General features: G+C 37.8%; 1 long non-coding RNA gene across 1 annotated transcript; it reads left to right on the top strand.

The window, feature by feature from the left end:
• The first annotated feature begins 54,219 nt into the window (after positions 1–54,219).
• LOC128082504 (uncharacterized) lies at positions 54,220–109,828 on the top strand. The gene is made up of 3 exons (XR_008207699.1): positions 54,220–54,288; positions 59,990–60,034; positions 109,721–109,828. It is a non-coding gene; the product is annotated as an uncharacterized LOC128082504 (long non-coding RNA).
• Positions 109,829–144,179: the final 34,351 nt, after the last annotated feature.

Here is a 144,179-nt window from a genome sequence, read left to right as displayed (position 1 = left end):
TCTATCATGGTGTTGGGAAGTGAGAGAACAAGCGGCAGTGGTGAACTTGTTCCAGATTGAATCCAAAGAGATATAAAGTGAATTTGTGGTTGCATTTATAAGGACATATCTGATAAGGGCTTTGGGCCTCTGGGAGAGAGTGAGCATTTCTCTTCTTAACACTGTAACCTTAATCTACAGACAAACTTCCTTAATTTTTTTCTTAAAATTTAACTGCGGAGCCTTAATGGATGTCACATTTAGAGTTCACATTTTACCTGTTTTTTGTTTTTTGTTTTTTTTTCCCCAGAAACTGTGCAAAGCCGTTTGTCTCCCAGTCAGAGGCAGATTGGAATGGCTGCTGGCGTACCAAAGTGTTGCACGGAAGGAGGCAGTCTGCAGGCATTAGCTGGGGTGGCAAGAACATGGTCTGCCAAGGAACTTACTTCTTCTGGATATATCACAAAGAAGGTTTGGGTGATTTTTGTTTGATTTTTAAGTATGTCATTTTCCTGTGATGTAGGCATCTGTAGTGTATTTTAAGTGCTTCATTCAATCTCCCAGGCCTCCGAGAGCACTGGGGGGAATGTTTCTTGGAGCAAAAGTTTTCCAACAGCTGGTAGGTCTTTGAAGGTGGACCTTATTTGTCAGAAGATCACGTTTACCTCAGGGTTCTCCTCGTAGGAGACATGGAACTCTCGAGTCTGTGAGGAAAGGCTGTGAATTATTTAGCTTCCTGTGTAAGTACTGGCTGCACTATCCTTGGAGCATACAGACAGCTGCCCAAACTGTGATCCCTTCTGTTATTTCAGGTTAGTTACTAGATTTACACTACTTCAAAGTAAACATCCTTTTCTTTTTAGAGCTGGCATATAAAGCAAGAGGGCAGGTTAGACACCACTGAATTAGCTGGAATTTCAATGACCGGCTTGTAGCCCAAGCTAACCAGCCTGGTCATTTGAAGAGAGTAAATTACCTTGCCTAATAATGCATCTTAAACACTGTTAGAATTTAACACCAGAAAGGCATCAAATTGCTCGAGTCCATTTCAGTTACTACTAAATGAGTTGTTTGGATTGTTTATAAATAAAGTCTCTAGAATTGCCTCATCTTTCAAAAGGACATTTATGGAGTGGTTTGATGTATTTGGAAGGGCATACCTTTCCAAGTTCTTCCAAAGAAACCATCACTCTCTGAACGGTCTTAGCATCTACCAGAATAATTGAAATAAAAGGGGAACAGTGTTAGAATCCTTTAAAGCCTGTAATGAATAATGAAAAGGCAGTAGCACTGATATTACAACCAGATGTGTACAGTATAGAAACTATTTTTCTGGCCAGCAAAGTCTTGTTCTCTCTGTGCATTAGAAGGCAGAATGTTGAACTGAGCCATGCTCTTGACCTCTGAATAAATATGTGCCCAGTGCTTTTTCTCCAGACAGCATTCTTTTCCAGCCACATCAGGAAAAGTTCCCCGAAGTATTTACTTCTGATTTCTGTTTCTGCTGACTACAGCCCTATCGCACTTTACACACAAGACATGTATTAGGACAATGCAGGTTTTATTATGGAAGCCTCTATGGTGCTGGATTATAGATTGTTTTTTTTTTTTTTTTTTTTTAAATCAGTCATCTCTAAAGACAGAAATATGATTTTTTGTTAGCATTTTGTGTTTGCAGGTGAGTTGTGCAGCCTGTACAGTTTGTGTTGTCCTATGACAGTCTGCAATGCATTGCAGTTGTGAAATGTTCATGTTACGCTGTGAAGTGGAGGGAAAAGATTATTTTGTCTATGTAAACTATGTAAAATATAAAGCCTGCGGTGTACGTGCTCTGACCTAGTGATAAAGTCAGTAATGTTCTCTATGTAAACACCCACTGCAGTAAAAGAATCCAAAGAACCGAGATGCCCAGATCCTAAGAATTCTAGAGCAGGTAAAATGACTGCTTTGTTGAAGAACTTAAGACAGCCCCCAAATGGTAAATCAGAACTTTACCGAATTACATAAAGCCCAGCTCCTATGTCAATGGGAGCTAACTAGACAGTTTGCTTAACAGGAACCTTCTGACTTTGGAAACTCCTTTATCTTTCTCTTTATATTGAAAAGTGCAATATAGTCTTGAGAAGATGCTTTTGACATTTTCCTGGTAGAGTATCTGGATATGAAATAGGTGTTGGTGAGTGAACATACTTTCTTCATTTGCCAAGACTGTGGAGAGGATTAGATGAAAAGTAATTCATGAGAACAACACCATCAGGCTTTTTTTCCATTGTGAAAGAGCCTTCATGTTGCAGGCATTGCACTTATGTGGCATTTTGAAAATCTAATCTTTAATTAGCATTTGTCTGTCTGTTTTCTCTTCCTTGGCTCTCTGAAACACAGTATTTTGGAGTTTCTTTGTGTGCGACTCATTCAGCACATTTTTCATTCAGCATGTTCTTTAGACTGATTATTTTGGAAAACAAGTAAGAGCAGAGTTGCCTCTGGGAGGAGATGAACTCTCAACGCATTCTGCTCAATCAGCCTGATGCGATTGTCACTGTGACTGACATCAGACAGCCTGCATCTCATCGACAAAGAGTTGTCCTCCCCTTTTCAATGTTCGTTTGATTTCCAGTGGAGTACACTGGGAGGACCAAAATGCTGTGTTTACTGGCTCTGCTCATGCATACTGTGTTTTTCTCTCCTGGGAACTTACAGAAGGGGAAGAAGCAGACTGGTGTCTGGCCTGTTCTAACTTTGTACTTCAGCTGAGGAAGCCCAGGCAGACTCAGGGCAGTCTTTTTGGGATGTCAGCATCAGCCCACTTACACTGTGGATTGCTTTAATTTCTACCAGATGGCAGAATTTTCTTTCACTCTGAACTTGCTTTGAATTTAAATTCTCAGTCTAGAGGCTGCAAGCTCACACATCAAATATATTAAGCAAACAATTTTAAAGACATGTTTTCTAGTAACTTATTTTCTTATTTGAAATCATAATGGGTACTTATGTCTGCACAACCCATAAGGATGTAGCATATCATCACTATTGTTATGAAGGAAAAAGGTTACCATCTCAGGCTTGGGATTTAAGATAGAAGGAGCAGTGAACAGGAGCTAGAAGGAAATTGGTTTAGTAATGCAGGGTAGAATATCTTAAGAAATGGTCTGTGGAAATTGTGCAGTGTAGCTATTAGAAACAGACCATCTTCTTGACTGTTCTGTATGTATTCTTGCATCTTTCCGTTCTAGCAAGGATGTCTGTTGTGTGTGTTTATACTTCAATTTTTTTCAGTCTGAGAGATTTTTCATCCACCACTTTCAAAGCCTGTTGATATTACACTGCCAAGTGCAGGGCTTGGAGCACAGAACAGGGAAGTGAGTGCAGCCTTCTTAATAACTTTTAACAGTTCACAGGTCCCCTAAATCCCAAGCCAGAGCTGTGTCTGGTAGGCTACTCTGCATTTTGAGATTTTATACAGATATGGCAAGTATATATTAAAAAGCCTGCACCAGAACACAGGATTAAAAGGCGATACACGAAGTATAATATCCTCCAAGTATTTGAAGGGAGGGAAGCAGTTGGAGGGTGACAGTCTGTTCCCTGGCAACTTCTGACATTTGTGTTAATTCTCTGTTGGAATGAAAAATAAGCCTTTTGAACTCTTCATGTAAATTGAACTGTTGAAAAACCTGTTTTCAGATTTAAACCAGAGCATGAGAGCATCTGGGTTCCTGGAGTATTGTGCCATTTGTCCTGGATCAGATGGTTGAAATGTGGCACTTGCACGTGGGGGATTCTGGTCCACGTTTCTGCTTTATTTAGTTATCACAAGATTTGAATAAGTTTTTAGAGTATACTGATTTGATTATAGCCAAAAGTCAGTCTGCATAGTTGCTATTAGAGTGTCAAGGTTTGTTAGAAGGTCATACCATATCTAATATTTTTGGACTTTGTGTTTCCTGCTTTTGTCTTTCTTTGACATCCTTTTTCCATCTAAGAATTAGAAAACTGTGTAATCTTTGTTCCTGTTCTTCATATGCTCAAAAAATAAAGCTCCTTGTCCCAGTAACTTGGACCTTGATCTAGTTAGGCATTCATAACTAAGTATATATGAATTCCTATTCAGCAGTGGAAGGAATTCAATCTGTTCACAGTCTTAAGGTAAAGTCTGAGTTAAGTACTCTGAATAGAAATGCAAACTGGATGATGTCTTAAGTGAAGGCTGCCATGTTGTAGGTTATGTCCCTCAAGTGAAGAATAAGAAGGATTTTCTTCTCTTTGGTTTTTCCTCCTCTGTTCATTTTCAGTGCTCCACAACCTTTCAGTCTGCAGGCTTTGACTGTATTGCACTCACACTTCCTGCTGTCAGAATTGGCCGAGCTTTTGTGTGATGTTTAGTTAAGTTGCAGGATGGCTCAGTTTTGTTTTCAAAGAGCACCTGGGTGAGACGGAATAACACGTATTGATTCTTGGGCTGTTTGTAAAAAAGATTTCTTGGTCTTGAGTACGTGAAAGCAGAAATGAGGCATTGTGTGAAGTTAAAAGCAGAATGCATTCTTTCTGAAATCAGAAACTGCTGATGCTTCCAGATGGTATGCCAAAAAAGTTTTATTAGTCTTCCATAGGCTTTTTACTTTTTCCAGATCCCTGCAAAATGGAGAGGCCGCTCCCTCTGATTTTCTTGCCAAGTTTAAACATGAATCTACTGTTTATCCAAACTGCACTGTCTTTTAACAAATGATTTACATTTTTTGCTTTCCTTTTGTTCTGTACAGTGGATTTAGAGCCTGTCGAGGTGGAGTTGGGATTTGCTGGAGGAAAAGCATTTGTTTCAAACTTCTAGGCATTGTTTCTTTTAGGAACAGCAGGTAGGAGGAACTGACCCTGTTACGTGACATCTGTGGGGAAAAGAAAAAAAAAAAAATAAAGAAAAAAAAGCTTTCCCTTTAAATTTGATCTGCTTGAGTGCTATTTTAGATCATTTGATTGTCACTTTTTGTGCCAGGTGACAGCTGTCTTAAGAGAATGACTCAATTTTCTTCTTTATTATGCACAGGTCCTTTCCCAAGAGTAGATATTTATCTATTAGAGATAAGATAACAGATATCAAGTTGAAAAAGGTTATGTGACAGTAATTGAAGCGATATGTTGGCCTAGCATACTGAACTATCAGGTTTTAGCTGCATATTGTTTTAGAAGCAACTTGACAGAAAGAGTAGAATTTGAAGCTGTTTATTGATTTGATTCTTTCTTCCTTAGGTTTAAGGAACAGAGCATTAGTGGAAGAAGTGGTATTACTTCTGGCCTTGTATTTGCATATCAAAAGATGACATTTTAAAACAGAATCTTTAAAATGTGCTGGTGGTTTTAATTCTCCTTGCCATATGTGAAATTAGAGAATGTGCAGTGCTATGTTTCATTAACTATTGGAGAAAAGTAATTTGTCTAATGGACAAATTGACAAAATGATTTGTTTTGAAGTGATTTGGGTGTTTAGGACCCAGCACTGGAACCCAGTGGGTCTCAGGTAGAACACATCTGTAAACCTGTGAACATTTTGGTTTTGCTCTTTAGTTGTAATACTTTTCCTGTAACTTGACAATTTTAGATAAATGAAAAGTCATCTCTCTCCAGCTCCATAATGAGTTCATGGAACTTAAGCAGGGCCTTTCTTAGGAGCGGTGCTTTCAACTCTATTGAGATTTTTTTTATCCCATAAAATATGTAAGATTAATTTTTGTTGTGGCGTAAGAAAAAGTGGTTTCCTCTGACACCTCTATAAAAAAAAATCAATGTATCTTTCCTAAGATTTCTTCTGACTTGTAATGTGAATTTTTGTATTTGTCATTTCAGACATTGCAGGAAAAAACAGGTTCAGAACAGTGGAGAAGTGAATCCAAGGCAGCTGCAAAAGTTCTCTTACTTAATTTTCTATTTTCTGTCATCACTTCAGAAAACTATATATTACAATTTTGTCCTTGTGCTGTACAAAACCCAAGCTATTTCAGACATAGAAGAGTTCAGTTTTAGCATCTTATACAACAAAACCTTTCCCAAATTCAAGTTATGTGCCGTAGCATTCTACTTTTGTTATATTTTAGAAGTATAGTAGACAATCTGTGGTATGTTGGGAGTCTGTTATGGTATTGTACTGTAGAGGCACAGAAGAAAGAGCCTGGGTTCCTGAGACCAGTGGTTGAAGTATCAATACCAAGCCAAAGCACTTGAAGAAGGAAGGCAGAGCATAATGTAGTGACTTGTATCAAGGAGGGGAAATCAATCCCACAAAAAGAGAAAAAGGAGAATCTTCTCAAAAAGGTGGAAGGAGATTTATATTAAGTCTTGTTTTATCTGCCATTCAAGTGCTTTAAAAAGATGCAGCTTTTTATGGATTCTTAAAGAAAATCATAAGCTCAGTCCAAGGTAGACGGATGTTATTACGTCCTTCATCTTCTTAAGCAGTGCCGGATCCCAGATGTGCCCAATCTGTGTGACTTGTGCACTTCAAATAGGTACTGTACGTTCTGACTTGAGCTTTGGCTTGTTAATTTCAAGCAGATGACATTCTTCCAGAAGGTGTGATGTCAGATACGCAGCAGCTCTGGCTATGATGTCATGCTGAGCCCTTGCAGCAGCCAGCACAGAATGTACATGAGACCTGACAGGCTGCTAGCTGGTGGCTCCCACGCTCTCTTACACTCACAAGTTCTGAATTTTCTTTTTGTGCAACCATATGAGAAGTCTTGCTATGAGTTAAAGGAAAAGACAGTCTTCTCCTCTAATAAAAATCACAAGAACCTCACGTAATTAGAAAGGTAGGGGAAGGAGGTTTTTTCAGAGGAATGACTGACTTCATAAATACAGATCTGCTTTCCTATGGAAAGTAAGTGTGTAAAAACTGACTGCTCCTTTGTTCTTTTTGCACTTCCTAGAAATGCTGTGTCATTCAGCTCTTCTGTGCACTGTTGGGTAGAAAATGATGTCTCTTGGTCTGGTCTCATTACAGTTGGCTCTGTAGTGTTGCTTTACTCTGTTTGAATAAGAAGTTCTGAGGCTTTCTTGTTTCATGACTGACATACAGAAGTTCACTTCACAGGGAGAGCTAATTGCTCTGCATTTTGCATGCCTGAAAAGCAAACCAAACCCCCCAGATTAGCAGTTCTCTCTTCCCTGTTTCTCCTCCCTCCCTCTTTCTGCTCAGTTTCTTTGGTGACCATTCCCTGATGTTTGATGTGCCCTTGGCCTAGCTTGCTTTCAACATCAGACAAGCCCTGTTTTTCCTGCACTGCTTCCAGTAGCTGATCTCCCTCTCAAATTGAGAAGTGCATTTTCAGAAGTGACCTTTAGCAGCAGTGGTGGCATTTTCATCTTCAGGGAAACCTCCTTGGCCCCGTAACCCAAGGTTTGATCCTATCATTCAGTGACACCGTCAGAGGGGATGGGAAGAGTGTGAAGCTGAGTGAAGTTCAGCATGTCATGGTGTATTAAACAGCTCTCTGAGAGTGACAGGATGAGCTCGATTTGTTCTGCTAGCAGATAAATAACTTTCTCAGTGTAATTAATAACCTTAGTGATTTGTTCCAAAAAAAAAAAAAAAAAAAAGGAATAATAATAAGATTGAGTAATCAAACTATTGATTAATGAGTAAGTCCCCTTGAAAAGGTATACAGAAGGTTTAGCACAAAATGTTAGTCCTTCTGGGCTTGGTTCCAGTAGAGACTGCAGTGATGATTGAACAATAGGATTATTATACAAAGTCATTGTTTTGAGAGTGGGGAAAAAAAAATTGGTTCCTTTTTTCTTTAGCAATTCATTCATCAAATAAAAATACATTTTTTAACAGCGGCATTGCATCCAACGTTATTTTTGCAGCTGGGCTCAGCACTTGCACAGAACTCCCATTGGCAACAGTAGTGTTTCTGTAATGCAAATTAAGAGAATTTCTTCCTTAAATGTAAAATCTTGGGGTCTGTACTTGCTTTCTATGCAAATAAAAGCACTGATGACTTCAGGAAAAGTACCTACAGTCCCCACCTCCCTCATGCTTGAATACTTTTGCAAAATGGAAATCTGGGACCAGGAGGTGAGGAAGGAAGAGATTAATTTCCTTGGAGTTTAAAATAATTCTAATAAAAATTCTATAAAATGTAACTCATTGGCCTAATAGCTTCTATAACAAATAATGCTTTGGGGAACAATAAATTGTGTAATGATAGTTCTGCTCAGATTGACTAAATCATTATGTGTTGCTAAATGTCAGCCACTGAGGAAATCATAACTAAGCACACTGCAAGCTGGCAGTCTTGTAAAAAGTCTCATATTGTAAAAGGAAAATGGAGACTAAAAGCATTTCACAGATGCTAGAAGGAAGAGGCTAACTACTGTCTCTTTTTTACATTTTCAAACTTACCTGTTTTCCACAGGAGAGCATAAAGACATAATCAATCAAAACAAAGCTTTCACAGATCCTCCTGTGATGAATCTAATTATTTTGGAGAGATCAAGTGCATTTGCTGTTGATATAAACAGCAGTGTGATTGAAGTATCAAAGGTAAATCAATAGGCCTAGAATGTGGATCAAAACATTATAAGCTAGGGAGCTTAGAATCAATATTTTCATGAGGAGAGTCAACAACTGGTACTGCTGTGCTTAAACTCATTGAATAAATATTCTGTTTTCAGAAGTCAGTTGTCAAAAAAACAATCATTGTATCTAAGACATTTGCCTTTTCTACAGATGAGCTTTTCATAATTTGCAACTAAACTTTTTGAATACAGAATGCTGTAGTGAAGCCATGCAGGAGGAAAATGATCTGTGATATTTGGAAATTGCTCCCGACACTTGAAAACCTTTAATCATTAGAGAGCAGCAGCTCAAGCTAATCCCCATCGCCTCCCCTTCCTTCATCCCTGCCCTGGAAGCTCTGGGTTAGCAGAAGGCTCCCACTTGCTGCCTGCTGGTCCCCCCTGCAGTTTGGATGCTGATAGCACTCGATGGTCTGAAGAGTTGAAGGAGAAGCAAGAAGAGTGTGAAAAAGGAAAAAAGTGGGCAATTGTACACATTTCTGCACATCTGGGCTTGTGGATCTTGGCCAGTCTCCTGCCACCACTTACCGACTTCTTTCACTTGCATAGCAAGGGAATATTTTAGTTTTGAGCTAGCGATGCAGCTCAGAGCACAGCGACTGATTGCGGAGAACTGGAGGGCTCCTTCCAAAAGCTTTCAGAGATTGAAAGTGAGGAGATATTAGTAATTAGCGTCAATGTTGCCAGTTTTCTTGAATTCTGTGGGCTTTCGCTGCCCCAATTTGGGATCTGATGTCTGCCTACATCTTCCCTGAGCAAGCAGTTAAAAAAAAAAAAAAAACTAGTGGAAGAGGATGCCATAGAGAGATTGACTGTAGGAAAGGATGCATATGTTAAATTTTGCTAGTAATGTAATATTGGATGTGATATTTCTTTTCCTCCTTTGCACCTTTTCTACCTTTCGTCTGCTCTTACTGTAACTATACTGATGTAAAGATGCAGTGATGCTACACCATGTAGCAGTTCTGATAGGGAAAGCAGGCAATGCTAATAGGAGGCACATTCTGATCATTAATACTGTACTGACCCTGTGTTTGGCTCTGCAAGTGGTACTGCTCGTATGGAGATAGAAAATGTTTCCACAAGTCAGACCTAAATTTTCCAGACCAAAAAACATTTCAACACTCAGTTTTTAGAGGTTGATGTAAGCAACAATATAATGCTCATAACAATTTTCTTTGAATTTCCAGGGAAATTGTGAAGAACTTGCTGCTTTAAAAGTGGTTTCAACCTCTCTGACTCTTGCAGTCTTTAAAAGCCTCAGATTGAGAACACAAATGGAGAGCTCACCAGGCCCACGGGCAATTGCTGCCAGCTCCTGGCCGCTGTGCACAGCGTCACTTCTGTTCCTGATTCTTTGTGGATAGAAACATGCTTAAATGCTGTAAGTAATAAATGCTCATTTCAAGGAGATCAGTTGAAACAATCTTTGCCTCTTTTAGCTACCTTATTGTAGTTTTCTAATCTGTCTTTTAATTTTACCTCACTTAAAAGGTTTCAGGGATTGCATTCCAAACTGCAAGTATCAACCCATGGGCACTTGCAGTGTAGTTAAGCATAGGAGCTGTTGTTATGTGTTATATGTAGCATGCTCTACCATACAAACTCTTTTGAGCTAGCCAAGGTTCAGGTTGCTACACTTGCTCATAGTTTCTTTTTTTTACAGGATGATGGAACAGTAGAAGCCAGACTTCTAGGTTAGAGACAGAATTAGATGTCCATAAGGAATTTCAGAAGTGTTTCTTATTGGCAATTAGCTGTTCAAATACTGTTGAAAAAACACTCAACACCTAACTGCATCACAAGGCACATAAGCATAAAAAATCTGCCTACAATTCCAAAACGCTTCTCTGCTGTTTTTCATCTTTAATTTTAAGCATTAGCCTTGGATTCTTAATCAGCTAGGAAAGAAAGCATCAGAATTTTGACTGAGGCTAGTTGTGTGCTTTACTGCTGTTGTCTGACCATTCCCATAAAGTGTGTTATTTTACCAAACTTGATCTATTTGGAAGCCTTTACTAAATCTTAAGCAGAAGTCTTTGGCATTGTGTTAACTGATACATATTGCAAATTTCTGAAAATAAAGCAGGTAGAAATTTATAAAATTTAGAGTGGTTCATCAAGCCTAGAGCCTGGTTTTGTCTGAGTGCAATATCGTTCCAGGCAGGGACAACTCTGTACCGTTTTAAGTTTTCCATAGATTCAAGTGAAGCTTAGTGATGTGAGGCTTTAACTCCCAGGGAATTCTGTGTGCAAAGGATGACTTTGATCCAGGGACATGCTGTAGGAACCATGGTAACACATCTCTCAAGTTATGACTCTTCTTGCTGTGAGCTTTTTTTCCAGTCTGTTTGTGAATTGGGATTGGCAGGAACAAACTCAAGCTTATGGTTGGAATTTACCAAACAAGAGGATATTGAGGAGTTAAATCTGGAAATCAGCACTTTATCTTTCAGATTTCCCTTAAGCTCTAGAAGCAGAAGGTTGTATGGCAGCTGCTTGCCTGATCACCGAAGGGGAAAAAAATAAAATGTCTGTTAGGCATCACCTGATAATCCGTTCAAATTGAAAATGCTCTAAATTTTCCTTAATTGAACGAAGAAATACGTAGAGATTCATTCATTCTCTGTATTTACCAAGTGTACAGTTAGAGACTCGGGAGCTCTTGTCTCTATCGAAAAGAATTGAAAAGAAAAAAAAAAGTAAACATGAATTCATTTGTCAGTGTATGAATTTCAGTGTAAGCACCATCTGTTTTTCACCATTGTTGTCTTTCAGCAACTCCGTCTCTTGACAGGGTTGAATTCCCTATTTTAGGGAGGATTCATTGGTCTATTCTGATGTTTCATAGTGTCAGCTACAAAAATTATTTTTATTATCCCATAAGTGCATCCTGACAAAATGTGTGCTGTAGTGAACCCACAAGCCAGCATCCTGCTGTGTGTGTGTGTATATACATGAATACATATATGTATGAAACTTTGACTAAGTAATTGGCTTCAAATGATAAAAATCCTAAAAATAATTTTACCAGGAGATCAGCTAAGCCAACACCAACTCTTTTTTACATACTTTAAATGCTCCTTTGCTTAGCTTTCCCCCATAGGTTCGGTAAATCATTGCTATTGTGTATGTTCCAAAGTCTCATTTGGAAGGGATTTAGATTGTATCTGAAGATACTGCTGCTGTCTGAAGTCAGGGTACACCGTCACATAATCCTTGCTTGAGTTTGGTCACGTAGAAAAAAAATCCGTCTGGAATTCTCAGTGCTTTCAGCAATGGATAGTTTGAAGTTTTGGCAGCAACTGAAACCCTTTTGGCCGCTGCCTTTTTTTTTGTTTTTTCCTTCATTGCCCAGTAATGTTTTTCTGTGAAGCATAAACCAGGTAGATTCTTGAAAATATCTCCTATAAACATTGATTTAACAACCAGCAAAGTGAAAGAAATTTGCAGTGTTTTATGTTACACAAGAGTATGCTACAAAATTAACATCCCCGAGTAGAGACAGTAAAGTATGCTTTTGTATGCCTTCTCTTTGACTTCAGTGAGCTGCAGAACAGACCTCAAAATGTGGTTCCCTGTGAAACTTTGTTATTCCATTTAGCAGCTGCTTTCAAACACAATAGGAGGTTTTCAAAAATATCTTCATCTGAAAGTGTTCGTCTGTAAGCATAAAAGCAGCCATGATAACATTAGGGGGAAAGATAACAATGTCTATCTCTGTAATGATATCACCTTATCTTTAATTAATGTAGAGTACTGCACGATCTTTTCTGAGATAGGAGCCTCTTATTTGGGTAAGGTTCTTCCTCAAAGAGTATCAAGCCAGTACAGCTGTTTTAAACAAAGCTTTAATGTAACTTCTTCAGCAGGTTCAGAGGCATTCAGAATCGGCTGTGGTTGTTTCCTTTGAGGCAGGAAAAATAAAAAAGCTCCTGACAGAAAGATGGAGCTATCCATTTCTAATACTGCAGTGGTTTGATTTAGAAACTGCCCTTATTCCATGGAATTGTATGACCTCAGCTCACAATGTTTTAACTAGAAATGAGCACAAATAAATCCCCTGGATCTGAGCTCTGAGTAGTTTCACATTCCAGTCAGAGTTCAAATACTTCAGACAGCTTTTGTATCTGTAGTATACACCAACAATCCATAATAATATATCATGAAAGTCTTATAGAGATCACGGTCCCACCCTCAATATAGGAAATACCAGGAATGTGGTTTCCTGTATTGTCTGTCTATGAGCTTCTCCTATGTCCAAACAATACAGCCTTTAATTAAATACCACTCAGTGTTTACTTCTTCCATTTCCACTGGTGGCCCCCATCTACTTCGCTTCTACCTTTGTTCCCTGGTCTGATCAACAGTGAGGGTCTCTGGTATGTCTGAGTTCCAGCTGTGTTTCTGGACCTCCTAAACTACTGTTCAGGAGTTTTTGCTCCTGTAGCGTTTTTCTCATTCCAGCTTCTTTTCCCATTGCCTGGAGCTAGCAGAGGAGCTATGGGGGAGGTGCACCTCACAAGCAGCTTGCTTGTGTTCCTTGGTCTTCTGGGCCCTAACTGGCATGGTCTGAATTTCTGCATAAAGGAAGGTGCCCATCAGATTGGATAGCATACCAAACTTGGGTCAGCCGTCAAGATTAGATGAATCTGTAGCAGTGCTTTAGATGTAATATTTGACGTGGAACTGACTGACTAACTGATCAAGCATCACAGCTGATAGATATTTCTCACTTAAAAAATTCACCCATTTGGCTAAGTCTTAACAGCTGATACAGATTTATGAATAGGCAGTAATGGCCAACTTGCTTTTTTGTGTTACTGCTGGCAGAAGACACAGTTATACGTCTGAGTGCCGCTGGGCTGAAATGGTGAGGAAGGAAAAATTCAGAGCCAACGACAGGCCATTTCTGTGTGTTATTTTCCAAGAAGTAATCCATGGTTTCAGGGCAGATCCTCTTGTATTCAGCAAGTGGCTCCCACTTTTGGTTCTGCTTTTTTATGTACACCTAGAGCTGCAGCAAAATAGTTTCTAGACCTAAGCAGCTGTACTGCAAGCAGGCCTTCATTAATAGTTCACCTTTGAGTGTAGGACTACGTGTATTGTGATTTGAAGTGTTTTCCTGAGGTGGGGAGATAGATGATGTGAAGTGTTTGGCATGGGTTCTTAGCCCACAACATCTTGTGCTGACTGTCATGTAAATCTGTGATGGCTTTCTTCTACCTGAAGTAATCTCTGTTGTGAACAATCAGGTTGCCTGTAAAGTAAGTAAAAAAAAAAAAAAAAAAAAAAAAAAAGCACTTTTCTCTCTGGTTAAACAACAGATTTGTCAATGAGTTGCCAGAATTGTAAACGTCAAGTTAGCTGAGTACAGTCTTATATGTACAATTTTCTATGCATATGTCTGATACTCCTTAATTTGGAAAGGCTGTAGTAGGTTCCATCCTACTACAAGGCAGCCCATCTGTTCAGTGATTCCGTAACTTCAGAACAGCTACACGTATCACTGTGCTCCTCTTGCTGTAGTCCATTCAGATATGTGACCAGCTTCAGATTTCACTGGCATTTTAAAAAGTATTGGCATGTGCCACGTAGCTGTCTCTTGCGTGCTGTGCTGGTTATGTCCATGATGGTCTCGTGCCATGCTGGATCTGCTTTCCCCAACAAGTGAGCTCCCATTTACAGAGGGTCAGGTTTGCATGGCCCTACGTCTGTAAAATTCAGTCCACGGAGCCCATCACAAATATGTACAATACACCCCCTTGAATGTAAGTGAAGGAGATACATTTTTATATTTGAGGCTTTATATTTGTGGAGACTGCGTAGTACTTTACAGATGAAGGCTGTCTTGGGTTGTATGTGGAAACAACATGGAATTCAGTGTGGTTGTAATGACAGGTTCGAAAGAGTCTGTTTGTTCCAGGAGGTAAGAGCATAGCATTATGGAGAGCGTGGTTGGTTCAGTGCGTGGTTGCATTATGTAAATGCTAAACGATACTGTGACGTGCAATCATATGCTGCTTTTTAGGGGGGGTTCTCGTGTACTGCAAAGAAAAGAGAATTGCTTATTTCTTATCTTTGAAAGTTCTTGGGATTTTCTTTAAGGAGTGAAAGGCTAATTGAAAATTGCAGGCCAGAGCTGTGCCTACTGCCAGTTCCTCCCGCAGTTCCAGGTGAGCTTGGAGGTTCTGGTTCTAGCCCTTACTGGGTGCCTGGTGCTGCTCTGTATTGCTGAGCTGCTGATGCTTCTGACATGAGTGACATTTCTATGGTGAGTAGGATTTGGGGCGCAACTATGAAGAGTTCATTTACAGTGGTTTTGGATTCATTTCCATTAGGAGTACACACAAATGTAATATAGCAAAAATGCAAAATAATACCTATCTATAAGGAACAGTGCACTGCTGTGTACGATTACCCATGACCAGTAGAACTGGATGAAGTCGTGCCTGTTAGCACAGCTCTCTGCCAGCTTTAATCTATCTTCTGTCTTTTTAAATGGCCTGATGCAAAAAGAGGATTGTAGATTCTGTATGGTCTGTCCTTGGCCATGCTATTCCCCTTGTCAGGCAGGGAAATTTCATGGAGAGCTTTATATTCACTTCTGTGGAATGTAGCACAGAGCATGCTGTCTCTCTCATGCTTTCTGTGAAACAAGTTGGATTGAAGCGCACCAGCATGGTACAAGCTGTTTTAAGACCTAACAGTTAGAGACAGAAAGTCTCCTCCCTGAGGATCTTAGAATAAAACTAAAGAAGGCAGAGTATGGAAAGAGAAGAAAAAAGAACAAAGGAGAGTTGCCTGCCCAAAGATGTATCAAAGGACAGATGTGACCCATGGACAGAGTAGGCTTTCTGAATCCCTCTCTGGTACCCAGCCACTGGCTGCATCTTTTCTGTTCTAAAACGAGTCAGCAAGATATTGTTAAGTGGGTAGATCCTGCTCTTGTGAAAACCTTTTGAGTATTTCATCAGGACACTTTGCTATTCTGTGTGTGCACGCATGCATTCATATATATATATATATATATATATATTGAGGGAGGGAAGAGAAGAGAAAGAGAGGGAGAGAAGAACATCCTGTGGGATTTCTTTCACCATCTGCTGAGTTCTGACTGCCATCTGTAAAGTAAAAGCGTTTCTGTTGTTTAGCCTTTGTTCAAAATGTATTTTTTGTCACAGTGGCTTTTGGCATTAGTGTGCACGACTAGAAGAAATATTCAACAGTTTGGGGCAAACAGGATAAAACACCAACAACTGAAAGGGATCTGAAACATCCAGTTTATGCAGTAATTTGACAGAAGGATTTGACATCATACCTACTGTAATCGCCCCTTAGAATTTCAGACATAACCTCTGAGATTCACAGGAGATCAGACAGCAGCTTGTCTGCAAAGGCAGAGGCCTATTTAGCTGAACATGGATAAGGTGTGGGTAGCTAAAGTCATAATTACACAGGCAATTTACTCTGCTTGCCAGAAGTCCCCTTGGTTGGATGGTTTGTCCATAAGCGATCAGGAAATGCAGAGTACCTTTCTTGCTGCAGTTCAACCAGAACAGACGATCTTTAGTTGTGTTCCTTCATCTGTAAATGTTGTTGCACAGCTAGTTACATATACAGCTCTAATTGCTGACTTGTGAGCTTATTTGTAAGTTTGCTAGGCGTATAGTGCAATAGAAAGCAACAAAATGCAAGCAACACAAAGGAAAAAATAATCCACGCCTGGCTTCCTGTTTCAGAAATCAGAAACATGTATTTGACTAATTGTCTGTCTTGCATGTGTGTAAATTTTCTACAAAGTTTCCTAACATCAGAGGCATAATTGTTAACACACATCACAAATGTGTTTGCCTATTAGCCTCAGCTTTAGATCTGCCCTTGGAATTTGTGTGTAGTGAAAAATACTTGGCAGAGATTAAACAAGAACAGAGAAAACTCTAGCAGAGCACCATGATCCTTAGATCATGGTAATGAAAGGAAGACAGGCTATGCTTAACTTAACACAGGATCAAGCTAGAAGGCTTTTTATGTGTTGGCTGGCTTTTGTAGTTGGACCTATGTGGGAAGCGCATCCAACCACTGGAATACAAGATGTTTGTGTGCTAGTTCCTGCTAGATTCTCACTCTTCTCTGGGTTCAGGCTGTAAGTCAGCATGACTACAGGATTTGAGATGCAGCTAAACAGTGGTTTAGCTAACTGTGGTTCCAGAGCAAAAATAAATGGGCCCATCTCTGGTTGTTCTCTTGGTATGGGTTACCTAAGTTGCCATTGTGTGGCTTCATCAGTAAGGGTGTTGGGAATGAGATCAGACAGAAAAACAATCTCTTACGAGGAGAGGAAATTGAAGTGACTGAGACTACCCACTCTAAAAGGGTGAAGAATAAGGGGAACAAAATAAAAGATAATAAAATAGCCTAAGGCTCAGTCACCTCCTGATAAAAGAGCAACATGATAGAAATACAAAAAATCTTGAATGAGAAAAGGGTCCATCTTCAAGCCACACTGTCAAAATATAGGTTTCATCATTGCGTGAGCCAGGAAACAGGTTCAAAGTGTGATGGGATATTTTTTATGACTGACAAGAATCTTGCATGATGCAATGCTAATAAAAGCACATTGGAGAAAACAAAACACTGTGTCTTGCAATTTAAACAGAATGACCTTTTGCAGGCAAAATTACATTTGTGTATTGCATATTTATGTATTTATTTTCACAAGAGCATCTGGTGCTGTCTTATCCAGACAAGTTTCTGGACTGGGCTGACTGTGGTCCAATCCAGTCAGGCAAGTCCTGTGCGGAAGTCTTTCCTTTGATAAAGATTTTCTCCAAAATTGCTGTTAACAGATTAAGTAGAAATCTTGTGTTCTGAGAAACTGCATTTTCTGCAGGAACAGCTGTGAAATTTGATAAAATCACCACGGACTGTTTAAATCTTTCTATAGCAGTAGCTCTTCAGTTAACCCTGGATCATTTAATAGGTGGGTAAGTCTTTCAAGAGTAATTAAAATGATGTTTTCAGAGAATTTAATATTGTAGACAGGATTTTTTCAAACAAGAGCAGTGAAGACATATATGCCAAAGCCATGAGTCTGGCACTGGATGCACCATCTTGCTCCCTCGTGCATTAATTTGAATCCATGTTTGGAAAGGCACGATGCCTGATTTAAATGACCAGTTTGCTTATAACTACCCCCCACCCCATCCGAGCCAATTGCAATGGGAAGTCTACAGTTGCAGTTACTTTTTAATTATCAAATGAGATCATTACTGAAGTAGCGTATGTTATAGGTATGTGATTATGAAGTGTTAAATACTTGGGTGCAAATTATTTCATCTTCCTAGCAAGGGGCTATTCTACTTCAGTACATAAACTTTTGTTTCTGCTTTGCTTCTGGTCTGCTCTGGCATGTACTATTTGGGACATGTAAAAATAGAGCTTTTGCTTCTGATCTTGCCTTCCCACAGGAATTTTGCCTGAATCAGAGTTTTAGGAATAGGGTCTGTTTGTATTGCAAAGTGGTCTTCTTTAATAGTGCTTTAATTCAAAGAACTTTAATATCTGCATACAAATTCTAAAATAAAAGCAAACTTTAAGAACAGAAAATAGACATTTTCAAAACCAATTTATATATAGACTACAGCAATATAATTAAAAATTAAGTGTTGTGTGGCCATAATCTAGAAAATAAACTGTATGGAGTATGATATATCTTATGAGTAAAAGTAAAGCCTTAAAGATAGCATGGAGAATTCAACTGGATTTTATGGTAAAATATTATAACTGGAGAATTTTTTTTTCCATTTTTATATTGTGCTGTATAGCATCATATCTGGGTATCATAAGTCTTCATGTATAAAGTAAGAGCTTAAGGGAAAGTTCAAGTTAGATCAAGTAAAGGATAAGGTTAGGTGATGAACCTTGGAAATAATAAAATGAAGAGTCATCAGTGAAATTCAATTAAAAACTTCACCAGTTGTTATGCTACAAAGGGATTATAGACAGTGACAGAAAAATATGCAACTTTAATGTAGGACCATCAGGCCTTTTTTTTTTTCTTCCAGAAGTCTGTGCCCTTACCTAGGTCTAGAGTTAACTGCTTATCTTATTTTTAAAATCCACTGTTATAATTAAGCCCATTTATATGATTATCAGTATTTTTAAACATGGGTAATTGTGAGTGTTTTAGAGTAGTTATGAATAACTGACATTGTGTATATCAGTCATATAATTAATTACCCTTTCCTGATTTATTATACATCCAATTTATTTAAACAACATGTTATTTTGTCATTTCATTATTATCATCTCTCTTCTTTTGACAAGTTAATAATAAAAAGGCAAAACAGAACATTATCTGCTGTTGAAGTAAATGCATCTTCATTGTACAACAAATACAAAGGCTGCCAGGTATCAGTGTAAGAAAAGGTCAGAATTATTTTGAAAATATAAGTCACAGTAATGTAGCTCATCATTAGTATGTCCACCTCTGCTTCTCTCTCCCTCTTCGAGGAGTGTATGTCTTGTCATTAAGTTCATAGTTAATCTCAGGACACCTTGTTATTAGTTGGATGATCTCCATCATGACAACTGTACCTAGCAGTCCTGAGAGTTTGGATTAGCCCTGAGACATGCTTAGATGCCAGACTGCCATGTGCACTTCATGGGAAGTGCTTTGCTTACCCACCCTTTTTAATGTGCCACAATCTGATAGCATCTGCACTCCTCATTCTTCCAGCTGGTGCTGTAAGTTTGTCTTCACCCTCTTAACACCCTCTCTGTCCTTTCTGTACTCCACCATTTGGGCTGATAGAGGAGCTGGTACCCACACTGTATGCTTCTGTCAATATTAACTCATTCAGGATATAAGCAAGAACTATTACGGTATTATAATTAGTAACGTTTTGTCAAACATAAACAGACTAAAGCCATATTCTTCATTTACAGAGCCTTAAGCCCAATGTAGCTTTCTGCCTCAAAGTTCAAAGCAGCACAGTTATTGAAGTAAAAAGCTGTATACATTATTTTAGTGGCAAAAACAGATTGTTTGCGTTCAGCATATACTAAAAATATATGAAGCCATTTTAGTAAAACTTTTCATAAGGTTAACAGCTTATTATCTGTTGCTCTGATTATATGCTGTATACACTATATCCCATTGGCAGAGTGTGTATCATCATGTTTCGTTGTTTAATATCTAATCGTAACAGTATTGAGAGAATAAATACAAAGCATTACCCTCTTTTCTTATTTGCAGCATTGATTTGAAAGAGACTCATACAAAAATGTAGTAAAAATGTCCAGGTAAATGCCTGGTTTGTGGTCTTCATTGTCCCTCTAGAAATGACACTTCTGTTCTTTCCATAGCCTAAGTAATATGTAACAAACAGTATTATGGTTTCATTTGTTGTTGTCACATAATGCTGTACTTACAAATGCAATTGTATTTCTTTTAGAAAAGGTTAAGAACGGTGCGGAAGGAGCATTCCCTGAGGGCACTGGTGTCTAGGATAATAAACTCTTGGTCCATTTTGTGCAAATGGGATTACAAAAATGAGTTCCTTGCATTCAGAACATAATATTGATTTTAGAAGTGCTATGTTAAGAGAACTTGGTTTGGGATACACTTAAGGAAGATGTTTTATGCACAGTGTACACATAAGTACTCAATGATTCAACTTTATCCATTGAGTGCTGCAAACTGTTTCTCTGCTTTTTTACAGCACAGTGGACTTAATATATTATTTATTTAGTAGTCCTTTCAATGTTCATAATTTGTGTTATTTCTGCATAAAAATAAGGGCTCCTGTGATTTTATGTTTTTTTGGGCTTGATTTTTTTTTTCTGCTTTCAAAAATCATAAATGCATTTCTAGTGCTCTGCGGTTCTCACTCTAACAGAATATTCTGGTAAGTGATCTGTGTATAATCCATGAAATATCTTTGGCAAAATTTATAGTGAAATAGAAGCTGTCGCAATTTTTCTTCAACAATTAAAAATAATTCCTCACACCATAGTTTTCCCTTTGTTGTTCCCTTACCTAATGCTTCTGTAACCTGTTTTCTGGCCTTCATAAATACATTGCTATCTTTGTAGTACCTGGTTAGGAACTGAGCCTTGAGCAGATTTAGTTATGTTTCTTTTCTGAGATGTTCTTACTGCTTATCTCATATTTCTTCCCAAGAGTTTTTTGTAGACGTGGCTGATACTGCTGGTGTTTAAAAGTGAACATAGATAAATGCCTGTAAACTTCAACCTAGTTTTTTTTTTTTTTTCTCAAGTGAAGCATTGACACGGAAGGGATTGCTGGTGTAAATAACAGCTTGAAAGTAGTTACAACCATGAAAGAATGACCATCATACTTCTGCTGTAGTGAGCATCACAGTGCACTCTTACTTGGGGCTTTGTTATACAAAAAGCAAATTTGTCACCTGCAAGCTGCTGAGCTATGCAACTAGTTCAACTTTTTGTCCATTATGTGGCGAGGAACCTTTAAAAATCAGATGTCTTATATTTGAAAAGACCATACCAACGGGTATCATTTTGATTTTTGATATAATTTATGGGGTATCTGTACAAGGCAGAGGGTGTAACTTAACTATCTATGACTTTTATATAGTAAAGTATTGCAAGCAACTCATATGACTTAACAAAATCCCACTTTTGAAAGGCTAATTGTTGCAAACAGAAAATCTACAAGTTTTCACTGACACTGCACTAGAAAAAGGTGCCCAAAGAAGTGGTGGAATTGCCTCCTCTGGAGATGGTTAAGACCTGTCTGGATGCCTCCCTGTGCGACCTGCTGAGGGAACCTGCTTTAACGGGGAGTTGGACTCGATCTCCAGAGGTTCATTCCAACACGTACAATTCTGTGATTCTGTGAAAATGTTATTTGTGTTGCTGTTTGCATGTGGAAAGTTGTATTGCTAGGTAAGAACATTAGGTGGGTTAGCCAAGGCCACGTGAAGTGGCAGTGGGTTACATCATTTTGTTTCAAATGTGGATACAGAGGTTTTCTCAATTATGTGCGCTGATAGAGGTGAACTTTACCCACTCTTCATCTTTGCGGATAGCTGTCAGGTAGCTATTATACCTGTTATAACCGTTGTGAAGGGTCCTAGGACAAATATAGGTATAGCATACTGCCATAAGCTAGAGCAGCCTTTAAATTGATCTAATCGCATAAGGAGGAATTGCCCTGTATGAGACAGAAAAAAGTCAGCACAGTACAGCCCTGTTTGTTCATGACTGCAATTTGCTCATTCTGTGTTTTTGCTGGTCAGAAAATATGGTGAGACCTGGTGCACCAAAACCTTTTAGGTTTATTTGAAGTTGGTCACATTTGGAAGGCTAAAATGTGTGGGTTTGATAAGATCAAAAAATTCTCTGACCCAAGAGGACCATAATTAATACTAGACTCTTGCTGGGACACAAGTGTTTAGCTCTTTTGTTGCCTTTTTGTACTAGCTATCATCGTTCCTTCAAAGCTGTAATTCTGTGCTGTTCAGGTGTAACATCTGAAAGTCTAACCCAGGATATTTTATATACTGAGTAAATTCAGGCAATTCAGAAAGGTACAGTAATCTAATTTTCTGTTACATTAAAAGAATTTATGCTTGAGAATATCTTTTCTGGCTCAAATTTCATTAGCATTTGTCTCTACAAGGTGCACTGCAGTCAATATAGAAGAAGCATTTTGGAAAGCTGAATTTTGGGAGGTTGCAATTATTCAAAAACTCATGCTTATTAGAAAGCTAGACATGTCGTTTCAGTAACATGTAATAAACAACAAGCATTCTTAGCAACTAATTGTAAGTTTAAATTTATTTGTACAAGGTAATTGCTAAAGGATCACAAATAATGAACAAATTAATGAAATTTATAGCCTGTTTGCAAATAACTTGTTGACAGAAAGCACTAAACTTGTCAGTTGAAATTATTCATTGCCAATTATTTCTCTGACTGAATTCAAAGTTGCAGAGTCTTCAGTGACGGTCTAGGGATAAACTCTCCTACTCCAGCTGGTTTACAGACGTTTCTGCTTCACTGTAAGTAACTGGTATAACCGACTACTTGCTAACATTGCTCTGTGCGCCTTTTGCTAAATGCATCTAACTTATGTTGTGGAAAAACAGGTGCTTTTGGCCTGTGACTTAGAACAACTTCCTTGAATGTTCCCCAGAGTCCTGGTAAATTGTAGCTCTGGAGGATGGCACATGTCAAAGCCAGAGATAAAGGCCTGCCCATCGAGAAAGCCTTCTTCCCTCAAACACAAATGCAGGAGTGAACAGCCGAATACTCTTAGATATATTCACTCTCATAAAATATGAAGACTCATACATGTGGACTCTGACCTTACAAAGTCACAGGTTAGAGACTCATATTACACATTTCTTTCATTGGCTTTAGGCCAGGATTTTAAATTGTATCATCCTTTACAACCCTTTGTTTTAGTCTCCTTGGTAAGAGTTGTCACTTTCAAAGTCAGGAGCACAGAGCTGATGTCAATATGTCAACATGATGTCAAGAGGTATTTATTACTTGTGAAAATCAGGGCATTTTCAAGGCATGTGCTCAGGTTCTAGCAGTTTAGCCTTACATTGTCCTTTGGCACCTTTAAATTTAACATGTCTCTTTTTGATCTTCTGCAGCCATCTCTTTTTTGGCTAGTGTTCTCTATTTATAGCATCTCCTTCAACTCTTTTCTGTTTTCTCTATCCCGTGCTCCCTACAGCCTACAAAAGCTGATATTACAGATTATTTGATGAATTCTGTTTACTTATGTAGACAGGTGAATATGGAGAGAAACTGTTGTACAGTCCCTTGTAGAAGAAATGCTAATTTAAGGTTTGAAGCAGTGATTGAGCACCTGGTGGGAAGGAAGGGCCAACCCAGGGGAGCTCAGTGCATGCAGTGCACCTGAGTGACCAGAAGGGGTGGAGCCAGGATGCAGCCCTTCCCAGCCCTCATTTAAGGATTGGCAGTGGTGAGGGCATCTCTTTGCTGGAGATCCCTGCCTATCTGAGCCCTTCTCAAAGTAAGCAGCTTTCTTCTTTTGTTTCTGTGCCCATAACTGTTGCATTTGAGCAAACCCTTACTTGCTGTAAGGGTTTAACCTAGGCTACTTGCTGTAGCCTAGGACGTTGATGATCTGCTGTCATTGTTGTCCTTTCCATTGCATTACAGTCTTTTTTTGTAGCAAATGTTATTTTTGTAGTGGTTAATTTTACTCATTTGTTGTCCGTAAGTCATTCTAATTAGTAGACAAGTGTAGTGCTGATGTGGGAAACACCAGTGCATGCCATTTGCATGAATTTGCAATGAGGGCCATTTACAAAGAACATATGTTTACAATTTGCCATGAAGGACTTTTGTTTTTTCCCTCTTCCTAATACACTTTTCTTGCATCTCTTTGCACCGACGGTGTTCCTTTTGACATTAATTTTTGAAAAGCCTTGGTATATTTTGTTCACGTGCAGTGATATGAGCACAAAAATGCAAAGACAAAAGCAGAGATGTGGTTGTATAAAAGCTTTTAATAATTTCCAACGTGCATAAAACTTTTCAGGACCACCTGAAGTGAAGAAATTAATGCAGATTGTGAATAGGAAATAATTGACTGCATCCTAGATTAATTGCAAATTTTGAAACTGCCTAATTTATTTGTCAAAAGATATATAATTTAGTAAATCATTTTTCCCAGCAGAGGACTTTTCAGATACACTTTTCTTCTTTTGATAGGATAGAAGGGATTGTTATTATGTTTTGCCCAGCACAGTCCCTGTTTTGCTAGCTGTCTAAGAAAGCTCTTAAGAAAACTCTATTTCATGCTGTGGTAACTGAAAGTGCCTTGCCTTAAAAAGACCACCCAGTTCCACACCTGCTGACCCCCTCACAGAAGCACAAAGCACAAGTTAGAAAAAGCAACAGGGAAAAGAAGGGATGGTTTGATTTGGCAGCACTGGGAAAGACATCACTGAAGTGGAAATAGCGTATGTGAGGGGTACACAGCTTGTTCATGCTGCCATATCCAGCTACCAGGGGAGTGTGAAGCCAGCCTGCCTGCATAGGGGGGGGGGTGACAGTGCTTTCCTGCCCATCCTTCCCTGTGGTGTCTGGGCATTGCCCCATTCCACATTCTTTTTCACAGTCTGCATTTTCCTGCACGGTCAGCAAGGGCAGTGGAAAGGATGGATTGACCTAATAAGTTATTTCGATCTCTTCTGATGTGATAAAAAGAAAGCTGTAAAAATCAGTACAAACTAGTTTCAACTTGAAGGCGTGTAATAGTGTCTAATAGAGTAATTTGATTAATGTTCTACGTTCTTTCTTTAGGTTTCTCTGATGCACCCTGCTGAGCTTTCCTAACTGTTCACTATATACGCAGGAAATTAAGTGACAAAGAATATGCTGTGAACTGTTCCTGCCAAGGAAACCAGAATGAAATACAGCGTTTGTTGGTAGAGTAATAAGCATCCACATGTGACTACTGCATGCTGGCTAACAATTTCACAACTGCTTGAGAGGGGTGATTAACTATATTGTGGTCCTCTCTTAACTGTAACTGCTAACTCATTGCATAGCAAAATAGGTGCCATCTCAGACAGGCTGAGACCTTTAAAAGTCAATATAACTCTTTAAGTGCAACTTAGAAACTTCTAGATAACAAACTCAAGCAACGACATTAGTGCCTGCAACTGATAATCCAGAGCAACAAGTTCTAAAGGAAGTCATATCTGTGAAAGTAAAAGACACAGTACAGGTCTAATTATTGGAAAGGAAAAGTCTTTCCTCTTTCATCAAACTCAGATAAAATCACTCTTCAGTGGGACTGCTGCTGGGGCACTTGGGGACAGCTATGAAGATCTGATGTAGCCTTTGAACTGAGGAAGGTGATGAGGTACTCTTCCATCAGAAGACAGATAAAATCTTTTCAGTTGTTTATTTCAGTCTGCTATTATTACCACATTGTTGTCTGGATCTGGTCCAAGGCAACCAGCTGTAATCTAGGTGTGGTCTTGAGCTGATGCTTGATCATGCATGCATTTCATGAACTGAGTCGGAGAGAGTTAAAATGCAGAACTAGTTTTCGTCAGCCTGTTAAAGGTATGGGTTTTTTTTTTTTTCAGTCTTCAGTTCTCTTGATGAAATCAGACGTTCTTTGAAGAGCAGTAATGGGTCTCATGAAAATACATGTTGAAGGTTAACTTGATCTATTTCCATACAGGACAAATAATATGCACAACAGTAGCATATATTACATGTAATATAATGTCTCCTCTATGACTCATATCTTTGACTCTTCAGTTAATCCTTGCCCTCCAATTTGGTGTCAGGTGTGAATATGAGAGGCATTGAAGTAGTGGTCCAAGACATGTTTCTCTTTCAGCAATGGAGGAAGTGGATTACATCAGAATCTTCTTTACACAGATCTGGATCAGGTCTCTAGTCAGGGCCTCCTTGCATCAAGCTTTTTTCCAGTATAGCAGGACTTTCAGAGAACCAGAAATAGTAGCAAGGCAATTCCTCTATGTTTTTTTTTGTTTGTTTTGTTTTTGTTTTTTGCTTCCTTTCTGAGTAGCTCCTAGTGAAATGTCCTAAGACAAATCCTGAACACTTGCAAGGCAGATCCTGTTTCAATTAATTTCAATAGCTATTTGATAACTTGTAAAGGCGTGATGAGCAAGAGTGATGGAATCTGGGCTCTTTTAAAAAACATATTGATTCTGTTAGTGGTAATTTTTTCACTTACAACAGCAAAAAGAAGTTCTTAATTGCAAAACTTGTATTGAAATTAAGTAAACATTTGGCTTTTTTATTGTGAACATTTAGAATGCCCTAAAAATAATATTTATAAGGGTTTTATATCCAAAGGTTCCCCTTTGACTTAGGGAACCACTGGGCTCTGCTGGCTGTGGAACGAGAGCAGGGAATGGGATGGGCTGCCAGGAGAGGCAGACTGGCACATTGCGGGCTGTCGGCCTCGCGCATGAGATTTGCCCCACGTTTAAATACCACGTTGTTGTCTTTCATTATTTTGAAATGGCTCACAAAGTGGAATTTTTCCTGATTTTGTAGTAAAATAGGTATGTCAAATCCCAGTTTTACTATTTATGAGTTGTTATTGATCTGTTGTGAATTTTCCCTATTTGTATTTTACAATTTTTACTTAGATTACGATTTGAAGCCTTGAAGAACTGCTTCCAGCAGTGTTGGTTTTACTGAGGTTGTGGTGTTTCAGAGTGCTACGTGCACTCAGATATGCTCTGCAGCCTTTAGTAAACACCTTGCGTGGGTTTTGTTGCCTGAAAGCTGGGTAGAATCAGTACTCTTTTCCTCCTTCAAAGCTCTAGCAGATGATGGTTAAATTATTACAAGCCTTTCAGTATGTTAGCCATAGGCATAGAAAAGAAAATGAATAAGGCAAGAAAGAATCTGTGAACTGATTATCTTGTTTAAATTTTCAACCGAGAGCTGCAGTGAATTTTTGAAACTATGTATAATTTTACAGAGATTCTGTCATATTCTAGACATCCCAGTATTGTATGTTGATGTATTTGATTGGCCTGAGAAAACAATAAATAATGTAATTCAGTTTTATTTAATGATTGGTTGTGTGAATGGTAGGGAAGCTTTGCCAATTTTAAATTAGGTTTTGGAGTAAATTTAAAATTAATGAAATTTAAAGCTGTGATTTGTTTAAGGATCCAGAACATTCACTCTTTCATCTATTCATCAAGCTCTTTAATTACCTAGTATGCATGAAACCTGTATTATGTCTTATTATTCAGAGATTAATTTTATGAAAACCTCTGAGTGATACATCATTAGAATGACTGTTGGATAATGTATAGTCTAACCTTTTCTGCTAATCCCACTACAGAGAAAGAGGGAAGTTGACAACTTCTCTGCAGTGTTTTATTCCTACTGTTCCCCTGCAGAATTATCAGCTGCTTGCAGATAGTTTGTCTCCCACTCTTTTAATTTCTAATCCTCACTTGTGTGTAGCTGCCCATCATGTTCACCCTGAGCTCCATGTATGTGTGAGTGCCATTTGAAAAGGATCCTCATTGCTATTCTGTTGCGGTAGCAGAGGCCCTGCTGTGTGAGGCCCTGCAAATGAGGAGAATGGGAGCTTGTCTGCCTCTGAGATTTGAGCTCTCAGGGAGATGAGAGGTGGATAGCTGGGTTGGCAGACCTAAGATGGACCTAGAGGTAGACCGTGGACTTTTGGTGTAGGCAGGGGCAGATCCTTAATGGTGCTCAGTTCCTCAGTGTGGCTGGAGATGCTGCTCAGGGGATGCCATGGTATAATCAGACACAAGAAGAAGATGGACTGCTACTGAAAGAAACAGTTATCAAATTGTATAAAAAATGTATATCCCTCAGGTGTGCTTTACCTTCTCATGCTCAGTCCCCTCTCCTTTGGTGCCAAAAAGAAATGCTTGTTCCCTTTTTTATCACAGCGCTTCTATGCCAGTCTGAATGTCTGTTCTCTTGAAAACTAACATATCCACTTTCTGTATTAATATTTGTGAGAATAATATTAGAAAGGTTTTATTTAATTACCTCACAGTTGAGGACTACATTCACACTGGGTTATAAAGCAGCTAATTACAGTGTTAGTGGCTTACAGTGTGCCATGCCCGCAGTGCAGTTTGTTGGGGTTTCTGAGAATTTCTAACAAGAAAATAGTTTGCGGATTACTTTGCTGAATTTAGGTTGAGAAATGTTGCATATCCAGTGTGCTCGCAGTGCTATGTGTCTCCTAATCAAAACTCTTTCACTTCTAAGAGCATTTGCATTTCTTGGAAAATTTCTTAAATCCAGGTTATTTGACATATGTACTTTTTCACTGTCCTCACTTGTTAAATCAAATATACTTAAGATACTGCGGGGTAACAGAAAATTTGCACATACTGATTTCTGCTACTTCTCTCCTGGGCTTGTAATCATCACTGCTACCTGATAGTAATCAGTTAAGGAGTTGGAAAGCTGTAATTAAACTTCTGATGAGGCACAATGAATAAAAGGGACACTTCTTTCCCCCTACTCAGCCTTTATTAATGTAAATGTCATTAATGATAAAGAATAATGAGGAGAAATGCCATAATCCTAAGCTTGCATGCTGCCTTCTAAGATTTTACAAAACTGAAACTTCACCAAGGAAGAAGTCTGTGGAAGTGGTTTTCTTTTGAGTTTTATGTAAAGCTCTCTGTGGTCAGTGTGACACATCATGAGCATGCTTTCTATTTCAGACAAAAATCAATTTTTTTAGAAAGAAAAAAGCTCAAGTGGCAACAAATTTGGTTACCATGACTGGTTTAACTAACACTAGGAGGTCTGGAGCCCACTTACTGGAAGATTTTGGAGTGTTTTAGCATTGTGATAAGAATCTATTTGGCTGCTTAAATAGGATACAGGTTTAGAGCTCAGAGGTACTTAGCTGGTGTTCACAAAGTCCTGCTGGTGTCTTTATGAGGCCAGTAGCTAGCTCTCTAGTGTACTGGGTCAGAAATACTTCTTTTGGAGTTTAGAAGCTCTGCTGTGTGTCCTTCCTGTGCTGCAAGGAGCTGCCTGTCCCATTCTTTCTTTGATTCTCAGGGATCCAGTCAGTTGTTTCACAGCACATCATATATTCACACACTGCCACGTGTGATCTCTGACTATCACAGAGATCCTCATAATAAAATAAGTTGTGTCACCATGTTCTCCTGTTGGAGATATCTTTTGGTGATGGAAAATGGATTTGCGTTCCCTGTGGTTCTCATCTGCTTTCTTCTGCTGCAGTGAAGTAAGATACAGGCTCCAGCAGGGAGTGGGAGCCTGCTGTGGGCAGTGTGCTATGCTGTCCCCATCTATTGGGCATGTGTGGGGCACAGGAGGCAAGCAGTGCCCCTTTGGGCATGTGGCACAGTTAGTGCATTTTAGGCCACTGTTTGTTGCCTTGCTTGCTACAGAGCGCTGCTTTCAGTGATATTTATAAATTGAGTTCTGCGTCAAAATTGTCTGTTCTCCTCTGTTAATGGAGGCATTCTTTAAGGTGCCAGAAGATAAACACTTCTAGTATGTAGTTAATGAAGTTTAATATCCTTCATATACATAAATATCTATTGATATCTCTTGTCCTATTTAATCACATACTTTATTTTCCACTTGAAAAGACATTTTTTTAGTCATAATAGTAGAAGTGTATTGTTTTCTCCAATGACTGCAGAAGGTGAGTGAGTCTGGAGCATTTTATTGAATCTTCTCAGCATCTGTCAGCATTGGAGACGCCTGATGTAATCATTCAGAACTAGCTCCTGCAGAAAGCATTCGTATTGTGCATGGTTGAAACATACCAATAAAGCTGTACTTTGTGCTAGTTACAGCATGTTAGTTTGGTAGAAATGTCTGACAACTGCTGTGGGAGGGGGAATGGTTTGTGCATGCGTGGCTCTGTATTCTGGCATATGCCATTTTATTAAACAAACGTGTGCAGGAATGCATCTCCCTAGGAGATGCTCTAGAGAAATCTGTAATTCAAAGTAACTGTTTTATGTTTTTCTCTTTCAGCACTTTTTCTGCTTACAAATTTTCTGCAACCAATATATACTTTTTACTTTTCTGTGACTCATACCAATGAACAAATCTTAATCTGTATCTGCAGATTAAATGCAGAAGAAATCAATTACAAGTGTTTGGTCTACCTAAATTGAATTGCACCAGCTTTTTTATTGAACTCAAATGTCATGTGTTGGCTGTTCCATGGCTTGGTGACTATAAAACTTTGATTCCCTTCGTTAATATCTGCTCTTTTTGAATTACAGACTCATTTTTTTGCACGTACTTCAGTATTTATGTAAAATCTGCAGTTTCAGCTGGCAGATTTATTTCTGAGAGCATTCATGAGGTGTAAATGCAAGACAGATGTGAGCATAGACTACCTAAGTGCACTTGTAGCTTTACAGAAATATTAATAGACTCTCTTCCTTTCATTCCCTTCCATAATTTGCCATTTCAGGAGAAAAGCATTGAAAGTCAGGAACCTTAGCTAAAGTATATTGCTGTCTTCTCCTCACATATTACATATCTGAAGTCATCATCTCCTGTGTTATTGTCCTGAGTAGAGGTAATTGACTGATGTTACAATATACTGGCTCAGCTGTGTCTGTACTTGCTTGCAATGTTTTTATAGTTCACAGGTTACAAAATTCAGACTCTGTAGAGTCTTGCTTGCAGAGAGCCATTCCTGTGTTTGGTTTCCTTAATGAACTGATGATTTGTGACACATGCTGTACACCAGCAGAGTGTTCTGTTCTGAAAACTCGTATCCTTCTTTGGATGGACAGCTTATTCTCCTTGCTGAGAGAGAATAACATTGCTTGTTTAAGTGCCTGTTCACTGCAGTGAATAAAAGTCAGCTGAGCCTTACTGAGAAGTTACCTTTGTGCATATGAGCAAATCAAGAAGGCCAAGAACTGCATTATAGGAAAATTTTCTTTCTTCTGTAAGAGAAGCTTCCTCAGTATCTGAAATGCACCTCAGAGAATGATAAAACATAACTTAGCATGAAAGTCTCTGCAGGGATAGTTTGCCAAAATATTCCAAATGTGCAGGTATAAAGATAGCTGATACAGCACTAAATACTGCAAAAATACAAAATATTTCAAATCAAAATACAGCAAAATGTTTTGTCATGATAAACTGATTTGCAACTACTTCAATCAGTCTGCCATTTTTAACTAGTCTGCTCAAATGCTTTGCTGAATGCTATAGAACAGAAATGTCTTCAGTTTTAGGTGTTGTGTGTGAAAATGTCTGTGGTAGTCTGTCTGTGGTAGGACTGATGCTCTTCACACTGGAGGAGGCATGCTGCACCGCTGAGACATCAGATAGTTGTTTTTTTTTCCCAGTAGCTGAGGAGCAGCTAAATGAAGCTCAGCAGTCTGGATCCACTTGTGCACCTACAGTTCTACAGAATCAGGTTGGGCCACCTTCCTGCAGTGTATGGAGCACTTATTAGGACTCAAAACCGTTATGTGCTGAGTGAAAAATACATGAGATCTTTGGACGCAATGTTTCGTAATCCTTATTTAGTACTTTTGTTATTTTAGTGACTCCATTGTCTTAGAACTCTGCTGTTTGTGGGGGATTCAAGGGATATTGTGGATTTTGTTTATTGTGGCTGCTGGAGGGAGACTCAGTGATGAGCTGTATTATCTACAGCCCACTGGAGAGTAGTAAATGTTCTCCTTTGTTGCTGTCTTTTGAGATTACCAAGAGGTGTTGTGTTATTAGTTAGAATTTTTCTGTATTAATGAAGCAAATCACAGATTACTGCATAACAGCATGTCTGAAGTCTGAAATGTTTTCTGAATATGGCCCCTTGGATAAGGCCCAGTGAGAGAAGAAAGTGCTGGAAGGAACAAGGTGATGTTTTATCCTGCATTTGGACCAGAGCCTGCATTTGGTTGTTTTCTCACTAATTAGAAAGTTGAGGTTTCCATAGTCCATTTCTTTCTTTCTGCCTAACGGTACACAATTAACATCCAAATCCTCGTCTTTACTCAGGTGTTTCTGTCCTTGACTTTAGGGGCAGCTCTGAATAAGAACTGATTCAGATGGAAATAGAGAAAGTTTCCTGTAGAAAATTATGATCTGTACACAACCATGCTGAGAGTATCCATCAGTCTTTTGAGAGTTTGACAGCAGTATTTGAGGCTGTCTAGTGTCATGCGTAGGAAGGACTATTACCCATGTATGGAATTTGTGTCAGAAGCCAAGGGAGCATTTTAAAGGAATTTCAAATGTCTATCAAAAAGGTCCTAGAGATTATGTATCTTAATGTGTTATATTTTCATTTTTGTTCAGAAATTCCATAAAAATGTGCGGGAAAAATGTGCATCTCAAAGCCAAGCAGGAGCAGCAGGAGGACTAATCTCTGTCATGAGTCAGAACCTTCTCATAGGTTTTGAATTTAGATACAAAAATACTTTTTCTGGAAATCTGTGCTCACTTCAATCAAGGGAATAGAAACACGTGACTTCAGCTGGGGGCCAGAAGCCTGTCTTAAAGGAGTTGAAATATCTAACTTTGCTGCTTATGGTAAGTATTGTGAATCTGTCCATAATCTTATTTTCACGCTTGCTAAATGATCCTTGCATGGATTTTTGATCGGTATTATTCCTTTGGCTGGAAGCTTTATTTATCCTCTGTTTTCGGGCACAGTAGTTCTGAAATCTGTTCTCTGAGACAAGCTCACACAGAAGTTATTTTAAATGCATTGATTTGGCCTTTTTTCTCTTAGATCATTGACGTCCACTGCTTCTGGTATGCCTCAGAAGGTCTTGAATGATGACTTTTTTCCACCACCTTAGAAAACCAGTGACCTCTCTCATACAACTCTTAGATTTTACATTTCTCAAATATGACAGATATGTTTCTTATATTTGATCCTTATTGTCTCTTAAATTTGTTTATTTTTAATGCATAGCTAACAAATATTTTTCTTTATAAAGGTGCCTTAGATGCTGTATGTGGGAAAGCACTGAAGTATCTAAGTCATCTAAGTATCAAATATATTGCACCCTTAAAATGATGACTGAATTTATGTGCCTGATTAATGAAGATTTTGGGCTGAGTTGCATTATGGAAGATTTTCGTGTAGTCTTAATCCAAATGTGAAGTTTACTTTGTCCGTCTTTTGTCTGTGCTACTTAGTGAAGTTGCTTTTGCAGATGAGTATGGCTTTAAGTGTATGATTCAAGAGAATGCTGCAATTGATTAGATGCTGAAGCTGTGAATAGGTCACATAATTATATTCTGAGTCACAGTATGTAAATCCAGATGGTTATTGAAGTGCCTCACATTTTTACATTAGGGTAAAGGTGAAACAGCTTCATTAAAATTATTTTGCCAGTTGCATCTTCTATTACAGTTGCTTTTCTTTCCCAGTTGAAGATTCTAGGCTATATACCCAGATTCAGTAGATCATCTTCATTCAGGGATGGAAGTTACTGGTATATTAAAAGAAGCTCAGGTTCTCCAAACATCTTAGATTTGCTGATAAAGGTTAGCTGCATTTTATGTGTTATTATAGCAAGAAACATGAGCTGCTGTAGGGAATATGTTTGTCTCCATGGTCCTAGCGTATTATCTTTAAATCTTACAAAAAGTTCATTCTCATTTCAATAAAGGTAGAATTCAAAATTGAAAACTGTCTTGGAGATAAAAATAGGTCACATTTGAATATATGCGCTACTTGCCTGTAATGCTGAATTGTGCTAGTACTACCATCGTCATCTTGTGGCATGACTGTTCTTTGAGGTAATGACTAAGAGAATACTCTTTATTAAAGTTAAGAAGTAGCCTAGTTTTGGTAATTTAACTTCTATTTTTAAATAAGCTTTTTGATCTATTGCTGAATGTAGTAGAAAGTAACAGTGAAATTTGTACCTGTGATGTCTCAAGACCCGGTTAACAAAGGCTGTATGAACCTAGAACATTTTCAGAGCTTTGTGAACAGTAGGTTAGAACTGTAAAGGGCAGATTCTGTGCCTGACTTGGCACTCAGATCCAAAAGCGTGTAGGTGATACAGTACATGTGATTTAGTATTCTGTGTTGCTGGTGATTTACTGTTTACATTTTTTCCTTCCGTGGGTTTTGGGGATTTTGTGTGTGTAATGCATTTGCTGACAGCATTTGCTATGGTATACAGTATGCAAACATTCAGAGCCGTATCCTCAGTTGGGTCTGGTCAGTTGGTGTAGCAGCATTTTGTAGCAGCTGAGGATATGCCTCTCGTTTGAAAGAAATTTTGTACCCTGGTCTCTGCTGGATCTGGACTCAAAATAGTAAAACTGGATACGGTTTCCCTTTATTAAACTTCCTGAAGGGGTCACCATCCTTTCTTTTTTCCATTTTCTTTCTTAGGCGTCCTTGGTTTCCAGCCATAGCTGCACACACTGAATTTTCTAGAGGCTTGTCAGAAACACAGCAATTAATGATCAGGGTTGAGATGAAAAGCAGATTTGATACAAATAGTGCCATGCAAGCAAAAGGATGGCTGAAACCCAAGTGACATATGGAGCAGAGCCACTGTCTGCAGGGCAATGCGGGAGGGCGTGGTCCAGCAGGAGGGGATGGATGGGGGCAGGACTCAGCTTGGCATGGAGGAGGCTTTGCTGGCTTGGGAATGTTTGTTTATTTCATGGGATGGAAAAACTTAAGCACTAAACATGTTTGCTTAATTAAGTTATTGAATCACTAGTTGAATTATTTCTGCAGTATGTTGTTTAATCCCCCTGGTTATAGTTGAAGCTGCTAATGCAAACACTAAGAGAAGTGTTTTTGTTTGTTTCATTTTTGGCATTGACATCAGCAGTATTGCATTATTTTTATATGGTTCTCGTTTTCTTTTTAATCCATATTTTTATGTTGAACTACTTTGTCCTAAATAATAATACAGTCATTCCATATGGGAGAAACTGGAATATGAATTAGTTAAATGTATGATCTTAAGCAGACAAGGAGCTGCTTAGAGATAGTGTAATGTGCTGAACTCAGTGCTCTGAATTCAGTCTGCCACATGATGCTGTCCTACAAAGTGGTAGGTGAGTAGGTTTTATGAACTGTTCTTTTTATTTCACCCGCTTTCTGTCAAATTCAGCAATTCTACTCTCTATGACATAGAGTGGTTTGGAGCACATGAAAAAAACAAATTTTTCCTAGGTGTTATTTAGTTCACTGCTTAGCATAGTGCTACTGCTGCCTTGGTCTCAAGACATGAAATTCTTGATTGAGCATGGCTCTGCTTCTGAAGGGAGACTGATTCCAAAAGTGTGCCATGCTTTTGAGAGCCAGGGACTGTGGTGATGGAAGGTACCTCTGCAGTGCACTGTGGGTTCAGCACAGCCGCCTGGAGAGTGCCCGGCAAAGACCTCAACCAGGGCCATGTACAGTAGCCAGCTCAGGTGTGGTGCCAAATCACTGGAGAGAAAAGCCAGCTGGCCGAGCTGCTCATCTCTCTTTTCTAGGAGGGATTCCACTTTCCAGATATTTGCCTGTTGTATATTTGGCATACATTATCACAGTTTATTTTGGGTGGCAGGAAAATCTACTATGCAGCATTCTGTGAAGTAGGTTAGGATTTTGAATCTTGTAGCTAATTTTATGTGAAAATATATATATATTCATGTTAAAAAAATGATATATATATATATATATCAATGTGTATATATAAATGTATATATAAACTGTAGACGTTTTCAGTGATGACTTTGATTTTCTATATTCATTGCATTCTGCTTAGAACTATCACATCTGAAAAAAAGAATATACTTTTTCTACCCAGAAAATGTGTAATCAATATTTATATTGTACAGCAGTAGTCACAAACCATTGGCTTTGCCTGAAATATAGTAAATGCCTCAGAATTTCACGAGATAGACCAGAAAAATGAAATTCAGCAATATGTTGCCCAAAGGAAACCACAAGGTTTTATGACTGTGAATTTCCTCAGTTTTCAACCGAAGGCAGAACAAAATACATATTTCACTCTCCTTCTCTGAATGTTTTTCATTCCTTCAAGCCAGCTATTGTACCAGTTGGCAGGGACACTTGGTCCCATTATGAATATTGGCTTATAGCACATGCTGCAATCCAAATATCTCAGCTCATTCATATCAGCATCAGACCAGATACAGCACAGGCCATAGCTGCCTCATCATATCTTGGCTTCATGGTGATCCTTGCTTTGCTATGCGTGCATGGGAAGTCTGACGTTTTCCTGTTGCAGTTGCCATACATGTGGCTCACAGCTGGAGGATATGTGAGGCAAATCCTGTGTGCCCAGAGAACTCTGAGCATGCAGCGCATTACATCAGGTCCTGTTCATAGCAAGCAGACCAGGTTTGCTGTGATGTGGGGTGGGACTGTGCATGGGCATTAAGTAAGTCTTGTTTTTCTGCAAGTTCCAGTTATTCACCTGACTGAGCTGCAGGATGTTAAGACATTCTGGACAAGTGTCCTGAATCCTCCTCAGTTTTCATCCAGTCAGGATTTCTGTGTGGAAAGCACAACTCTATTGCCTTTGTAGAAGTTGTTTTTTCTGAAGATAGTGTGGTCTGAAGTCATGGGAAAGCAATGGCTGCAGCTTGGCAGCACACAGGGAGACAGTTGGGGTTTGGTGGAGGAAGAGAATGCTTGCAAGAAGCAAAGCAGGCATAGAATTATAATGCTAGGTTTTATCAATTTGCAAAGTTTAATTACTTATACTTACACTACCTCTGAAGAGAAATGGAATCCAGGTTAATCTTGCGAGATATGCAATATGCAATAAAAATAATTTATTAAAATAAAGCCCATTACTGCGATTATCAAATACATTTTTAATTGAGACCAAAGTTGCTTCAGTATAATTTTTACTTATATTATCTCAAAATATTTGGACTTGTTCATCTTTCTAAGCTTTACTCCTCTTCTATGAAGATCATGAACTTGGCTTAATTAGAAGTAGTAGTTAGAATGTCAGAGCAAATTAATTTCAGCCAACTAAATGGTCCCTTGGAGAATTGCAGCCTCCACCTGTTGCTCCTGTTTGTAGCCTGGGAATGCCTGTGCTTTGACAAGGCGTGGGCTGTCACTACCACTGTGCTGGGAGTCACTCCACTGGCACCAGCATGGTGATGAATGCTAATAGCAGGAATGGAGACTTGTAACTGCATTGGTGGAGCAGAGCTGCAAGTCTTCCATGTTTCTCTGTACCTCCAAAGTTCTGTTAAGTTACATTAAATAGGGTGATTTAAGGTTCTTAAAGGAAGCTTGATGCAAGACTTCTACAAGAGTTTGTGACTTTTGTCTCCCAAGAATGCCTTCATGTAATTTATCCAGTTCACAACTAAAGATGACATTTAGATGTCCTTCATCACGGCCAGCTCTAGATTCTCAGCCTGTGTAGGCAGATGAGTTGATTCGAGGATTCATTTTTACATCAGCGTCTCTTAGGTCCCTAGCACAAAACATTTTATTTCTAAGGAGATTTTACTCAGTGTTAGCTTTGCATATTTCCCTTTTTTTTTTTTTTTTTTTTTTTTTTAAACTGGATGCCTTCCTTTTGAATATGACTATCCTAATTTTGTATCCAAGATGATGGAACAATCTTACATTCTAAAGGGAAGGTTTTGGATAATAGCAAACACAGTGACTAATTTTCTAGGTGTTAAAACCTCAAATAAAAGGTAAGTTAATTATTAACAATTACTTACTTAAAGCTGCATTTTGGTACAAAATTCTGGGTTCCTCTGTGTTCTTAGTAGGTTGTAATGAGCTGAATCCATTGGTTAAATTAAAATGTTTTTTTCATATTCAGTAAGTGCAGTGTGTATGCAATTGAAGAAAAATAAAATTGAAATTTACATTTTCATCAAATGAATAACCACATGCTGAGGGTTGCTAACTGCAATTTATGATTATGCAAATGAAACAGGTTTTACAACTAGGCTATGTGCACAAAAAATGGGAATTCCGTTATTATCAAAAAGCCATTAACCTCGAAAATTATACACAATTGACATGAACATTTCCAAAATATGTCTAACGGTTTCTAATGCTCTCTTTCCTTCCCATATGTATAGGTACTGTCCTAGGGTACTGTGTATTAGATTTAGTGAGACAGTTTGGAACAAATAATTTACTAAATGACCTCAGACACTTTTTTTGTTAGTGAACTGTCAGTGGGAACTTGCTAGGTTCTTTTTTCATCATTTAAAATTGGTGAGTATCACTGAGTGATTCTGTTGAATAGAACAGGAGTTACAGAGCAGTACATAACTGGCTTCTACTGTTTTGAAACCTGGAGAGGGCATGGAGATGGAGGCTGGGCAGTAAGGTTCATCAGGGAGAATCTCCTTGCTGTGAATGCTCACATCTGTACTTTATGGACTTTTTGATATTAGATGATTCCAGATCAGATCCTTTTTTCCTTTTGACTTTTGGAAGGAAGCTGCCTCGTGCTGCGCTGGTGGCACCAAGGTGAGGATGTCACTGACTGCACCTGGGTGTGCTGAGCAGCTGTGGGTGAGCAGCAGCAGCTGCAGTGCCACACACGGATGTCAGCTGTGCTCAGTGGCATTGTGGTGAAGCTGTAGGGATGTGCTCTGAGCCTTCCCTCTCTGTGCAGCATCTCCACATAGTGCCAAAGCTGTAACACAGCACAGTGTAGTAACGCAGTACTTACAAAGACTAGTTCTCAGTAGATACATCACAACATTGTTCTGTCAGTGATTTATAGTAGCTTTGTGGAAGTGCTTCTGTGCCAGCATATAGCTATGGAAGGGTTCTATCCTGAGTTCTTTTTATCATAAGTGCTGTTTATGTTATGATAAACAATCTGTAAGATACCAAGATCTGTCCATGGGAGTTTAGTGTCTGTTTGTTATCAATAATATTTAATTTACAATAAGTTTTGGCTTTTCTTCTCATTCCCTTAGCTTTGAGAGGAGAAGGCTTAAAATCTTCTATTGCAAATAAATCAAAATAACACTAAAAGTGGCCCTCATCACCCTAAATCAAGGACTCTGGCTGTTCTGTTCTTCCCTTGTCAATGTAAAAGGCTGGATCTGTTTCCTTGCCCAATACTCACTTTCAGATGGGGATTTATATCAAAAGTGCTGCCAGGGAATTGGTAGCATGGAGTTCTGCAGTGAAAGAAACCAGATACTCAAGTACACGTAGGAGTCATTGATGGGGAAAAAAGGAGGAAGGGCAGGAGGAGCTGGGACCTTCGCAATCACCTTGATGCTGTGCAGGTACTGATAGTCTGAGAATTCCAAAGAAAGAAATTAAAAGTACCGCTGGTTCCACTGAGAAGATTTATTTCTTCTGATATGGATAGGGTGTGTGTAGCATAGGATGTGCATTTGTTTGTGACACTGCCCTGGCTTCTCCAGTGCTCTGAGCTGCTCAGTGATTCTTCTTGAGCTAGCACGTGAGCTGCATTGGCCTCTCCAGATGGCATTACCCATGAAAAACGTGTTTTTGCCATGCTTCTTCCACCAAAAGAATGCAGCTGAGAGCTGCTAATGTGATGTGGTTTACAAGGGGGTATTTACTCACACTGGCTCTTGATTACATTGCAAACTACTGAAACAGTTATAAAAAACATTTTTTTGTACTCCTGCAAAAATCTGTCACAGAAAAGATTATGACCAAGTGCTTCCTGTGTTGCTCTTCCTAAGTTTGGGAGAGAACAACAGAAAGCCAGATCAGTGTCTTCATTACTTTCTGTAAACACTCTTCACATTAATCTCTGTAAATGCCATAAATGCTAATATCTAGTCTTTGTATACACTCACAGAACAGATTTAGGGCACTTTTTTGAAGGATATATATAAAGCAAGCATTTTCTATCAGTTAAAAACATCCTTTTTAACATCTTTAGAACACATTTCTTAAAGTATTGAGCAACAGTTGCACAGTTAATTCCACAAATATCACTGGCTTTGTTATCAGGAAATAGCGCAGGAAAGCACAGTGGTCAGCTGCCTGATGTCCAACAGACCCATAAATACCTTAAGTTGGGGAAGCTGATATCCCACTGGGAGTTAAACTTGTCTGCTGGCAAATAGCATGGCAAGGGTATGTTCCAGGGTCTGGTCTACTGACGATGTTATGTTAGGAGCAATTTGCTTATGTATATATATGTGTATATATATATATATTATATTTTATTATATATTATATTTTATAAATATATTTTAACATGAAAGCCTAGGTACTGAGGGAGAAAATGGCAGCGGTAATGTGGCCTTGTTTGAACCTTAAAAAAGCAAGTTTTTCTGATGCCAAAAGAAAAAACAGAAAGCTTCATGATGTGATGGGCTTTGAGAATTTTGGTTATCTGTAGCTCTTCCAGAAGTAGATGGTGGGAAAGTTGCAATGTGAGAGTGCTTGGGCACCTGATCTGCCCTCGCAGGGTTAGTCCACAGGCAGGTCATGCTGAGCACAACACTCCTGAAATGGTTGTGAAGTTTTGCCAGGACTTGGCATGCTGACTGTGATGTTGCCTGTGGATGTGTCTGTGAGCTTTGTGCTGGAGAACCATGTCCATGTTACCAGGGCTGCTGTGGTGACCAAAAATACCTTTATTTGCAAATTTTACCTTAGAAACAAAAAAAATTATCCGGAGGCTGGTTTATACTAAATTCAAAACTACCATTAACTACATTGCTAGCATGGTTATTGTAAAGCTAACTCTCATATTCTGTCGTGCCTATATGCCCACTGCTTCATTAAATAATTGACAAAACACCTAGCACGCTTAAATGCAGGGTAGGCTGAGTCATTTTTCTTTCAATAGCTTCTTTGGCTTATTGTGTGAAGAGGAGGTGTGTCTCATTCTCAAAAAATATTGCAGGCACAAAGGGTAAATCTTTCTTCCACAGAGCCGTGGAATTTGCTAAGCTATTTTTTGTGTGGACATTTGAAGTAGAAATGGTTTGATTTGAAAATATCTTTTAACAGGTTTATTGCTCCCTGCTTTGTTCTAAAGGACAACTACATAAATACTTCTGTCTCTGGGATCCCTTGCCAGAGGTCTGCTTTAATATCAGGCTCACAACCTCACCAGCCAGTTCTCCCCCCTTTTTGATCTTGGAATGAAATTTTAGTCCCGACTTCTAATGCAAATGTTGGTGATGTCAATCCTTAATGATTAAGGTAACTTCAGTACGGATTTCAGGAGCATCAAATGGTGGTGATGCCTTTGATTTACATGTCACCTTTCATTCCTAGAGAACTCAAAGCACCTATAACTTCTGGCAAACATGCTGAGTTAATGGGTTATGTCACAGTCTATTCAGCAATAATTGGTAAGTGCTCAGAAGAAAGTCTGATTGATGGGTGAAATGGCTCAGAACTTCAATTATCTTAATGAACAGTTTCTTGGACTTAACAGGAAGTCTACCACTGACACAACCGAAGCTATGAACTTGAATTCAACTGTTCATTATGTTAAACATTGAGCTTGATAGTAATTTGAAGACTTGACTCTTGTTCTGTGTATGTATGTTTTTACAGAAATTTACATACTCATTTATGATACACATCTACTTCAGCACTGGAACTTAAACCTCACATGCAGTGTTTTGGGTCACTGAATGAAAAACAACACTCCACTTGTATATACCAAGCTATTAAAAGTAAATTGATACACAATTACCCAAGTTTACCAGGATGCTAGAAACAAATATTCAGAGCAGTCTGAAAGGTTCTGGAAGATTTATTAGTAAGCAGATATTCAAGACACTGGCTTTACACCTGGCCTGACATTTTACATATGACAGAAAACTGATGCAGAGATTGAAATGACTTTTGTAAATAGCAGAACTGGGCTAACAGGAAGTGGGAAGATGGCATGAAAGGCAAACAGCTTGCTGTTGAGGAGGTGGTTTTGAGATTTTTCCAGTGTGAAAGTTCTTTTTAAATTAGTAATTGTGATCACACATGTATTGTCTCGTGTGTATGCCTCCTTGTTCTTTTCTTATTCCTCTTTGCTATTGTACTTCTAAATCTCAATCATTTTTCCACAGAAGTGAAAATTGTTGTTAGCATCTGTTGTGTGTGCTTAATTACTGTGCCTGTTAAAAGGCTTATTATTTCCTGATCTCTTCCACAAATCCTTACCTTGGTGATTAGTATATCTTACAAATACTGGTGGTGTGGAAAGGACCATAAATTTTCAGCATAAACCGAGTATTGCCTTCTGATGACTAATACTGTTGTGGGTACCGTAAAAATAATAGTATTAGGAAAAAAGCAATAGCTCCAAGCTGTATTTTACTACGTATGTTGCCAAGGAGATCTGGCTTTGTGAGTGACTTTTGGACCTGGACTCCTTGCACAACTACAGCAGAAATGTCAAGAATGTGATCATTTTTTCAGCTAGAAAAAAAATTAACTTATGTAAATTCACCTTGTTATATTTGTATTTTCCACACTGGAGATTGTGGAGAGTGTAAAAGAAAGCTGCTGACTTTTTAGCTGTGGGCTAGTGCTTGTGTGCTAGTTGTGTTCTTTTTATGCAATAGAAAGGATGGAGTTGTGGAAGATCATGTATGGCTGTGTGAAGTCATGGGAGGAAAAAAAGAGTGTAGGGGTGGCATTACTGTACAGGAGTGAGTTTGGGTTGCTGCATCCCTTGGAGAATTGGTTGTGTGGGCCTGAAATTATTCATGGACACAGCTTCTCCCCTCTTTTATCTTTTGCAGATAAATAAATCTTATCGCGGCACATCCAAGTGATGCTTTCCCATTCTCTGGCTTTAATTCTGAGCATTGATGTATATTCTGGATAGATGCTTGCCATTTCAGCTTGTGATATTAGAAAGGAGCTTAACTGCTTCTTAATTTATTCCTGAGGAATAATGACTCAATAGTTTTGAAATCCATTTTGGCCAGGTTTAGCTGATTTCATAACATTTTCCCTCTTGCGCCTGCAGCAGGTCATATCACAGGAGCTTTATTAATGGTTTGGAGTCTTTGCATTCTCACTCACCCCTATCAGTGCTCACCTCAGCTGTGTCATTGCCCTTGTCTCTAAAGCCATGAGTTTCATAGTACAGGACAAACTTCTGGAAGCTGTAATTGAAGGAGATAAACACACCAGAAGGCTGTGCTGCCATTCAGAGATAACAGTAACCATGTGCATCAGTACAAGTGAGGGGCTGACCTTCTGGAGAGGAGCTGTGTGGATAAGGACTTGGGTGTTCTGGTGCACAACAGGTTGCCCATGAGCCAGCAGTGTGCCCTTGTGGCCAAGAAGGCTAGTGGGACCCTGGGGTGCGTTCAGAAGAGTGTGGCCAACAAGGCACAGGGGTGATTCTCTCCCTCTACTCTGCCCTGGTGAGGCTGCATCTGGAATAGTGTCCAGTTCTGAGCTCCTCAGTTCAAAAAAGACAGGGAACTGCTGGAGAGAGACCAGCGAAGGACCACAAGGATGGTTTGGGGCCTGGACCATCTCCTGTTTGAGGGAAGGCTGGGAGACCTGGGGCTGCTCAGTGTGGAGAAGTCTGAGGGGGAATTTTATGCTTATAAATATCTAAAGGGCAGGAGTCAGCTGGATGGGGCCAGGATCTTTTCCACAATGCCCGGTGACAGAACAAGGAGCAATGGGTGCAAACTGGAGCATGGGAAGTTCCATACGAAGGTGAGGAAAAACTTCTTTCCTGTGAGGGTGACAGAGCGGGGGAACAGGCTGCACAGAGAGGTGGTGGAGTTTCTTTCTCTGGGAATGTTCAAGCCCCGCACGGATGCTTTCTGTTTGGCTTGCTGCAGGGAGCTGCTTGGCAGGGATTGGACTCTGTGACCTTCAGAGGGTTGTCCCAACCCCTGCACTTCTGTGATTCTGTGAAAAGAGAGATTTGAGTATCATTAGGAAGCTGTACAAGTCAGCAAAACTAAATGTCAGGTACCTGGTATTAGAGGTGGGGCGTCGTGAACTTTGAGGCATGCAGCAAAATGTTACAGTGGCACATAACTTTGGCTGATGGTTCTGCTGGTACGGATGCTACTGTCGTTTGCCTCTTGCTACTTGCTCCTCTTTGTTAGTGTCTAATGGTGTGAATTTGTAGTATGTCTCTTTGATTTAATGCTGAAATATCTCTGTGTCATCAAAGCTAAGTTATCTTGTGACTTTGGACAAGCGTCGTTTTTTTTAAATCCACTTTTCCTAAGCAATATGACCAGAGTGATCTCATGCTTTGAGTGTCTAGACTGTGTGAAAGAAGTTTGAAAGAGACAAAAAAGCACTTTCTGGAAGAACTGTTAAAAGATATCAATTTTTCACAGTTATAATAGAACCTCATAATTAATTTAAATGAAATTTGTTTTCCGTAACACAGATTTTTGAGTGTAAAGTATGTCCTTTGAGAGAGGCGATGGGAAACAACCTCTGTTATTTTTTGATTACCTTTGTGTTTTGCTTTTTACTCATTATGCTAATTTTATGCTAATAACCTTCTTACACGAAGTTTCACTTTATACTGCATAAACTGACAAATAGAGCAATATTTATCAAGCATAAATATTAAAAACACTATAAAGACTTTTAGGCTTCTAATTATTATGCTAATTTATCTCTAAATTATTCTTGTATTGCCACTCTACAGTTCACAGTAGAACATGATACAAAAAATGGAAAAAAAACACAAAACAAAACCAAAATCAACCCCACAAAATTCTATTCCTTAATGCTATTAGTTAATTGCATAGAAAGCCTGTCTATGAATTTAAAAATGGCTAGTTATAGCATTGTGGATGTAAAGATAAAGAATCCATTTTTTCTGGTGAGCTGTTGAGCCTTTGTTTATATTATCGTAAATACTAAAGAAATTCAAAGTGTTTTTTATTTTAAAAGAGCAGGAAAACCTAATATACTGAATGGGAATCTCATATATTGAACCAAATTCTTGGTATTCCTTTTCATACCCTTATGTTTATTGAAATCAAGGAGGCTATTCATAAGTGTGTGAGTTTTGGCCTCTTTCCTGCTTTTGTATTCCATATATGGGGTCAGATTACATCCCCAAATCCCAGGTACCATTTGTTTGAGTAGCATTAAGAGACTATGAATCTCTCCAGTGCGTAGAAGGACTTATGAAAAGCATACTAAGTAACTTAAAATTGTAGCATTCATAAATATATGGGTGTTACCATTGATCAGAGGGGGTGATGAAGGCAGTATGAGGAGCAGCTAGAACTAATGCTCACTGAATGAAAACAGCTGCAGCAGAGCTACAGAGACATTGAGGTGTATTTAATTGAGCTGAGTCCTACTTATGGGCCTGGGTAGCTGGAGAGCTGCGTGGCTCTGGAGTTCTCATTTGTGGAGTCAAAGATTGTGACCATCTTTATTTTCAGGTGTAGAGGGCTTATCTTGCCTCTAGCAATGAACAGACAATACAGAAAAATAGTTCAAGTGTTAACAATATTTTTTATTCCCACTGATTTTTCTTTTTCCATCCATATGTTGGCTTTCTGAATTTGGGAACCAAAAGTATCAAAAACAAACAAAAAAGGTTTTATAAGTTATTTTGTATACTTGATTTTTTGGTTAACTTTTCCCTTGACCCATCTGTACACAAGATTTGTCTTAAAATGACCCTTAGTTCTTTACAGCTAAGTTTACCATAGGTTTTCTGTAGATGTCTCTCCTGACCAGCCTAAGTTTCCTATCAGAAGCACACAGCTGATTTCCTCTGGTGGAGGGTTTCATACATGCAAGCATGACATTTTATTAGCTTCTCTGTAAAGGTCTATGACAGTCAAATAGTACTGAGAGATTTGGGGCAGTGCATTAACAGGTAGTGTCTTTTTAAGTAGAAACTGCTTTCTGTGATGCTTAACTGACCACAAACTCTCCAAAATAATACTGCAGTTCAAAGTCAGTGCTGTAAAGAAGGTAGAGGTAAGATTGTGTTTCATTGGAAAACAGGTAAGAATTGCACAAGGACATGAGCAGCAGTTAAACAGCTAGTGCCTGAGGAGTGATGGTCCTGTAGGAATGAGGTAAGTGGGCAAGTTGAATGTTGGTTGAGTAATGAGGGCTGTGAGGAGGTAGGTGAGGAAATGGAAAGTTAGCACTACAAGAGCAAGGTTGCAGAGGACGGCGTGCTGAGTATCGGCCAGCACATTCCTCTTTCTTTGTCAGTCGTCCATATGTTAGTGTTTTATGCAGATTTTGGTCAGATACAGAGTCACTGAGTCTCATTAGTTACTTAAAATTGGGCATTGGCTTAAGAGTATGAAGGATGAAGGGTGCAGTAAGAGTGGAATGCCTGACTGCATATCCATGTAAGTAGGCAGCTACCAGTACCTCCATGTATACCTATGTTGCCCGTTTATATATTGCTAATTTTACAGGTTGCATACTAGCACTTATAGGCAAGCTAATGGTGAAAAGTAACCATTAAAAGATATTACCTATTTTTTATGTGTAAGAATCCACATGAAAAATACATTGGTGTTATTGATGTAACTGCCAATTATGTGTTTAAAAAATAGCAAGAAAGTATTCAATGTTTCCATAGGAATAGCAATTTTTGAGTCGTCTTCAGTCTGAAATCTTGTTTTTGCAAAGAACCAACTATTCATCTCACCCACATAGTTATCGATTCTTGTACTCATCAGAGGAAGTCACTCTGTACTACAGCGTTCCTCTGTAGCTGTGTTTGTAAGGAGCAGTGTGGAGGGGTGGGACACTGAACTCAGCCAAGCCTCTCCAGGAGCCCTGCCATGCCAAACCCTTCCTGACAGCAGATCTCCGTTTTTTGTAAACCTGCATCAGTTGGAGAGGGGAGTTGAGTGGGACATCTTTTCCTCATAACTGTACATATCAAATCACAACCCTTATCAAATCACAACACTGTAGTATTAGGAGGGTTCACTTTTCAAGGGTGTACTTTAATACCATTAGTTTTTATAATACCCAATAACAATTTCAGCTTATTTTTAGGCTTGGTAGACAGTCTTAATTCCACAGACAGTGTACAAAACTTACCCTACATCACTGTAACAACACAGATGATAGATAGAGAGAGGATTTATGGTCATTCATCTACTGGTTAATCTGATATGTGCAGAATTCTTTTTTAAAAAAAATCAAGAAGCTGAGGTATTTCTTATCTGAAATAACGTGTGCATAATTAAAGAAACTTTGTATATGCATGAATGTGAGAGAGATGCAGGGAAGGGATTTTTCTTTCTGTCCTTTTACTTTTTGAAAGTTTCGTGAAACACATAGATGAAAACAACCCACAAGGCTGTGAAATCAATCAGTAGTCCAACAATTTTGAGCTCTGGAGTAACCTAGTAGGGGGAAAAAAAGAAAAAAGAACACAATATATTAAATACAAATCCTGAAAGATTAGTAATGTGCCAAACAGGTTATTGCATTCAAGACACTTGATAAGGATGATTTAACAGGGTGAAAAGATCACCTCTGCAGATCACAGAGAAAAAAGACTGTGAAGAGATAAAAAAGAGGCCCACAGAATAAAGAGATAAGTGAACATTATCTTTTTTTTTAAGGGTTTGAACTTACCTCATGATTGTTAGCACTTCTTGTACTAGCATGTTTCCAAAATCAGAAATCTAACCGTTTGTATGCATTCTAACCATGACTCAGTGCTGTTGTCCTGTTGAAGCAGAATAGAATTAATGACAGTTAGTGTGACTTGACTCTTGGTTTGGATTTAACCATAGACCAGTAACCAGCGAAATCTTAGACGAGATATTTTGAAGCATATTTATAAACTGTGATAAATTTCAAATGCTGATTTGTTTGGGTTTGTTTTTGTTTGTTTCTGAAGGAAGAAATTGAATATATTTGTAAATGTATTTCTTCATCAAATAACGGGGGGTTGGTAGACATCTAATAGGGCTCCTTTGGAAGGCTCACCTGTCTGGGAGCCTTTCTGAAAATACAGCTTCTTTTTACCAACAAGCAGAAATCTGCCTTTCTGGTGAAGTGTCTATCTGTTTCTATTGGCAGAAACATTTTGAATTGTCTTGGTCAATAAAAAAAGGTTTTCTTTGGCACCAAAGCATATCCTGTCTGTCAATCACACTCAGTCATTTACAAAACTCCTGCAATTCTTTAGCATTTTTTTTCCAGATCAGTCATGCTGAGATACTTTTGCAGCCTTTTTTTTTTTTTTTTCCCTTTTTATTTCATTTAAATTCCCAGGAATAATTTGAAATGATTACTGTTCTTTGTTCAGGAAATGCTTTACTAGAAAAACAAGTTTGTTCTCTTGTTTGCTTGTTTTAAACAATCGTTATGTAGCTGCAATTTAAAAGTGTAGGGGGCAGAAAATAACCATTTAGAGAATATTGACAAAATGAGACAGGTCTGAGGTGAAGAATCAGAATCTTATTTTGCTTAAGTGCAGTAACTGCCTGGAGCTGCATTCTGATACTAAGTTAGTCATATGTAGAATGGAAATTAATGTCTTTTTTATAACTACAATTTGAAGCCACAGGCTTATAATTAAAATATATATAACCATTTTAATGGTCATTAAATAACTGTGTTAATGATCAGGTGGGCACTGCTGCCAGATAACAAATGAAGTGCAAGTGTTAGCATCACCTTAGGCTGCTGTCACCCGATTATTTAGCTGTTGTGAGGAACACGTTTATTATGTATTGAAGCACTGTTACTGTAGAGGAGGGAAGATTAGGTTCAAGTTTGAGAATATCAAGAATAGTTCCTGGGCAGGTTAGTGGAAAGGATATTAAACATGATGCTCAGGATATGGGCCTAATTTAAAGAATAATTTTCTGTTGCACCCACAACTTTATTCTTTCATCTTCCTGACAGCACAAATGTTCCCATCCATTTCATTTCATCTTGTTCCTTCTCGTCTCAGATATTTATATGTTTAGATGGCCCTATCACAGTAAAATCCAGCTGCCTCCCAAATAGAAATATCATTTACAATTTCCCTCGCTTCTTTCAGTGTCTTCAGGGAAACGGCTTGATTAATTCATAGGTTTTCATTCCTTCATTTGTTTGTTTATGTATGTGAGTGAGTGGATGTGCTGTGTAAGGATGTGTGTGACTAAATTATTGAGGGAAAGCTAAATCAAAGAGATTAAATTTGCCTTTAGGGTGTATTTAAAGTACAGACTGCAATATAGAGATACACATGCATCTTTAAAGGAACCAGCGTACAGCACTGGAAACTTAGATGAGGGGAGATCCTCAGAAACCTCCATGTTGGACATTTCCTGCAGGAGAACATTTCTGCTCTCTGGCAGTTTGAGAGTTGGATTTAGGGATGAATGTCCCAGGTTTCAGAGCCAGAGACTGTGCTCAACTCTTCTTTTTTTTTATACCACTTTCATAAAGAAAATAAATTGTTACTCACTCCACCCCATCTCTCTGGTTTACAGAAACGTCATTTGAACTCTGGAGTGAAGAAGGAACCCTGAGCTTTTCAAATTGTTTGAAAGATTCTCCTTCTTTCCCCATTCTAGTTGAATCTGGTGCCAGTGATCATATGTGCAAAACAAGAGAGCTAGCAGGTCTTAAGCGTGGTTCTGCTGGGATCAGACCAGCCCCAAATACCTCAGCAAACACTTAAAACTCACCCTACCTCTGTGCTTCTATGAGTCTATTTCAGCTGCTGCTGTGCAATATGGAAAAACTCCTGGAAACTACTGTTGTTAGCAAAAGAAAACAATCTGGAGGGAGCCAGAATATGGTCTGTCCTTAGGTAGAAAGAGAAACCACTGAATGTTTCTGATGTCTGACAAGTGTCTTACTGACTAGGAATCAACTGTCATGAAATACCTCAGAGCTTCTAACCTCCCTGACCTTCCCTGAGTCATCCTTTGTTAGTCCCCATTGATCACAGACCTGGGAACAGGGATTGCGTGATTCAAGTAACCTTGAGAAGTTCAGTCTAATCTCTTTCAGTTCTGTGAGTCAGAGGGGATCACTGGGTGTTCTTCAGGAAGCTGTGCACTCCTACACCCATGCCCTGTTCTGTGCTGCTGGGCACCATGCTGTCCTTCTTGGAGAGTTCCTGATCTGCAAAGTTTCATCCCTGAAATATTGATAATTTGCTGTATGGGAGCAGTTCTGTTTTATTATCATTCCTGAAAAAGGGGTTATGGGACATGGGGAGAGGATTATTTAAACAGGGAAATAAACCAAGATCAATTGGAAAACTCACAAGCCCTTTTAGTCTCTGTGTTCAAATTCTTTTGGATTAAATTTCTTTTTCAATGGCTTTACTTGGTCAGACCTCCAGTATGTTTGTGTGATAGGATTTTTCAGCTGTGGAAGGTCTCAGTCTTCAGAGCTCTCTGTGAGCAGGTCTGAGCTGAGCCCAGAGCTCAGTGCTCCTCCTGCCCAGGCACTGGGCAGCATGCTGTCCTCTGCATTGTTATGCAGCCAGTCAGGGGGGTAAAAATGGTCATATGTAGCTGAATTTTCTGTGGCTGTTACTCTGAGCAACAGTTACTGTTTCTGAGTAGCCACAAGTCTCCAGAAGACAGTGATTGTGCAGTCATTATGAAGTGCGTGAATGGGTGCTTGCATTGCCACTCTCAATAGATATATTAAGCACTGAACTGACGTAAGGAGCAAATTGTCTGCTTAATCAACTCCCTTTCAGAATTAGCATTGCTGAGAAAAAGAAGGGCATGTGGATTACCCTGTGTGTGCTGTTACTGGCAGTGTGAGCAGCACAGGAGCAGTCTGTTCCCCCACGACACGGGAGGCTTTGGGTGTGCAGGAAGCAGCTATATTCCAGCTGTCAGTACTGCCACATTCCAGCAGTCCCTGGCTGGAAAATGTTTCTTACCTGGGGAAATAATGCTTGCATACTGATAGGTAGTACTACTAAGGATGGAATTCTATCCATAAAAGTACATCTCTTCTGAAAAATGACAAGAGAAAAGCTTTACGTACATTGTCTGCGTGAGGAGTAGAAATGAGATTTGGCAGCCATCAGTGAGATGAGGAGAAGCCTCTCCAGGCCGTTAGGGCAAGAAATGTCATTCAGGTGAATGCTGGCCAGGTTTCTAGCAAACTGTGCAGGCTGGTATTCAGTGCCATGGCATGGAATGAACAAGATTGATTGACAGTGGTAGAGAATAAAAGAGGGAGATCTGAAATGGCATTGCCACCAGTGGCAGCTGCAACAGCATACCTGAAGAGTGCTGTTGGCGTGCAGGCACTATGCATTGTGCTTACTGGGCTGGACTGGGTCTGCAGCAGTGAATGCCTCTGGACTGGCTTCTGAGGGACCAAAGGGCTGACAAACACAAAGAAGATATTGTTAATAGAAAAATGAGACTGAGGCTTCTCGGTTAGCCTTGGGATCTAAGGCCTTGTCTACTGAATATTAAAGAATGGAAAAAAGTCTTCACCAGAGGTAGAGAGATTTAAAAAAGAGAGAAAGAATAAACAGGTAATTGATATTTACATCACTATCTTCTAGATTCTTTGCTGTGTTATTGCATAACTTTATTTTCAGAATGCTGTCTCTTAACAAATGGATTGTTTCGTTTCTTCTGGAGAAGAGGTTTATTTTGATAGTTGAGTGGTCTGCAGGAATGCTTCCTAAAGCATTCTTTGTATCTGCAGTGCTGAAGGCCTGCAGCAGCTCTGGTTTAGAAATATCTCATTCGCTTTGTGTCCGTTGTAGGTCTCTGGTTTCAGGCGATGCTTTAGACTGAGTTGATGATGAACATAAGGATGAAGTTTAAATCCTTAGATGTGGGACTATGAACATTCATTTGTTTAACTGGCAGCATGTAGTAACTTTTCTTCTTTATTCAATAAGCACAAGATGCAGTAACACAGTAAAAGGGAGGAACTATCTGTTATGTATTTAGAGTAGAATACTTCATCAAGCCTTCAGGGTAGACCTGAGCAGCAGAGGACTGTCAATTTTACTGCTACAAAACCATTATATAGAGATCAGTTTCTTTCCAGTGTTACTTTTTGCTTGCAGTGCGATAGTCTAGTCTTCTGAACTCATTGAGCATCTACAGCTCAATGTTCTGCAAAACAGAAGGAACTGAGTTTGCTTCCTGCTTTTCATGAGTGAGGGAAACCATGCGGCCATGATTATCAAAGAAGTCTGTGGCTCCTATTGAAACTTTCTCTATAAGACTTAGTTGATTGTGAAGCTCTTTGGAAGGCTTTGAAAAGGTCATAGCCTCAATCCTCAGCTTTGAGGAGAATGTCAGAAGGCTTTAAAGGGTCATTTTATATCCAGCAAAGCATGAGGTGATACAGCTATGTACTTATAACTCATCTTGGGCAAATATTTTCTTTAAGCTGCAAGAATGTTGTATTTATACTTTTAATGTATGCTGTATTATTAAGCTCTGACATTAAACACCTTCATGCCAGTTTGGAGGCACTGAACTTTGCTAATCACACAGTAAAAGAAGGGAAGGGGAAACTTAGCAGGTCTTACAATATGTTTCTTCCATATGGCAAATTCCCAAGGTCCTTTTTAACCTCAACTGTTCTGTGGTTTCGTGGCTATGTATCATGGTGAATAGATGAAAACTTTCAATGGCTGGGGTTGAAGTCATGGAAGCTCAATGATTATTGTAAACTATGATAGCTACATGTGTAATTTGTTCTGTACAGTCTACAGAAGACAAAACTTTCCCATTAAAGTATCTTTTTCTTCTTTAACAGGAAAAGGATGCTGTTATTGATGGAGTTATTCAGTTTTGGGACAAAATCACAAAAGTGAAGCCTTGCAAAACCAGAAAACCAAGCAGAAAGATCTTCAGCTGATATTGCCCTCTTTCCTCAGTATGCAGACAGCATTTTCCTTGATAGATGGATGTGTTCCTGCGGAAAAGACTCCACCGTTCTGCTGACATCTGATGCCTGACAGGCAAGTTAAACGTTTAAAAACTGCACAGCATTGTTTGTGTTGTGCAGTGAGTCCGTTGAATAGCAAATTCCTAGAAAAATGAAGCATTGTTCAGCCTTAGATTACTTGAGCATGCCAAATATATTCAGCTGGGAAAAGATGTTGAAGGCAAGATTAAGGGAAGAATCCAGCAAGTCAGCATTTAGGGCATTCTGATGTTTATTGCTTAACCCACTAGACTGTACAGGATGTTGGCTTTCATTGCTCTTAAGTTCTGCTCTTGAAACAGTCTCACTATAAATAAACAAGTAGAGTTCTAGGACCTGCTTCCCATGCTGTTTCAGCTAATTCTTCCTCATGTGCAATCTGATCTACCTTGCACGGACTGCTTGGGGGTTGTCTGGATCCAGAGAACAAATCTTGCAGTTATATTGTAAGGGTTCTCACCTAAAAAGTGGAATATTCAATTTGTAGTTTGTGCTACAGTAAATGTTTGATTGCCTAAGAAAAAAAATTGAAATATTATTATCCCTTAAAGTAACAAAAATGATGACTAGAGCAGCTCAGTGAAGGTGCAAGCTCTCCTCAGGCATTCAGGATTCAGTCTCAAGCATAGAAAGAAATTGGCATGCAATTGGTTTGAGCTGTGAATCTGTCTCATTTTAGAATAATCCTTCAAGATGAGTCATTCTTTCTTCAACCCCCAGTGTAACTGAACTCCACAAGTCGGAAAAAAAAGAAAGCCAGCCATAACTTCCAACTCTTTATTTCTCCTCATACTAAGACCCTCACAAACTCCAGAGGAGCACTTTTGAGTGGCCATTTGCTCAGGCTTTTCCCATCTGATATTCCGAAAATGAAATGCCAATTAGCCTTTGCCTGCTACGCTAATTGACCTTTGGCCCTTGTCTTTTCAGTTTAATTACCAAAGCAGTCTAGTTGGCTGTTTCTCAAAGCCTTATGAAGTCTTAAGATAATAGGAGGCTTCAGGCTGAAACACATGTGAAAAGACAGTTTTTCCCCACTCTCCTGTTTTTATCACCTGTACCAGTTCTTTAGCTAATCACTCTGTCATAGAAATTGGTCCTGAATCTACTATATCCTGAGGGTGTGAACTGCTGTGCTGGGGACTAAGAAAGACTACTAACTTGACAACTCTGGCATTTCCTTTACTGTTAGTTCTTAAAATGAACTTTTCACAGTTCATACCTCTCTCTAAGCAACTAAAATGTGTTAATGGTTTTTAATTTCAAATGAATTTTTTTTCATTACAGATTGATTGACATGGATTTCTCTCTCCTTTCCTGTTTTGTCTGCCAGACAGCTAAGCTGGATATGGGTAGGTTTCACAACCCAGATCAATCAATACAGTGATAAAGATTAGGTATCAGCCTTTTTCAAAAGATGGGATTTTCATCTTAATGGCTTAGCCTTCTAGAAAATAATTCTCTTTTGGTTTTGCCAGTTATAAGGGCATAGCCTTGTGCAAGAGAAAAGTCCTTTTAGCCTCATAAAAAAAAAAAACCCGGGTTTTTATGAAGGTATTAAAATTAGAATTTTAATGATTATCATGAGATATTTTCTTCTGAGCCTGTTTTGAATGCCACAAAAAATGCAAAGCAAAATGGGTGACTCTAGTCAGTGGTATTTAGGATTGTTTCCATCAGTAGTATTAGAAAAAACAATTACTTCCTACTATTACGATTTTCTACGAATGAGCAGAGATTTTGTCTTGCACAGCTGATTTAGAGTACTGCTCGTGTGCCTTCTGATTAATGTGTCTTTTTAATCTTGATAGTACGAGATGGACTTTCTTAGCAGCCACTGGTAAAATAATTAAAAGAGTTAGACATGAAATCTGAATTAATAATTTCAGTGACAGCGCGCTCCATAGGAGAACTAAACGATGCTTGACACGCATTACAGCTTTTATTTTATAACATTTGGCACGAGCATCTTGTTTAAGTATAGCACATGGCTGGCATTTTTTTGTTTGTACAAGGACGTAACAACACAGGCATTGTTATATATGTCAAGTCAAGTGATATCAGTTTCCAGGTATCTTTATTTTAGGCTGAGTTATCATCATCATGTGAAGGCCTGATTCTTAAGCATATTGGAACAAAAGATTTTTTTATGATTGCAACTTGAAACCAGCTTTTACAGTTTTTTTATATTAGAACTTCAAGAATATATACTGGAGTGATATATCATTTATTTGCAGACTGCAAATGTCTGGGTGGTGTTTGAGTTAGCTAAGGAAGATCTTGTGGGAGATGATGTTCAAGACATGGTTATGTTCAGTTGCCATGGTTATTTCATGAAAATGTGTGTGTAGTTAGTTAAATCCCCGTATAGTTTAATTTGCACAATAAATAAAAATATATGGGTGCAAACTTGTCACTTGAAACAGAATCCTTATAATCGCAGGTCTTATGAGAATAAATTCAAACTGAGATATATATTATGCATAGGTACACAGAAGCAGTGGCAGCTAAGGTAAAAGTATTCATCGTTTTTACATAAGTAGCAAGGCGGGTCAGAAATGCAAAACAGGTCAGAAATAAATGAGTTTCTATAAACTGAAGTGATGATGTGATAATCTGAATTTTGGAAGTGATTCAGAATTACTAATAATGAAGCTGGCTCTCATCCCCTCTCTGCTTTTTTGTATCATTGAAAGAGGCAGCAGAACGAATAGAAAAGTGTCTATTCTGGTTGTGCAAATGAGCATGCAGAACTAGTTGTTCAACTGAAGGTGTAATTTCTCAAATGATCTCTCAAATCTTTACTGACTGTTTATATTTCTGTTTAAGCATTGAATGACCTTGATGGTAGAATGTGAATAATGCCTGAAAGGGAAATACAAGTTTGTCCAATTATTTCTTGCTGCTAACAGCTTAAAGATAACATTACCTTTATTAGGTTGTCTGCTTAGATGCATAAACATGAAATATATACAGTTATGAGCCCCTGTTTATAATGGTCTGGTCTTTCCTGTGGTGTACAGGATTAAGGTAATCCATTAAATAGGAGAAGAGGGACAGCCTTCATCCTTTTCTGTTCCTTCTCTTTTTGCAAGTCAAGTACAAGGTGTTCCTACACATGGAAGTCAAATCCACCACAGGTTCAAACAGAACTCAGGTTTTGTGGTTTTTTGGATTGTGAGAATTCTGATTTTCAGAACTCTTGTTTTTATTCTGATCTGGAAATATTTAAGCAAGTATGCATTAACATAATGGAGTGATCTAGATAAAATGTGGCAAAAATATCACGTGTCCTAAAGGTGCAACAGGATTTTAATAGGTTACAAATTAAGATAAATGCTATGAAAGGATTTAATATCAAGTGGTTTTTTTCTTTCACCATCAGACATTTTAAGTACAGATATAACATCTCAAATGTCAAGTAACGTAGAACAGATGTTAAAAAACAAAAAGTTTATCACAGATTAGATGTATGAAGATGTGTGATGAACTTTAGATACTAAGTGACTACAGTGCAGAGGGGCAGTAAGGTGTAGGTAGCTCTGAGTGGGAATGCACCGAGTAGTGTTTACTGACTTGAAAGCCAATATCAATTCCAGAGCAAAGGCAGAGGTCCATGTGTGAGTTCTGGTGATAATGTGGATAATGATTCTGTCAAGTCAAATGCTCATGCTGACCGATATAAATGAGTTATCAAGGCTTTGTGAATAATGTCCTGGTGATGAGCCATAAATCAAGGTGCAATCATCAGTCCATCTGTAGAGGCCTAAAATGCTTCAGTAGTAACTCTCAAGTTGGTACACATATTAATATGAAAAATAATGAGCCTGCCAACTTAAAGCAGGGATTTGTTTTGGATAAACACTCTGTTAGAATTTGGGCTGGCCAGTAAAGCCAATTGACAGATTTGTTTGTCATATGAATAATATCTCATTCAGTGCATTAGAACAACTGGCAGTTCCTTATCAAAGACAGCAGGTCAGAGTGATGAATACTGTGTGACTCTGCAAGCATCCTGTGCAATTACCATTTTCTTAATATAAATATTAGCTATTAATTGCATTAATACTGTGCTCAGGTATCTTGGTCATGGACATGGATGATTTTGTGCTTGCTGCAAAAACAAACGGTAAAAAGGTGACCTCTGTATCAAAGCATTTGCAGTCTAAATCAAACTGAGACAGAGGACAGACAGACAAACTGAAAACTACAAGAAAAAATGAGGCATTTTTGGTCTGTGAGATAAGCAGTGGTCTTTGGACACTAGCAAACTAATCACTGTCAGATTTTATGTCAGTGCCGCAGAAGGGAGGAATGTTAAAGCAGCTTTTGAAGGGGGATAATGCATTACTTGAGCAGATGTTTGTGGAAGCTCCTCTCAATTGTGATAGCATGAGTGTTTTTTGGTTTAGCTTTTTAAGGTATCAACTCTTAAAAAGTCACACTGAGCGTAGGGCAGAGACAGGGAATGGTGTCTGTCCAGTTGACTAACGTGAATTAAATTTAATAAAGTAATAAGATTCCAATAAAAGCAAAGGGATCATGAAAGTAAGCAAAGCCTAATGCAGAATTCTGTTTAATGCTACAGTGGAGGAAAAGGCCAGGCAGGGCTTCAGACAAGCAGTGAAGGGTTCTACCTTATGAAACACCAGAGAATCCAAGTATGCAATTTAAATCTATAAAAACCAAGGTTCACTGGTTTTAGCGCTCATGTGATCACTTGTTCCTGTTATTAATTTTCCCAGTGGCACTTATTCCAGTATGGTTCCTTGGGTGTACAAGATGTGTTTCATCTACAGCCAAGCTGTAAAAACCTGAACTTTCTATTTATTCCTTATTTCTTTGTATCACATAGAGAAAAATGAATTTTCACTGAAGTCAATTTTGCCATAAGGCAAAACTAGCTTCATCTTTCCTGCTTCCTCCCATCTTATTTTCCCAAACTGTAATTTTGTCTGTGCAAGATAAGAGGTAGTGATAAAATACTCTGACAGAAATCATGTCCTTGTGTTCTAGTGCTTAGATATAAGCTGTCTCCTTTGACATCCCTTGTAGCCCAGCTAGCCAGACAGAGCATCTGCACAGGTCAGTTTTATTTCCTAACCTGCTCTCCAGGGTTTGATATCCAGAGAAAGTGCCCAAATGTAGCAAAGAATATTCTGAAAACTCTTTCATAGTTCCTGGACTATAGGCATTGCTATGCAGCAGATATTACCCCATGGAGAGTTCTTTTTGCTCACGCCCTTATTGTTCCTACACCCAGAAACAGCCTCATTGACTCGTTATTGTGACAACGAAACCCTGAAAACCTAATTATGAGGAGAACAGTAAGCAAAAGTATTTGTTAAGCTTTCTAAAATTTTTTATTTTCATTCCGAATCATTATGTAAAGACAGTCTTCTAAAAATAAGAGTAATACAGACAGAAAATAAATACTTTTCCAGATACATTTTATTTCACAATTCTTATTGTTGTCCTTCAGTTTATGTTTTTATTAAGGAGAAACATTTCTGTTGTTTGTAAGATTATTGCATCAAGAAAATTATCATCTGGGCACTCTAATTACTTTAGGAGAGCACCAAAAAAGACTGCTTGACATTATTTAGACAATTTGATTACTCTTACTCACGATTTCAGAATGTGATAATCTAAGTGCTGCTTTAACTGGGGTACTCAACCATCTTCCACAGTGGTTTATACAAACAAATGTAATGTCAAGTGGAAATGTTCCAGATGTAGATTTCCTGCAGCTCTGTGTTGCGGCCATTTGTTACTGACATACTCTAAACTTCCTTATGAGCTAATGTATACTATTTACAGTTCTGGGTAAACCATCAAGTTTCTGCCCTATCTCTAAATTTAAGCCAAGACCACTTGACTTTCTGCAACAACAGAACTTTACAAGAAAAATGGTCTAACATCACCCATGTATGCTAAACAACTTGCAGTACTTTTTTTTTTTGTCTTAAAGAGGAAAACACAAATTTAGCTAATACACTCCATGAGAAAAAAGAAAAAAAAAGAAAGATCTTTCCATTAGCCACATAGAAATGGAATGTATGGCTGTATATCAAACTGTTACGATGAAACATGAAACTGGGAGTCTGGGAAAATGCTGTTCTGCAGTTAAAAAATCTGAACAAAATGAAGGAGCGTGGGGAAAACAAAGCAGTTTTCACAATTTATGGCTGAGAAGATCAGATGCATCTTTTTGAAATAGATATCCAAGTATTCATAACTGTGGTGCAGTGAAATATTCACGATTATGAGTATAAAGAACATATGCATAGAATGTGAAAGAACATGTGAAGTTTTATGATTCATCTCTCATTGTGAAAAGATTCCATGTTTGCTGTGAAAAATATTTGTCAGAACACGAGTGCATTTGGTTTCTTGGAGTCAGGTTTCTATACTTCCTTACTTTCCTAATGGAAGGAGGTGCTGGATTTCATCCAAAGACTAAGAGAATCAGTCCGATTTTGTTTATCACTCATGTATATGTATATGTATATGGTCTTAAACTCTTTTTCAACTAGGAAAGTTCTGTGAAACTTTGAAAGGCGCCAACTATAGTCTACCTGTACATCTTCTTTGCATAAAAGCAAGTGGTATATTTCAAATACTGCCTACCATTAAGATAAGATGAATATATATTTACCTATGTATTTTTTAATTCCATCCAGAGGCCAAAAGAAGAAACGTATATTGTTCATTCATCTTCTATCTCCGAAGGGATTTCATACTGACACATGCTTGGGGTTCTAGCTGTGGAGCTATTTGTGTTAAAACTAGCTCTTGTCCAATGCAAATTGTGGTATAATTCCAGAATACCTGCAGTTTCTAGCACATTATTGAAATGGGACATTGCTGAGTACCTATTGAAGCTTTAGACTAATATTATTGAATAAATACCAGAAAAGCTGTATAAGCTCTCAAGTGTAATGCACACTTGACCTCTTTGTCTCCAGAAATGAATTATATTGAGTTCAGATTTCTATGTCCCGTTCTTCCTTACATCTAATTAACTAGTCTGTTTTAACTTCTTATCTGCAGGAGAGCACAACAGATTGGAAGAGGATTTCTGTACAGTCTGTGTTGGTGAGTGGTGATCAGATATTCTCAAGGTCAAACAACCGAATAACAAATCAGCAATACCCATATTTTATTGAGCAGTAGTGAAACCCTACTGTTAGAAAGCTGAGGAACTGATATGACAGTTGCAGAACTTTTAGTTTATTGTACTTTGCACAGAATGCATTAAGACTGTATTTCTAGTCTTGCAATGGAGAAGTGGAAGAGTAAAGAGGCTGTGTTCATTTTTCTTTCTGTTCTTGGCTTTGTGTACTATTTAAGCATCTCTCCTGGTTCTGGTTTTGAAGTGATGGCAGGATACCAGCATGTTTTGTATATTTAGACAATTGAGGAATAAGTGTCTCATTTCTTGAGGCTAAGATTTCTTGGGACAAAAGAAGGAACAGGGAGTATTGTGCAGTACCACTGTTAAACTGCTGCCATCTGGGCTTTTAGCCCTTGACCCTGCTATGCCTTGAGCCCAGTGATCCAGCCTGGTTGTGCATCCACTGTAGTCCACCCATCCAGTCCATGCTGCCCTGCAAAGATACCTTCATGGTGCAGGAGAGTGGAAGGAAAAGTGGCACAAGAGCAGGCACTGATAGAACTGGAGTGGAGGAACAGCTGCTGCGAGTGTGAGTAGTAGTGGAGGGTGGAGGCAGAGCAGTTTGATAGGCAGCCTGACAGGCAGTTCAGCCACAGAGGCTTTTTTGTAGTGGGGTTGGAGGGTGGTGGTTGTAAACACAGATGTAAATCAGAAGAGAGATAGAAGTTAAAGATCAAAGGAAAGAGCAGAGAATGAAGGAACATAGGAAGATAAATAAGGGATGGAAAATCTAAAAATGCTGCAGTGATTAGGTATCAAGGAGTTAGACAGCTTCGATCTGTGATAAATAAACAAGGTTCAAGACGTACTGAAATTGCAAAATCATTAGCTCCAAATTTCTCCTCTGTGATGCAAATATACAGAGACCTGTGTGTGAGAGATTTTGCTACCAAGCTGCCTCTTAGGAGTGAGTATCTGAAACTGGAAGGGATTTATCTAACAGAAGTTCAGATGCTGTGGGGCATATTAGGTGAATTAATATGCACAACATTGCATCTTCTCTTCTAAATTAATAAACTTCACGTTCATTTCTTTTTTGCTAATTGAATGTTTAACTTGTTTGTCTAAGGCCGGTGATAGGTCAGTAAGAGGTTAGGAATAGATATTGCTTGTTTTCTCCAGAGCCCTGAACCATTGCTGGGTTTCATATTTCCTCCAGCCTGTCTCAGTGCAGTACTGTTTTGAAACAGATGAAAGAGTTTCTTTCATTATTAAAACAAAAGGGCAATTAACAGAGTTAGGAAACTGATAATTATATACTAGCTTTTTCCCCAAGGGCAAAAGGAAAAAAATCAATGTGTTGCAGGTTTTTTTCCTCTCTTCAGTATAATTAGTGACTTAATGGCAAGAAAATTAGTACACATATTTTCTTTTCAGGGCTTTACCATGGATGAACTTTATAGCTAGAGGATACTTGTTCTTTACATCACTCTGTGGCTGGCTAGGGCATACAAACAATGAGAAATGGGGAAATAGTGCAGTTTAAAAAAAGATAGTTCTAGAATATTCTAGAGCTATTTTGTTTGTGGGTCGGTTTGGTTATTGTTATTTTAATTTCTTCTTTGGAATTTCTTCTTCAATTTCTTCATTGGAAATTGGTGAAAATTATGCAGAGTACTGGTGCATTTTAGAACTACCTCTGAATTTTTAAAGGGAATTTGGTAGTGAGGTTAGAAGTTCTTGTCATTTTAGACATCTAAAGGAACCTTGCTTTCTTATGCAGTGTCAGTAACCAGTGCAGGGAGAGAGAGAGTGTTGGCAACATAAGAAGTTGGTTTGCAGAATATCAGTTTGATTTACATCATTCTCTCTTTATTGACTTTGTAAATTACATGTAAGTTTAGATTCTTGTCTCTGATTAGGAGGAGAAATGGATCACCTTGCTTAATGGCAAATCTGTTCATCGTACTTAGCAGGGTAGAGTAGCTGCCTAGAGGAATTTTAGAAGAAAATAGATATGTAATGGAGTTCTTTCTAAGGACACGAGTGGAAGTCTCTCTTAAATGTGTTTCATATGAGGGCTTAACTGCATGGTACTGAGGAAACTGTCTCACGTATAGTGAGCAAAGACCCTGCTTAAAATTGTTTTCTTACTCCTACTAAGGCAAGGAGAGAAGTTGTCACACTTTCCTTTAAGGACCTGACAGCAGCCCTCTCACTCAGTCATGGCACTACAGTTTGAAGAGCAAGATTTCCAGCACCTTGTCAGTAACTTTGCTCTCCTACCTCTTAGACAGAGTTTTAAGTGTTATTAGCCCAGTGTCTGTGATGCAGAGTAGACCTGTTGGTGAACAACTCCTCCTACGCGTTGGATTAATCCCATTAACAAGTTGCACAAGGAAGTTAAGAGGAAATATTTGTTCTACACTTCTGTGATACCTGACAAATGCACTACTGTGACCTGGATGGAAAGCTCTCTTTTGAACCACCAGTGTTCATTGTTTCTGTTTGTATCTTGAGAATGGAGATAAGACACTATAAGCTAGCTTTGAATGAATAATCTTTTCATATCCTGTTTTCTTCTCCATTATCTGTCAGTACTGTGTCTTGGATTCCCTGCCAATTCATGAAATTATCCTACAGTATTGTGTGCCCCAGACTATCATTCCTTTGCCCTCCGTATTACCTTCCAGCCATCTCACCAGTTCTGGTTTGTTTTTAATGACTTTTTACTCTGTCATTAGAAACACATCCCTTCTTCTTTAACTTGCAAATGAAGGCAACTTTTTACATCCTCTCTGTAAATTAGACATAATTTCATTAGTCCTTGAAGAAAAGACAGCGTCCCTGTCAGAGCCTGTGCCTACATCATGGGTAGTGGGCCTGAGTGTTCTATCTGGGTAGAGCAGCCAACATTATTACAAGAGGAGGCATCACGAGCTACGTGTGTGCTTAAGAACAGGGAGGTGAAGGTGTGTATAGGACTGGAAAGGGTACCTGTGTACAGTACTTGAAGAAGAGAAGTGCCAAAGTTTAAAGCTGCCTGAAAGAATGGAGGAAAGTGGTGGATGATGTGCACTTAGTTCAAGGTGATGGCATCTCAGAATGCACAGACAAGTGAGCAGTGGTTAAACGTTATATGCAGTGTTACCGTGGTCTCAGCTTGTGTTACCGTGGTCTCAGCTTGTAAAAACTGCAGCTGGTTTATCCATACATTGTTAGTGAATACATGGGTACGTGCATTTCAACAAAAGTCATCAAGAAAAGAACAGCAACCAGGGAAAGAACAAAGTGTAGAATCTGGACTGGGCTCTTTGTCCCAGACCTCTTGAATTTCCTGCTAAGCTGAGCATCATCAGCAAACATTTCCAGTGCTTTGAGCCATGAGCCACAGAAAGATGTTTCTGATGTTCCACAGCAAAATGTTCTAATCAGCTTTTTAAGGTCAAAGATCCAGCTGTAAAATTTATTTATGCCAAATTCTTTCTATTATTTCCTTTGTGCTTTTCCACTACGGTTACTGTTTTTATAAGTTCAATGCACTGCAACACAGAGGGCAATAATTTGAGAAAAGATTCCATTTAAAGGGTAGTCTAGAAAACTGTGAGGGCCAAAGATGTTTTTAAAAGTTTGACTTACAGAATCTGTATCGTTCTTATGGGGCAGCATACCCCAAAACATTCAGTGACGTTTAAGTTATCTAATATGTGAGGAGTCATTCCTCTGACTCGAAAGCAAATGTAAAATACAATGACAAGTGGACATTTTGTACACTTCAGTAAGAGTACAGTGAGGGCATTCCATATGGGCAGAGAGACAGCACCAGGTAGTCCATGAGTTAAACAGTGAACCTTTGATGTTACTTGGTATAACAGAATGGATTTATGACTTCAATTAATTCATCTCATGAAGGGCAATGGTAATTGAGACCTCTTTGTGTGTTTTATAGTGTGAATGCTAATGTAATTAAATGCTTAAAATTAAGAATAGATAAAAACTTGATCTGACAGTAGTAACTCTGCAAAGACAAATTACAGAGCACATAGCCAGTGTATGAATCTGTGATTAATTTATACAGCCGTTTATAATGCACTAAGTAGCTGCATGCCAATTATTATGGAAACAAATTGTGTTTATATTAGCATGTCTGAGGTGATCATTGATCCCAAATAGCATTATTTGAAGACTAATAGAGAGAATAATGAAGGAGTAACATTCTGCCCTGCAGCTGTCCAATGCATTTCAAAATGGAAAGTGAAACTGGCACATTCGGGGTTTTATTGATTTAACTGAGAAACAAACAAAAAAGCCATCTCACTTTTCGTCAGTAAGATTTTTTCTTGTCACAAACAAATAGCTTCTTTCATCACTGACAACAAAAAATAAGAAAGTCTTTTGGAGGGGCTTGGACCAGAAAGTAAATAGGCAAATCTTTCTTCTTCTGAAATGAAATCATCAGCTGGGCTCTCCTTCAGAAAATGGAAATTCAGTGGAAATTACACAAAAAAATGAAGTCTTTTGAGGAATGATGGATTATTGAATGTATACATGCAACTCTTTTCCTTTGTTGCTTATGATATTATTAGCTGTTTTTTGCTGCCAGGATCTGGTCCTAGTGATTGCTACACTGAGTTTCTAGTTATCTCTGATTCTGTGATAGTGTTTAAATAAAGCAGTTGTTTTAAAAGATCTTGCATTAGGTCCTGAATGACAGAAAGAGTGCAAAAGCTGCTGATTTTGATGGAGTTATTAAAGTGTAGGAAAATGAGATTTTGTTATCCTCTTTTTGTTTTTTTTTAAATTTAAATTTAAGAAAAGATTTTAGTATTGGAAGCCTTAAGCTCACAGCAAGAAAAGCAGTTGCATTATTCCTGATAAAATGAGCTACAGAATTCAGCAGTGATCCTGTTGAATGCTGCTGTGTCACCCCTATGATACCTGTGGAATATGTCTAATACTAGGAGTATATTCACTTGCCTGAAAGAAGTGATGAAGCATCTGCGGTTCTTCCACTGGAGGGAAAAGAAGCAGTTGGAATATACTGAGGAAAAAATTAAGCAAATATTGCCCTTTAAAATTGCTATTTCCCTCCCTATGACTCCAGTGATCCTAATAGATAAATGAAATGAGCACATTTGCACTTGAGTTTTGAGGAGAGGCCTCAAAACTTCATCAAAATTTAATTTAACAGCTTGCTAATGTCATCCATATCTTAATGCTGAGGCCTTTTGTAAGGTAGCTTTAATTAGAGAAAACATGAAACCAAGCTATGATACAGTGTATGATCCTGAACCACTGCTGAGAACAAGTTTTATCTCAAGAGGTATGTGGTATTAGATCAGTCAGAGAACTGGAAAATACTTGTCTAGGGGCCTGGCAAGATATGGGTTAGAAAACACTGACCTGTTTGGAGATGGACTTTATGCAGCTTTCCAGTTATGGATGTGCAGGCATATGTTCACAATAACTTGCAGTTACGAGTTACTAAGAAGCCATATTATTGTGATCAGGTGATTAAACCATAAATATTTTCCTTGGCTTACACTAAGTAACATCTGTGAGATGAGATGTCATCTTTCAAAGCCAATGATCAATGGTATTCTCTCAGTGGTGTAAGATCCAGTTGGTGAAGCACTTCGAAGGGAGCTGTGATTTTCTTTTTTTCTGATATTTCCTTGCCACTCTTCTTGCTGCCTCAGTGGAGGACTGCGCTTGAAGTACTCACAGCTTCTCCAACCTCAACAATAAGCAAGCAAGCAAGAGAGACATTCTTTTACAGACTTCACTTTATTAATCTTGAATTGGCTGATTCACGTCAAGATTATTCTGATGCTTTGAGAAGATGGCGTGGGAATTAAAACATAGGGAGTTTTGATTTTCAGAGACCCAGTTTTGTATTGTTGAAGCCCTTAGTTTGGGAGCACAAATCTCTTTTTGGATTGCTTTTGTTTATAAATTTTTTCTTTAATTGTGAACTGCCAAGGCTGTGCTGACACTTCATGGTTTTATCTGCTTTAGCACAGCTGAAGAGATGTGATAAATGCAACCTGTTATAGAACACAATAAAACAGAAAGCTATAGAGGGAAAAGACTGAAATGATAGGCTATAATCAAAGGTGAAGGGAAATGCAGCACCACACAAATACCTCTGAGAAATTTGTTGAACAAACTCAAGCCCTTGTATAATTAGATGACAAGGTTTATTTTAAACTATGAGGTGTGAGTATGACAGCACTATAATTTGTCTTAAATAATTTCTTCACACCCAACAAGACACGGTCTTCAAAGTTCAGTCCTGCTATGAGTTTCTTAAAAACAAAACCAAACATTTTTACACCTAGATCAGGTATGAAAACTGAAATTAAGCTTTCTTAAAGGCAGTTTTGAAATTTCCTTTTTAGATTAAAGAGATTACTTGATTTAGTGAGGTAATAACTCATGCTTTCCTATCTGATTTCCTCTAGCATAGTCTTGTTGACAACTCCTACTTTATTTTTCATTGTGAATTGATGCATGCACACGGTTAGCTTAAATATTTTGGAAAAGCATATCTGGTTCTCCCTTTAATCCCTCTTGTAACTAATTCCTGTCCGAAGTACAGTATGGGGTGAAAAAACTTTCCTTTAGAGGAGGCAGTTTAAGAGAACACATTTAAATGTAATATTGCAAGTAAATTCTAGTTTTCTCTGCTTTGAAAGAGGAAGGAGATATGTCAAGAATGGCAGGAGATCTGGAGATCCTAAATTCTGCCAAGCCGTGTTGTTGTTCCTGTGAAGATTACATATCAAAATCCTTGTTGCCTTATCTATTCATTTGCCACTCTTGTTTTAAATTAGTTTTCCAGCAGTAATTCACAAATGGCAGTGTCTCAGTAGGCTTTGGCGCTTGCTGATACATAACTGCAAATGGTGGCAAGGCACAGTTGGGTCGTGCTCTTTCCCTGCTTATGGGCTATGTGGCAGAGGACCAGGAGTGAGATGTCTGTGTCGTACTGCATATTGTTGCATTGTTTCTTTACAGCAAAGGACTCTGCAAACAGTTTAGGGAAGATACCCAGGCAGATTGAGTCTTGTTTCCATGGCTCTAAATCGCTTTCTACAAATATTTGTGCCAGTTTATTGAATGCTCTTGGCAAGGTGAGTCAGTGTGACCACAGCAAATGTCTATAAATATCAGAGTGAATATTTATGGTAACTTTTTGCTGTATTCATGCAGCCTAATTATAACATATGCCTACATTATTCATGACATTTTGAGCTCTTCTGGTTTATTTCCTATTGTTTCTAGATTCTAGTACATTTTAAGCAAAAATACTTGCTGGCAGCACAAAGCTTCTCTGTTTTCAGTGATCCATCTGCCATGTGGAATAGTTTGTTCAGATGTAGAGTCAGAGACCCCTTATTTATGTGCCAGCTTTTTCCCTGCATAAGCTGTATGACGCTTTCTCTTTCTCCATATACTCTGTGTGCTTTCATTCTTGCCACAGGGTCTTTAAAGAATTCTGCATCTGTCGCTGATATGTCATGAGGAATTTGAAACTTCATTGAAAGGGAAGATAATCAGCTTTATGTTATTTGTTTATGATTTGGTTGTGTTTTATTCTAACTATGCTTAGCTGTTCTGAACCAGTGGCAATCCCAAAGGAAATGAGCTGATTCTTAATGGTGACATAGCTGGGTAGCCTTCCTGACAAAATACAGCATCACTGCTCAGCATTGTAGCTCTCTGGAGGTGGCGTTCGTTCTCTTAGAGCTAGAGCTGTTATATATTCATAAAGCTTTGAATTCATTAACTGTGAATTTGTTGTCAAGTCCCTTTCTAAGAAATGTTAGAATTCAGGCATATGTCTGGTGTTATATCCCCCTTCTTAAAAAAAAAAAAACACACAAAAAAAAAACAACAGAGAAAATCTTTTATCTGTGAAGTTGATAGTCAGTGAACTTCAGTACATTTAAAGTCCATCCAGATATCTGGTACTTCTTGTGGCTTTGATTGTAATTATTATGGTTGGGTCAGGAATTTTCACTCAGCAAGTTTTTCCCTCAGAAAATGATTAGAAGAATGTCATTTTTTTTTTTCTCTTGAAACCTAGTGTATGTGACACATTTGCTAGTACTATGAGACTGCTTTTCTGTCTCTCTTGGTAGTGGAGAGAAGATACAACTTTTATTGGCAGGTTTCACAGATGTTCATAGAATTTCTGACTTTGGTCCCATGTTTTGGATGGAAATGTGTGCTGACGGATCTTCCTGTCTTCTCTCTCAGAACAGGAGGAAATTATAGTAATGGCTGCCACAGGCTCTTAGTCCTAAGGATGGTAGCTTAGAAGCCTGGGAGCCTGATCCTAGATTTACATAAGGAATCTTACATGCTGAAGAATATTGTCTTCATATTGAGTTAACTACTCTATGACAGTGACCCAGCACTGGCTGGGTGGAAGCCTTCACTCAAGCTAGGAATGTCAGATTTTCTTATTCTCGGAAGCCAGTCACAGAGCCTTGGATTTGCACCAGTTTGCTCTTGTACCATTGAGGGGGAAGTCTTTGGCTCTGGGGATAGCTCTATCAGCTTGCTAGTACGTAGCAAGGACAGCCAAAGAGTTCCTCATGTTCACAGCCTACAGATGTGACATTTCTAAATTGGAAAAAGGGTAGGAAGTTTTCTTGGATTTCTGATATTTTTATAGTTTGTTGTTAGAAATTCTTTATTGGGGATCTAAGCAAAAGTTTATACATGATACACAATCTGGGCATTTCGAAACACTGGCATTTTCTTCTTGAAAGAAATCATTTTCTTCTCTACAGATAATAACCAGCACTTCTTGGCTGCACGTTGGAAACTCCTGTATCACCACTGCTACAGATATCCTGTAGCTTATATCATGACATTTTCTTCTAACAGAACCTTTGTCTGTGGGGCAATAGCAGTTAAATGGCTAAGGAAGATTTCCTTAGGAAATCCTACTCCTCAAGAGGCTGTTGAGATGTTAATCTTCAACCTGCTTCCTTATTTTGGACTGTAGACAGACACTGTAAAGGAAAACCAGAATACCTTACTTCAAAAGACGTTTTCAACACCAGTGGTTGCTTATTGATTCAGATGCTCATAAATCATTTAGAGATCCTCCTGCTGAACATGTCTTTCAGACAGGATCCCTGATGTTACTAAACTCAGCTATATAAGCCCTCCCAGGCAATCCACCCCAACAACAGCTTGTTTGATCAAGTATCTGCTTTAGATTTTTTTAGCACGAGACCTTTATATGTTTTCAACAGAGTTTAGGTCGAGAATCCTTGATTTGTATTTTGAAGTAAGCAGATGTTGTATGCTGCTCTATTTTATTGCATACTACTAAACAAAGTCAAACACTGTTAAAAAGAATGAGGTAATTTGTTGAAAAAACAACCAATGCAAAACTCTCAAAACTTTGGAAATGCACAATATGCAGCATTAAGTCACCTGTGCTTCTAAATTATGAAATACAAGCCTATATGATGGGTAATCAGAATCAGGGAAAGGCTGCTGCTTATTCCTTAGTTCTGCTGCTTCTGAATGCTTAAATCTGCAGCGTTAGCAGTTCAGTTGCTCTGAAGCATGTTATCTGAAGTCCCCACCAAACTCTTAAGTTGTCTAAATTTTGATAAATTTCCCAGCCTCTTCACACATATGCTTGAAGTAAAAATTTGACTCATGGTTGTAAAGCAGAGTCCTAGAATTTCTCAATAAAATGGCAGAACTTACCAGGTTAAGCACAATGTATTCTCCATTATACTGTTCTCTGAAAAAGCTGATTTTTTTTTAATTTTTTTTTTGCTGAAACTTAACTTACCCTCAAAAATAATAATAATAAAAAAATGTCAGCCTGAGGCAGACATTAGGCTGGAATGGAAGGTGTCAGTCTGAGCAACTAAAGTGCAGCAACCTATGAAGCAGAATCTTAGGAAAGAAAGTATCTAGGCAATCTTGGCTGAACGTCACTTCAACCAGTACTGCTTTCCCATATATAGGTGTTACAGTAGAAATAACAACCTACTAAAACAAAGAAATTGTCAGCTACTGTAATGTCCCATATAGCTAAGGAACTCTGATGAACGTGCCATTACTGCAATGTGGGCATAGAGTCCCTGAATTCAGGAAGTTATCAGTATATTTCACGTTGCACATGTGGAATGAAGGACTCCATTGCACCACATTTTAGAGCAGAGTGTGTGACAGACACCGTGCTGTGTATTTGGGATGAACTGGGCATATCTGAATAAGGAGGTAGCAAAAAGATAGAGAACTAGTAAGTACAGTGAGTTATGATGCTGAAAGCATCATGGTTCTGTGTATGGAGGTATGGAGTTATTACTGGAAACCTAAGAACAATGCTGAATAATTCTTGAATCAGAGGAGTTTCTGCAGACTAGTAGAAGCACCACAGGAACAGATTATTTTCTGTAGGTTTGTGTAGATGAAAGGCATTGCAGCGTTGCTGAGGTATTGTTTCTGCATCTGCCATTTTACAAATAATTTTTTCCATTTTAAATGCAAATAAGAAACAAGTCTTTCAATTGCAAATATTACAATTAAGAATTGTAATATACAAATAAATAAATAAATTGTAAAATACAATTAAAGAGAAAGTAAAAGCTTTTACAGTGAGGCCTTGTCTCACTGTTTCGTGTACTGTATCTCAGCTCCCCAAGTCTCTGAGCCCAAAGTTAGCATTTTCTTTATGCTGTGCATCTCACTTATTCATAGCCTATATCACTTTCTGCTCTCTGAGGAAACATGACAGGCCAGAAGATTTTCAGAAGCATGTAAAAAATGAATATAATTGTGGGGAGTTGAAACAAATAAGGCTTGTTCTTCTCACAGGTTTCACGGAGACACTTAACCCTGCTGTGTAATTACCTCTCTGCCTTAGTACTACACCCTGCAGCAAAATAAACCTTAGATACTTAATAATCTAAAGATACTTCCTCCATGAGAAATGATAAATTTTTTATAGCTGAATACTTTTTAGCAACAAAGTCTCATTTTTAGCAGTGTTGTTAGTGTTAGATCTCTCTGAAATAGTAGCAGAGAGGGCTTTTCTTTAAATAGTCAGCTGCCCAGGGAGGTCCTGGAATCTCCTTATCAGGAGATGTTCAAGACCTGTCTGGATGCCTACCTGTGCGACCTGCTGTAGGGAACCTGCTTTGGCAGGGGGGTTGGACTCAGTGATCTCTGGAGGTCTCTTCCAACTCCTGTAATTCAGTGATTCTGTGATTACCAGGTTTTGGAACATCCTTTATCACAACTTACCACCTTTGCCAGCGCAGTAGCTGCTCCTGCTTTACTGTAGGTATTCTCCCGAGTGAAAGCACTGTTAAGTTGTATCTGTGCAAGGTGTTAAGTAGTGTTTTATATCATGGTGGCTCACTTGTTTGGAAAACATAAGTACAACAGAAAATCAGAAAATGTCTTTGTCAATATCCATCTTGACAGATGCCGTGTTTAGTTGGTTAATCTATGTGAAGGGAGTGCTGAGATGCTGCCAAATAGAATAGCAATGTGAAGGAGCATGCAAATTCCAAATTCTCAGACTGCAAACCAACGTGCTTATCAGTTCTAATTACTACTTAACTACTCCTCATGTGCCTTTTTAAATTCCATATTATCATATGAAGCTTGTAAGTCCAAATTAAAGAGAAGATGGAAATCGAGAAGGATAGAATGCAAAAACAACACATGACAAAAACCTAAGAAAAATGCTTGTAATGTGTGCTAAGGGATTGTTCATGAATCTTAGAATTTCAGAAGATTCCCTGGTCAACTTGTATTTGTGACAGTGCAATTTTATTCCACTTTTCTCCTTTTTGCTTTTGTCTTCTTTTTATTTCTCACAGCTTAGAACATCCTAAGTGAAAGGACCTCAAAGACAGAAAGTGCCATTATAAATAGGACTGTGTGCCCTCCTCCAACCCCGTAATAGTCTTATCCTGGTGCTTTAATAATCAGTCTTGTTTCTTTATATCTATGCTTTGTAGAGAACTTCAGACTCCTGAGATATTTCTTTGTGGGCATCACTGAACCAGAAAATATGCTCTAAAAATCCAGAAATTTTCTGTTTCTTGTGATAAGTGCCCAGAGCTGAAGTCAGTCCCCGACCTGCTGTAAGGTCAGGGAAGGTTCAGTGTCTCAGGCTCTTTGTTTTGTCTGTCTTGCTTCCCCCTTGAAGAAGGTATTAGGATGGTTTTAGTTTTTAGGTATCCTGAAGCTCTGTCTTTTGAGAATTTTTACACTGTGCGTAGAAGATTTATTTATTTTTAATTCTTTTGTTTGTGAGCCTGTGATTGGTGGGGAGGTTTAGTGGTTTGACGACGAGGTGATGGAACCACATTTTGAGGCTGTAAAAACAAACCAGTCTAAAGCTCATTTCTGAGTTTTATCTTTACAGAATATTTTTTCTTCAACAATTCATTTTGGTATTGTGTTCAGTTGCAGTGCATTTACGAGCCTCTATTTGCAGCGTGCTATTTTAACGTGATGTGCCAGAATGGGTAAATCTGAGGATGCATAGGATAATGACAATGTCATTTTCAAGGCAGTCTAAATGATATGGAAGATAGCTTGAACAGATATTAGTTTCCCACTGTGCTCAGTTGTTACACAGTAGCTAATTAAAAGGCAGTTGACAAGCACATAAGACAAGCGATGCTTGTTGGAGTCCTTAGCAAGCTGAAAAATAATCTAATAACCCTAGAATTAATTTAGACTCAAATGTTTTCATTGCAAATAGTTAATAGGCTGATGGCTGAACTGGTGTACTCAGACACTTTTCTGCATGAAGTAGTACATGACCAGTTTAACTTTTCTCCTATGTAATAAAATCATACAAATCTGAATTATACACACGTTCCCAAGTTCCTAGACTTCATTAAATACTAGGGGATTAAAAACTTGTATAAATTAATCAATGTGCTATAATCCTAAAAATTATAAAATGAGCCCTTGAGGAAGTAATGTAATACTAGCTTTTTAATTAGTGTGACACCAGAGATTCATTGTTCTATAATGTAAGTCTTATGTTTATGAATTGTATTATCATCTTAAAAGAGAAAAAATATACAGTATTTTTACTGCTTCTGTGTAGTTGGTGGGTGCTATGGGTTTTGATCCAGTAAACACAGCTTCAGCTTCTTGTCTCATGGGTGATCCTATGCCAGCATGTACTAGGATTCTTGTTTCATCAAGATCTCCATAAGTATTCCTTGTGGTAGCCAAAAACCCTGCTGATATCAATGAAGTGCTAATAGTGCTTAGAATATCGTACGAACAATCCTTTTTTTGTTAATACAGAGGAAGCCTGCAGTAGGTACAGTCACTTTGAGAAGTGTTTGCTGTCATTGGGCAAATATTTCATGCTTTGAAGACACAAACATTCTTAAAACAGGAATATATTTGAAAGTCTTCATTCATATTCTCAGCTCATCTTCATCCTACAGCTGTTATCATGGTCATTGTAAGAGGAATAGAAGTGCTCCTTACTATTACACAGGACTGGTTGTGGTAATGTTAAATGACTGTCATTCACCAGCGCTTTTAATTGTGTCATGCTGGATGTGTAAGGAAACAAAGTGACAAAATTTGGTGGAGTTAACCTTCATATATTAGCACCCATTGGAGGAAAAAGTAGTTCAGTTAGCTTTCCTGTTGTTCATGTGCAAATGCTGAGCCACATAGATTTTTCAAAGGTCATTAAAAAACAGTGTGCAGTCAATTGAAAAAATGTCTTACATGTCTTACACACTATCTGTGATTTTAAAAACTGCTATGTGATAAATAATTTGGAGGGATGTTTGAACAGAATTCTAAGTTTGTCCATTCCTGTTCAGTGTAAGTTTTGCATGTCTTTTGATAATCTAAAGCTGGAGTCATCTCGACTTGCCAGGTACCTCATGCGAATCCATTCAGACAGGTTTCTGTGCCTAGAAGACTGAGTTGAATCTTAGAGCTGGCAAGGCTTTATGAGCAAGTTTTGAAGCTACTTAAGTCTGAGAACTCTTCCTCAACATGTATACTTCACACTGGGGTTTGTAATTGTTTAGACAGTAGTGTTATCTAAATCATATGCTTTAATGTAGCATGGACTCCAGTCCGTAAATTTACCTTAATCTGGTTTAAATAACTTAATTTTCAAGCAATGCCTGTGGGCACTGTGTGTGGTAGGATCAGGACAGTGCTGGAAACTTGCACAATCTGTATTTAGCAGTGCGATTTAACAGTGGACAAGGGAACACTGCCTGAGATTGCCCCTTATTTCAAAGGATAAAATAATACAAAACAAAATAACAAAGAAGAGGAATTGCTAGCTCTCTCTCTGGCAAGTTTCCCCATCATTGTCTCATGAAAATGAGCAATGAAGATCAGAGATTTGTGCGTTTTTTTCATATAATTCCTGTGGAGCTACTGGAAAAGAGACAAATCTCCCATGCAGAACATCATGGCAACAAAAAGACTGTGAATCTTTTTTTCCAGTCTGTATTTTTCAGAAATCTAAAGAAAGAAGTTTGATGAAATTTAAATGGTCCAACAGTATCTGAGTCATTTATACGTATTATTTATTGTACCAATCCTCAGCTGATATAAATAAGCCCACTTACAGTGAGGCTAATTGTGGGTTTGCTCAATTACATCCTCCATCTGGGCAGTGGAGCCATGCTTTAATAAAAAAAAAACAACCTAAAACAATAAACAACATTTCTCTTTTTCTCCCTTCCTTTCTCTCTTCCTGTTAGAGTATTTAAATAATTCTGTGTCTGGAAACCATCCCCAGGATATCCAAGATTTGTGATGTAATATCTTCTTCTGTTACTATTGAAGCGTACTGTAAATAATCATTTTGCACATAGTTATCAAAAACATTTCCTGAGAGTTAATTTCTGATTCCATCGAGTTTCTAGAATTAAAATGTGTTCTAAAAGGTAAATATTGCAATATTCTTTAAATTTCAATAGGATTTTTTGGCTTTGCTGTATTATTCTCACAGAGGCCAATTTTCACATTGGAACTCTTACATTCATATGGTTTAGAGGATAAATCAACAGTAAGTTTTGTGTAGTTGAACTACAGGAGTAGATCTTGAATATGTAGTTTCCTTCTTATTATGAATTGATTACTAGAGGAGCACTTGAAGGAAACCCAAATTATGATTTTTTGGTTTTCTGTGCTTGCACATAGTCTCAATATGCTGTTTCTTACATGAACATCAAACATTACTTCTAGGCTACTAACTTGTATGCCATGTTTCAGGTCAATGCATTTTGAAGCAGATGGGGCAATAATTCATGAAAAATAGTGTTTAGAAAAGAAAAGGTAAGTCAGTTTTATGGATACTGTAATGTCTGCTGCAGGCTAGAAACTGACTTGTCTGTGACTGGATTTGTGAAAGGGTCAGAACTGCTCCATGGCTAAATAATTTATTTGTAGGTAAAAAAAAGACAACACAACCCAGTGAGCCAGAAGCCACGTCCTAGAGTGGACAGCCCATCTCTGTGCATTTCCTGAATTTTCATAGCTCCAGTTGACAAAAATATTCGTAGTCCAAATGAGGTAGCATGTTTTTTATCACATTTTGTGGATTCTTTTTGCCGTTTTAAATTTGACTTTCATGAAGATATGGCAAATAACAAAAAGATGCAATAAACAAAATGATTGAATCATAAGGAAGATGTACAGAATGGTACCATTGGCTATGGATGGTGGCTGCTAGTGACACCTCTCACCACACACAACTTTTGACCATTACAGTAGCTGAGGGACAGCAATGCCTAAATCCCATTGGTCCAGTCCAAATAGTAGGAATTTAGGGAGCTGAAGAGACTCTGTATTAGATAAAGACCAGTGCCTGTGTAAACAAGTGATTGACATGCATTTATCAGGAAGAAATGTGTCACAATTTATGAAGAAAAATTGCTTAGTATGAGTAACTCTGTGGTGTGCTGTTTAATTCCCTGCGTTCTAGCAAGCTTGTTCCTAACATAAAGTGTTGAAGGAGTTTCCATGAGAATTAGCAGTAATGCTACAGCTGTTTCTGTGACCTCCTGTAAACCTTTCTCAGTTTATCTGGATCTGCCCATATGGTTAAAGGTCTGTGAATGGGTTTTGATACTAGCAAGCTTCATTTAAAAATATTGCTTTAATTAGTGTAGGTTTTTTTCCTTAGTTTCTCTCTGAAGTGATCTTGAGTGTGAGCACGCAGATCTTACTGGGATAGACATGCTTTACAGATTATTCAGTCATAAGGCACAAGTGTTGACTACAGGTCCTCTTCCGCCCGTAGGGAGTTCCAGTTAGCCAGATACATCAAAGAGGAGTTGTTCAGTATGCTCGGTGGGTAGGTTGGGGCCTTCAGTTCTTACTGCCATTTAGCTGTCAGTGAGAGCAACATGTGGTAAAGTTCTGTTGTTAGCATACTTCAAAACCTGCTTGTAATTCCTCAGTTCCTACGCACCGTTCAATGAATAATTTGACTCTTTGGCTATCTTCCAAGGCAATAATGCTGACCAAATTATTTTGAACATGCAGATGGTAACAAAAGGGCACCAGGTGTTGTTTTATTGTAATAAAGATGTGTAAACCTTTGCATCTCACTAAGTTATTTATCCACATAAATCATTAGGATTCTCAGCTTCCCAGACCGCTTTAGTAAATTTTGAATAAGAGGCATCAGCTGTTTTCAGAATGTGTCCTTCTGTACATGCCACAGATATTTTGCTTTGGGCTTTTCTTCCACACTGTGACCCATAGATGCATTCAACAGATCCTCTTTTTGATTTAAATGATTACTGAGCGATCAGAAACCCAGATGTTCAGTGGTTTAATACCTAAATGTTAGAGAATAAAAAAGAGTAGGCAGTTAGTATCTGAAGGGAGGATTTTACTACATATAAATGTTATTTGCTACATTTAGTGACATTATTTACATCCCTTTTCTCTCTCTCAGGTGGTAACCTGAGGCATGATGATGAAACAGGACAGCACTTGGTTTCATACAGTACTATGTCTACCTTTACGTATACAGAGAAATAAAATGAGAAGGGATATCACAGAGCAATGGTAAGGCAGAACTGATCAGTAGGATTGGAAGGCCTTCAATGTACTGCCAACCTAGTGATTGATGATTTTTTTTTTTGTAGACCTCTAGGGATGACTTGGATATATCTAGAGTCCTTTTACAGGAAGGATTTCAAAACTCAACAGTAAGATCTCAAATTGAATATGGCAGTCCCCAAACGACCAGGATTTGGTGGGATCACTGGGTTGAAATTTGCATTTTTTTAATTGTCATGCTAATAAGTAAAATGTAACTTGAGTATCTGACATTGATTCAGTATCACTCAGAGCTGTGCACAAACACTTCTTTTTTGTAAGAGAAGAAATTAAACTGCCACCTTAAGTAGCTTAAAAACAGAGGTGAGGTCTCTCTGAGCAGATCGGAAATGGCTGGTGATAGCACAGCTCATAAACATTCAATACTCAGTGGCCTTCCACTAGGACAAGGAATATAAACTTCACTACAATCAAGAACAGCGATAGTGAAGCTCATCTGTGGTGGGCAAACTGTTAGTGCATATTATGTTTTTTCAGTGTGTAAATGCTTGAGCCAGTGTCATCTATTTGAATGGTTTTTTGCTAAATTGCATAGTTACTGACAGTGTGGAGCACCTTAAGACATCATTAAATGCCATTCTGCACCTTGTCCTTGTCTGGATATGTGCTGTTTCTTCTAAGAGTGTATTATATGACAGCATAAATGACAACCTGAATAAAACAGACCTGCGGAATGCTTAGGATACTGCTTTTATATTGGAAGGATGTAGGCTAAGAGTTAATTAACGTGATGATATTTTTTCTAAACAAGCTATGACTGCAAAATCCATTCTGAACTGTAATGAGAATTGTACATTATCAGGTTATCTCCATCACTCTCCTTCTCTGACTTAATGCATAGACCACTCCTCATACTTTCTGTAATCCAGGTCTGCCATAGTCACTGTCATTGTTTTTTTCCCCATAGAAAGAAAGGCTGAAAGATGACCCATTACTAGTCACGGCACGTTGCTCTCACTGATTGGAAAGCAGTCACACACCACCAAGCATTTATTCTGTTTACTGAGATGTAACACCAAGGAACAGCAATTCACACCTGCAGTGAAGTTGTTATACTTCCCATTTCTTTTCTTTATTCTATTTTTATCCTTCATTTTTCCTGTTTCATTTTGCCTTCTTTTTTTTTTTTTTTTTTAAAATCTTCTCTGCCTCTCCTCCCTCTGCTTCTATGTTGGGTGTCAGTGCCAGTCTTAGCATTGACCTTAAACCTGAAATGAAGCATAAATTGCCAGTGGTACACTCTCAGCTATCGAATGAGCACTGCCCTAGTGGTAATTGGTGGTGTGTCTTTTGAGCAATCTGCTTAAATATCTCTGTCTGATATGTGAAGTATGTATACAAATGTGTGTGTGTGTGTGTATATATATATGCTTACGTATGTACAGCTTAGACCCAAACCACTTACATCATGGGCTGTGAAAGAGGGAGAACTCCCTTCTTATGCACAACCTGTTGTATGATATCGTCGTACCCTCCAAAAATAGGGCATATGACAGGAGTCCATTGACGGGCAATCCACAAAATAATCTGTTCTGTGAATCACTGATTCATTCACAGAATCATCACATCACAGAATATTTGATACCGAGGACTTGTTTTTGCTTAGTTTTGGTTTTCAGAGTATTTCTACTAGACAAGATAAAACATAGCTGGAGAAGTTTGAAATGTAGTAATAATCTAGGAGCACTCGTTAGGAAAAAAAAAAAAAAAGAGAAGAAATGGGCAGGTGAAATAAAAAAAGCTCTCTGAGGCAGCACGAATATTCACATAAGGATTCCAGAATGCTTTTACTTTGCTTCTAAGAACCATAACCTGAATAAGTAAATGTAGGAAATGTCCCGCCTGCCCCATAGTCATCGCAAATCAGTCTCAGGGGCTTAAAATTGCTATTCTTACATCTACAAACATGACGCTTAACAGTGTAATATCTCTTAGAGGAAAAGGTGCGCATAGAAATGGAATTGCTAAAATGATTTTACTGTAGAAAGAAATGGAGACCTAGGTGGTAAGAAAATATTACTTTAAATTGGTCTCAAGTGTTAAATAATGGATACATGTGTATATGGGGTATTCAAATGTTTTTGATTTTTATGCTGAAGATTAAAATTTCCATTAGTATTCCACCTCTTCAGTTTTGCCTGGGGACTGTTAATTATATTTCTGAAATTGCAACCAAATAAAAACCTAACAAAAAAATAACAACCGGATAACATAGTAAGTAGCTGTTTTCCTCTTTCCTCTTCAAAAAGCAACGTGCTGTCCTCTGTACAGTTCTGGCCTAAAAATGCACCTGCATCAATTTCTGCACTCTGCATCTTCCACTTGTATGTGTATTTACTACCAAGCAAGAAGAGCCCATTCTAGTGATACTGTAAGCATTTTCATCAAAATGCTAGTGTCCTGAAATGCCACTAACTAGTTGCAAATGTGAGGTCTCAGGAACAAAACACTGTTGCACCTAAACCTTCATAAAGCCTCATGCTCAGTGACCAGAGGATTTTCTAAGTAATGAAGTTCTACTCCATACACCAAAGCATTCAATTGCTTTTTAGTTGTTGATAATTCTAATATTTTCTATCTGTGGTAATGTTTGAAATTTACTGTTTTACACAGTGTTTTAACTTCCCTGAGTATTGTAGGAAGACAGGAATGTACGGTCCTGACTAGAGTCTCAAGTTCAAGGCTTTGTCAGTTTGAAAGGAGTTTTCTGGTAACAACGTAGGGTCTGGTGGGTCTCATAGTGTGATGCAGGCTGGTTTTCATATTTATACTGTGCATTTGCATGAATAATCCATAAACAAAGATATTTATTGGTAGCATTTAATAGTGAATTTTGTATGAAAGAACTTGAAGAGTAAAGGTTAAGGCTTTTCATTCTGTTTCTAGTACAAAGTTGGTCTTGGCATAGCCATGACTCCAGTGTGTGACTGAAGTACCAGGGATCCTTGATGAATACTGTCCTTCTGCAACTGCACCCAGGCAATGACATCTCAGCTACCAGAATGCTGTAGAGAGCTGTTACAGTTTCATGCAGTTGCCATGAGTAAAAACATATATGAGGTTAGCAGACATAAAAGTAAACCTGGAGGTCCTACTGAACTTTCTTTATAGCTTATTTCTGAAATCTTAATTGAAATAAATTTTGCTAAACTGAAAGGAACTTCCAAGTGCCTAATTCTGCTTCCCTCTTACAAGCTTTATATTGTGTTTTTATAATTAAGCTATAAATTTTAAAGCTATTTCAGCTACACTTTTTAATGTGCCACAGGTTATCCACCTGCAATAACTGTGGCTCAGTTGTTGTAGATCATCTTCTTTGATGTGCTGCATGACAAAAAGCTATTAGCATGACACAAAATTCCTTTCTAAGTGAAAGGTGTCACAAGTAGTCTCTATGTAGGGGCATAATGTTTCTAATATAGGTGCAAGGTAAAAGATTTCAATAGTGAAATGTTAAAATATCTGCGTAATCTGAAAAATATTTTGTTTTCTGAGATTATTGATACTGACTTCTAATATATCAGTGAAAGTGTAGAAAGGTGAAACATCAAAGATAGGCTGTGGTGCTCATGGTGGGTGCCATAACACAGCATTAGGGTGGAACCCATCCGAGTTTCCAGATGCAATATTAACCATTTTAAAGTTTTTCTAAACTCTGAATCACTGCCACTTATCAACAGGTACATGATAACTCTGCTTGGATACTGGTAAACCTTTAGGAGCTGTCCTGATGATATCTGGATTTATTAAAAATGTGATGTAAAGTGCCTGTTAATCTAAAAAAATCAAGTAATTACAGGTATGTAGGTTTGCTGAAGAAAACAGCCCTGGTTCTAATGGGGACTACTTTGATTTTTGTACTTTCACGTCAACGCTAATTAAAACTTTTAATCAAAATATGCTGTGTCTAACAAATGGTGTTGTAGAATTTTTATGGGTTTAGAATGCTGGCTGCTGGTCAGTGACATGTTTTCTTGTTCAGAAAAGGCATGAAACTCTTTAGCATACTTTCATTACTGTGATTTTCTTTCTCGTTTAAGCGAAGGGCAGATGGTAGAAATGGTGCTTTTGACTTTTCTGACCAGTTTGCTCTACTTTTATTATAAATGAAGTTACACAATGTAGTTTGAATTAAAGCTATTTGTTTCTAGCACAGTGACTGTGGTGCAGATAAGGAAGCTGATGATGGACTTCCAGATTTTGTGTACTTTAGGGAAGGGAGTTTAGGGACACTTGTGATTTATCAGCTCCTCCAGTTTCATCATTATAGACAACTAAAGTAATTTACTGTTATGAATACCTCTGGAGAGTCGATGCGTGCTGCACTGAATTAAATATCTTGAGCTAAGCAAACATGGAAAGACAACTCTGCCTTAAAACTTAATTCAACTCTGAACCTGTGGATTCAGGTCTCATGCTTCATTTTATTAAAGTATATTTGTATTTAATCTTTGTTGGGAATGATTGCTCAGTGTATTCAGTATATCTTTCTTCTGTATTTCCTGGACAGAAGCCTGTGTATATTTTTAAATTGTAATCTACAGTGAAATGTTATAGAAACCAACTCAGCATAAAATAATTCATGTGATCCCTGACCTTTACTGAGGTGAAGTGTACTGTAAGTATGGCATGCACAACCTTCAGCCATAGAAATAAAGTAAAATTAACAATTTTTCTTATTACAACATTTGGACTACTTTTAATAAATTGGTAAAATGAAGTGTATTACTCTAGAGGAAACAAAAACTTCTGTCTTTGAGAGCATTGCCATACCTACCCTTACTGAGTTTGTGTTACAGGCATACGTCTTTTAAACTGGAAACTTCTTCACTATTGGCACATTCAATTCCCAACTGCCCTTTCCTTTCACTCTTTATCAGTGTAGAATAAATAGTCTGGACATATCCCACACCCTCAATTACTTTGAATTGGCCGTGTGAGAAGAAGTTTTGTTTTGTAGAGTTCCTCTTCCTCTCCAATTTCGAAAAGCACTTCATAGGGTCTACGCATTGCAAAGGACATGGGCACTTCTCTCATAAAAAAGTGGATGCTCCCAAATTTTCCTGAAGAATTGATAGTTCCAGCAGCATACATTGCAGTACAGAAACTAATCATAAATCTGCTGTTGAGGGACCCGTTTAGCATTCAACCCATTTTCAGTTTATCATTGTTGCAGGAAGTTTGACATCCATACTGATCCATACCTAGAGTACTGACATCCATACTAATGCACACCTAGAGTACTGACATCTCACCCCTGGATCCTCCTGTTCTCTCTCTTTTCTGCTGTTACTCCTCTATCAAGAGAAGTTCAGTAGTTGTCAGAGGGGTTGTATTTGTCCCCAAACTGGGAATCCAGTGGCATTACTTTATATTTTTTATGGACCTCTCACACTATTAGTTGTGTTCTTAAAAATCCACCTACTTCATCCAGTAATCACAGAGTAGATCTGCTAGATGATGATGTTTAACAGAAAGTCAGGCTTTAAAGGAGCAGAGGAACAATTTCCTCACATTTTCCTCATTTCAAATCCATATAAAAGTTATTGCGTTAAGTTCTTTAAATCTCAATTCCAGCAGATCACAAGAGATGATGCTTCAGATAGATTACACAAATTGAAGTGTTTGCAAAGATCTTTTTTTCCCCTTCCAGATAAAATCCGTGTTGTAATCAAACATACATGTAGAAGAATCTGGGAGAGGCAGTCTGTTCTAGTCTAGAGCCTAGCTCTAGGCTGGTAAGAGCAATTACTTCTCCAGCCTAAAAATCTGCAAACGTCTGTTTTCCATATTCCAACACGGAATTCTAGATGAAAACTGTCCGCACCCTAAACCCAAATTGCAGGGGGTAGCATGGATCCACCCCATTGAGCCAGGCTGCCCTGCTCATTTCAGAGCCCTCTGGGTGGCACTGGATCCAAGAGCCAGCACGGCCTGGGGCTGGCCTGCAGAGGCACAGCTTTGGCAGGTGCAGCCACTGATGTGATGCCCCTCCAATAAGGCAGCACTGTATTCTTCTCCAGGGGAGATGTGGTGGTAATGCATGCTAATGGCTTGCAGACAGCCTCTAAGGTGTCTGTTTATTAAATGCTGTAAGTTAGACTCATGCAGTGTCAGATATGCCTTTTTTTTAAATCCTCAGTGCTTGTTCATTATTGCCCTGCATTGTATTCCTGTCTTCAGTGGGAAGGATGAATAATTTCTAACCCGTGTCTTTGGACCAAGAAATTTAAATTTGAGTCTCTCTGTAAGCTTACAGTATTTTAAATTTCTGCTACATTTGGCCTCAACTGCGCAACATAGTTTCAGGGACAAAAACAAAAGGATGATAATTTTCACTAGAGCACACCTGCAATAATGGCTCACAGCATTTAATTTTTCCCTTGGTTTCCTGGTAGACTTTGTTTTGACACCTGCACACAACCTTTTCCAAATCAAAGCCAGCTTTTTCTCTCTGTGTCATTCCGCCACCCAAGTTGAGCTGACAAAGTCCAACCAAGAAACAGAGCAATTATAAACACAGATTCCTCTGGTGCTTGTGCTGTTTTTAGCTTTGCTGCTCTCACAAGGAGAAACCTGTGCCTACTGTTTCCAGCTTAGCATGTAAAATTAATAAAACCTAACAATTAGACTGAGCAACTTAAAGTACAAGTAAGGGAGCTTTCCAGTGTAATTAGACTTGAAGATATTAAATTGGCTCCTTACTCTTAAACATTTTTTTTGTTTAACACAGTGATCATAAAGTGTGTATCTGGAATGATAAACAATAATTGGCTCTAGGCAGCCTTTTCTCACAAAAACAAAAGAATAGTTGTTATTCCTGTTCTTCTTTCAATAAATGCATTTGTAAGTTGGAGCTCAGCTAGACTGCCCTGTAAAGAAGCACATTTTTGTGAGAAACCTGAAAGAAATCAAATCTGTAAGTGAGCATGTAGGCTGAGGAAAAGGTTGGTTGTTTTGGTTGTTTGTTTTTCTCAGTATCAGAAAGTGTTATCCATGCTCATACAACCTTAAGATCTATCTCGCCAGGAAAAATACAGTCTGAAGCTAATCCTGTAATATTTCATAGAAAACAATAGTTTTAGCAGAGATATAAATCAAGTCCAGATTCAGCCTATTCATGGTTGGCAGATTAATATTCCCTATCCTTGGTAGGTTTAGTATCACTTGGGCTGTCTTTTGGATTTCAAGGCTCATATCACAGTATTTCCAGTTACTATCTTGCTTTCGGTTTGTCTTTGTGGGAAAGACTTGATTCATTTTGGATATATTGAGCAGTACAACTGATCAGGGAACTTCTTTCTCAGTCTCTGCAAATGCTGAAGGTGTTTTACAGTGATCCAAGGATTGTAAATAGCTCAGAAGTAAAATACTGTATTTTAAATATGTCTCTTATGTTTTGTTGCTTTTCTTTGAATAACCAAAAATGAGAAATCAGATACAGACTTTTTGTTTGTATGTGCTTTTGCTTGAGGCCTTTAGGATATACAAATAATCAGAGACTCATTTTTAATTCTGCAGCCAAACGTGACACCTGTAGCCCTAGTTGCTCTGTGACTTAAAAGTTGTCTTTTTTTTTTCCACTCCAATTTTTATGTTGAATTTATGCACGTAGTGAAAAGGAAACCTAAAGTCAAGACTTTGTTTCCTGTTTATTCTGCTGAATATCTGAAAGCTTTTAAGTTAAGCAACTCTCTAAGTGCCTGTAGGGATGGTGTTTGCTCATCTTGTATGCATTGTATGATACAGGAATGGGAGGGTCAGAGCTTCAGTGACTGCGTTTTGGTGAAATTGTTACCCCACATTGTTTTCTTTTTATATTGTCCCTTTCCACTTAGAAGTGTTCTGCTTGGCTTTGGGATTTCTAGATGTTGTTTGTATGCTAGAAGTAATATGTGTATTGTAGCATCTCAGTAAGGCTGACTGAAGTAGAAAGTACTTCTTGATGTATGTAATACTTGATGTAGTGTTGTACCTCAGCTTTAAAAAGTGGTTCTTACTTTGTGAAATGTAAATATTTTCCAGTATTGTTTAGGTGCATGGTGATACTGTGGCACAGCATAACAATGTACCTTTTCTAACTGGGAATAACCAACTCCTCAGTGTTGGGTTAAAATAGCATTCACTATGGATTTGTTCATATGCAGATAAGTTAAATAATTCTTTTCAGTTGCTAGTGATGTGGTAGGGTATCATTTCATTTAACAGAGAAAAGTGAAAGAACTCAATTTTGAATCATACATCATGTATGAGTGTACACCTGCAAAGGGGCCCTTGAACTGAATATCGAGATAACTGGAAACTGCATAATGCTTAGCCCTGCTTAGGCATGCAAATGGCAATTTTTAAAATCCAATTAAGGATAGGAGCTAGGAGCCCTAAACACAGTTGCTTCCATCTTGAATGGGAGCTGAGCTGCTTCTGAAAACATGTGGCTGGTTTTCTGGCACATGAATGGATTTTTAAAAGAAATCTGTTCTTGTAGATTTACAATCCAGAGTAAATGATGGGAAGAATTTTGGGTGCCACCTAATATCTCATGATATTGAAAACAGTTTGTATTAAAACTTCTTGTCATACTAAATGAAAATTTTCAGGTGACAATTTTACTTTTTCAATGGCCTCTGTTGCGTTAGGCTGCTTTTACAACCTAAGCTGAAACAAATCATTACCAGCTGCCTTATCAAGGCTGATGTCTTGCTTTAGGTGTATGTTAAAATACTCATCTTGTTTGAGGTCAGCATATATGTTCAAATCAGCATGTGCTTCTTTGTCCTACTCTACTCCTATGTGTTCTATTATAATGTGTGTCTTGTCCTCTGCTCAGAGATCTGTATGCGTGAGCTATGTGTATTTATTTTTTTAAGTAGAATGTCAATATGGAGCTAGTGCACAAACCTAAGAGGTGTTGTGTGTCCTCCATAATGCAGGTTAGTTTTGAAAGCCGGCTTTTCAGGAGAGTTGACAAAATGGGCTCTCTGAGGCACTCGAAAGATTTCAATATCTTTTTATCTGAAACAAAGACATAAAAAGCAGCTGGGAATAAAATATAGCTGAACAGATGAGACACACAGTCTGTTTTCTCCTAAGTAAAAATAGAGATTACTGTTCATTTTGAGACTATATGATGCAGTAAGAGTTCACTTGCAGTGTAACTATAGCTTATGCTCCAGTAGAGTTACTAAGACATGAGAATGCTTCAGTTACTCACCTCCTTTGCCAGCCTCATTTAAAGAGGTGTCTGGGGAAAGAGCAGATGTGTATACTGAGAAATTAACTAGTCTTTTTTAGTGATTATCAAGACTTTCCTTGCATAGTAGACCTTATGTCATGAAATGTATATATGCATATTCCTAATTCTCAAATAAGAACACAAATCAACCCTGCAAAGATCATACTAAAAACATGAATTAAAATTTCAGTAAGCATAAATTTTTAAGCTGTTCCACTGAACTACCAATGTGTTAGGCTTAGCAGATGTCTTCTTTCCAGTTTTGGTAAACATTTACAGTTCTAGCAAGGTAGGCGAACACTTATATTAGTGAGTTCTCTGTACTTACAGCCATAAATTATTTATGATTCATGTAAATATCTTTACATGCCAAGAAACACTGCCAAGTAGACACTGGTCAGATCTTTAGAAACACCTTGCATGAAAACAGACTGCTTTAAAGTCTTTTTTGTTTGTTTTTCTCATGTGATCTGAATTAACTGAATCTTCTTCCTGGCGAGCAGTGCTGTTGTCTTTGACACCTGTCTTAAATGCACCTTTTATAGCTGTAAAATTAATTTGGTGAAGTCAGAAACAGTTTCTCACTTCCCTACATTATTGTATTTAGGAAAAACCTTTCCTTCAATTTGACTGCTGTGAAGACTGTGTGCTCCTGTGCTCTTTCCATATCTGTGTTTCCAATGGGTACTGAATGAGATCACTTACTTTCTCCCAGCAGGAAGTGGGAATCATAATTTGCCAGCTGAGTAATGTTTTAAGAGTCAGTATTCTTAAAACAGTCTGTATGTAAAGGTGTGTTGCAAAGTACGCCGCTCTTTTACAGTTCTTAAATACTGTATTTTTTTGGTGCAGATGAATAAAACATGCCAAAAAGTAACATTACAAAAATTAAGGAAATTCCAGAGAACAGAAGGATTCAGAGAAATTAATCATGAAACATATGCCTTCATTTTTAAGGAAGAGTGAATCATAACTTCTGGCTTCAGACTTCCATTTGTTCACCATTTTTCTATTCTACTTTTGATTCAGAAATCAGCTCTTGAAAAAGAAAAAAATCTTCATTTAATTAAAAACGTCTCTGAGTTGTAAAAATGATAGTATTATGCTGTATATGTTATCGTATTTTATTCTTCATCTATGTAACAAACAACCACCCAGAAACATCTAAAATGACAGGAGACAGCTTTATTTTTCCAGTGAGCCATAAAAATGAGGAAACAGCAGAATACTTAACATTACAAGTTGCAGTTAGGTGTTGTGATACTAAATGGAGAACATGGCAATCGTTTTTCATGTTGTCCAAGTTATCTATCAAGTGCACCATAACATACAATTTCACATAGTTTATTGCTTTAATATTTTTCTGCTAGATAGTTTAAATCATACTCTGATGAAATCTATTTCAAGGAAATTCTGGCAGTGTAATGAAGAACAGCATTTGTATAATATTTAATGATATATTCCTTCAGTTTGAAGCAAATAATTGTACTTTACATTTTGTTAGCTGAGGGTATACAAAAGGAGAATCATTTTGGTCACAAAAAACTATTTGTAACTTTTCAACGCGCTTGAGGGCAAAACAAAAATTGAGCTTAGTTGTAAAATTGCGTATTGCAATCAAGAGTTTATGTGGAAAGTAAGAGAATCACAGTGCAGCTTAGTAATTCAAAATATATGGCCTTTGCTCATTGCATGTGAGGTGACTTTGAGTTCATACAAACGTGGTTAACATTCCTCAAAATCCATCTGAAATGCTATTAGAAAACAAATTGTGCAACAAAATCAAACACCATTTGTTGTACTTAACAATAAATGTTATTGGTGTTTAAAAGTGACTTTGGACTTAGGTCATCCATTCTGCATAGGCCTTCTTCTCAACCCTTCCTATTCTTGAAATCTGTCTATATATCTATATCTATATAGATATAATTGGAAGAAAAAAAAAAAAAACAAACATCCTCTTTCTTTTCAACTTTAAAGTCTAACAAATATTTGACTGAAATCTCTATGGTTTGAGGAATATTTTCATTAAGTTCTGAATTTATATTGATGAAATTGTGTTAGATTATTTCTTGAAGAAAAGGTGTTTGCTAGGGCAGCAGAGGAGTATAATGAAGTGAGCTTCTGTGATTTCAGTAATGGTTCCCTCAATTTAAAAAACAACAACAACAAAAAACAACATTTATATGAACACTGATTAAATATGACAGTTCTTTGTCTAATGAGCACTCAAATGACAGTAGATAAGTGTTGCATGTTCTATCCTAGTACAATTGTACTTGTTTCTAATTGTTGCCATTTATAAGAACATAAGCCTATCTGTCCCGTCTTCCAGATGCAGAGCCCACCATTGTGCGCCCAGAATCCTTTGCAGACTACACAGGTTGTGCATCTCCTGTTTATCTAGTCCAAAAGAGAGCTTTCTGAAAACACTGGATATGTGAAACTGTGTTTGTCATCTCACAATTTTTAATTTTCTTATGGCTTATTTACATTTTCTCTTCATGGCGAGTTGGAAGTGTGCAGTTTGGCAAGATGAGAAGCAATAGGAAAGAGATCAACTCTCTAAGGTTCATGACAGGACTTGCTTGAGTTTTTGATGGTTTGAGTTGGTTTTTCTTGTTCTGTACCAGTTCTTCCACCGTCTGTACAATTTCCATTAATAGTCATGAGTGATTTGTATGTCTTAATTCTTCATGTAGAGTGTTGAAAATCTACCCTAAAGCTATGAAAAAATAATGGAAAAAGCATGTATAATTGAAAATAGTCTTAATCACTGGAATGTTGAAATCCACATGGTGTGGAAGACTTGAAAGATTTCTTGTTTTAGAAAAGTTGAATTGAAAAGTGCTGTCATTTTCTTTAAATACATTCTTTTGAATAAAACATCCATTCCTGGTGCCAGCAGCAAGCTTCTAAACATGTTCAGGATGACATGATTGATAACTAGAATGCTCTTCTCAAGATGTTTCTAATTTCTTCTTTCTGGTTCAAGAATGTTAAACTTCCAACATGATATATAATATTATAACAAATGTTTTAACCTAAGATTAATATTTTTCTTAAGAGCGTATAGCAACTGGAACTGAATAGAAATCTGAAAACTAGTTGCTACAGAATGCAGGTGAATTCTATAAGCTATCATCTGAGTACTTCCCACTTAATGCAGTAATGGTAGACAGACTTCTAGCTTTCATAAATGAATTGACCCTATTTGTTTAAGTAAAGGACTTTCCTATTTGACTCTAGCAGTGCATGATTTTCGGTCTTATTGGATTTATTAAATTTATATTCAGATGGTAGTCCATATAGTTTTTGCCTGATCTGATGTAGATATCTTTCTTATGGTTGATGCTAGTCAAATCTAGCCCATATCAGAAAACTGTTATCAAATAGTAATAAATATTCTGTCTCCATCTCTGAACTTCAAATTAATTATGAAATTTTGGCTTCTTGGTAAGTCTCTGTCCCAGAGCTTTCAGTCTTTGAAACTTATAATGGTGATCATTTGATCTGAGATTAGATCCTCATCTAGTTCCAAAACTTTCTGCTAATACATGAAAAATTAGCAATGTTAATCTTGTTATCTAGGTCAGCAATGGTCCATGTCTGTTTGACAGGAGCCCACATCCAGGAAAGAAGCCATGCCACTGGCTGTTCAGACAAAAGGCTGCATGAGGCATCTTAGTCTAGCTTTAGGTAACAAGCATGGAAGTCTTTTTTCTGTGATCTAGCATCAGAATAAGCTTAAAATATAAAGAATGTGTTTGACGTTTTCATTGTAACATCCAAACCAGACCAGCTCCCATGTTTTTTGGCTTTGCTGGATATAAACTGTCATTACTGGTCTCTGATTTTTGCAGCAGAGACTTTCATGTCCAGACATCTTGTATCTTCCAAAAAAAGTTAGCACAAGATACATTATTGGGGTCAAAGCGATTCTTGCAGTTCTCCCAGAATAGTCAGCAGTTGAAAAATTCCACAGTAGCCTATAGCAATGAACCTAGTATCCTACCCCTCATCAGCTGGACCTTATCAGTATCTGTGTATGGTAGCAGCTCTAGTGTATTTCATGTGAGGATGCTAGGAAGTCTGGCTTTGGCTGATGGAAGTTTAACAGGATTCTTTATGGTGAACCCATTAGACATGAACACTTCCTTTTTCTATAGAGTGAGGGATGCCCCATTAAAGTGAAGCGTTTTAGTATGATTTTTGTAGCTGTTCCCAGCAAAGAGTAGAGGTTTTGGTTTTTCATCTGAAAAAGGTGATGTCTCAGAGGGCTGAGGCACAAACACATGTTTCAAGGTCAATGTCATTTTTCATCTAGAGCTTGCCAGCTGGCAATCTCCACCTGTAAGTCTCTGAATTAACACTGCAGTTTTAAAACAATTAAATTTCAGGAACAATATGTGGCTGATTAACGACAGTGGAACTTGGTATGGGAAAGCACTGTCAGTTCAATTTTAATTTAAAAGGTGTCAAACTACGTGACATGGTGTTTTATTACTGTATATCAATGCCAGACAATGGCATTACTGTAAATAATGTTAACTGTCTGACTTAGGGAAATACAAGAAAATTTACACTTGAGGTATCAAATTATAGCTCAGATTTCAGCTTCAAATTATACTCTTGTCAGAAAACATGGCTAAATAAGCAGAGTGAGCCACTTATTACTTTGAGATAAAATTGAAGCGTTATTCTGGATGTTTAACAAGTCTCAGTTTCTGTAATTCCCAGAAAACTGTCTACTGGCATCTTGAAGAAAACTTTCTGTAGTACTGTGACTAGATCTCTTTACTGGTTTTCAGGGAGAGGAATAAATTTGGGGTCAGTCAGAAATCAAATTCTTTGCAACTGTTCAATTCAAAAAGTATCTCCAAGTGAGAGAAATTGCTAACCAGGAGGAATGATCTCTGTTAAAATCATGCAGAACTAGAGGTTGGAATAGATTGGCAGTTCCTTTGCCATTTAGAAACAAGGTCAAGTGTGTTATTTCTACGTGATTCTCTTACTGGACTATCAGGAAAGCTGCCTTAGTCTAATGAAGTGCAGTATCCTGCACATACTCTTACACCGAAACCATTTTCTTTTAAAATTGTCCTTATTTTTCCAGACTTCTTTTCCAGTTGTTGAGTTAACCCTTTCAAAATTGTATTCCTGCTAGCAAGGCCCACAGACAAAAGCTGAGGTTTGGCTAGAAAAAAGATAAGTCACACTTGAGGGGAAGGAAAGAAAGAAAGAAATGGCTTCTGTGTTTACCAAACCAGCCTGTGGGAATGTATTAATTATATAAGAATATGTACGAAGAGATAGCTTCAATGAAATGTGAAAAAAAGTTAACTACTTATATGACTACTAACCATCAAGAAAGGAAATAAAGCCAATAATAAAATTCAAGAAGATTGAGTAGAAGTTCAAGCTACAGTGTAGGCTTTACCACTGAATGTGCCAGTATAGCCACCAATCTCCTCTCTTGTGGGACCTTTCCAACTCTGGTTGTTACATGATTCTCTATTGCGGTTTCCTTCTGCCCATTTCTGAATCCACCAGCAGTTGCTGACTGAGGACCTAAATTCTTGCATGTGTGTTTGGAGTACAGATCAGTTCTCCTGCCTCTCTTTCTCCCCTTTGCTCACTGCTGAACAGTTTGAAGAAGAGTTTCAGCAGACCTGCACTCTGGCTGATAATTAGCTTTGTAGAGCAGCTAGGGAAGAAATAATAGAAAAGTACCATGTCTGTCTATAATATAAAAACTCACAGTATGTAAATATGAGCAATGTAGCCCTTGTAACAATTTCAATCCGATGTACACTTGTGAGTATTTATTCCAAATACCTTATTTATTGTTCTCTTTGATTTCTACTATCATAATGTTCTGCTTTGACACTTAGAACTGATCATTGCTTACTTGTTTATTCTTACCTTTAAAATATGAGTAGGAATTGGAACTTTAATTCAAGAGTGATATATTTTTTCAAGCTTCAATGACAAGCCTACTTGAACATAACAAATAAGATTCTTTATTCCCCTAGAATAGCTGCAATGATTGTAATAAGTTGGCATGGTGAACAAGTAAATCACTCCTATTGGTGCCTGATTTTCTATATGAAGTCATCACAGAGAATGTCTACTTCTGCATGCATGTCCTCAGTTTCTTTTAAAAACAGTTACAGAATTGGGCAAAGGTTAATTAAACTGATTAATATTCTTTCCAGACTCCATACTCCTAAAGTGCAAATTTATGTATCTTAGATAAGTGGAGAGTACATAAGCATTTAGTCATAACTCAGAATGACTTGGAAGAAAAAAGCTCCCATCAAGTCATCACCTAGATAGGTTAAACTGTGCATCATAGGAAATTCAGATTTGATGTGATCTTCTGTTCTCAGGGAAAGATTTCTCACTGCTACAGGAAGGCAAATGTTGGGAAGGTCTTTGTTGGGACCCTGAGCAGAATCAGCCAGTGGAACCTGCTCGTGTCAACTGAAGCAGTGTATGTAGAAATATATATTTACCCATCTATACATACATATGTATTTCCATATAAATGCAAAATGCAATACAGTCATGGATTCCCAAATAAAACAAAACCATCGTCAGTTTTAAAATTAGGCAATTTAAGTCAATACAAAATAAGTCAGTTTAGTCAATTTCAGATTGAAATCTAACTTTTCAGAGAAAGCATCTGGAGATGCTGTTTGTTGGTTCATTCTCTGAGAAAAAATTCTCTTCAAAGTCCATTCTTTAAAATGCATCTTTCCTATCTGCAGTGGATATTCTCTTGTTTAGCTCTGGGCTGTTACTCTTGGACTTTTCACCTCAAACTACCTCAAGCAGTTCCTCCCCATCCTTGTTTTGTTGTTATATTTACATTCCATTGATATATCTTTGTGCATTTTCATCTTTCTGCTACCTACTTCTTCAAATGCAGTGAGCTTAGTAAATTAGATTAGCTCTCCTCTGGCTAGGAGTAAATCAATGGGACTGCCACTGTTTTACACCAGCTCAGGATCTATGCTACTGCCTTTAATCGTTTTTATAGCACTTCTCCAAGTAATCAATGGCATGTCTCTACTGTACTGAACTCTGGAGTGAGTTCCAGCCTTTGGAGAAAATTTGGTTTTGCTTATGTTGATTGAATTTCATTTAAGTGAGAGTCCATTGTATGTACCTAGGGGTACAACATAGACTTTCCTCACCTGAATAAAGAGGAGTAATCATCCTTCTAAACAGAGAAAAGTGGATCTGGTCCTTTTACGATGTTGGCCCTCAGGATAGTTTGTAGCTATTCTCACAGAACCTGCTTAATCAAAGAGAATTTTTTAAAAGTAAATAAATAAAGTGAAAGATGAATTCACAAAGGGTAGAAAGGTAAGAGTTAACTGGATTTTAATTACTGCCAGATTGCATCTAATTTTTAAAAGCTTTCTGGAGGAGGATACTCAGATTTCCCATCTCCAGCTGGGTTTGGGTTTCCAAATCTCTGTCAAACTAAGCCCGTTTCCTTAGTAACTATCTCACTCTCCCACCTATGCACAAGGACAATTACTTCTTTCTGCTGAGCAATGATGGTGGAGCCAAAAGAGAAGGAATAAGGTGAGTCTACTCCACAAGAAGCCTTTGCACAGATTCCAAATGGTTGGGTCTCTGTGGGTTGTGTGAGGATTACTTTAATTAGGTGAGGATAGGGAAAAAGACACTGCATACAACATGTTTTCCTCTGTGAATGATATTTTTGTTCCATCTGGGGACAGTTTTACATAAATAACAGTTGCAATAATAAGTGAAAAAATGTATTACATACGTGGATGCTCAGGCAGTGATTTTTATATTCTTGAGACACTTTCCTTTTCCTTGTGAATTGTCCTTCACTGAACCTCTAAATCAATGCCTAGAGCCAGCTATAGATTTTTTATAAAATTTTCAATGTTTCTATTTTTTTATTTAGATTTCAGAAAAAAATTAAGGCCCAATTTCAGCAGAAATTACAATTTTATCTCTTCTGTGCTGTGACAAATTTAGAACTTTTCTCTGAAAAAAATTCTACTCCTGAATTCCTGCTTTAGTAGGATGTATCTGTCATATATGTTAATGCATATGATACACACTGAGTCTCACTGAATGTATAAAAAAAAAAAAAATTGCTTCAGAGTCCCCTTTTAAATACTCCTTCCTTAGCTTATGCTAAGGGAGCTGACACTTCAATTATGATTTTACAAAATAGTAATAGACTGTTCAAACATGAGGAAGGCTAAAAATTAATTCTCTCCTTTCTTGTCCCAATTCATCTTTCAACAAAATGATTTGCTTATGTATTGAATGAATTTTCTATTACTTTTTAAATATAAAACTGCATTAACTATTTGTGATACTATTACAGACACTACATCAATTATTTATTATAATTGCTTCATCCATCCATTTGTCCATCTGTTTTCTTGTATCTTTCTTAATTTATACTCTTTAGTTGGTGGATATTTTTCATGTGAAGGTAAGATAGAAAGTGAGCTTCTATTCATACATCTTCTTCCTGTAGTTTTTCAACTATTTCTAAGAAGATGAGTTGGGACCAGCGAGCTGCTGATGGAGTTGTCAGCATTGTTAGTGCACAATGGGAAGCTCATTTTAGTCTCTGCTGTGGGGAAATGTAGTCAGCTGCACATAAACCTAATGAGTTAGTTGTTAATGAGCTTGGTCATTGGAGGTAGAGGTTGGATCTTCACAGGTCAGCCTTAAAACTTGCAACTCCTTTTTTTAAGGTGATCTGAGCGTTGTATCTGTAGAGTGAGACAAAGATATGTATAGATAGTAAATAGGAGACTAATGACATCTAGTGAGTGCATAATGTTTACTTTGACTTTTATAAAGAGGAAATTTGTGAGAGTGGAGATAATCCCACTGTACTTTATAATTTAAATGTCACTCAGAATATATGCTGACATGTTGCTGATTAACAGCAAAATTTTGTGGCAAATTAATTAGTATTTAATCCAGAAGACCTACTAAGATGTGATGTGATAAAAATATCTTTTTTTCCCAGCATTCATTCAATTAAAATGCATAAATGATCTCGACCATTTTCTGAGTTTTACATATTTTATTTAAAAGCCTAATAACCATGTCTCACTTATATGAAAGTTGGCACGTATGCAGTGAATTCCCAAGATACAGCTTGGATTAAATGTGAAGTACTTATGATAAAAGAGCAATTGTACATTTTTGAAAGGAAAACTAATGCCAATAAATATGCCTTAGATGAGTCTTCCTTTTTGTTGCTTTTAGCATTTTGTATACTGTTAGTATTCCTTACTCTTCCCTTAGTTTGCTGAGAGCACTATGTGGTAGTTTTAAGACTATCATTTATCTTCCAGCACCTCTTTGTTCCTATTCTGAAATCAATGGCTTAAAAGAATGTGACTTTAAAAAAGATTTTTGTGCTCCTAGATGGAATTCTGTGTAAATAATTTATCTTTTTGCAGCGGATTTTAGTTCTTTTTCCAACATCCTTCCATCTACTTCTTGGAGCCCCTAATAATATTCTCTTTTGCAGATAAGAGCTATTCTGCTGCAAGCTCTCTCTTAGAACAGTTGTGCTTTTATGGTGGGAATGTTAAATAGAATTCTGGTGACAATGCTTCTTGTTCAACAGGAAATATCCCAAAATTAACTAGGAAGGGAGGGAAGCCATAGAGTGGAGGCAATAGGTCTGTATGTTATTGGAATATGTGTGTGCCCTTCTTTAAGTTATCTTTTTTATAATGTCTAGAATCACTCCATGTTTATGTGTTTTCTCACTAGCTAAACTTGGAAAAGTGCTTTCTTACCTTTCTAGTTTTTGTCTAGTAGCAGCCTTCCAGCTAAGGATGATGTGGCCTTCAAAATCTCTGATTTTCTCAGGTTTTCTTAAGATAGTTCTCTTTGACATTTTTCAAAAACTTGTGCTCACAACATCAGGAGAGTGTCTACAATGAATATCAAAGCATACATGTAACTGAAACAAAATTATGATAGGTCAGTGTAGATCAAACCAAGGCACAACTCATTTAGGCTCAAAGGTATTGTAAATTAGGCCTCAAATGAACAATGCTAGTATCTCTTTTGTGTAAAAATACCCTTAAAGCTCTATTTTAGCTGATGGTCAACAGAGAATAGAATCAGTGCTGAGAATAGAAATTTCAGTACTGGAAGAGAAAATTCTATCTTGAAGATAACAAATCAGTTTGTGTCACATGTTCATGGACTGAGAGGCCCTTCCTGCATCATTTCCTAGATCACCTGTTCAGATGTGAATAGACAATGTCAAAATGGAATGGTGGGTCTTAAATAACAGGTTTTTTTTGTTTTATAGTCTCAGATGTTTGTTGTATTTGCTGGCAAGTTTTATCATTGCTTGCCATCATAATCACTGTCACTGTGTTATAGTAGCTTCCCAGAGATCAGGAGCTGCTCTGTAATTAGATTTATTTATTCATTTTAACTATTACAAGCAGACTTATTTCTGACACTGTGATGTATCTTTTATCTCAGCAAATCTAATAATGTGCTAAGGCCACATTCATGGCTGGTGGAAAGTGAGATGGGCTCGCTTAGGAACAAGTCAGCACACAAGCTGAGAGTCTGGTTTACAGTCTTTCATTAAAGAACCAAACAAACCAAACAAACCAAAAGAACCTTGATTTGCAGTCATCTCTTAGCAATGGAGGAAGTTCCCATAGTTACTTTATTCCAAACTTAGTATCTGCTTGTCATTCAAATAGAAATTGTTGTGTTGGTTGCCTAATATTTTAGTTTGTCTCTTTGCAGTATTTCTCAGATATTGCAAACTTTCTTCTGAGCCTTTCTGGCTCACGTTCAGCAATGAAAGTCAGCCTACTGTTGCTAAATGTCAGCAACACAACTACCCACACTAGGACTCAACACCTCCCCTCCCTCTGTCTGTCTCTTTTTTCCATGTGGCAGATGACAAGTTTTCAGGAAAAGCACAGCAGGTGCTGGTGTTCTTGCATCATACAGTGATTCCAGGACTTCCTAATATTGAATGAATGTGGTACTTCCCAGGAATACCCTCTTCACCTGATTTCCAGAGTAAGTTAAGCCAAGGGATCGACATTAGTCAGAGCATTATTCTCATTGGTCTTTTGACCATATTGCTCAACATCACTAAGGCATAACTCTGTCCTGGCATCAGTGAGCATTTTCCACTAAAATCCATGAGCTGTCAGTGAGGGTTAGTTCCCAAATAAATTGTTTCAGCATATGTGTTTAATATGAGGTGATACATACTCATTTCTAGTGAGAAAGAATGCCCTCATCTTTTACCATCATACCTTTCTCACTGCCCTGCATTTTCTCTTTTTGCTTTGCATACAGTTTCTTGCACAGCTTCCAGCTAAAAGCAGAATTGCAGCATGCAAACTGAATGCCTGCTGTGCCAGGACAAAACACAGCTACACTGACACCAGAGCAGAGGAAACCATGTCTGTGGTGGGATTTTGCTGGCCCTGGCTGTGTGCTGGGCTCCCACACAGGAGACAGCCCCAGAACTCACACAGTGCTGTGGGCAGCACCTGCACACATCCCTGGAAGCTTGGGACCAGCTTTCCCCTCCCACAGGGGGACAAATGTTATTCAGAGTGATAAATGGTGGAGCTTCCTGTTGCATAGTTTCAGGAGATGCTACCTAAAGCAACCTGGGACAGCTTTAAGTTGAACTGCTTGAGATTCAGTGCCATTAGTAACTGCAAGATCTTAGAGCAAAGCATGTACAGGAAAGCCCATCTGGGATTTGAGACAGACAGGCTGCTAGTCTGTTGGCTTTCCTTGTGCTTTTTAATAGATTTCATTGGTACCTTAACTTGAGAGAAAAAGCTAACATAAAGCTGAGCACTGCTTTGAGTGCAGCCTGATTTCTAAGCAGCAGCTGGTTTGCAGCTTCTGGATGTGATTGAAATAAGATCTAAACATCCTTAATTTATCAGACTACCCAATTGCCTTCTGTAATGTAGCAGTTGGAAGCATAAGGTAATGAAGGATCTGATTATCAAATGTACTAGAAACATCTAAAGTAGAACTGGACTATGAGGTGAGCAAAGATAGAAGTGTAAAGCAGTTCCATCTGCCTTGTCTTCAGTGCACTTACATGCATAACATTTCACACTGATTATCCCAACATCATAAATGGTGTTGCAGGAAATCAGCAGAAGTATTTGTAGGCAATCTCCTCCTAATATGATCATTTTTCTCCTTATGCAGATTTACTGCACGAGTCAGATATTCAGGATTCTTCTCATCATGAATTCTAGAAATTTCCTAGCATGGGGATCATTATTTCAGAGGTCTCATCTTTTAATGGAACAGTGCTGTTTGATTAAACACTTAATATAGTGATACCTTTCATGAAACAAAGAAATGCCTTGATCAGGTATTCAGACATCAAAATTCCTATCTATTACCATCCCTGTGAGTATAAGGCATGCCATTTCTTCAAGTAAGGTTACAGTATTCATCATAGCTTGAGTTTGTTAAAGGATTTTCATTGAGTTGATCAGATACCTGTCTGACTTTCCTGACATCTTGAGTCAAGTATCTTTTCATTTGCAGATTGATTGGGATGTAAGATGAATTTAGTGTCTTCCAAATCACTTTACTACAAACTCTTTTATTTTACCCTTTTTTTTTCACCTGAAAAACCTTGCTGTCTTTATAATGTGATGCATAATAGAACAGTTAACCTATATTGCTTCCTGTCAACACTGTTAAAAAGCATATATTAAAGTGTGATCAAGAGACACACAGAAGAAAATGTAAGATATTGATAGAAGTCAAGACTAGAGGAAAAACTGTTCTTGAATCCTATTTGTGTTTTCATAGCTCTATTATTATTTAAGGGAGCCAATTTTTTACTTTTGGTAAGAATGGAGACTGTCTTCCATAGGGCGTAGACAAGTGAGCCCTAATCGTTATTCAAGTAGTATTACTGGTGTAAAATAGGTATGAGAGTGCTACCTATTTTCATTGATTTTCATTGAGGCTACATCTAATATTCTTGAAACTGTGCTTCCCATCAACTGTGGCAGAATCATGGTACCAGATTTTGAAGGCGTGGGCTTTAACACAAGCAGGAAGAGTCTTGTTACGAGCAAAACATTAACACCAAGAATGGGAATAACTTCTCATACTTAGATTATACATTCTAAATGGTTGTGTGTCAAACACCACTACTTAGAGCAAGTAAACGACTATTTTTCCACCGGCTTGAATACCTGAAATGTTTAAGATAAAGTTCAGGGCTTCATTTCAGGAGCTTCAGTTACCTGAACTGATACAGGATTTTTTATACCTATTTTTCTTGTAGCTTCAGTAAATATTATCTTCATTATTCATAGTGAACCAAAATTTTTAGTTTTGAGTAATTTGTTTCAGTATCTAAAATCATTGCTTGTGCATGGCAAGGAATCAGAACGTTTTGTTTGGAATTTAGCATAGTTTTAGCATGCTATTATTCTCTAATCTGCTTCTATTGTTTCAGTTCTTTAATTGTTTCTGCTAACACTTATATCCTGTGCAACCTCTATGAGGAACATAGCTATTTTAAGGATATACATAAAAGCTGGCAATTACATTGTCTTATCAAGTTTTTGCAGCCTATTAAGTTGTTCAGTGGTACTGGAAATGATTAGACTCAATATTGTAGGAAAGAGAGTCTAAAACAGGAACCTGGGCTTTTAAAGCTGTGATAGCTTGAAAAATTCTACCTGTTGCATTGGTTTAGAAAACGTTGGCAAGAATAAATACACTCAGTGTGGAATTCAAAATATTAACTGTTTGTTTCTTAAAAAGCAACTACACATTAAATGGAATGGATGACTGAATAAACCTCCAGCTTGGTTTTAAAGTTGCTAAACAGTGTTCCTCTGCTTTGTTAAAAAGGAGATGAGTTACATCTGCAGGAAACTAAAGGAAAGCAGCTCCCTGAAGGCTCTCTTCTGAGGCAGTCCTGGACTGGTGGGCAGCACACAGACCAGGGACCGACAAGTTCCTATGCCAGGAACAGAGAGGCTCTGTACTTCTGAATTGGGCATTGGATTGGGTTTGCAACAGGGGCTTACGTACATCTTGCGTTTAGTATGCCTTCATTTTACCTTCTTGCTTCTTCTTTCTCCTTTTTAAAAAATTAGATGCGTCATTTCTGCCAGATAAATTCTGCTGAACAATACTGGAATTTCGTACAAAAAAAGAATACATTTCTTCAGGGAGGTAGAACTGTTAGTGTGCATGATGCTAAGGAGCTTGGGTTAATATGCTGATCCTGACCCACTTAAGTCTTTTGCCTGCAGAGTGGAAAAACTACTTTTGGTAATGCTCTGATGGTAAAATAAACTACTTGAGAACCGAGAAACATATGTTGGACAGCTGCTGCAAGTCAGCCCTGTGTGAGGGCGAGGCTGTGAGTCTATATTCTTTGAGAAGCTATTATGATGCTGGAGTCCAAAAACTATTACAAATTAAAAACAAAGCCTGTATTTAGTAGCAGGAAATTTCCTTTGCCTGATTTAGTCTTCCCAGACACTACAAAATAATCTTCTGAAGATAAATATTACACTGAAAGAAGAGATGCTTCTGAAAGGACTTTGCACTAAATTGCTCTCAAATGCATGTGTATAAATATGTATATACATATTAGAACTTAACCAAACATTTGTAGGCTCTTTTGGAGTTAAGTATTTTTGAGTTTCCTTGCAGAAACCATCATTATGATTAATTATTGTCAAAGCGTTGGTCTGGTAGATAAGTAGATATGCAGTTGTTTATTTATACAACATCTGATTTTGCATAGTTTATAAGAACTTATTTCTGAACATCCCTGTTTGAACCTACAAAAACTCAGTCTGGCTCTTCCTTTTTAAATAGTTGCCAGCTGTGTTATTTTCTTTTATTCATTCTACTAATTTTTTTTTTTCCGTATTTAAATAGATTGAGAGCTATGTTAAGGCTTCATTCTGTTCAAAACTCAAATTAAAATTCTGATTTCTGCAGTGCCTGGCATTTCTGACTAGCACTTTAGTGACTAGCTCTGATCTTTTTACTGAAGAGTTTACACGATAGTTGCAATTTTAGAGGGAAAATAAAAATAAGCAAACAGCCTTTTCCTACTGACATGGGTGTTTACAACACAATGTGGTTCTCTTCTTCATGATGTAGTCATGTATTTCTCTCTTCCTTTGTGGGACACAGAATCTTTTAGGAGGTAGTTCTCAGGAATTTTTGTTGCACTGGGTACTACGATTTTACGAATGGAATATGATGATTCTGAAGAATGGTTTTCCTCTCCAAAATTGCTGAGAAAATGCAGGTGGACATATCTATCTTGAATTCTCTTCCTCAAGTTTCCCTTTTTGGTTGTCATCAAGCAACTGGAAAGAAGTGTGAGACCTGTATAGTGTGGGAAAGCAGCCCTATTTGACACACAAAAGGTCCAGTCTGGGTCATTTTCTCTAACTCCAATAAGTCTTGACTGAAATGCAGAGCAACTATTATGCATCATGGAAAAAATCTATCTTTGTTCTGAATGCAGTTTAAACTACTGATCCAAGACATTTGCTACAAGCTATTCTGGGTCAGTCCTGGAGATCTCATGTTACTCCCATTTCTCCCAGATGCCTGTTAAATCAGGGTAAATTCTTCACTTGTTTTGGAGGAAATGAAGTGCTAACACAGATCACAGGAAAAGAAGATTTATTTAAGCGTTTGTCCGTCTTCGGAGGACAAAGTGGTAGATCTAAGTTAGAACTGTCAATATGGATCATGCTGATGGTAAGCAGCGTTGAAACCAGCACTGTCAGCCTTTTTGCAGACTTGTCCTTGTGCTCCTCTGAAGAGGTGGGAGAATGGCCACATGGCTCTAAGATGCTTGCCCTGTTTCAGTTTTTCAATTCCATAGATTCATTCATGAAAGGAACTTGGAGATAAGCTCAGCCTGGATTTTTTTTTTGTCAAAAGGTTATGATCATTTTTGTGGAATTTGCTCTGGAAGGTGTTACCTATAATGCAGATGGCTTTCAACAGTTCAGATCCTTTGCCACCCGCCAGCTCTGTGCACGCAGGTTCCTGCCAACGCTTCTATTTGAAAAGAGCGTGTCACAGGGACTGAGAGAGAAATCCTGACTCAAGCTGGATGAGTGCAGGGATTTTTGTTTGCACTTGTGGACTCTGTGAACACTGACCTACCTAAAATTACTTGAAGGGAGCCAGTAATTTTACATGGAAGCAAAGAAAGAAGGTCTGCGTTATCAAGACAAGATCAAATCTTTCAAAATTAGGTGTTTTGTATGGAAGAAACCCAGGGAAAAACTTGAAAGGCTAAAATGGCAGTAAGAGTTTTTAAGCCATTTCAGCTATCTCGTTCCCAGTTACATCTCGGTTACATTAGTTCTCTGTCTATACTCTCTCCTGCCTGTTCCTACCTTTCAGCCTGTAATATCTCCTCATTTTTATTTTATTTTACTTTATTTTATTTTTTCCATTTGCTGCTTGCTTAGCTTTTTTTCTTCCCCACGCTATCAGAGGTTCTTCTGGTCTTTTTCCTTCAGCATTCCATTTTCCTTTCCTGTAGAAACTCACTGAGAATTGCTATGCATGAAACTTGGCCACAGAAGTTCACCTGGCCTAGTTCATAGGTGAACTATGAGTCTAGTGACATCCCTGTGAAATCTTTCTCTACTTACTCTGATGAAGCATGGCTCATGACCAATATATGTGTAAGATAGTCTACCAGACATCATACATGTTCTACAGGATGTTATCTCGTTGTCCATTGCTATGGCTCCTGATGTTTTGGAAGTCTAAGCGATGCTGCCAGTTACTGACTGCTTGTTACACTGTTAGAAATGATGCTCATCAGAATTTAGTTTCCTGATCTTCTGTTAATCCTGAATGGTTGGAGACAGACTATCTGGCTGCCTATTTGCTCTGTCAGGGTGTTGGCCGTCATTGTTTTCAATCTGCACAATGTGTGAAGGCAGTATGATGTATGCTAAAATGATAGAAGCTTAAATTTCGGTATAAAAGACCCATCTTAGGTGATTTTTCAAGGAGGAGAGAAATGCAGAACAGCAGGAGAATGTGTTGTAATATGATGAAGAAACTGTATTACAAGTAAATTACGAATTTCTTATTTCTTATGCATTCTACTGTTGAAATTGCTTAAAAAATAGGTATGTATAGTCAATAGATTATTACATGAAATGGTGATGTTAACCAAAGTTCATCTGACTTTTCATAGGTCTTGCAATACAGCAAGGACATATCTCCTAATTAATAGAAGGTGGAAACATGTCTGTATCACATCTGCAGATTTTATGGTTTCCTATGAAGTTTTTGTATTTTAGAGTGTGCTTTTACTTGTAAGGGAGAAACAAGTAGCTTTTTGTCTGTCATTTGTCTGTCCTTAGGTGTGACTTGCCCCTGAATCACAGAGAGTAGACACTTCTAAGTACTATATGCTATATGCATTTCAGTACCTCAGCATTTTATTCCAAATTCTTCCAAACTGGATTATGAATTTTTGGTGAGCAGTGTTATCTGCGTAAGCACTCTGGTGACATGCCCTGCCCCACTCTGATTGCTGATCTGACGCATCAGATGAGACACATCAGTAGAGACTTTTGCTTAGCAGGAAGCAAGTTCTAAGTATTCCAAGTGCCAAGCTCTCGCCTGTTCGGGAGACAGAAAAACAACCTGCTTTATTCATAACGCCAAAGGAAACTCTATGAATCGTGAATTTGATATTCATTTAGAATGGATGGATGTAGATAAATTGGGCAAGCTAGAAAAACGACGACAACCCCAAACCACCCAGTTGCTTGTCCTGTAATATATTTTTGTCTGGAAACTTTTCCTGAATTATTTTTCATTTGAACTTTTATTGCAGTATGAGATGAAATATTTTTATGTGTTTCCCCTATCCCACACCCCTTCTCATGCCATGCTATAGTAAAGAATATACATTTTTTCCAGGCATCTCTGGTAAAAACTATAATCTGCAGTTGTGATAGCACCAAAAGGAAGGATTGGAACGAATATGATCATGCTATCTCCTTTTCTTTGCTGTGATCCATCTGTTCATTATGCCAAGGTCAAAGCTAAAAAATTTTAACTCTTCTTATTTTACAAAATGGGAAATGTCAGAAAATGTCAGGATTAGGAACAGTGTTGACAGAATCAATGCTGCAAAGCATCATTTATGAGGGCAGCAGAACACATAAATGCTGTGAAGTTCTTTGCTTTTAAGAGAGGAACATGTTCCTCCCCAGCAGAGCTATATGCATTTATATTAATACCTTTACTAGGCAAGGTTTTATGGCAGCTTAGTTTGCTACCAGCATATAAATCCCCCTGATTTAGATTTGTTTTGACTTCTTCCTTTTTCCAGTACATTCCTCCTTTCCTGTGTTAGTTGTTAGAGATCAATTCAGGCAACCTTCTACCCTTTGAACTTACATTCTCTCTGAACTCAAGATGTTATAAAGCTTTTCCCAGAATCCAGTGGCACTATAAACGATGGCCACCCTTTGCTTGTGTGTCCTTTTGCTTGAGTAGGTTGCTGCAATGAAAAAAAAAAAATCTATATTTTGTGGCTGATATTTTGTCTTGCCTCATTGTGTGCTTCCAGCTCCCTAATTGGGGTAACAAACTTTTGTGTATATTTTTTTTAAGAAGAGATGAACTCAGTTTGGTTTAAGTCTACAGTGAACAAACAAGTGAAGAGTGACTGTTGCTTTTGTTCCATTAAATACTTAAGCATGTCCTTAGTTTTAGTTTGAATTATGGCAAGATATGAGCAAATTTTTAAAATGTCTTTCTCAATCAGTTAAATAAGTTAATAAATTACAAGCAAAAAAGAGAGAGGCAGCGAAGAATTTTACACAAGAGACCTCATCCTTTGCCAATCCCTCTACCACAAAACCTGCAAAATAAACACATAGGAAAGCAGATGTCTGAGTTCTGAACAAAATATTTTTAAACATAACTGGCTGAAAACTGAGAAAGTGACATTGATCCCAGGAGAATTTTGTGGTGGTTTTCTTACCTCTAAAATTTAATAATTGATTTGCTGAAACTTAACTATTAATTCAAGTTCTTCTCAGCCATGATGCGTGACTTTGTCTACCACCAGTTAACTACTTGGGTTTTTTAGGCTCTGCTTTTTTAAGCTGAAGCTTTTGGTTAGAAAAAGTGCTTTCAGAAGCATAGGCAAGTAACACTGCTGTTGATGTTGAGTTAAAAACCATTGTCAAAAGCCTCTTTCATAGATATTTATCTAATTCAGATTTTCACTTAGTGATTGCCATGGTTAAACTTGAATCTGATTTTATATTCTGAATAATATTGATTCATAACTTCACATCTTTGCATTAGATACTTGTATTTCCTCATGTGCAATACTACAGATCTACCCGGTCTGTTTCTCAACTCTGGTGTTACATTGGCATGGCTCTGGGGAAGCTAGTGTAGTTACACACTCTAAATGTAATTGAAGACGTTGTGTCAGAAATGGCACCAGTCGTGGACTTTGTGAAAGTACTTTGTGGGAGCTGTATGCTGCATCTTCAGCTCGGGAGTAGTCTGAAAGGAATTTGGAGCTTGGCTGTTAATACTATAGAGGGAAATAAGGATGAAAGGGGAGGCTGCTTTTGCTAACATGAACACACTTCCATCCATATTTCCTTTTTTATATGAGCTGCTGCTTCTGCTGATGCTGCCATGTTCATAACTTCAAAGTCCTTCTGTCGTTGTAGGCCATAATTCCGTGTCGTGGTCTCCATTTGCTATCTTCATAGCTGCTCCGTTGCTGTTTATTTTGTTCTTATATCTGCCTTTATGCTTTTGTTTCACCCCAAGCAGATTTTCATCCTTAGTGAGTTTGTCATGTCTTTGTAGCTTTTTGGCTGACCTGCTTTTGAGGGTTTATTAAAACTTAGTTCATTCCCAAAGCAAATCTTTAGCACATATGAAGATCTTCTAGCTCCATGTTAGTATATTCATTCTTGTTTGTTCAGCATGTTATTTCATTTCACTTCTATACATGCACAGTTTAATTTAGTTCTCTCTCCTTAAGAATTCATTCAGAGGTTGGGTTTGTACATGATATCACAGCTTTAACTCATGGACTCCTGCTTATGTGTTTTCCTATTTCGTCTAAAGACATTAATCTTCCTTTACAATAGAACAACTTAATAAGCTGCAAAACATTGATAAGGCAATTTAATTGCCAATGTTTATGTATTTTTTTAATATAGCTGAAATCCCTCCAAAGGTGGTAGGCAAGTGCTATCAGAGGTTCTCAATGAACTAAAATAATTGGAAAAGATAAGCAAATACAGCGAAAAAATAATAATAATGAAAAAATGACAAGACATCTTTACCAAGTTTAGTTTATTTATTCAACTTCTATAAATATCATAGATAGTGATAACTTGGTTTACAAGTTGAAGGAATAAAGTGAATATGCCAACTTGAAAAAATGTAAACAATTATATTGTCAGTTATTGTTTGAATTATTCATTTAAAATATCTTTGGGGAGTTTTCATTGCATGTGTAAAGCAAAGAACCATTCCTATGAGTAAAATGCAGTGAGAAATAATTGAGGTAGGCATCAAAAAACCCTTCTGACTGTTTCAGAATAAATATTCAAAGCTGCCACTTCTCCTGATTTTATTGTCAAGTGTTGGTATATTTGATGTTTTCTATAAGGCTTCAAACCTGAGGCAAACAAACTTATATAAAAAAGCCAACTTTTATCTTTCAAAGCAAATGTATAGCTATTGTGTCTGGCTCAAAAAACCATCATTACCAAGAGAACAAATACTAAGGCAATTAAAAATGTATTTAATCAATGGGAACCAATTCCCAAAGTTGAAAATCTTGTGTTTATTACTCCAGATCCACCACTGCTTGCCACTTGGTAATACCAGGTAAGCAGAATAATTATGAAAAACTATCCACTACAAATGCACAGACTTTTTTCTTTCTGCTTGAAGGCACAGTCATTCTCAAAAGTAATTTTCAAAGTCTGTCTGTGGGAGAAAAAAGTGCAGCTTCAGTTGAGGGCTGGGGAGAATTGGCTTTCACTGGTCTGATTATATTGTTCCAATGTATCTATTATATTATATATTGCAAGCTCTATAGCTTTTAACAATTTTAATTCTAATCTCAAAATGGCATTTTTAGACAAATATGCAATAGGAATATCCAAACTATTCTAATTTTTCTGAAACAGAAAAGTTTCTGAAAACAAATTAGAGTGTATTTGAAGCAGACTTTGAGACAGGTGAGAGAGAAGCATTAAGCATGCAATGGGAAGTACAGATAAGAAAAAGTAATATTGTTTCCCAGCACAAAATTAAGTCTTATAATGAAATATTCAGACCATATTCAGTGCTTGTAACTCAGATCAGACACAGTCCCAGATCTCTTGATCCTTTTGCTGTTAACAATTAACAGGGTTAGGATCAGGAGCCCCAATTAATAAAAAATAGCTCTCACAAAGAAGAAAGATATTTCTCAGTCACTTCAGTGGTGTGAACATTTACCAACTGCTTCAATATATACCAGTGTGAGCAATATAAAATATTTGCAATCCATCATAAAAATATTGTGTAAGTATTAAAATTGATAGAAGAAAATGATCATCACTGGTTCCCAGGTTGGACTCGTATCTTTCATCCTTTCTGTTCAAAGTCATGAATAGTTGCACATTTGTTATTAAAAGATTACTCAGTATTCTTTTTTAAATGTAGTGAAGATGGTGAATTGGATTTTTCCACTTCCAATTATGCAGGTTTGGATATAAAATGCTTCAAAGTATGCTGTTAATCTGTTACAGTCAAAATAATGGGTAATTGGAACCGAATGTCCTTTTTATCTGGCTGCATCTAGCTATCAAACAAATCCTCCTATTAATTGTTAAATCATAAGGACTTCAAAAGACATTTCTCAATTCACTGTTGGCGCTCTGATAATCTAATCTCCATTGGGCACTGGGACTGTGCTGAACTGTGTTGTCATTAGTCTTGTCAGCTCTGGTTCCTAATTTTATTTCCTCAGATTAATGAAATGAGTTATATTTTTGGAGAAACTTTTCAAATGTCATTTTGCAGATAAGGTTTTAGAAGACACAGTTATTTTGTAATAATGATTTTTTTCACTGTTCCTTAGTTTTAGGATTCCTCCGTGGTGTTGCTCAAGTAGCAAAAATTGAATGTAGGTGTAACCTTAAGATGAAGGTTATGTTTTGGGGGGGCTTTTGGGGAAGAGACAGAATATGGAAAAGATATTTGGCTGCTATATTTCCATACACTTATAGCCAATGTATGTTTAGTTCGTGAAGGACTTTCTTCAAATTCTGTAGAGCCATTTACATTAAAAGTTAGCTGGGCCACCTGAATTCATTTGGCTGAAACCCTTTGAAGACCTGCATTTTAAAGTGTTTTCATTTTTCTTTCTCTATTTTTTTTTTCTTTTCTTCTAAAGTATTATTTAAAGAGTATATTAGAAAACTGGGATGCTGTCATTTAGAGAGTATCAGTCTCTTGTCTACATGAAGTGTGCTGGAGATCATAGCAAATTGAACACTTAAAGGATCATCAGCTTGGCACTGTCAAGAAAATTATTTTGAATTTTTTCTTGAACTTTTCCCCCTAGGGGTCTCTTTCTGCCTGCACCTCTCTTTCATTTGTGAAACCTACAGCTGTTCTTCACTCCTGTTAAAAACCATAAAAATGCAAGAACAAAGAAAAAAATCAAAAACATTGAAAGAGAGTACAAAATAGCTGCTATTCTGTTCCCTAGGCTCTCTGCTTAAGAGCTCTATTCACTTAAAACATTTTCCAGCTTCTGAAACACTTGATTAAAGTCAATTGGGAAAAAGATAAGCTCTTAAAAGTGCTAATTTGTGACTCAGAGAACTTGAATAAGTCTAAATATGACATTCTCTGTTGCTCTGTATTCATGATTGTGGAGCTTGTTTGGAGGATGTTTTAACATTTCATTGCACAGCCTCTTGTGTTGTGTATTTTTTAAGGCATTCACTGATATAATATTGCAGTGCAGCTATAAGCTCCCCCCCATCTCCTTTCAATCTCTCTGAGTTTCAGAAAATCTTCTTCAGATCAGAAGCGAAGTGTTCCTTTTGTCTTTGACCACGTTAGCCCATAGGCAGTCCTTACTTGCCCTCATGTACCAGACTATGAGTTAAACTGATGTTCTTGTCTAATGAATGTCCTTTCATTTTAGGCTCTGGACAGATAGAAAAAATTGAGGAATCGAAACAAGTTGCACTGGGACTAATATGTTCAAAGAAGCAAGCTCTACACTGAGAGGCTAACAGAGGAGCAAGCCAAATAGTAGGTCAGTCTTTGAAGTTGTGATAGTTGTGACTGTGTCCCTCACAAGAACAATATTAGTGCTGGAGCAGACAGTTTTCAGGAAATATATCCAGTGTTCATAGCTTTTTCCAAATTAAGATTCCTTATCTTTACCACTGCATGTGTCAAACCAACTTTATTTTTCATATGGAAGGCATCTTCTAGATAGCTTTTTCTTTCCTACTTCAAAGATTGTTGAATGTCTTCTAATCAAGTAGTTCCTAACTCTTCTGTCTTCTCTCTTTTTGCAAAAACAAGGTTATCACTGCATATCTTACAGATAACCATACGCCTTGTCTCTCACACCTCCCTTCTCATGTCAAATCCCTTTTCTTCTGGTGTACTTGTGAGATATCCCAATATTAACAGCGGTTACGTATTTGCCTTAAGATTATGATTCAGTCTTTCAACTGACAGTTTCTGTTCTGCCCTGGGGCTGCTCACAGAGTCACACTGTATAATACATAGATATTTGCACACAGTTGCCACTGTTGTACTGCAAAAGTTACTTTTCACTGACCACCTTCTGCACATTATTTCACATTTCTCCAAATCTCCTTGCTCACACAAGTAGAAAAGGTTTTCATGCTTGTACAGAGGTACAACTTTTCTTCTGTTTCTTTCTGTTTGACTCATTGTGAGAGTAATGAATGCAGGAAAGGCTGCACTGAAGATTGAGCCAATAGTGTGAACTGCACTAGGCTTTTGAGCACTCAAAAATCTTTTCAGAATCTTGACTGTTTAGCTGTTAGGGCCTTACACTCAGTCTGCTATCTGTAAGTATACCATCCATGCATTGTATAAAATTAAGAGCTGTCTGGAAACTGTCTGCACATTATGTTCTTGAACAGGGTTATGTTTTTCCCTCATGCACTTGTTATCTCAGTGAAATTTGTTGCCCTGGTGTTAGTGATGGTTTCAAGACATGATATTTTAATTAATAATAACAATTAATTAATTAATCATCTCTTTGATGCTTGAGACTGTCAGTTGCATGAATTAAAAATCTTAGAGTCTGTACCTTTCTGTCTGTACAAACAAACCAGTGCACGCAATACAAACTGTGGATTTACATTGCCACATTAAAGTAAGTAGCCTCTGGACTTGGCATCTTTCTTTTTATATCTCTTTAAACGGATATACAAAATAAATACTATGCGTGAAGTGACACGTGAATTTACTCATAAACAAAAGAGATTAACTGTAAAAAATACCTGCATTTTCCAATACCTGCATTTTCCAATACCTGCATTTTCCAAAGATGCTTAAGGAAACTGAAATAAATAATAAACGGTGTTAATAGAGAAATTTTCACCCCAGTGCCAAAGAACAAATATTTACGTGATACTCATACAAATAAAAATGTAATTTTTGATGCTATTCATAACAAATCAGTCCCAATGCCTACCTGTTTATGATAGGACTGTTGATATTTTTAACAGCACATGTTTAGGTTCCTGTTCTGCCCTATTCTGTAATATTTTCATTGACAAAATATAGTACATAAGAAAGAATAGATTATTTGGTAGTGGTATTGGGCAAAGAAGGGTGCTGAATGTTAAAGGTACTAAAGCAGTAGTACAGAGTATAGGGAAGGAGCACGGAGTAGCAATCAGTATTGTTGAAGATTAAATCTCTGCTAATCTAATCAACATTTTGAAAAAATTTTCTGAAATATGCTATTTCTTGAGACTGAGAAGTCAGGATAGCTGATGTACCTCATTTCTATTCCCATGATTGTACCACGCAGTTCAAAGGACTGACCTTTGCAGAAAATCAGCCCATTACTTGTGTGATGGTAGCCAGAAGAACAGAATAATTATTTAACACTTTAAAATAATGAGGAAAGCAAATGTCTCATAAGATTAAAAAAATTTGTGTGCTTTGGAAGTACTAAGACTGGTAAGCAAAAATGTGGGTCTAAAAGCATAACAGCAAGAAAGAAATATATTAATAATCAGAACTACAGTAATTTAAAAAATCATATATGAAACAGTCCGTAGGATTATATAATGTAATTTTAGCCAAAATTCTTCCACATCTTTTTTCTTACCCCCTTTGCCAAGAAAAAGGTGTACTCCATTCAACGTACATTCAGTGTGTACATACTATGACACTGAGGACTTTCCAGCAATCTCTGAGCATATTGATGTGAGCATTAATGAAGTAGTGATGTAAAGTATGTTACAGATTAAAAAGCCCAGTTTGGCAAAGAACTGAGGATGCTCAGGCAAAGATTCATCTCTTCTAACTGTGTAGGTGAGGAACCTCGTTGTCCTCCCTTCAGTATTCAGTCAGTGAAGAAATAGGCACCTCCAGTTTAGTCCTTCTGGAGGGTTTTTTTGGCACACCAAAGATCTGAATCAGTCTCTGAAGTTTTTTTTTTATAAATATTTCTTAAACTACTGTATATGAAGTGTAAGGTGACTGAGCTATTAGCTTTGGGCTTCAGCTCTGTTTGGGCAAATACAAGGCTTAATAAATTTTGAAGCCTGATTAATTATGGCTCAGGTAAATGCAATTTAGATCAAATGTTTAATTTTTAGATTGCAATGTTGTGTAAGATCAGGTAGTTAATTCTAGTGATTGACTGAATTCTGAACAAAATGCATTGTGTGATACTTTTTTCATGGCATTAATAACTGACCCGTAAATGCCCCTGTTTATTTCCCTCTTATTAAAAAATACCTTCAAAATGCAAATGCTACATTTTGTGGTGGAGGGCATGTTCTGCAAGAAAAGAGGCAAACACTCTGGATTTGAGGATACCTCAGCCAAATAAGAACCTTTTAAAAGTTGAATGTTACATTGGGGTTACAACAGCCTCAGTTCTTGTCCCACGTGTACTTATAAACTTGGGCAAAATTAATGAGAATGAAAGACTTTGATTTTTATTATTTCTCACTTTGTTTTGATAATAGCTTGTAATAATTTGTGTCTAGCTGAATGATGCAATTCTGTGTCTCATGAAAGAGAAGCCACTGGGATGAGGCCACCTCCACACGTGTGAATGAGTATCCCTCTGACATTTATAGGGTGAATAGGAAAGGCCAAGTAGGAATAGATCATGGTTACAGGGAAATTCATTTTCCATGACCCATGTGTGTTTAGCCTGAGGAAAATGTATCTCCTTTGCTTTATGCAAAACAAGTTTTCCTGCAGTAGACTGGTAGAGCATAAGGGAGGTCTTTGGGTGATTTTGCTTTTTTTCCCTGTTTAGACTAGCCAGAAGATTGAATGCATTTCCTCAGTATTCAGACATGACAATCCCTAGTAATTAGCTGTCCCAAAGCTAGATTATTAGTAAGCTATAAAAAAGTCTCTAATTTCCATCAACAAATACAGTTTCCAGTCATTATAGTCTGCAAGAATAGCATCAGTTTATTTGAGATTTTCCTCTCCTAAGCACTGGTACGAGGAGTTATTCCCATATGAATTTAGAAGGATGATTAGAAAAAGACTTCTTCAAGATGGCTTTAAAATGAGGCAGCCAGACATAAGAATGTAAATCATGTTCTATGGGAAGAAAGAAAAATAGATCAGGCTAAGAATGCAAATCATATTCAACTGAAAAATTCAGATCAATATTAGAATCTGCCTTGTGTGACTGCAGTAGCATAAAATTATCTGCTGAGCTGCCTGTAAAAATGATGGCAGAGAGAGGAAAACGATTTCAAGCAAAAGATGGCCTGCTGATAATTTTGCACAATTAAGCCAAACTGTTACCCAAATTAGGAGTGAAATATTGTATGAAAACAGATGCAGAATACGAATATTTGTAGAAAATGTCAGGTACGTTCTTGTTTCATTGTTACAATGAGGTGGATTATGAGGTGTTGGAGAGGTGAGGAAAATTACTTCATCAGTACTGAGTTCCTAAGCAAAGGAAGCCTGATTGAATGTGCAATTAGGGAGCAAGTCATTGACCTTATGTTTCCAGCATCATGTCTTTAAAGGAGGGATCCCATACTTCGAGAGGTGCATTCTGGGGAGAATTTATTTTGGAAAGGTTTTCATTATGATTTTCAACATTGTGTGGAATTGCTAATAATTTGATAGGAGGAACACATAAAACAACAAAACAGCTAAAACAACAAAAACCACTCAAGCTCCCTGAGTTTGAAACAGAGTTGACTGCATTCACCTTTCACAGGCTTCTCTGCGGCCAGCTTCTGCAGATCCAAGACAATTTCCAGACTTCAGGGTATATTTTTCTTGTGGATGAGGATCCTGGAAGTCTGCGGGCCTTAGCTGAAACACATTTCCTTCATGATCTTCATGACACCTATTTCTATTCAGTGTCAGAAACCGGATTGTTAGGAGTCCTAGTTCAGAATATCAGGTTCAGATTCCTTTCTTCATTGCTGGGCTCCACCCTCAACTAGCTTCATGCACAATGTGATCTGAATGGATATCTAAGTCTCCCTCATTCCAGAACAAAATATCTGATGGTACATCCTGAAGTTTAAAGTTTTCTGAAATTGAGCTGGAAGTGTGAATTGTTTGCTGGCTGAATACTTTCTGAGCACCTTGTTATGAGTCTTCTAAAAAATTTGGCCACAAATTTAGCAACAGGAACTTCTAATTTCAGTATCAAATATTAATCAAGACGCCTTTGATTTGTGCCACTTAAAACACTGTAACAGGTTGATCATAACCTATTTGGTGCAAGCATTCTGTGATTGCTAGACAGAGTCCCTCTCTGGTGACTACTAGAAAATCATAGTCACATGACTCGATTATGGTGAATTAATAATTGTGTAAGCTCTGCTCACACAAATTAACAAACTTCTGAATAAAGGAACGTAGTTTTCAATTTCTCTTTCTTGAAAAAATTTCAGATTCCATTGTTTAATAAATGATGTGACAAAACAGGGATTGGATGGTTTGACTATCGTGTAAGGAGTAGGATGAATCAAAAACATATTTTGTCGAGCAAAGGATGTGTTCTGCAATGATTTTCCTGCTTTATAGGTAATTCATGAAGCAGTGATCTCTAGTACAAGGGAAGGGAAATTAAGAATGTCTAGCACCTCTGCACTTCCACACTACAGCTGAATGATCACCAAGACTCTGCCTGCAAATTTGCCTGAGCAATTACTTAAAAAATCACCTGCAGATTTAGAATTAATTGTTATGTTATTACGTTATGTTGTGTGTTATTCAAAAGCTGATTTATTTATTCATTTATTTATTTTTCTGTAGCCCATTGACGCTTTCTTGTTTATTTGGAGGACAATCCATAGAGCAGGGCATATTTTTAGGGGATACAGACAGTCCCCGATCTTTTCTTTGCTTTCCAGATGTTTTCTCTTTGAAAACAGGCACAAAAAAGTGTAACTGGGAAAGCAACTTGTTCACAGAAAGTTAAATATAACCATGGGCTCAGGAAATAAGATGTTTATGAAGGATGTGGATGTCCAAGACCGGCCTTCACACTTATCCTTCAGAGAGCCATAAAAATTGCTTCAAACAAACGCTTTTAATTTTTCTATTTATTGAGAATAAAGATTGTAGTGGACTTTTGGATAGATGAACCTAGGGGAGAGTTGATAGGTGATTTTGTTCAGATTCTTTTGATTGCAGTAGAAATCAAATTTATTTTGCTTGAGGGCAACTTACCAAGTAAAGCACATTAAATCACTCTGCTTCCAAGGGAGAGTGAAGCAGCAGATACACATCCGTGCTGGAGAGGTGAGATGTCTGTTATATGCTCATTACACGTATTTATGTCTGAGCTGCAAACTGAAAAGTGTTCATGAATTTTATATATTTTAAAAGTGTTTCCAAGTATGCCTTTAGCTTTTCAGTTTAGTCTTGGCTTGTACAAACTGCAAATTCCCTTTATGCCTGCTATACTGTTTAATTTTTCACCTGTCAGGAAGTTGTGTGAGTTTCACTGCACAAGAGTAGTACGGAGATGGCAGAGTGCAACCAAGCATGTTCAGGTATATGTGTTCCGTGCTAATGGCACAAACAATGACTGTCAGGTCTTTGCAGCACAAATCCTGAAAAGTGTCTCATCTGGTTCTGTGAAAATGATGAACATCTTTGTAGGTTCACATTCTATACAAATGTAGGGCTTACTGGCATGTGCTGTGTTATCTTGTTCCATGGCTGTTAGTCTCATCAAACCTTGAACATAAGAAAATACAATGTGTATTTTCACCTTTAGGAAAGTTTTACTTTAGGTTAGCAGTGCTGGTAGACAAAGGATGAGAAATGCCTTTGTTGGGCCAAGTTCACCATGGGTCTCTTGCTGGAATAGTCTTGGTTGGACACCAGCTCATGCTCAGACATACATGGCTAGCACCGCCAAAAACAGGCATTTACTTTTGATGCAGCAAGGTTAGGAAATGCTGAATTTCTCAGTGAGGAGTATACTTTGCTCAGTAATGTTGGTGAGGAGACCCAGGAGGAGCTGAACCCTTTCAAATCCAGAGAAAGAACTCTGCATTTTCCTTGCTATGTATTTACTGCACTGAATACATTTGGCGGAAATGAGAAGATGCACAACAAAGCAGTAGATAAGGGAGAGACAAAGACTCGCTTCAGCTTGGTAAGAGTCCTAAACTTTCAAGAGGTTTTAATCCCCAATGAGAAGTAACAACTTTTACAGTTCACTTCAGGTAAACAGAAATTTCAGATTTCCTGCTGTTGAGAGGCTTCAGTAAAATGAAAAAACGCTTTAGAATACCTCAAAATCCTGTATAACATTTTAAAAATTTCAAATAAGGGGACTATTTTTAATTAACAAGAGATGCAATTAAACTGTAAAATATAAGTAGATCAGAAAAAAACTATTTGTGTGGAGAAGTATCGCAGATTTCAATGTTTTAGGCTGTTTTCTGTTGACTGTACATGAAGATGAAAGTGTTACCTGCACACTTTACTGTCAGTTGATGGTAAACCTGACTCATCTGTTCTCATTCAAAACTATCTTGGTATGTGCATTGTAGCTGGCTCCTAAATAGTTAATATTACTTGCATGATTGATGCCACCCCACTCTGTGCTGCTTAGCATAGTATGTAATAACCTGATGCTTTTCCCCTATGGACTTTGAGTAGATGAAGATAACTTGGAGTTTTGTTTTGCTTTTCTATTGTGTGGCAATTAAAGGAAGGAATTGTGAAAATGTCACTGAAAGTGATATAGAAAAATATTAGAAGATCCCAATTAAATTAGTGGTAGAACAATTGTAGGCATATAGAGACTGCTTTCTATCACTGGAAGGAAGAAAACAACTTTTAAAATGTCTCTGATGCTTCTGAAATTTGTAAGTTTCCTGCATTTTTCTCTCAAGGTGGTATAACTGGGGTCCTATTTCAATGAAGTATTGGTCTACTATCTGTAAGATAGCAACCCAGGATCTGTAATATCTTTTTGTCTAATTTTCTGTGAGTATTCAGAGCAGCAAGATTAAAACTCCAAGAATGTGGGCAAATCTCACAATCTTAGCCTTAGGTTATCTGAAATCAAGGAGTCCCCCTTCTTTACTAAGAGTACTGTAATATATTTACAGATGAGGTGTTACTTTGAAGTCAGGATCTTGTCTCTGATCAAAAGCATACATCTTCCCTCATGTCTCTCAGAAAGAGACAGTAGTTATATTGCACTGGTGTGGGTTTTTTTAATGTTTTGGACAGCAAAAATGACATTTACATGAAACAGTAATCCCGGGAATGTATGAGATAAGACAATTTCTACTAGGAGTTGAGAGAAAGTCTCTCAAGCAGACTTCAAATCAAGTAGAAGTAATAGCATGTCAGATTCACTTTTCCTCCCTTACCTGCTGTTAATTAAAGTACTGATAAAGGAGATCTGTCAACATTAATATGATGAAAAGTAAAACATATGTTTAAAATTTTCTAGATATTTCTGCTGTTAATCGGTATTATGGAAAAAAAATAAAAAGGTTTTTGTGGAAATGCTGTTAATGCAGCACGGTTGTTTAAGAAGTATAAATATCCTACAGTAGAGCTTTTAAATCCACAAAAAGAAAGGACATGTAGACATGAAGGGACAGTTCTTTTTGTTTGTTGCTGATGTTGTTCCTGAGGAAAAAGAAAGCAGAATACGATTAGAAAAAGGAAAGTCTTGAGCACTGGCTTGCTTAGTCTTTGTAGTCACTCAGGGCACTAGCTTTATCAGACCTATGTATTTGGATCAATAGCATTATTTTTTTAGTGTTTTTATATTGACTTGCAATGGGTTGTGCTATGATTTTTTTTAATGTAAACGTGAATGTGTCTGTCCTTGGGGGAAAACAAGAACTGTGGAAGAATAATATGCTCCATACATACAACAAGGTAACACCATTGAGGCATCTCTGGAAATCTTTCTTTTAATAAAGAGTTTGTGGTTTATTGTATAATATGAAGTAGTCAACTTGAATGTTGTGGATGGGCCAACCATTGCAGCTTCTCTTTATCCATAAATAAGCAGTGTCTTCTTGTCTAGCAGTGGAAATAAGCAGCTATATCATTTTGTTCTGTGTCACATTAATGTAGCAATGGATTTGTTTTTTAATGATTTTTTGCAGCAATCAAAATTCCTTTACTGAAATCTGTGCTGATAGAGCTATCAAACACAGTCATAGCACAAACTACATTTTTATACGAAGATTGCATTATTTAGATATCATGTCTCTTTCAATATAGCCATGAAGTATATCTAAAATGGTTGCTTACCTAAAAAAACAGGTATTAGGAAGCAATTTAATCTATCAGTCTCTTATTGTCACCTAATAGCTCTAAATAAGCAAAATTAGTGCCACGCACGACCAGCTATATGTTTATTCATAAGCCATAGTACTAGAGAATATCTGTTGCAATCAAGAAAGAGTGAATTTAGACATCTTCACTATGGCAATTTTGTTTCCCCTTCACGGAAATTAATTGCCACCATTGGGAGATAAATGAGAATTTCAGTTTCAGCCCATGTCACAGCCAGCTTTATCATTTGTTGGGCCTGAGCTCAGCTTCCCGTATGAGCTTGTCTCCAGTATGAATGCCTGCCTGGAGGCAAAAGGACAAAGTATTATGATCCACGCACATTTCTATATGATTACTTTAACTAGGAGAAAGCAAAAGCATTTTCATTTTAATGTATTTTTGTGTAATTTAGTATTTTTAAAATACTGAAACCAAAATGGGAAAAAATGGTATGCACACCAAGCAAATGATTGTTGAAAAAGGCAAAGTAATAACCTAATACTGGTGGGAAAGTGCAGACAAATAAGATACTACAACTACTTAGAATTTAGGAGAAAAAAGGCTCTAGTCTTGCGAAAAACGTTTGGATCCTGTACTTCCATTTACTGAGTGGGATTCTGTAAAGCAGATTTCTGTTGGTGAAATTTCTGTAGCAGAACCGGACTGTCTTTCCATAGTAATGAGTGAGCTGCTCGTGTTATACGAAGTCACAGAACTGAAATGTTATGCATTAATTAATTCTTGGCCTTGAAACAAAATTAGATGAAATAACCAACATTAGCTTCAATAAGGAATGGAACTATAACTAATTTTGAAAAATAACCTTTGTCCTTCAAATAGCATTTGTGCAATCTGTAAATCAAACCTGTATCTGAACTTTGCACAGATGTGTCTGTCTGGAGCTAGAAAGCACAGCTGTGAAAGAGGGTAGAAATGGAAAGAGAGAGCACCGCCACACACGAGATGTATCTGCCATACTTTCTGCTTTGCTGTGGCCGTTCTCCCTTTTGCTGGCTTACTACTGCTTCCAGCAGTCTTCTGTTGAGTATTTCTTCCTCAGACTCTTTCTCCATCCAGGGATCTCCTTGATTTCAGTGATCATTTTTTGATTTTTCTTTCTTTATATTCTCTTAGTCGCTATCCCAATAACTACAAATAATAACTCAAAAAAATGTAGTTGTTTTTTTTTTCCTCCTATGCCTAACTGGCAGCACTGATGAGATATGTCTGTTTTTTCTCTTCTTCCTGTGCTTTGCCTGTCTTTTAAATTCTGGAATGGCAACTATGTGTTGGTCCATGTCTGTGCTAGCATAAGGAAGTTCTGCTCTTGCTAATCTATATTTTATAGATACTTAGTTTTGGAAGGGGTTTCATCACCTTGAATTTAGAACTGAATAAGCAAAAATATCATTATTCTCAAATATAAGTGGAAATAAATAAGGAGAAAATACTAAATCTTGAATGATAAACTGTTCTGTAGATTTCCCTAGAGGACAATAGGATATAAAAGAAGATGTCAATAATGTGAAAAATTAAGATGCATTTAAAAATCTAGAGAGTGTAAGGTCTCAAATATATTAGAGTACTTCTGAACCTTCACGTTGTGCTGCATAAGCAGACCACACTAACTTTCAGTCCAGAGTTGTATTCTCCTCTACAACTTTGTATTAAGAGTTCACAACCACAAAAAGAAAATTTTGATATTTTCCACATCAGTTCTCTGTTTTCCTTCAGCTGCTGATTTCTTTATGCTTCTGGTGCCCTGAGAAGTGTAGAAATGTGAGATATGGGAAAAAAAAGACAAAAAACAAAAAACACATGCCAAAGAACTTTGGAAGCATTTTTACAAAGCAGCTTTATTGTCTTTAAAGCTTCTGTTCAAATGTATGGGTATATATACAGTGAAAGTTCTTTTTTTTGCATAATTATTGATGTTATAAACTGAGTAACATAATTACTTTATAACCATCTTCCAAAATTAATGCTGAATTTGGAGTTCTTTAAAAATAAGTATAAATCTGCCAATTCCGTGAAGTCATAGGTGCCAAGTCATTTCTTACGTACACCAGTGTAATTCCTCATGTAATTTATCATGAAATTCATCTCTCAAGCTCCTATTGCTCATGTAATGAAAATCATTTAAGGTCTTTCACAACTGTCGAGTGCAGTGTGTTTATGTCCATCCATCTTTATAGAACATTTTTTAAAGGCCAATCCAAATACTTGTCACTTCAAATGTCAATTAGCGATTCTTCGCAATTAACAGTGCCGAGACCTATAACTGAAGAGTGCACATTTGCAGGATAGTAAGGCCAGTGCATATCTGATGAGGACGAGTTATTTATTCTGTTTGTCATGTTTTGCAGTATGATGTATGGAGCCATTTTAAAAAGTGGAAGATTTTGGAAAAGAGATGCTATGTACTTATGTGCAATAGGATTAGGTTTATTTCATCTAACTTCCAGAGAGTGCATTGTTACAAGATGCATGTGAGAGAATGCCAGTGACCTACACACACCTTGAAAATTAGTACAAGGTAAATTAGCAAAGTCGCAGAATTTGCCCATGGCGTTTGTTTTGAAGTGTTCAGGGAATTAATAACAAGGCGTTCAGTGCAGATGATTTTTGTACAACATGTAAAGTCAGTCAGCATTGTTCATTTAAAAACCCAGGCTATCACAAACGTGCACTCTGTTCTGTGTGCTGGCAAACTGAAAAATAGATGCTTTTTTAAAATAAAGTTCACTGGCCATTTAAATACATTTGTATCTGATTTATTTTTTATTTTTTTATTTTTTTTTAAATTTTATTTTAGCATCCTGAAAGTTTAAGAAGAACCAATGTTTTGGCCCTCAGGCATTTCCCTTTCCTGCTTAGGAGTGCCAGCAGCCAACGCTGACTTGGTTACAAATATGTGAGCACCGTTTGTGTGAATAGCAGAGATACTCTTATTTCTCAAGAATGAGAAGCAATTCTATGGCCAATTCTCATGATGCTGATTTTTAAAACATGTTCAAACATGGAAACAGCAGGGGAAAAAAATCAAAGGTGTCTTTCCTGTTTAATACAGACTCTTGGGTGGAGTAAGCATCCAGAATTACATTTCAGAAGCATGATCCCTGTTCTTTGTAGAATGAAACATTATAGACTTTTCATACCAAGGGAGAAAGCAGGCTCTCCTAGTACATTCTCTGTTACATAAAGTGCTCAGACAGCTGATTAATCTATGGGAGTTGATAATCATTTGACTTCGGATATTTTGTTCAAATTGTGTGGTTTTGTTTTTTTTTTCTCCCAGTGATTCATAAAGCCCTTATCAGATTCAAAAAGCACTTCACAAATCAACTAGGAGCTTAAAAAAAATTAGCAGTAATGAGCTCATTTCCATAGAAATAGGACTGGGCTCACTGGTGGGTCAAACCGTTTTCTGCACTTTTACTTTCCAGTATTTTGCTCAGTTTTTCTCCATTTATTTCATGCTTCATTATCTTCCATATTTGGTGTATCTTCACCATATCATTTCATTTTTTTTTCTTTCCTCTAACCAGCAACTGTCACCTCAAGTTATTTCAAAATTGTGCAAAAAACTGTCATCCATATTTCATTCAAGAAATTGTAGAATTCATTGTCATCTTGAAGCCCTTTATAGCTGATGGTTTCCTCAACAGATTACAAATCCTAGTTTGAAGTAGTATTGAGCAAAAATTTTAAATCAGTCTCTTGATCCCTTCTGGATTAGTAATGTGTTTTTTAAATGATATTGCATTTATATTCTTTCAGTTTTCTTTCTTGAAACATCAAAGAAACAACACAGAATGCATTTTTCATATTCCAAACATACACAATACTTCAGTGTCTTCCATTCCTTCAGATTCGCTGCTAACCAAGATGAAAGCTGAGGTCTTGTGAGCACAACCTAAGCCATCTGTAAAGAAATGGTATCCCTTTGAGGTTCTCAGTTTGTTAGGAAGAGGGAATTGCTTACAGGTTTGCTCTATTTCAGCACACAGCTTTTATGTATAAGCAATTGTGGATAGCACAGCTAAGACTTGATTTGGGAGGTTCCAGAGGAGCGATGTTGTAGTCACATTCGACAGGCTGGTATACAAAGTCAAACACTGGTGCTGGAGACAATTCATGTCTCAATCAGAAAATGAAGAAGGAGCAAGAAATGTTTTATGGCTCGAAAACATGAAGGTTTGGTCTGAAATATTTACTAAACTGCATATGTAGAATATGCTTATGAATTATACATGTGTAAATTACATATAATTGTAAGCCAAGGTACAGGTGTTGATGTTAATGGGATATCTATAATGTGTTTTTCAGCAGCAACATCATGCAATAGAAAACATTGTCTTCTTGGAGAAAGAAGTATTAGAATAGGAAATTAAAATTATTGAGATCCTTTTTATAAAGAAAATAAAATCTCTTCAGAAAGTATGCCACTGACAAGGTCATTTTATGTCTTTTTATAAGTTGTATTCCATGATCCCATCTGGGTCAGAAAACAAAACCAGTTCTGCAGGCATTAGGGTGGTGTATCTGCTGGGATGAGAGGAAAGATAGGAGGCAACTGTATCTGGTAAGATTGATCGTTCGGTTCTGAAACAGGAAGGAATTGTATGCCAAAATAAGAGACTTCAAAGGAAAAAACAAATTCTAGTTCTACAGATATGATGGCCGCTTGACCAGAAATTCCCTTAGAGCAGAGATATGCCACAGAGTTACAGTAAATCATACAAAGATCCATCTCCTTTTTAGGAGACAGAGCATTTTCCAAGTGAATATTGCAGAATGCACAGTGTAAGGCAACCACTACATCCCTTCAGGGAAGAAAGGTTTCATAGTCTTTCCTTTTTCTTATGTTCACTGTAAGTAAGCTTATAGGAAATGAAAATTTGGTTTAGTGTCTCCTGTATGCCATTTTCTATGAGAGTGACGCTACCGGGAGTAATATGCGTATTTTAACACTAGACAAAAGTGCAGATGGCTTTAAAAAGCAATTAGACAAAAGCTTGGAGCATAAGGTCATTAATGACTATTAGAGAGAATGGACAGGATAAAGTAATAGGTATGTCAGAGATTGGTAACCCTATAGGAACCTCAATTCTTGCACTGTTTATTAATGGAGCTGTGGCAAAATGCTGGTGGTGGTCTCCACCTCTAGCAGAACTTGTGTGAACTCTAGCAGAACTCTTGTAGGAAGAGATAGATGCAGTGCTGTTCTTCCTCCTTATTGCAGCATGAAACACAGCAGGATTGTGATTCTGAAGTCCACCTAAGACATGTAGTATTTTTATATTATTTGTTTCATACTAAAGAGCTGGTAGCTTACATTTTAAGACTTCTGTAACAAAAGCAGGTAAACCTTTGCTGGAAAAGAATAGGAAATCTTACAGTATAAGACTCTGCTCTCTTTCTCATGGTAAGTGCTACCTTGTTTGGTGAATACTTTTATTTAAAGCTATGGTGGTGTGCATACAGTGGATTGAAAATAAACACATGCAACTGACAATGAAATCTACTAGAATACAGACATTTTTGTGATTTCTTTCCTTCTCTCTTTAAAGTGTCATAAATAGAGATGGTAATAAAGGACGTGCTAGTCTTTTGCAGAGGGAGATTTTTGTTTTGTCTTTTAGAAAGTACAATTGAGCAGGAACAGGTAAGCTAATGGGAGAAAGGCTATACAGTGCAAGCCAAGTGATTAGCTTTATTCTCGTTTCTTTACATTTGCCTCTTGTGGGAAATTCTGTCAAGACTAGGAATCATACAGCCTTGCAATAGTTCCTCCCTGCTCCTCCCTACTGCAAATCATCCCTGGCTTTGTAAAAGAAATCGAGAACTCTCCTGCTGAAACATTTCAGTGACTAGTTTTCTGGTTTATTGTTAGCTGATTTTTCTGACACGGATCCATAATGCCGTCCTTCTATGGAAGAATTACTGAGGGTGCCTTACTGAGCGCAGATGAAGGGAAGGTTCCTTAGCAACAGGAAAAACATGGAATGCTGAAAAGCTCTCTGGTGACTCTCCTTGTTTCTTTACCACACAAAAGGTTGTTGGTTTTTTTTTGTTTTTTTTTTCCAATTTAAAGAATCAGATGCATACCTGGACAATTTGTTCATACTTTCAATTTTTCAAAGCAAATGAGGTTAAAAAGTAGTAATCCTTCAGGCATCATTCAAGTAATTCTTTTACTATGTCCAATTCCTTTATTAATTAATTTGCAAAAGCCAATTAGCATATAGTTTAAAAAAAAAAAAATACCCAACGCTGAAATGGTGGTGTAGCCTGACTTGTATCCAAGGAAACCTGTATACTTAATAACCGAGATAATACTTTGTACCTCTGCAACACTTGCCTCGCCACTTTTATCAACCTGGATGGCTCTAAGGCCAGATATTAAATGTGCTTGGATAGCTACAGACATAGATGGAGATTTTTTGAAAACTAATTTTGATAATCCATCAGTTATCTGTTAGCTCCCTTGTGAGAGACAGCAAAATATTATTTTCAGTGTTACAGATGTAGATTAGTTTAAAAAAAAAAGTCAGAAAAACACAATAGAGCTCTGAAAGTGTTAAGAGAGAATCCAACCTTATGACTCCTACCACTGTGCTTTAATGACTATCTGATGTTCCCTGCAAGGTAATTAATGCAATTTAGGGAAAAGGAGTATGTTTTGCTTGAAGCCCTCACCTGAGTGGTGAGCCACCATCTAGCTGTTGCCCTGCAGGGGCAGCTCACCTTGAAACTGTGCTCTGACTCAATCCTCTCCACTACCCACTGTGTCCACTTCATCATTCAGCTCTCCACTATCATGGTAAGGGACAAATACAGAACTACAACAAACCTTGTGGAGCCATATCTCTACCTGCTGGCAGTAACTAGCAGACGCTGCTTCTTAGCTCATTTCATAACTGACTCCAGTTCCATCTTTAAAGTTCTGGGATTGGTAGGGTTTGGTTTCATTTTTCCAGCCAGATACGACTGCCCTTTATAAATAATACGCTCTTAGCCCTAGATTTGCTAAGAATAAGCATTCCAAAGGTTTTATTTTCTCCAATAGCTCCTCCATCATTCTGGTATTCCTTGTCTCTGCTTATTTTGGTTTGAATTCATCTTTTCAGAACATGGGGTTAAAGTGCATTAGAACTCCAGTGCAAAACAAAATAATTGGCTTTAGGTCTTCAAAAAACAACTTTTGCCTCCTCCTTAAATGCAAGCTAGCCAGAAATTTCTGCATATCCAGTACCAGAAATACTGGAAATTAATGCTTGGTATTAGATCCAGAGAAATGAATTGTTGCTCTTAAGTTACCACCTGAAATGGAGTTTTAGTCTCAAAATCTTGCCGGTTTATTTTTTTACCCTTTCTCTGCTTTTTTACTAGCGTAGACAATCTATTATATTAAAGGAAAAGAGTATGTTATTAAGACAAAGCCAAGAGTGTTCCGTAACACTTGCAAAGCGGTGTTGCCTGATGGGAATGAGAATTCAGGGATGTTATTCTGATAGCACTATGATTTCATTGATTCTCAACTGAGAAGTGACAGTTAAAATCTACTGCCTAGTCTCAAAATATCAATAAGATGAAATATCTAGTACGAAAATATAACTGGAAATCAGTGAAAATGCAGGTCAATGAGAAAAATAAGGAAAAAACCAAGTTTTGGTTGATTTTTGTGTGAAATCTCTATATCAGTGTTATTTTTATGCTAGCTTACGTTTCCAAAGGACAGCATTTAAAAGCACTTAAAACAAGCAAGCATTGCTCATTACATTTTCTTGCTGGGTATACATTTATTTGTACTTTACACTGTGCAGTAATAAAATGGCATAACAGGAACATCATTATGGTCAGGAGAGATTTAATTGTAATGCAAGTTTAATTGCCATGAATGACTTACAACCATATTATTAGCAATACAATTCATTTGATATTTTTACATGTTTGTGGGGTGCAACATTGAAATATATTTGCCAGTAGCTGACAAACTAAATTATGGTTCAGAGAACAAAAAAGCTATTGTATCCCATTGTTATGTGATGAACATTGAGATATATAAACCACTGCAATGGAGTGTTGGAGTATTTTACATCAAATCTCTCATGACAAGATGACATTTTCCACCTGTTTAAAGAAAAAAAAAAAAAAAAAAAAGAGGATGGCACACCTGCTAAATTTTAGATAAAGAGTAAAAGAATGACAGCATCATCTTTAGGATTTCATCTTATAGACCTGTTTTTCTTTTGTTTAGACATCATATTGTACGTGTGTGTTTGGCAGCATTCTGTAGCTATTGCCTGCTGGCATTTTGGATATGCTGGCTACTTAAAGCAAGAGATAAACATCCTGGGATAGTGGTTTTGAAGACTGATAAATAAGGTCTGGGCTATTATGTAGCTCCATTTATCCCATTTCTCCTGATATAGAAAAAAATTGAACACGTATTTCCAGCAAGTCCCATGACCTGGAACACTATCCTGAAATCCTCAGCAAATGCTGTCTGCGTGTGTGTGGTGTTGTCTGATGCAGAAAAAGTGATGCTTCTGCACGCACCTAGGAATTGAGTCATGTAAATCCAGTGATCCAATGCAGCATATCCTGGAGAACTGGTCATGGTGAACTGTTCATTTGTTCAGGCATTTATTTCCAAGTTTCTCAAGTTGGAAACCTTTTGGAAACACAGAACATTCGGGATTTCACTGCCCCTTATGCCAGAGTACATCAGTAGGGATGACTTGGGAATGATCTTTTCTTGAAACGCAGACCTGTGAGTTTAGAGGGATTCTCCATTGGCAATGCGCTGTCTTACGTATGTGTGTAGTTCAGAATATACTTCCTGTAAGTAACCAAATATATACTACCTTGTTATTAAGTTATTATTTGACTAGTGTGCTGCAGACAGGAGCATCTATCTCGACTTATGACTCAAAATAATTTCACCTAAAGACTACAAGTTTGGAGTAGATGAATGTATCCATGCATTTGTTTCAAATTTGGCACATAATTTGGCCAAAGAAAAATGCAACTCTTTCCTCTAAATACCGTAACTTCCAAAATGCTTAGGTTTATGTGATAAAAGCAGAAAAACATAGCAGTGCTATTTGTGCGTTCCTGCAGCAGCATTGAGTGGTTTGGCTCTGGGTCCACCCCCTGTTGCAGGGGAGGCTTGCAGTCTAGTGAGGAAGACCACCGCTCTGAATCAGATGTGAGGCCCTCTTTTTAGGCTGGTGAATTGAATTTTTCTCCTCAAACATCGGTGCAGGGTTTTGTTTGCTTCAGGGGTCGCAGAGTGTGTGCCTGGAAAGCAGGCAGGGCCGCTATGCTGAGGACAGAAGCAGGGACCCAGGTCAGCAGGCATTTTGCTTTGCTCCTAGCTGTGGAGGAGGGCGGTCAGGTTTTCTGCAGCAGTGCCTGAGAAAAGATGTTGGTGCACTGGGATGGGGGAAGATTCCAGCCCTGGTTTAGAAGCTAGGTGGGCTTTGTTTTTACTGCAGCTGCTGTAGGGGTACCAGTAATCCTAAACCTGTTTTTTTGTATTAATATCATGTTTTCTTCAGCTGGAATCCATCTTCCACAGTGGTTTTCCTGAGGTGAGAAAGCTAGGCTCTTACCCAACCACGTTCCTTCTGATTCACCACCTGTGTGATCTACCAGGTGTAGGACTGTGCCTTTCCCAAAGGCCTAACGCATTTCACCTGTGTCCATCACAAATGAAGGCACTTGGCGGTGCCCCCTGGGTCTCCCCCCCTGCAGGCCCCAGCCTTGGCACTGCCTCCTCAGTGCTGCTGAGGGAGCACAGCTGCGGCCATTTATGTGGGTGCTGCTCTTCTGACTTCAGCTTGGCTCCTGGCAATGGTGCAGAACCTGCCTAAAGGTGTGGAAACTTGCAAGCAGAAGTCTTTCTGACTGGTTAGTTTAGATAAGTGGCAGAAGTAGCTGCACAAGAAGAAAATCTGAGCGTGTGGAGCAGGCCAGGATCAGGTTTATAAGCCACGTTGCAGTCACTGTGTGTGCACTGCATCCATCGATCAGTGTGGCTTCTGAGTCCGGAAATGTTTTTTTTTTTTTCCTTTTTATTTTTTCTTCTCCTTTTGCACTCCTTGATGGCTCTGTGAGTGTGCAGGATGGGAGGACAGACCCTGTCACACTGCTGCCACTCGTGTTGCTTTCATGGTGCTCACCCCTTCTTCGTGTCACCCTGTGGTAAGTGTTATTTATTAATTGTACTCAGAGCGGCAGTGAAAATGGTATTTGTTTTCAGGTTGGAATATTGTATGTATCTTGGTTCATCGTGCTGAAAAGCTGGTTCCTATCGTGTTTCTTTATGCCTATTGTATCCTACTGCTAATTACAAGAGATTCAGTTAAAAGAAGAAATGCATACATTTGTTGATGTATTTCCAACAGTATTTACGTAATGTGTACAAATGAAACTCTTTGAGAGGAGAGTGTATGCAATACTGGATTAAAATGCTTCTGTGTTTGGTCTTCTGTTTGGAAAATAAAGGGTTTTTTTTTGGAGCTGTAGCACTTGCCCAGAACCTAGAAAATTTCTTATTCTAGAACAGAGGAAAGAAAACAAATAACAGCTTCAGAATAGCGAATCCTGAAAAGCATCTCCCACCTCCCAAGTGGAGTTGATGAAACTTAATGATTTTTAGTTGTAAAGCTATTTCTTTTGAGCGGTTTCCCAATGTGTCTCAGATAATGAAGCTTTTTAATGGTACAGTTTGTAGGATTATTTTCCACAAGTATCAGTAAGTGAATATTTTACATGTGGGGGCTGTGCAAGAAGCTATTACAGATCTTTCCAGACAAACTAGGAACCACATGTGTTCTTAGGTCCTGGGCTTGCATGATAGATATTATCCTTCAGTTGTGGATTTTGGCTTTCATGTTCTCAAATGTATTTACAGTTACTATTTTAATGCTGGAATTTTTAGGTGTGATTTGTAGTGGACAGGATAAATGTAAGTAAAATAGGTTTTAAGACTTCTTCTTTCTTCAGTTATCTTTCTCTTCTTGCTGTGACCATATGCTTATTTATAGATGCTTTGTTTGTAGTGCTTTCCTTCTAACAGTGTGAAAGTGCAGCAGAATCTAAACCTAACTGCTGCAGAAAGCTTTGTCAGCCATATGCTTGTGTCACAAGTACATCACCAAGATCTGTGCAGGGGTAGAGGCTGGGTTAGCTGCCTTGAATGCTCAAAGGAAGAGGAAGCAGCTGAGAGCAGCATGAAGCACTTAGTGCTTCTGAGCTATTGAAAAGATCCCAGCCTACAAGAAATGGGGAAGCAGAGCTAGGAACAACAGCTTCTGCTCTGCAAACGATTTCTGACTGATCACTTGGACTTGAACTTCTACTGTTAGGGGTAGAGTCAAGGCTATACAGACAGTTGGGAGTATCAAAAGGCAGAATGAGGAAGCATTAGGACTGCTTTACGCTTTTTATAAGAAAATACAAATCCTGCCTATGAAACTCCTTGTTTTTCATAAGTAGTTTAAAATAACGTGCTGCTTTAGAAATGCGTCTCCCTTTCTGGTGCCAAGTTATTTGCAGGTATCAACTCATTTACTGTGGTGAAGAAGCACCAACCTTGCTAGTGACCTGTCAGTGTTGGCTATTATTTCAAATTTGCCTGCTGAAAAGCAAGAAGAGCACTATCCTGTTAGCCTCCAGCATCTAAAGATTTCAGTTGTATCCCTCTTTAACCTTCCTTTTCTACAGTGTGTGTAGTGAGTTTTTTTAATCTTGAGTTGAAAGAGTTTGTCCTTACTGAAGTTCAATGAGGCTCATTTTTCTTCAAAGCTTACAAAACTCTTCTCTTTTTCAATAATACATTGATTTTTGTTAACGCGTCTCTAAAATCCAGTTTACATATGCTATATTAAAACACTTGCTATTCTGTTAACTGATGATAAGATTATTTTCAAGTGAAAACTGGATGGTTTTATGGAGATTCAGGTTTTTAGTATGAGAACGTTCCTTTGATTTATTGTCATTGCTCCTCAAATACATATAAAGTAGACTGTGCACATCATTCCAGAAATTGGTGGTTTGAGCTGTTTTTTATTTTGTTGAGCTTCACTTCTGTTGCATAATTGCATTTGCCGGGTGGAAGTGAGAGCTGTCTCTTTGAAATCACAACTAATAGCGTCTTGGGAACTTACTCCAACTAAGTGCTGCCCCAGTTTGTTCAGCTCTGTTTATCCAATACGTATCAGTCTGCCTCATACAGCAGCTTTCAAGGTTAAGCCTGCACACCCAAGGATAGATAGCCTACTTATTTACTTTAAAAAACAAAACTTCCAATGAGTGACAATAGATTCAGTGATAATATTTCTGGAGTAAGCTTGCTGAAAGTTGTTTTTTTTCTTCTTTTCTTTTTCTGAAGCTGAGGAGTGAGGATTTTAATCTGCAACAATAGGGAGTAGTTTAGATGATGTTAAAAACTAAAACTGCATACAGAAAACCATGAAATAGTTTCTTCTAGGTCATATTAGGATGTAAACGTGATTTAAATTAAATGACAGAAAGTGACCAATAATTAGAAAATCCTATTTCTGAAAAATGGAATTTAGGATCCGCACTATTTCTCTATCAGACCTTTATGCTATCTCGGTAATAAAAGGTGAAAAGGTGACTTATGCTATTTAAAAAGGAGGTTATTGCAAATTGAAGATAGAGCTATAATTGGGTCTCCTGCTGATGCAAATGAAGAAAAAACAATTAGTGAAACACTTAAGAAAAAAGGCTAATCTCAAAAAGTGACTGGAAAGTAGAAAGCTCTTTCCGTTGACGTGCTGACACAGATAATAATAATCAAAGCTCTGCTGCAGCCGCTTCCTGCACGTGTCCCTGGACCAGGCCACTGGCTGTGTGTGTCTGACTGCCTTGGTGCAACGATCTTCTTGCATAAGTATTCACTGGTCTCTTATGTTGTTGCAAGGTTTTGAGTTTGTTATGCGGTAAACTTATTTGCTAATTAGGAATATTGTAATTCTGTTGTTAAACCTGCTTATTTTTCAGTGAGGTGTAGAATTCTATGTCCAAGTCTTTGAGTACTTTGGTATTTCCCTATTTGCACCTTTCTCATTGACATCATCTTCCCAGGCAGCTGTTAACTACATTGCCCTGCACACCTGGGCTGCTAAGCATTGGAACTTAAATATGGAAGTGATGTTTGTAAAGGTTGCAAGTGTCAGGGCCAAGGCAGCAAGGCATTTATTTTATGTTAAGACTACAAAATGGCTTCAGTTTAGCAGACAACATGCTCTGTACATCCATATGCAAAGAGTGAGCTGTTTGTGTTAGGAGCCCCTGCCCATGTGAGCCTGGTATCTATCAAATATTGTCATTGTGCTCTTTGTATCTGTTGTAGTTGCCATAGAAATAAATAGGAGGCTTTACTTTTAGGGCAACCAAAAAATCGAGGATGTGCAGTCTGTCAGGGTATCACAGAATCTCAGGCATTTGCCTAGTTCTGAATGTGCCAATTGATATTTTTATCAGCAGATGAAGTGCTGATCCCACAACTCAAACCCCTTACAGGGGGCACAAGTTCCTGGAGATCTCTGGCATGCAGCTAATGGATCATTGATTGGAAAGCTTGAGTTAAGGAAGACAGTCTTAAAGGTGATGCCATGGATGAGGTTGTCCCCATTTTTGTTTAGGCATTAAGGCGCCTACTGTGCCACATAATCTTGAAATATCTCCCTGTCTTGAAATGGCCTATTTCAATTTGTAATTGAAACAGTCTATGAATTTTGGTACATCACAGGTGTTATTTAACTTTTTCCTCAGAGCAGCTTCTAGCTTGCTGTAGCTTTTTTCATGTGTTTTATAGCAGGCTGGCTTTATTTGTTTCAACTGATTGGAAGGAAATATGTAGTTGGGTCATTGATCAATACCACAATTAATTGACGGATCTGCTTTTAAACCACGTTTTTGTGTGTGTGTTACTATTGCTATTCTAAATAGAAAAAAATCTAATATCATCTTAGTTCCCAGAATATATTATTATTATTATTATTATTAAATTTTGAAGTATTTATAAAGATTACTTAATGTTTTAAAAATGCATACATACACGATTACTTAAAACCAGGATTAACTTGAAAAATAAAAGGAGAAATTCACAACCAGGGCAGATGCTTTGGGGTTGTCTCTGCAGAGTAATTTTTGCTTGTAATTCTGAGTTGACTGCTCTCAGGGAATCTATACTGTTAGCTTATGCTGGGTCTGTACTTAAGTTTTTTGTTTCTTTTTATGTGCTGATCTATGCTCTTTACTAAAATACTAACTTTTCTAGTGAATCATATCAAGTAATTTATGACTTCTTGCATTCATCTGGAGTTAATATTAGTATAACCATTGAATAAAATTAGAAGTAAAGATGGTAAAAAGAGTAGTGATATATTTCAGATAATTAGACTGACCTTGAACTACATAAAAACTGATAATAAAGAGTCCCTTAAGAAATGGCATCTGAAATATCACAGGACCTTGCAATAAATGGATTTTTTTATTTTAATATCACTGAAAGTGGGGTGAAACTGTATGTGATAAATCTATTTTTTTTCTTGAATTTGCTTGTATGTTGGTTGCTCTGAAAATAATGCCTCCAATTTATTTCTATGGAAATGGCAACAGATACAAAGAACACAACAACGCTATTTAATAAATTCTCAGCTACAAAACACTACTTTTCAATATAGTCATCATCATTATCTGTGTTTTTTTGTCTGTGATGGACAACAGGCATGCCTGGATATTTTATTTGAATTTTCATTCTGTGCTTGAACCCACATTTATCATGTTCTGGTTGTAATTGTACCATCAAGCCCTTCATTTCCTAGATTTTGAAATTTGAGATTGAGGAAGGGTACAGGATGGAGATGGAATCATTTTAAAACTTTGCTTAAAATCATCTAGTGGCATGCACTGTTGGGTCAGTGAAGTTTACAGCAAGAACTGCAGCACAAAGTATGTGGAAGGAAAGAGAGGGATGGTTAGGCTTTCTGATCTGCTCTTCACAAGGCGTTTTGTTGCCAAACCTATTTTCAGCTTCTGACTGAACTTGTAATCACACTACTAGGAGTTTTCAGAAGTGATATAGCTAGAATTTATGGAAGTGTTTCTCCCCCTGAGATGTGGCCTTTGACAAATTTTCTTTGCAATACCTCTGCTGAAAGTGTTCAGCAATTTCTTGGCTTTGATAACTTTTTCAAAATAAAATCCCAGACAGTCTCCATCATTTGGAATGTTCTCAAAAATTGTGCAAGTCTTGGGGATAGAGGATATATGCATGCACACACACATGATGAGGATTTGGAAAGGAAGAAAAAGAAAGGAAGGGAATTGGCACTGAATTTTGTTTGAGTGTGCATTAGTGGAGGGGAGGAGGGGGAAAAGGCTTAATATTTAAAAGCTTAATATTTTGAGGGTAGATTTGAAACCTTGAGTATAAAATGAGAGGGATGGTGTTAAAATTCCTCTAAATGACCTTCTCAATATTAATATTAGGAACCTGGTATATAAATAATTTCAGTACGTTTATTTCTATGTTAGGGTCTCCATTGCTCTTGTATAAGCTTGGGATTTTCAATGAACTTTTTTTGTTCAGTTTTAGGACTCCTAGGGGATAAGTTTGTATTTTTTAAAATGCTATGTAATCATTAGCTTTTAGATATAGTAACAGATTACTTCATTTTTCTTTTACTGTTGTTTAAAGATTATAAATTAAACCTAGCAGCACTTCTGGCTTGTGATGTAAAGCAGCATCTTAACAGCCACTAGTATCTATATTTGCTGTAAAAATGCTTTTAAAACTTTCTAATGGAAACACAGTTGTGCCATTGAGTAGTAAAATTATAACTATGTAAAGATTGAAAATTCTGTTCTGTGGTGTAGCACAACTTCACCTTTGTTCCTTGTCTCAAGCTTTCTCACAGCAATTACGGCGTTATTAGCAGAATTTTGTAACAAGTTGTTTAGTTAGGATGTTAAATCTATTTCCTAGTGGAAAACTGATAAATCCTCTTCTAATGCTTTTACTCTCAGTGGCAAACGATATGCTGTGGCTGTATGTACACATCGCATTGCATGACCTCAGAGCTTTTCGATGCTTCTTGAACTGCATTCCCACTTGTGCTTTTGATTTCATTGTGAATTTAGACATTCTGGTAGGAAGATCACCAATGTAGACTAAAAATCAGTCCTGTCTTGGCAAAATAAGATTTATACAAACGTGCATGAATAATATATGAAAATATATCCATCTATATTTCCTGTATTTAAAAATGAAATTCTTATTTAAGTCTTGAAATATTACAGTACACCTGTCAAGTTTTTTTTAATTGACTTTTTGACAATGTAACTTTAGAGCAAGACATTTTTTATGGAGTCATCTCTCTGAAGCTTTAAAGATACTTTGTGTGCACTCTTCCATTCAAGCTAAGAGGCTTAATTCCTTTTCAAGTAGTGAAAAATACTGTTATTATAATGAATGTTTTGACCATATGATAGGAGAAAGCGTGGGCAGTTAGTAAAGAATGATGTGGATTTTATTTCATTTCTCTTAGTATCGTGTTTTAAACAACTAAATAGGATACGTGGTTGATGCAACAAGAATATTTTGGAGGAACATATTAACTTGTGTGTTTTCACACTTCGTGTTTGATGTAGATCCTAGACACTGAAGATCCTCATGTTCATTTAATATAATGCACATGCATAACGCATGCACGTGTATTGCACTAAGCACTTTTGTGTAGAAGCATGCACTTCTAACAAAACTGAACAGATTTCTCCAGGACAATTCACTGGATTTTGAACTTGGAGCCTAAGTTGCTTCTTTTGAGGGGGTGGACACAATATATCAGATCTAAACTTTCACTTTTGTTGGCTCAGATTAGTAGTACAGCTAGCATGGTGTCCAGTCTTAGGACAGTCAACATTTTTATCTTCTTTTCAGGTTTTTTTTTGTGTTACTGAAAATCACTGTGAGAATGATTAGCAAGACTAGTACATGGGTAAGAAAAACCACATCCTTCAGAATTAAGCTTGTCTCTGCATATTTAGGGACAGACTCTTGTTAATCAGCCCACCTTCTTGGGTCTTTTTCTTAGAAGTGAGAATTTCTACCAAAAGGAGTTAGTGAGAGGAGGCGCAATTAGGCAGCAAAACTGTTTGTACACTTCATGGTACTGTGATTACAGAAATGGAGAACTTGAAGTTCTACATCCAATTTTAATTTGGTGGGTTGCAGAGGCTGAGGTAGGCGTTAGCATTAAGATGCTTGTTTCTGCACTGCTGTCAAGCTGGTGCCTCAAGCTAGACCTGGAAGCGTTAATGCTAACAGTGCAACTGTGAGCCTTGTCCTTAGGAGTCTGCTGCAGAAGTGAAGATGACTAGGGGTGAGAGGCTGGAAAATAGTGTTTCCATTTAAAAGGCAAGGTAGCATCTTGCCTAAGGATATGCTTAAGGGTCTGTGAGAGAGACAAGAACTAAACTCAGATCTCCAGGGTCCCCTTCCAGTGCTTTAATCGCGAACTCATTCTTCTCTCAGAAGAGGTCCTGATTGGCATGCATAAACAGTGAGCTTTCTCTTTTCCTCCTGTGATGCCTTACTTGTTTGCTCCTGAATTAACTGTGACAAAAGGTGTTTATTTTTATTGTGAAATTTGGATGTGCACTGAGAAGATGTCCCCTTTCTTTCCAGGCTCTGGGTGTGATGTTTCTCTGGAATCCGCTCATATCCCCCACAACTGTGGGTTTTTCATTCTTTTGGACTGTAACCTTTTTTAGGTTTCTGTTGTTTGTTATGCACATGGCAGTGGTGGGACAAGGGAATGTGGAAAAACATGAGAAGAATGAAATAATTCAAAAACTTAAGAAATCTCAAAGGGTTTAGTGTACAAGAAAGCAACTTAAAGGTTTTGCCTGGGTCATGCAACTGAAGTTTACCAGCTGTCCTACTGCTATAACTTTTCTAAGATGTTACAGTGTGTTTATTTTAGTCTATTGCAGAGAAAACCATTTTGTACAGTAAACTTGTTGTGGAAATGTAGTTTTCACCTATGTTTAAGTCTAAACTGGGGCGTGGAGGGTGGACAGGAATAAGTGAATTATGATGGAGTGCTCTTTCCATAGCCTGTGTGTAATCTGGGCTATCAGCTGGCTATCTGCCTTAGTTCTGTCAGCTTAGTGTGATGCTGACAAAACAGTCAGATGGACTGTTTTGTATCCTTAGTTTAGTATTTGTTGTCATGCATGTTTGTCCAGAACAGAAGTTGTTGCACCTAATTTAAAAATGATGGTTAATTTATTAGAAAGCTACTGATTTAAAAACCCAGTGGGGTCAACTGAGATGACAGCATGTGTTGGTTGGTACAGAAGGTATGTGACAACATACATATATAATTTGTTTGCAGAAGCCTAATGATATAAAATAACCCTTGTGGCTACAGTAAAAGGAAGAAGCAGTATCTTCCCCAGCAGTCAGTGGTTGCGCTGCTGAGCACACAGTTTGCTCTGGGGACATGAGGCCCTGATCTAACAAACACAACTTCAGCTGTGTCCTGCTGACTTTATTGGAGTTCTGCACGTGTTCAGTCAATGCTGATAAAGTTTTTGCTTGGTGTTAATTGAAACAGGCTTGTCCAACGTAAAACACTTAGCAACTTTTTCCTTACGTTCATTTGCATTCCTTAATATAATATTCTTCCACTTATTTTCCTCCAACAGAACTGTGTTATCAATTTTTATGCTTGCCTCACCAGCTCTATCTTTAATCTCAGTTCTTAATCTCAGGAATAGTTTTCTTTGTTGTTTTTTTTTTTTTTTGTCTTCAGGTGTTTGAATCCAATTTTAAAGTGCAGTTACCCATAACATTAATCAGTATTAAACTATCTGTAGCAACCACCTTGATTTCCTCTTTAGGAAGAACTTGCCCTTGTTGCCTGGAGGTGCTGTGTGCAGTGAGGGCTCTCTGTTATCCAAGGGTCTCTGGCAGCTTGGTACCATTGCCACTGTGAGCTTGTTCTGGTGTTATGCCAGCATGTACCACGTTTGTCACCAGTGAAGGATGAGGCAGCACTCAATTTGATACCTCAGTCAGAGGAACAAGCACTGTCTCATTTTGTTCCTTGTGCCTGAATGTGTTCAGAATGCAAGAACTTGTACTAAAGATGATCCGGTTGTAGTCTGAAATCTCTGCTTTGTTTCAGTACATGCCATTGTGTGCCAACTTCATGCCATGCTTTAGTTGGTCTTGGGGCCTTCTGAATCTCTTGCCCAGCCTGTCAGAAAGTTTCTATTTCTAAACGAAGTGAAGACAATCTGGAAGTTGTGAAGAAGGCAAAATCACTTTTCTTGCAGCTTAAGTGCACTTCTAAAATTTGCTTGCACTCAGGAAGTAGGCTCTGAAAATTTCTGAAGCTGCTTGTGTAACTTGCTGTATCAAAGAAACAAGTATTATTCTAAATACAACAGGAAAGGAAAAAGCAATTAAGAATTTGAAATTAATTTTCAAAGAATTTGCTAGCAGACATCTTGTATCATTCCATCTCTGCCCTGCTGTAATTGATTTAGAAGAGTTAGGCATTTAGGAAGTGCAGGTTTATCACTTACTGAAATCAATCTCTTTCTGCAAGCTTGCTTTCTTCTCCCCTGAAGTCAGCTAAATTGTGTTGGCACTCCATGGCTGCAGGCTGAGCTGGCCTGGGGCTGGTGATGTGATGCAGGAACAGCCCCAGAACCATGCTGGTGTAGATTGACCTCAGCTGACCTGGAAATGCCAATCCATTAGAGAAAATGGTGCGTGCCTCTGACAACAAATAACAGTAACCTCTGTGTGAGTGTGGAGCAGGCTAGAAAAACAATGAAGCATAATTGTTCTGTGGTCTGGACGAACTGGATGTGGTCTGGATGTCCTCTAATGAACAGTTGTAATTTGTGTGCATATGGTTATGTTTTAATAATAATCATATCTCATAAAAATGCCTGTGATACCCTTGTACAGTCTGTGGAGTAATAAATGTAGTTCAGATGTTTGCTTTGCATTTGAAAAAAAGACTGTGGAACATCATCTTTTCCACTAGGTATTTCACAGAAAACCTGTAGGTTTAATGAAACCTGTCTGATGCTGGGGAAATTGCCATATTAACTATGATTCATGCCTTCACAAGTAACTTTCATGGCTGACAAAGAGCTAATCTAAAACATATGACTGAAGTTGTACAAGGCTACGCAGCTTTTGTTTGTTTAGGAGCAACTGTGTCCTCTAAGAGAACGCTTCAGATTTTCGCAGCTCTTTGAGTCCATATATTGCAATCAGCTGTGGCCTCCGAGAAATTAAATCACTTCTCCTTGTGTTCTGGGTACAGTTACAGGAAAGGTTATATCTTTGTTAATGTACTGCCTTTGTACCTTCTCAATTGCAAGGCTCCTTTGCTTCATCAGCACAGCATTCCCTGTGTCTGGCTGCGTTTTGTTTGTGTCTGACACTGTGGTTACCTTGGGGTAGGTTTTTGACTTTGTTTTCTGTACACCTTCCAGTAATTTCGTTCAGACTAAGTGATCTTATGTTCTTTAGGATCGCTCTGTATTCTGATGTTAAGTTTAGGTTGAATAACCTTCTTGCTTCTCATTCTTGCTGGTTTTTCAGGTAACAATTGCTCGCCATTATGCCACAATATATTTCTCCATTATCTGTATTATAGCTGTATTTCATTTCTTCTTATCAATTTAGTGAATCTGTTCTGCACTTCTGTACGGAAGACAGCTATTTCCAGGCTGCCCACTAGCTAGTACAAAAGGAGAAATAAAAAGCCACTTATTTGTGAAATAATGGAATTATCTGTATGCAAGGAAAATGTTCGTAAACCTAGCGGATATATCAAGGCACTCACTTTGGAGCGTGTTATGATAGCAATAAGCACTGAATCTATTTTGTAAGGAGTATCCTTCTTTGCATTGGAGATGCATTATATAATCTGCTTTGCCTATCAAGACAGCTGCATGAGAAGCAGCACTGCATGCCTGTAAGCCTCAGTCAGGTTAAATTCCTCCTTTTTTTTGGGCATGATATGCCAAAGGTCGTTATGAATGTATTTTGCCTTTCTTGCTGATATTTGGAACAGGAAGAAAAATGTCCCTGAGTTACCTCGGAAATGTGGTGGGATTTCTTGTTCGTTTTCAAATATGCAGCACCCTCAGAAAAAAGTATTTGTAGTCACATAGGTTTAGAAGGAGACTGGACAAATATTAGGAGAATCCATAGGTGTTACTAAATACACAGACTACAACTGGATTAAAAAGAAAACAACAATATGAGCTGAAAACACATGAAAGATAGGAGAGCATTCTGAGATAAGTTTGTATTCACCCTATTCTTACTGTTTTCTCTGCTTATAATTACAGCTGTTGCAGGGGATGAAACAGCGTTCTGTCCCAGTGAAACGGCTGTTGGGTAGTGAGAAGCACACACAGTGAACTGTGAGATATCCTAATACCACTAACTCCACATACTCAAGCCAAAACCTACTTATTTTTTTTCTAATAGGTTTTATTGTCCCCTTTCCTGATCTAGACTTAGAATTTCTTTCTTGAACTTAGAAACCTGCTTTGTGTTTGTCACCATGGAGTTTTTTCTCTTTACAACATGGTCAGCTTGTTATTCAGGTTATGAGGGGAATAAAGTTGCTTCCATCCCGTAGATCTGGGGTTCCATTTCTTAGGTTAATGCTACCACTTACTAATGTTTCTACCTGTATTTTAGTGATCTCTAAAACTGAATTCACTGGTGTGAGTTAGTTATACTACATTTAAGAATTCAGACTTTCTCAAATGAGTGTGTTTTGATGTAGTGCATTTTGTACGGTTCTTTTAACTTAATATTTGGAGGCAGTGGTTAAGATTGGTTCTCATCTATGCTGTGACTTATGAGGACAACCCAAAGCACAAAGATAGTTCTACAGTAGAAATGGCTGCTAGAGTCAGTGATTGTGTATTTATAATATGCTGTTGGCAAAAGCCACTGAGTGGTTGTAGATATCATTGTGAGGATTTTATTGTACCTATAATTCGTTTCAGGATGCATTTTAGAGTTAGTTGTTTGGAAATATTAGGCACTTCTCCATATATGGAGCCTGACTTCTGAAACCATTAACGTCCTACCTTGGCCTAAAGGAAAGCCATGCATTGGTATGCACCAGGATTTCCCTTGCCAGCATAAGGATGTGAGGAACTGGGGTTACTGTTGGACCAGAATGGGATGTAAGTTGAATACTTGCAGTGAGGATTATGCAATTAACTGGGAAATACAGGATCAATAGGGGGTAAGTACGAACTAGAGATTTGCCTCTAATGAAGATTATAAGAGGGGAATTTATTTATTTTTACCAATTCTACAATTGTTCATACAGGTTTATGTAGAGGCTTACTTTAACCCAGTTTCACAGAGATCTGTCATCACAGACAGATATAGCACTGACCTATCTGGCACTGGGACTGGGCTTGTTTCATGGATTTAATTTGGTGTAACCTTAAGCATCCATATAAGCTTCCAAAGCTAGGAGCCTGTTAGTTCTGTGAAGGTGATGGGAGGAAATAAGTTTGTCACTATTGCCTGTGGGTTGAACTGCCTATTGGAGAAGACGATTTCTCTATATTGCTCTGTGGGGAGCCCAAGGTAATAGGCTTCTGGGTTAGGATCCAGACGCTTCAAAAATTATGAATGTGACTCTGTAAAATGTGGCAAGACTGTAGGGCAAAAGTGGATGTGAAGTGCAACCTGAAATCAGAATGTAATGGCCACAGCAGAAAGTGCTAAGTTCAGTTTCTCTGCTTCTTTCGTGCTAGATTTACTAGATGAAAATAGGCATATTTTATTTTACAGCAAATATTTCAAGTAAATGACATCAATCCCTGTCTGAGGCTGCCCTGGGGCATAAAAATAACATAAGGGAAATGTTTGGCCGGCATCCTTCATACTGAAATAAACAGTATCCAAACAAATATATCTGTATTGTTCCTTAAGACAGGCTCTGCCAGACAAGTACTGTTAGTAGAGTAGCAGAATGGCAGCAAGGCAGCCTGCTGCCTGGCTCTCCTCTGGGCAGCAAATGAATGGTGTGTAAGAGCTGCTGCTGCTCCTTCTTCCAGGGAAGGTAGGGAAGGTGTGCAGCCCTAGCAGGGCTTCTCACTCTGGCAAAGGGGTTCTGCAGTGGAGGGGCTGCAAGAGCCTGGCTGACCAATCTGGTTCTGACCAATCAAGCAACAGCTCTTGTCCCTTGAATCTGAAGCAGTTGCTGTCTTTTAGAACAAAAAAATAATTTCTTTATTTTTTCTTTCACTGCAGGCATTTATAAACATTTTTAGAGAAGTGCGCCAACACTGAAAGTGGTTTTTTTTTTTTTGTATTTACACAGTGAATAGGATGTTTACCTTTTTAAAATGTTTCCTGTGAACAGATTAAAAACTGAAATCACTTTCTCAATTTAGAGGAAAAGTGAACTATTTATTTAAGTACTTAATCCGTTGTGCATCAAGGCACTTTAATGATTCAGACAAGAAACAGACCTGAAACACGACAAATGTGGTAAAAATAATATGTGAGGAAAAACTATCTCATTTACTTTTATTTGTGAGGTGGAGGGAAAAAGTGCTTGAAATCTTCTCAGTTAATGGAGCTCTGAATGTTATCTTATGTGACCACGGTATCTTGAAGAACAGCTTAGCAGTTGGCTGGATCACTTTGCTGGCAAAGCAGCGGAATTCTTGAAGTCTGGAGATCTTCGGCTGCATACTCGGAGGAGAAACGTTCCAGCTGTGGACTGGTAGGAAGTCAGCTGCCCCAGACGGCTGTCCTTTCACCATTCCAGCTGGCCAGCTTCGTTAGCAAAAGTTGATGATTTAAAAAATTGTTTTAAGGAGCAATATCAGTCATCAGTCCCGCTAAACGTTGTTTGAATCAGCGGAGAGAATGCTTTTGTGGAAATGCTTCAATCAATTTAATCCACTTCTGCTCCCAGAACTTACTCTGAGCCATTCCTAGCATTTTTTCTGTGAGAGTCTGCACGAGAGCTTTGTCTGCTTGGTCACCCCTCAAGGAGAAAAAATGCTTCTCCATATGTCTTAAGCAGAAAGCAGCCTAGGCTGACAGCTATGAATGAGATTGTGCGTTCCAAGAAATGCTGAGTCCGTGACAAGGTAGCAAGTTTGGATGGGGGTAGGAAATAAACAAAACTTGAACGTGAATGTAAATTCCAGGGAAGGACACAACCCCTGCCTGTCCCCATAGGTGGGGACCTACATGTCAAGGGATAAAAGAGCTGAGGAACAGGCAGCACGTCAAAGGTGTGTGTATGTAGCTCGGTGTGAAGACTATCTTATGAAATGGCTCAGAAACATTCAGAAAGTAGCAGATGGTTGATAATAGGCAGAAATAAATGGAATTAGAGAGTGAGGGGAAGAATAGGATTTCAGAGGTCTTGATCTAACAAAATTCTTCTTGACTGTGCACATGCAAAGTCAAGTGTTAATACGCTGCCTTTTTTTACAAAATATTTTTACTGTGCTTATGGTTACTCTCTCTATGGTACCAGGCTTCTGCAGGCACAGTAGCAAGTCCAAATAACTAAATACCCACGTGCCTATATAGAAAATGAAACTGTTGCTACAGCTACAGGTTGACCCATTGCTATTGCTCTTCTGAAGTGCCGGCTGTTATGCCAGGAGCCAGAGGGAAGCCTTCATTGGTACTTACTCTCTGGGCACATTGCAGAATGTTTAAATTTGGAGACTTCAGTTTATACTGTGAAACTGTGCCTGATGCTGTGTTTCTGTCTCCTCCTGAGTTAGCAGAGTATTGTTACACAAAAATATGTAAGAACTGTAATCACTCACAAGAATGAACAGTGATGGTGAGGTTCCACCTGGTGAGAGATGTTTTGGTAGCACAGGGTGGTAGAAACACTACTTTTTCACCTTGTTCCTAACAGCCAGCTCACCTCAGATATTTCCCTCCCCCCACCCCCATGTTCCCATGTGGACAGATTTCCCAAGGAGCAGTCTTCTGTTGAGCTACTGAATGTGATTAAATGAGAGAGGAGTGCTGTGAGTCAGAGAGCTGACCTGGGGCGTAGGTCACGACTGAGATGTTGGAAGGCACGATGGCATGAGGGATGGAGGAGGCAGACCTTCCCTTCTGGTGGTCATAGGCTGTTGGAGCACCCTGGCTGCATCATTGATCTCTGTCCTTATCAGCAGCTTATTACTTCTGCAGTTAGCTGAGATGGTGGAGAAATCCATGGCCCAATTACTTAGCAACAGCAAATACCACTTCCCAGGTATTTGTAAATAAATATCAGTATTCAATCTGATTTCGTATGTACCTATAATTCCTCCTTTTTGGGTTGCTTTGGTCTTGTTAATGCAAACAGACAGTTTATGTATAAATATAACATGGACTACAAAATGTTTTGCTTCATTTAGCAGATCACAAAGTATATGAGAGTAATGTAAAGATCCCACAGAACTGCAGGCATTGGGCAGGAAAGTCATGCTCTGCTTTGGATTGATCTGTTTTTACCTGGCAT

This window comes from Tympanuchus pallidicinctus, unplaced genomic scaffold (assembly GCF_026119805.1).
Source record: "Tympanuchus pallidicinctus isolate F22 unplaced genomic scaffold, pur_lepc_1.0 scaffold22, whole genome shotgun sequence".
NCBI classification, from domain to species: domain Eukaryota; kingdom Metazoa; phylum Chordata; class Aves; order Galliformes; family Phasianidae; genus Tympanuchus; species Tympanuchus pallidicinctus.
The sequence above is the reverse complement of the archived record's forward strand: the minus strand, read 5'-3'. Positions and strand labels throughout refer to the sequence as shown.